Source organism: Dipodomys merriami, unplaced genomic scaffold (assembly GCF_024711535.1).
Source record: "Dipodomys merriami isolate MVZ:Mamm:240054 unplaced genomic scaffold, mDipMer1.0.p SCAF_365, whole genome shotgun sequence".
NCBI lineage: Eukaryota > Metazoa > Chordata > Mammalia > Rodentia > Heteromyidae > Dipodomys > Dipodomys merriami.
This window is the reverse complement of record NW_027205215.1, coordinates 734,212-853,457: the sequence shown is the minus strand read 5'-3', so window position 1 is coordinate 853,457 and position 119,246 is coordinate 734,212. Positions and strand designations below refer to the sequence as shown.

At 40.7% G+C, this 119,246-nt stretch overlaps 1 protein-coding gene across 4 annotated transcripts; it reads left to right on the top strand.

Annotated features, from left to right (window-relative positions):
• Positions 1-36,504: 36,504 nt before the first annotated feature.
• On the top strand, positions 36,505-107,752 carry LOC138804455 (glycogen debranching enzyme). Of its 4 annotated transcripts, none has more exons than XM_069988720.1 (34): positions 36,505-36,673; positions 37,270-37,419; positions 55,588-55,798; positions 57,207-57,373; positions 58,506-58,709; positions 61,523-61,704; positions 61,827-61,938; positions 62,206-62,329; positions 63,169-63,271; positions 63,389-63,486; positions 64,632-64,771; positions 66,790-66,977; positions 69,219-69,342; positions 70,464-70,627; positions 71,158-71,259; positions 71,374-71,529; positions 71,619-71,769; positions 73,555-73,679; positions 73,769-73,881; positions 74,000-74,134; positions 74,469-74,599; positions 80,303-80,439; positions 80,651-80,784; positions 82,471-82,646; positions 86,888-86,990; positions 87,698-87,923; positions 90,716-90,827; positions 93,082-93,217; positions 95,038-95,150; positions 96,715-96,926; positions 98,199-98,296; positions 103,228-103,315; positions 103,425-103,558; positions 104,365-107,752. In XM_069988720.1, exons 2-34 carry the CDS (start codon positions 37,338-37,340, stop codon positions 104,480-104,482), a joined length of 4,599 nt encoding a protein of 1,532 aa, XP_069844821.1. In that variant the 5' UTR covers positions 36,505-36,673; positions 37,270-37,337; the 3' UTR covers positions 104,483-107,752. The 4 variants fall into 4 exon arrangements, with proteins under 4 accessions (XP_069844821.1, XP_069844824.1, XP_069844822.1 ...); XM_069988721.1 differs by lacking the exon at positions 36,505-36,673 and adding an exon at positions 36,811-36,828; XM_069988722.1 differs by lacking the exon at positions 36,505-36,673 and adding an exon at positions 37,156-37,169.
• The last annotated feature ends 11,494 nt before the right edge of the window (positions 107,753-119,246 follow it).

The following is a 119,246-nucleotide window of genomic DNA, read 5'->3' as shown; positions in this document are numbered from 1 at the left end:
AGCTATGCAACTCTAGTCTCCAACTAACCAGCAAAGAATCAGAAGTGGAGCTCTGGCTTGAGTGACAGAGCATCAGCCTTGAACTGTGAAGCTTAGAGACAGTGTCTAGGCCCTGAGTTCAAGCCACAATATCTACACACACACATACATACAAGTGTGTGTGTGAGCGTGCGCGCGCTCTCACACACACACACACAGAGTATTGTCAAAGGACAAAATTAGAGCAACCTCATTTAGAGATCTTGACTGGACTTATCCTCAACTCTAGAATCAGGCAAACTTCATTCCATAAAATAGAGTATTACAATGGGCCCAATGTGAAATGATGACTGTGAGAACCGATAAGGGCGTGCAAAAAGCAGAAGGTAAAACAGAAAGCAGATTGGTCATTTCCAAGTCATTTTCCTTCTAGGTGTGGAAAGGAAAAGAGATTAACAGAAACAAATTGATTGGTTAACTTCTAATTACCTCCAGATTACTTTTTTATAAAGTGAAAGATTACCTTTTTATAAAGTGCCAGGGTTAAAGCAGAGAGAGTTTCAATACTATACTGACTGACACTGGCTTGTTGAAGACAAGTTGGCTGCTACATAGGACATCAGCAAACCCCTCCCCTGCCAGTGGCCACCACCCTGGGGGAGGGTTTTGGGTCCTGCTGTCTCAGGCCACTCCTACCTTTCTCTAACCAGAACCCAGAAGTCTGGCTTGTTTCAAACAAACCAATCATAAGCCTAGGCTAGGCTACCATCCTGTGGCTACTACCCTAGAGAAGATCCAGCCTGCTTCAACCATATGATATTGATCTGAGAGAGAAAGGGAGGAGGATAGGGGCTTCTACCTTATCTTCCTCTTTATTCAATACACTCTTTAAAACTGTGCTTGCTTTTCCTCACACTTATTTCTATATTGTTGGAGAACAAGAATCCATCGCTCCTGTCTCTCCTATATCTTTAATCCTGATTGTTCTCAAGATCAGACAAAAAGGCTTAGTTCAGCTGTGATGCAGCACTTTAGTACTTTTGACTCCATCTTGGTTTTTAGCTTGGCCTGTGCTGAAGCTTAGTCAACGGTCTGTTGTAGTTTCATTGTTGTTGTTTTGGCATTAGCAGGGGTTGTAAAGTCTCATGATTTTTATTTAATGGTACCACTGTTCAACATTTTGCATTGTTTTTTTTTTTTTTTTTTGTCGGTCGTGGGGCTTGAACTCTGGGCCTGGGCGCTGTCCCTCAGCTCTTCAGCTCAAGGCGAGCGCTCTACCACTTGAGCTACAGCGCCACTTCCGGTTTTCTGGTGGTTTATTGGAGATAGGAGTCTCACGGTCTCTCCTGCCCGGGCTGGCTTTGAACCGTGATCCTCAGATCTCAGCCTCCTGAGTAGCTAGGATTACAGGCGTGAGCCACCAGCGCCCGGCCAACATTTTGCATTGTTAACGGAAGATGCTCAGGGCTGCGTCCACATTCAGTCTGTGGCAATCTCAAATAACAGCAGGCAGCCACTGGAAATTTTGTACAGTGTAATCATGGGAAAATGAGAATGAACAAGGCAAAGAGAACATAACAAGAAGAGTAATTACCATCTATTAAGCTTGCAATTTGACCAAGGCACATACATTATCTAAGTTGACCTCTGACTCCAGGTGAAAGGTATAATTTTGGACATTCTACAGAATACTAAGGGTCTGGAAGTCTAGGCAGATTGGCCAAGTTCAGGCAGAGAGAGCAAAGGCAGACAGGATTCTAAGCCAGGACCCCACTAAAATTCGCTGCCAAATCAGAAGGAAGTCATATGATCACATGAGGCATTCATAAATTAGACAGTATTTCATAGAAGATTGAATTCAAGTAAAATATTTCCAAATGATTATAAGACAGGATAGATACATGGGGCGACAGGAAATTACATTCTTTTCCACAAATATCAAAAGGGCCAGAAGACCCTTAAAGACCATCTTTTTTTTCTTCTTCTTCTTCTTTTCTTTTTTTTATTTTGTCAGTCATGGGTCTTGAGCTCTGGGTTTGGGCACTGTCCCTGAACTCTTCAGCTCAAGGCGAGAGCTCTACCACTTGAGCCACAGTGCCACATCTGGTTTTCTGGTGATTGATTGGAGATAAGAGTCTCACAGACTTTCCTGTCTTGGCTGGCTTTGAACCACAATCCTCAGATCTCAGCCTCTTGAGTAGCTAGTATTATAGGCATGAGCCACCAGCGTCAGGTCCCTTAAGACAATCTTGAGGTCACTGAACCCCTTTGTTTTCCGGACTCTTCTGCTTTGAATTAAGTCTTTCTTAGCCCTTCCACTTATATATTGAGATAGGTGAATGAGTCTGATCTTTTGGAACTCTCAAAGCAGGTGCCTTTTGCCTTAAAATCTCTGGTTATATTCTCAACTTTTTTTGGGGGGGAGGGAGGGGTCCAGTCATGGGCCTGAACTCTGGGCCTGGGTGCTGTTCCTCAGCTCTTCAGCTCAAGGCTAGCGCTCTACCACTTGAGCCACAGCACCACTTCCGGCTTTTTTTCTTTTTGCTTATGTGGTGCTGAGGAATCGAACCCAGGGCCTCAGGCATGCAAGGCAAGCGCTCTACCACTGAGCCACCTTCCCAGCCCCTATATTCTCAACTTTTAATTACATTCATTTTACCCCAAGAGCCAAGTTTGTTCTCCCTCTCCATTCACATCACTCTGGTTTATATCCCCGCTATGTCTCAAATAGACTATAGCAGTTATCCACTAAATCCTGCCAGTTTCCCACCAGCATACCTATCCAACACACTATCATGTTAACCTCAAAAAACAAATCCTTACTTTCCTTCTATACATAACTGAATGGAATGAATGCTCAGTTCTCATATAGTCAAATGAAGTAATTTCTACAAGTACTTAATAAATGCTAGATTCAAAGAAATTTGTTTAAATTTTTGAGTGGATTTGTAAATGAAATGTCTCTTCTTCCTCAGGCTACAAGGACCCTGTTAGGTTCACTGAACCTAACTAATCTCATTTATTCCCTCTCTGGCCTGGTTTTTTGCCTCTTTAAAGCACGCTCTCTCTCTCTCTCTCTTCTCTCTCTCTCTCTCTCTCTCTCTCTCTCTCTCTCTCTCTCTCTCTCTCTCTCTCTCTCTCTCTCTCTCTCTCTCTCTCTCTCTCTCTCTCTCTCTCTCTCTCTCTCTCTTTCTCATGCTGTCATTGTAGTAGATTCCTGAAAGGGAAGGATATTAAGGACTGATAATCATCTTGAGACTGAGATAAAAAGTCTATTTGGAGCCCAGTGCTATCGGTGGCTCACACCTGTAATCCTAGCTACTCGAGAGGCTGAGATCTGAGGATCCTGGGTAGAAGCCAGCCCAGGCAAGGAAATCAGTGAGACCTCCCTATCTCCAATTAACCACTAGAAAACTGGAAGTGATGTTGTGGCTCAAAGTGGTAGAGCACTAGCCTTGACCTCAAAAGTTCAGAAACAGCACACAGGCCCTGAGTTCAAGCTCCACAACTCACACACACACACACACACACACACACACACACACACACACACACACACACACACACACACACACACACACACACATATAACCTGGACCCAGTCAGCAAAGACTTCTTATCACAGGCCCTGCCCAACCAATCCTGAGATAATGATCAACCAGGGCATAGTCTGACCAGGACTGATTATTTATGCTTGCTACCTCCCTATAGAGTCTAGAATCTCCTCTCAGTATCCCAATAGACTTAGGGTCACTGAACCCCTTTATTGATTCTTCCTGGAAAGCCAAAATCAATGAAATCTCTAATGGGCATTTAGAGAGGCTAGCTAGACTCTGAGAACAACAACTTTTGTCTTATAACTCCGTTCACAAGTTCACTAAATCTGAGTCTGACCAGTGTTCTGGCAACATGAAGCCATTCACCACAGCAGATTACACAGGTAATCTATGTCTGTCTGTCTGTCTGTCTGTCTTTCTGTCTGTCTGTGTGACTCGTGTGTGTGTGTGTGTGTGTGTGTGTGTGTGTGTGTGTGTGTGTGTGTGTGTGTGTGTGTGTGTGTATGTGCTGATACAGAGGCTTAAACTGAGGGCCTCTCATTCACACTTGACTTGTTCCCTTCTGATTAATTGGAGATGAGCGTTTCAGGGACTTTCCTGCCCAGGCTGGCTTCAATCCACTGTCCTTAGATCCCAACCTCCTGAGTAACTAGGATTACAGGCATAAAACACCAGTACCAGGCATTGAGAGAGAGAGAGAGAGAGAGAGAGAGAGAGAGGATGCAGGGAGGGAGAGAGTTTTTTCCTTTGAACCCCTGATTTATGGGCATCTCATATTTTCCTTTGAACCTAACCTAATCCTTAAATCACTCAATATCATATGACTTCCCTATGATAATAAATCCAGAATATCACATGTCATTTTACCCTAGGCCTAGAAGCCTGTTCTTTCAAATATGTAATTAAAGTTACATCTAATATTTAGTTTAGAATTATTTAGTATTTATTGAGAATGAACCTTTTCAAAATATGTTTTCTACTATAATGGGATTTTTTAAATTATGAAACCACTTGGGGATGATGTAAAGTTATAAAACTACACTCTAATATAAATACATAATAGATCACCCTATAGTGCTAGAAGAAATTACCTTCTATTAATTCTGTTTAAAAGTTTTTAATAGAATAAATTGTATGGGGCTGGGAAGGTGGCTCAGTGGTAGAGCGCTGGCCTTGCATGCCTGAGGCCCTGGGTTCGATTCCTCAGCAACACATAAGCAAAAAGAAAAAAGCCAGAAGTGGTGCTGTGGCTCAAGTGGTAGAGCGCTAGCCTTGAGCTGAAGAGCTGAGGGACAGTGTCCAGGCCCAGAGTTCAGGCCCCACGACCAAACCAAAAAAAAAGAAAAAAGAAAAGAATAAATCGTATGAAGGGGAAAAGGGGTCTTAGTATGATATATACACATATATATGGTGTACTTTCATCAAATTCATGCTTTGCTCTATTACTCTTTCTTCTCCCTCTTCCCTTCACTCCTCCTTCTATTAATCCTTTTCAAGTGGGATATTTCTTAGATGGGATGGACTGGTGTATGGCTTGCAAAATATATAAACATTAAGGGAGTGGGTATCTTCAGGAGATAGGAAAGTCTAAGTGAGAGGATAAAGGCCTGAGCACTGTCCCTGAGCCTTTTTGCTCAAGGCTACTGATCTACCACTTTGAACCACAACTCCAGTTTGGAGATGGCTAATGGAGATAAGTCTCACAGATTTTCCTGCCTACTTTGAACAGCAATTCTCAGATATTAGCCTCCTGAGTAACTATGATGACAGGTGTGAGCCAACAGTGCCGGGTTGAAATGTTTTTATATTAGCCATCATGCTTGTAGTCATTTATTAGGCATTTCCCCTTCTAACTTCTTCTGGTCTATCAAATAGTGGTATCCATTCTCTTCAGCACTCAAGCTCAAAACTAGAGACACATTGGTGCCCTGCATCTTGTATATACATTTTTCTAATTTGGGGAGGGGAAGGGAAATAACAAAATGCTGAAATAAGGATACAGGTTGACCCATTATAACAATGAAATGTACAAGATACTATGTTGAAAATGAACTTTACAACTTGGGGAGGGGGAGAGAAGAGGTGGGGAGGTGGGGAGGGAAGGGATGATAGGGGAAAAACAAAGGAGGAGGTAACAATGCTCCATAGGAAATGTACTCGTTACCTTACTCATGTAACTGTAACCCCTCTGTACAGTATTTCTACAATAAAAAAAATATTTAAAAAAACTAGAGACATGTGTACTCTGTGTGTGTGTGTGTGTGTACATGCGTGCACGCATGTGTGTGCTTGGCTTGAACTCAGGGCTTTTTGCTCTCACTCAGCTTTCTTGCTCACTGCTGGAACTCTAGCGCCTGAGCCACTTCTTCAATCTGGATTTTGCTGAATAATTGAAAATGGTGTCTTGCAGACTTTTCTGCCTGGGCTGGCTTTAAACCTTGATTCTCAGATCTCAGCCTCCTGAGTATCTAGGATTACAGTTATGAGCCACTGGTGCCTAGCTGACAATGTTACACTTTCTCTCTTTCACATCTTATAGCTCAGAGTTTTCAACTTAGAGTCGCAATCCATTTATTAATAGGTTATTAAATTCTAGTGGGTATCCTCAAAACAACGGAAAGAAGTATCTCAAAGAAATAGTCATCTGTGCATATTCATAACAACATTATCTACAATAGCTAAGTGAGGAGACAATCCAAATGCCCATCAATAGACAAATGGATAAGCAATACAATAGCTAAGTGAGCAGACAATCCAAATGCCCATCAATAGACAAATGGATAAGCAAAATGTGAAATACACTCTACAGAGTAGACTACTATTTTGTCTTTAAAAGGAAGGAAATAATGGCCTACACCCCAACATTCAGAATATTCTAAGTGAAACAAGCCAGTCTTCAAGGTTATACTCCCGGTTGACCATTGAAATTCTTATAGCCTTTGAAATTCATGTATTACTTCCTTCCCTTAAAAGAATGATTTCATGAGGCTGGATATAGTAGCACAAGACTATATACTCAGGCACTCAGGAAGCTGAGGAGGGAGGATGGTAAACCAGAGGCCAGCCTAGGCCACATGTGAGGGAGTCAGCCTTAACTCCTCACATCAAAAATAAAAAATAAATAAATAACAAATAAAAATGGTTTCAAGGCCAAAGAAAAGAATAATATATCCTGTAAAAGAATCATCAGTTCCTCCAGTTGGAACCCCAGCTCTACTCATTCATATCTGACCAGCTTCAGGCCAGTTACTCAACGCCCTGCTCTTATTTTTTCTTTCCATTTGTAGAGGAACAATGATGATACATATGATTTCATGCAATCGTATTTGATCACCTGCACACCAGAGCAAGCCAGAAAAGTTGTTTATGACACTATCTTCAGTGTCTCACAGTAGATGAGAAAATACATGGTGCACAAGCTGCCATTCTCGCATCAAGTGATCATCACTAAACACTTCACTTCTCTATTCTTAAACTCACAATTAGGGGCAGGGAAGGTGGCTCAGTGGTAGAGTGCTTGCCTTGCATGCATGAGGCCCTGGGTTCAATTCCTCAGCACCACATATATAAAAAAAAAGCCGGAAGTGGTACTGTGGCTCAAGTGGTAGAGCGCTAGCCTTGAGCTGAAGAGCTGAGGGACAGCGCCCAGGCCCAGAGTTCAGGCTCCAGGACCAACAAGAAAAAAAAAAAAAAAAAGAAAAAACACTTAGAAGACTTTTCAGTACGATTCCATATCACTAAATGAAATGTTACACAATACTCACTACACTCGGTCATCCCTAGAGAAGAGACCATGTCATTAATTTTAATTTGCCTTTCTAGGAATGTTAAATATAAGGTCTTATCTTAATTAAGCTATAGAAAGATAGAAAACCTCTTGTTTGGTTTTTTAACCTCTTCAAGTTCATTTTGAGTTTCAATTCATTTGATGGTGCCAATCAGTATTGAAATTTGAGCTTAGAGCCTCAAGAGCTCTCACTTTGCTTTTTCAATCCAAGCTATCACTCTACTGCATGACCCACACCTCCACTTCTGGCTTTTTGCTGGTTAATGAAAGATAAGAGTCTTACAGATTTTCTTGCCTAGGCTGGATTAGAATCTCCACCAACAAATCTCAGCCTCCTAAACAGCTAGGATTTTAGAGGCATGAGCCACCTGTGCCCAAGTAGGCCAGACTTACTGACATAATGAAATAATGGTAGACCTTCTTATTTTAATCCTCTTTAATGATGTAATTTTCTTTTGTGGCATTTCAACTTAGTGCAAGACAGTACTAAAGCTTTGTAGTTACATACCAGAGAGATGTGTGGCTGATCAAAGGAGAATTTCAAAAGTTTTACTCACCTTAGCCAAACATAATAAAATCCTTGCTGGCTACCTGTAGATGAGACATAAAGTCAAAAATCTTGGTGATTACAATCAGTGGTTTCTACTATTTTCTATCAACTAGGATTATCTTACATCAAAATTTCCAACATACTTATATTGGTAAATTTTTTTTAAGTCAACAAAAAGAAGAAACTTAACAATGAAAAGGCTAAAATGGAATAAGGTCCATTTGCCAATAACCTAAGTTTTTTATTTGCTAAATGATAGCAGTGAAAGGATAGTATAATTTACTGCAGAACATTGCTTTAATCATTCTTGAATGCAGAGACTTTAACAATGTCATTTAGCCAGGTATAATGGTTCAGGCCTGTTGTCTCAGCTCTAGGAAGGCAGAAAATGGGGATAATAGTGGGAGACCAATCTGAGCAAAATGGTAGCAAAAGCCTATCTTAACAACAACAAAAAATTGGATGTGATGGGGTCACACCTGTGCTCTCAGCCTAGTTAAATGCCAGAGGGTGGTGCTCCTGACCCTACATAGAAGACAGAAGTCACAGGATCACAGTCAGGCCTACCTAGCAAAGAATATAGTCCATCCCTGAAAAGCAGCTACAGCAAGAAGGACTGGAAGTTCAATGTCAGTAGCTCACACCTGTAATCTTCTGTACTCAGGAAGCTGAAGTCTGAGAATCCTGGTTTGAAGCCAGCCAAGGAAGACAAATCCTAAAGACTTGCCTGTTCCAACTAGCAGATTCTGGGGCAATAGATGAAGAAATACCCAATGCCAGATTTCAGAATATTGTTCATTAAATAATTAATAGTCCAACTAACACCATGGGGCTGGGAATAATTTAACCATCAGATATGGTTAAGCTCCAGATAATTCCCTCAACTTCTGCTTTACATAGTCAAATTAGCCCCGGGCAAATTTAGGGGGTTTACAGGAAAATAGATGAAGGGCACATTCCCAGGTAGAAGACAAAAATCAGGAAGTGCTGAAGCAGTTGCCAAAAGGGATCCAGGAATTTCCTCACCAACATAAGTACATGCAAGGACTTCTCCTGTCTTTTGGCAGGAATGAATGCAAAAGGTCAAGCACTCATAATCCTGTATCTTTAGACACAGGATAAACACATACACACACACACAACAAGGGTCTTCCACTCCAATCTTCTGCAGCCTCTCAGAGTCCCCAGAGGACCCTACTGGTACCATAAAGACTCTTCTGTCCAATTAACCAGAAAAAAACAAACAAACAAACCTGAAAGTAGAACTGTGATTCAAGGGGTAGAACACCGTCCTTGAGCAAAAAAAGCTAAGCACTGGGCCCTGAGATCAAGCTCCAGTACAATCACAAAAAAAAAAGTAGGGCTGGGAAGGTGGCTTAGTCATAGAACGCTTGCCTTGCATGCCTGAGGCCCTGGGTTCGATTCCTCGGCACTACATAAGCAGGAAAAAAAAGCTGGAAGTGGCACTGTGGCTCAAGTGGTAGAGCACTAGCCTTCAGCTGAAGAGCTGAGGGACAGCGCCCAGGCCCAAAGTTCAGGCCCCATGACTGGACCCCCCCCCCCAAAAAAAGTAAAGAGCTGAGGCATGCTCATATGGTCAAGTGTTGCTGTTTACACAGCAAGACCCGGGAACTCAGTGTCTGGTAGGCAGAAAAGGACCATATCATGCGGGTATAGACAAAGTTTATTAAAACATCATGCACTTGTATAGGACATAGGGGCATAGAAGTTAAGGCTGTAGTCAGAGGCCAACCCCAGGACAGGAAGATGACCTTAAAGGTAACTCTTGGGGAATGTGGATGATTAGCAACCTTTAATCGGTGATTGAAAGAGTCATCCAAGGTAACAAAAGAGGAAGCAAGGCACAGGTGGGGGTTCATTTAAAAAACACAAAATGGAATCTTATTTATTTTTTGGGGTCCGGTCATAGGGCCTGAACTCTGGGCCTGGGAGCTGTCCCTCAGCTCTTCAGCTCAAGGCTAGGGCTCTAGCACTTGAGCCACAGCCCCACTTCTGGCTTTTTTCTTTTTACTTATGTGGTGCTGAGGAACCCAGAGCCTCAGGCATGCAAGGCAAGCGCTCTACCACTGAGCCAACTTCCCAGCTCCACAAAATGGAATCTTGAGGCATAGCTCTACACAATTAACTAGGAGGAGCACGAATGGCATTTCCCGAAAACCATCACCTGAGCCTAGTACCAGGCACAGGACCTTTGCCCCTCATGGAGGAAGGAGCATTGCCCTTCACCCCCCAGAGGATTGCATGCCAGAACACACCCTCAAGGCCTCCAACAGTAAAGCACCTGGCTAGAAAGCATGAGGCTTTCTCACTACTCTCCCAGTTTAGTGGGATGAATGTACTGTTTAAATGATGTGCTTGTTGCCATGAGAGATTAATTAAAGATACAGAAGCCAAGAAATCAGCTCCTAGATGTTCCCATGAGTCTCACGGCAAAAGAAATGCAAACTGGGAGTTGCCCACAGCTAGCAAGGTGAATGGCATCCCAGACAAAAGGAATACAACAGAAAACACCATCAGAGATGTGATCCCAGAACCTGAGTAGACTGTGGAAACTAGGATACCAACTCCTCAACCCCATCAGAGGGAAGAATTTTTCTGTCCTTCCAATCACCCAATGTTGTATCCAAAAGCAAAAAGCCTTTGCCCAAAAGCAACGAGTTATAGGAAACCCATATTGCAGACACTAAAGGTGATAGCTTGATAAGGTGACAATACTAAAACTTTGTTTGCCATCCTTGAGAGCAAATCCATACCTCGTCATTAATCAGTGCCAGCACATATTTGTCCAACAAAAGAAGGTCTGAGAAACTGGGCACCGGTGGCTTATGCCTGTAATCCTAGCTACTCAGGAGGCTGAGATCTGAGGATCATGGATCAAAGCCAGCCCAGGCAGGAAAGTCCTTGAGACTCTTATCTCAAAAAACCACTAGAAAACTGGAAGTGGTGCTGTGGCTCCAGCGGTAGAGTGCTCGCCTTGAGCTGAAGAGCTGAGGGACAGCACCCAAGCCCAGAGTTCAAGTCTCATGACTAACAACAACAACAAAAAAAGAAGGTCTGAGTACCGAAAATGATCAGGAGTGACTGTTAGTGTGGAGGGTTAGAAGTGGTGGTCAGAGGGCTGGGATGTAGCTCAGAGGCAAAGCGCTGGCCTAGCAAGAAAAGACAAAAAAAAATACAGTTAAAAAAAAGAAGTGGTGGTCAGAGTAAACTCTGCAATGCAGTGCAGAAGTCCCTGTGACTTTTCATGTAATAATGGGCTGGTGTCTGCAAATTATGAAGTTCTCCAGGTGTAGTTACCAGCCCAAATTGGTCAGTATGTTCTTGTCTGGTTTTTGAATTATTTTTTATTGCACAGATACTCTATCCACAGATGTTACTAAAACCAGAGACAAAGTTAAATTTCAAATTGTTCTCACCAGAGGCTACCTTATTTTTGGAAGGAGGAGGAGGAGGAGGAGGAGGAGGAGGAGGAGGAGGAGGAGGAAAGGAATCAATTGTCACTTCAGGAAGTTTCCTTCTAAGACGTCTGTCAGTTTCATGTGCTTGTAAATGTAGATGATTCTTGTTTTGCAACATAAATGGTCTCATTCTCTGCCCATTGTGTTGAATTTCTTTCCTGAAGTGAGAGTATTGTGAAAAGTGTGAAAGCCGGAAAAGCCTAGCTGTGAGATTCTAAAAGGAATGGAGTATGGAAGGCCATTCTCCCAACAAAAACTCTCAGAATGCTGAGGGCTCCCTGGAGAGGTCCATCAGTTCTGGATTAACAGGAATTCAGATTTCTATCCTGGGTGTGGGCTAATTTGACTCTAAACTGCTAAGTGACTTTGCTCTGGTCCTTTTCATATAAAAGAGATTAGTCAGTTTGCTATACTTTCTTTTTCTCTTTATTGTTTGCTCATTTTTTCCACCTTCCTTTCCACTTTTGGTATCATAGCTAAATTCTTTTTTTTTCTTTTTCCCCCCCTTTCTTGATCAAATCCTATAGCCTTCTCCAAGAAGCCAAAAACAAAATGGTTCTGAAGATAGATCTAATAAAACTTACTGAAAAAAAAAAAGTAAGGAAAACATGGCCTAGTAGAGGAAAATATAGAGAATATTTTATAAATGGGTAGATCTCTTATACTGTCTACCCTAACCACTCCTATTCCATACACACATTCACAGACTCACACCAGGAAAAAAAAAAAAAAAAAAAAAAAATATATATATATATATATATATATATATATATATATATGCTAAGAGGTCCTTCAATGACTTACCTCCACCCCTGCACAAAGGAAAGAGTCTGAGGCCAACTTTTGCAACAGTCTTCTTGCCGTAGTCCCTTAGCCATTCCCTTTAGCTCTTCTTTCCATCCTTGGACAACTTAAGCATCCATCAAACTTGATTGCAAGAAAATCCTCAAATACCCAGGGTCTGCCAAGCCATGAGCACCTTTGTTTACTGCAATGCCTTCTTCTTCTCAACCCCCCCCCCCACAAGAAATGCTGCTGTATACTACTCAAAAAAGTCAGTTCCTTAAGAAATGTCCCAAGATACTCACTGGACACTATATTGAAAATGTGCTCTACGACTTGTGGGTGGGGACAGGAGGGGAAAACTGAAGGAAAATGAGGGAAGAGGTAACATTGTCCAAAAAGAAATGTACTCTTTACCTGACTTATATTACTCCTCTGTATATCACTTTTTTTTTTTTTTTTCTGGCCTGGGGCTTGAACTCTAGGCCTGGGCGCTGTCCCTCAGCTCTTCAGCTCAAGGCAAACACTCTACCACTTGAACCACAGCACCACTTCGGTTTTCTGGTGGTTAATTGGAGATAAGAGTTTCATAGACTTTCCTGCCCAGGCTGGCTTTGAACCACAATCCTCAGATCTCAGCCTCCTGAATAGCTAGGATTACAGGTGTGAGCCACTGGCACCTGGCTGTACATCACTTTTATAATAACAATTTTTTAATAAGAACTAATGTCCCAAGAAACAGTAGAATCTACCCTTCTTTCCTTTGTTTCCCCCCATATCCTCTCAGCATCCATGATGCTTTCCCACACTGCTGTTTTGTATATCTACATCGTCCCTCTAAAATGTGAAGGTTGTTATATTGCCTTCATTTATATAGACAGCAGTGTCAAGGAAGGAACTAGCCATTTCCTACATGAATGAATGAATGATAAGGCAAAATTTTTTTTCATTTAAAGAATTTATTTTTAATAAGTTTTTTTGTGAAAATACTGTACAGAGAGGTTACAGTTACATGAGCAAGGTAATAAGTACATTTCTTATCAAGCATTGTTGCCTCCTCCTTTGTTTTTCCCCTACCATCTCATGGACATCTGGGCCCAGGCTGGCTTTGAACCTTGATCCTCAGATCTCAGGCTCCTGAGTAGCTAGAATTACAGGCATGAGCCACTAGCACTTGGCAGTAGGTTTTTTTTGTTGTTGTTTGTGTTTTGTTTTGTTTTGATTTTGTAGTCCTCAACCATCCAAATATCCACAGCAAAGTAGCAACAGAAGTAAGTGATATTGTAGAAAAATCGTCAGCCAGAGGCCATGGATGACACAAATTACCCTCGGCTATGACCTGGCGTCTGGTCACGTGAGCACATGTAGAATGTTAAACCTTAGGAGCTCAATCATTTAGCCTTGCTATTTCACTTTGGAGTACTCATGATTTGATTTTCCTATTTCTTGGCAAAGATCAGAATCATTGGGGGGTGTTTTCCTGTTCAGATCTTTGGTCAATCTTGTCTCTCCTTTCTTTCCTCACTTATCAGACACCCTTGCTCCAGTCTCTTACCTCACAGGGGCCAGAAGCTGTCCTGAGGACTAAGCCTGCCAGTTATCCTGGTCCTTAGCAAAGCTGTTCAGTAGCCAGTCCCACTGGGCAGCATCCCTGCTGCCCCCAGGGGACCAAGAGCCCTCCCCTCTCTACCTTAAATGTTTCTTTAAGATGGGCACAACAAGAATTCCTTCCTTCCTTCCTTCCTTCCTTCCTTCCTTCCTTCCTTCCTTCCTTCTTCCTTCCTTCTTCCTTTTTGTTGTTGTTTTAAGTCAGTTCTCACTACATAACCCAGGTTGGCCTCAAATTCTTGAGGCCAAGAACTTCAGCCCTCACCCTCTCCAACCTCACCTCCCTATCCCTGCCCCAAGTCCTGAGATTACAGGCATTTTCAGGGAGTTTAGAAATACAGATTTTTCAGGCTCATTCTAGTCCTTCTGACTCAGAAAGTCCGGGGTGGTACCTCAGACTCCGCCTGCTAAGGAGCCCACCACGTGGTTCTGACTCACGTTATACAGCGAGGCACTGGCCTAGAGGAAAGGTGGACGAAGCGCTCAGGGTCATACGCATGGCCTGTGCTTATTTAGCTGCAGCCTCCTGGAGATGCCCCGAGGAATTGGATCTGACAGGCCTAAGGCACATCCAAAGGCCTCACTGTGAGAAAGAAGCTAGCTGGGTGATTCTGGAGCAAGGGTTGGGCCACTCACAGCTATGGAAAAACATGCTCATGGGTCAGTGCTTAGCTCCAGGGAGGTTCTCAGTAGCACTCGAAACAATAGACCATACATATCTCTGGCAATTATTTTCCACTTGCCACTCTTTCTTTTCTTCCCGCCTTACTGATCTCTCTATCTCCATTGTCCTTTATTGATGCTGTTACCTGTTTTCGCTCCAAAATTGAGTCTCAGAACTGTAGAACCAATAACAAGGCTGAGTAAAGCAGATTTCCATTTTGGGCCCCCCCAAAAAAAAAATTTAGGAAAAGTGAGAAACACATTTGTAAAGTCAGCCAGGTGCTGGTGGCTCATGCCTGTCAACCTAGCTACTCAGGAGGCTGATGATCTAAGGATTCTGGTTCAAAGCCCGCCTGTGCAAGAAAGTCCATGAGACTCTTATCTCTAATTAACTACTAGAAAATCAGAAGTGGCGCTGTGACTCAAAGTGGTAGAGCGCTAGCCTTGAGCAAACGAATTTAGGGACAGGGCCCAGGCCCAGAGTTTAAGCCAAAATAAAATTAAAAATAAAAAAAACACGTTGAAAATCAACTTAGCTCTTAGAAGTGAGGAAGTGAGAGGTACAGAATAGAAAAAATGAGGGGTGGATAGGACAGAGGGGAGATAATAAAGGGAAGAATAATTATGTCTTTTCTAGGAATTTTCCAGCAAAGGAAACAGCACCTCTTCTTGTTCCTCTTAGGGTTCTTACCAACTGTTTCCATGGCTCCTGACAGGGTACCTGGGAGTGTGTTATTTACAAGCAGAATGGATGACAATGAAGCTAAAGGCATCTTAGATTAATCTGGTTCAGCTAGCCTCTCAGAGGAGAAACATCTGCCCTCTAGGCATCCTGTCCTCAAAGACAAACAAGTTAGGTGGGATGCAGAAACTCAGCTAGGTCGTCTAGGCCGTACGTAAGGAAAACAAATCTACCTCCCCCCCCCCCCCATCGGTAATCATCACGTCTTAAGGAATCACACTCTTCAGTCCTCTAACCTCACTGGGCTCACTCTCTAAGTGTCATTGATTCTAATTTAATTCCCCCAGAAACATTAATCAAGCAAATACCCTATGAGGCAAAAACTATAGGGAAAAAGGTCATCACCCAAAACTCTCCCTCCTTCTTGTGGTGAATTTAGGTCACTAATTTCCTTTAGGACAAAGAGGCAACAATTAAAGAGCTGTCCTCCAAATGCTCGTACTTAAGACTTCATTTACAGAAGTCTGCGAACAGAAAGAACTTAGAGATACTTAGAGGATTATCCCCAAGGGCAGATAAACAAACTTTCAATTCTTAGTATCTGGTCTCTTCCTAGCCTAGGGCCTAGGACCAGCCCTATCAGGGAAACTTGTATAATTAAATTCAATAAATGCCAATGTCCACTAGGTGGCAGGAGATGCCAGTAAATTCTAAAAGTTTTGCACAGCTCAGAGTATGCAGAAAGTTATTTCCCACCTACCTAGATTTTCCCTTGATCCTTAGAAAAGAGAAGCAGTAAGTGTTATCTTCCTACCTACCCACCTGAAAAGTACTGCCTCTAAAACATTATCTCTGAGACTACAGGCCTAAGTGAGCACCACATACCTCCTACCACTACTAGAATAACATTTTATTGGAGTACATTTATTTAGTGGGTACTTATTTATTGTAAGTAACATGAAAACGTTTGTCAAGTACTAATAGCCAAAGGCTTCAGGGCCACATTAATTAAAATAATGTCGTACTTAGTGTACACTACTATAGTTCTGTTGTTCCTCTGGAGAAATCCCTGGGGGGCGGGGAGGGAAACACCAGCTAAATCACCTCCCAGACACAGTACCCTTATAAAAGCCCAGAGAGGGGCTGAGAAGGTGGCTCAGTGGTAGAGCACTTGCCTTGCATGCATGAGGCCCTGGGTTCAATTCCTCAGCACCGCATAAGCAAAAAGAAAAAAGCCGGAAGTGGTGCTGTGGCTCAAGTGGTAGACAGCTAACCTTGAGCTGAAGAACTGAGGGACAGCGCCCAGGCCCAGAGTTCAGAACTCACGACCGGACCCAAAAAAAGAAAGAAAGAAAGAAAAAGCCCAGAGAATTACTACCTAACTCCTTTCATCAGGTCAGGACTCAGAGAAAATGAGCCATCTGTGAAGCCTGAACTGAGGCTTGGCTCTCACCAGACATGACTAGAGTCTCTATCTTGGGTTGAGCAACCTTCAGAACAGTAAGAAGGAATTGGCTATGGTTTGTGGGCCAGCTGCTTTATGATCCTTTGTTGGCATGAACAGACAAGCGAGACAGTAGTGAGCATGTCAGAGAGCAGGGCAAAGTTTAATCTGGACTAATGGAATTCACGATTCGCCATCTGTGGAGTCATTTTAGATGTTCAACCAGCAGTACTTGATGATCAGTTGGACTGGAGTTACCAAAGAGAAGTATAAAGATCTTTAGCCAAATGTTTCTTGAGCTTGCTATCACTCCTTGATGCCTAATGGCTATAGCATTCATCCACTTGAATGTCTGGTTTATAGGATATAACAGCCTCTGAGTATTTTTCTGTAACAATTAAACTATATTGAATAAAGGCATCTGGTTCACAGGCATTATCACATCTTACTTAACTAAATAAAAAATAGCCACTGGAGCCGGGCACTGGTGGCTCACGCCTGTCATCCTAGCTACTCAGGAGGCTGAGATCTGAGGATCGCGGTTCAAAGCCAGCCCGGGCAGGAGAGACCGTGAGACTCCTATCTCCAATAAACCACCAGAAAACCGGAAGTGGCGCTGTAGCTCAAGTGGTAGAGCGCTCGCCTTGAGCTGAAGAGCTGAGGGACAGCACCCAGGCCCAGAGTTCAAGCACCACGATCGACAAAAAAAAAAAAAAAAAAAAAAAAAAAAATAGCCACTGGGGACAGGCATGGTAGTTCACACCTGTAACCCCAGCTATTCAGGAGGAAGAGATCAGGATGATGAAAGTTTGAAGGCACTGACAAAAGAAAGGAAAGAAATAGTTCTTGCCATAGATCAAGTTCAGAGATCAAGAATAACAGGAAACAATTAGAAAACAACACTGCAAGTAATCACAAGTTAAAGCAGAGTGCATTGGAGGGAAAGGATGATGTGGGATATAGTTCTTTCTTGAGAAAAGCGTACCTTGAAGTTGAAGTTGGAGATGGATACATTGGCCCGGGGCTCCTCAAGTCACACAAGCCTAACCCAGAGGAAGTGTCTACATGTCCCTCTCTTCCTTCCATGCTTAGCAGTCTCCTCTATAGCTCCCTTAGAGCATGCGCACACAGACACATGCTCACAGTTTTGGTTGATGTCGCTGTTCCATTACTGAGGCTTGAATTCAGAGCCTCATGCTTCCCCTCAGCTTTTTTTCTCCAGGCTGACACTCTACCACTTGAGCCACAATTCCACTTCTGAATTTTATTTTGCTGATTCATTAGAGATAACAGTCCACAGATTTGTCTACCTAGGCTGGGTTTGAATCTTTTTTTTGGGGGGGGGGTCTGGTCGTGGGGCCTGAACTCTGGGTCTGGGCGCTGTCCCTCAGTTCTTCAGCTCAGGGCTTAGCGCTCTACCACTTGAGTCACAGAGCCACTTCTGGTTTTTTTTCTTTTCTGCTTATGTGGTGCTGAGGAATTGAACCCAGGGCCTCAGGCATGCAAGGCAAGCGCTCTACCACTGAGCCATCTTCCCAGCTCCCTGGGTTTGAATCTTGATTCTCAAATTCCAGCCTCCTGCCTTGCCAACACACACACACACACACACACACACACACACACACACACACACACATACACACACACACACACACACACACACACACACACAGCAACTCTGCACTCCTCCCAAGGCTAATTTTGTCTCTGACAAAACTTCTACTCTCTAGATTTCCTCCAGCCCTGGCAGGCAAATATAAGCTCTTGTAGAATGTGGAGAATGTGTACTTTATCTGTAACTCTGAGACAAGAGGAACAGTCTCACTTCACATCCTAATATGCCAGAGACCAGAGATGCTTATTACTGAATTTAAATAGGGGACCTGTGGCTTATGCCCATAATCCTAGCTACTCAGGAGGCTGAGATATGAGGATCTCACTTTGAAGCCAGCCTGGTCAGGAAAGTCTGTGAGACTCTTACCTCCAATTAATCACAGAAAAAGCCAGAAGTGGCATTGTGACTCAAGTGGTAGAGCACTATCCTTGAGCAAAAAAGAGCTAAGGGACAGTGCCCAGGGCCTGAACTCAAGCCCCAAGACCAGAAAAAAAAAATCACATAAATAAGGGACCAACCAGATGAAGTCTCCTCTCACCTCTATGGAAAAGCCTCGAAAGTCACCAGTGTTCACCAGTAGCAGATCAAGGGTTGTTGTAAAGTCCTTGGGCACAAAGCAATTACAAAGAAGGTGCTGGAATTATGTAAATGGTGCATTTTCTGAGTATAACACAGTGTATTTGAGAGGAAGAGGGTGTCGGAAGACATCTGTATTAAACTGACAGCCCAGACTTTTCCAGAAGAACCTTGCCAACAGCTGGACATGCTTCCGGAGGGAGGGCTTGGAAGCTGAGAAGAGCAACTACACAGGTGGAATTGGGTGCTGTCAGCCCTCTTCAGAGTGGTTCCAGTTTGACCCGGACAAAGAAGAGCCTTGTCAGCCAGGCGCTGGTGGCTCACACCTGTAATCCTAGCTCTTCAGGAGGCTGAGATCTGAGGATCACAATTCCAAGCCAGCTTGGGATGGAAAGTCTTGAGATTCTTATCCCCAACGAACCACCAAAAAGTCATACATGGAGCTGTGGCTCAAGTGGTAGAGCAACTAGCCTTGAGCAACAACAACAACAATAAAGCTAAGAGAAAGCACTCAGAGCCTGAGTTCAAGAGCCTGTGCCAGCCCAAAACTAAATAAACAAACAAACAAGTGGTGTGCCCTGCCACTTAGTTTTAATTTTTATTTGGTTTACAATGATTATTTTATTATTATTTTTTGACAGTTGTGGGGCTTGAACCCTGGGCTTGGGTGCTGTCCCTGAGCCTTTTTACCTCTTTATGCTCAAAGGCTAGTGCTCTACCACTTGAGCCACAGCACCACCTCCCACTGCTTCATTTTGTTATGCTAAGGTCACAGGACCCCCCTGCAAGAAGACCACCGAGAGTCAGACTCTACAGCTGTTTTATTTAAAGGGGCTGCAGCTCCGGCCTCGTCCTACACTCCCACACAGCAGAGCCTTAGGAGGAGAGCCCCGAGCTAAGGATTTGCAGGTCTTATATAGGCACACAATCAACCAGGTGTTTTGATTACCACCGTGTGTTGCTTTGCTAGACAGAAACAAGCAACAAGTGGTCACTGCCTCAAACTTTAACCTTTCAATTTTAGTGTGTTAGCATTATTTTGATAACTCTGTGTTCCCAGAAATGAAAGATAGCCTTAGTATTTGTTTTTTCTCTGCAAAGACCATTTTGAACAGCCCCCGCCCCACCTCTTACTTATGCAGTAAGGGCAACACATCCCAGACTCAGATCCACTATTACTGATGTATGGCTTGGTCCTGAAACTGGGGGGGCCAATCACCCCGATGCAGGAAAAACACCCCAAACTTGAGGACAGGGCTCTTCCAATGGAGACTTGTGACCTTGTGAACAAGACAGCGGCAGACATCCTGGAACAACCACCCTGCTTGCACTCGCCCTTATGTACTGACAAAAACTAACTACACAAGTCTACCTTTGTAGGGCTTTGAGGAAATGGATCCAATCGGACTCCGAGATGTCAGCGCTCTGTGTAATGCACCCCAACAGGTGCAAATTCCACCACACGCTAACTCAAGCATGGAGTTCAAGTTTTGATTGAGTTTTATTTTTGGTGCTCAAGATTGAATACAGTGCCCAATACATAGTATCTCATAGTATCTCTCTCCCCCCCTTCTGCCTTTCTTTCTTTAACTCTCCTTCCTTCCTTCCTTCTTTCCTTCCTTCCTTCCTTCTTTCCTTCCTTCCTTCTCTCTCTCTCTCTCTCTCTCTCTCTCTCTCTCTCTCTCTCTCTCTCTCTCTCTCTCTCTCTCTCTTTCTCTCTCTCCCCCTCTGGCAGCTCTCGCACTTGATCTAGAACTTTATCACTTGAGCCACAGCTCCACTTCCAGCTTTTTGATGGCTATTTGGAGATAAGAATCTCATGCAATTTCCTGTCCAGACTGGCTTCAAACCATATCTTCCTATGTCAGCCTCTGGAATCTCTAGGATTACAGGTGTGAGCCGCTTTTTTTATATTAGACTTTGAAGAGAAGATGTCATGACTACAAATAACCTACACAGCATTCTTTCAAACTCCAGGCAGCTCCATCGGGGCGATTCAGCTGTCCAAAGAAATCAGCCAACGGGACAGTTTAAAATAGCCGCCAGCCTCTAGTAAGGGTATTGCATGATTAATTTCTGTGACCTTTATTTGTCAAGAAGACTTGTCTCCAAATATTTTTGTATATGTTCACTTAAGTTCAAAAGCCTTCACATATATATTTTTTTTTCTGTCGGTCATGGGGCCTGAACTCTGGGCCTGGGCGCTGTCCCTCAGCTCTTCAGCTCAAGGCTAACACTCTACCACTTGAGCTACAGCACCACTTCCAGCTTTTTCTGCTTATGTGGTGCTGAGGAACTGAACCCAGGGCCTCATGCATGTGAAGCAAGCACTCTACCACTGAGCCACCTTCCCAGTCCCCCTTCACATTTTTTTTGAAGTTGGGCACTTAATAGTTTTAAATGCGAAGATGGTTGAAGTTTTATCCATAGGTTAATAATTTCATAGCAATAATGAATGTGGATGTAGCTATTCCTCTTTCCACTAGAAAACCTTGCTCATATGTGTGTATACATGTTGATGACAAAAGTTTTCTTTCTCTCTGTCTGTACTAAGTCTGGAACTCAGGGTTTTTCACCCTCCCTTAGCCTTTTCAGTCAAGGCATTCTATCACTTGAGCCATGCTTTCAGCCTGGCATTTTGTAGGTTATTTGGAGATGGACTCTCTCAGACTTTTCAGTCTTGACTGGCTAGGAACTATGATCTTCAGATGCCAGCCTTCTGCATGGACAGTATTATAGGCATGATCACCATACCGAGTCCATTGCCCCTTTCCCACTGCCACCTTTAAGTTAAATGACAAAGATCACACTTGTCTTAAGTCAAGTTCTGGTTGTTCACTAGCTAGCCCTCACTGCTCTCCTGCCATCTAAAGGCTCAGCCACAAATAACAATAATCTGTCAGTCTAGACTGATAAATAGTCCAGTTTGAGTAGCACTAAGGGTCTTCCTGCTTCACTCTCAGGCCTTCCTAAACCTCCATTTTAAGGGACCCTCTTATTCCTATTTTTCTAGGTTCTATAGACCATCAGATAGCCCATTCAGTTGGATGATTTTTAAAAATCTTGATCCTTGTGTTATATACACAATGGTATTTTTCCTCATCTGTTAGAAAGAATGATATTGTACCATTTGTAAAGAAATGGGAAGACCTAGAAAAAAATATGTTAAGTGAAGTAAGTCAGGCCCGGAGAGACAGATTGCATTCAAGAAGTCTTGGCCCCAAACTCCTAGTATGTAATTGCTTAACTATACATCATCAACCACACAAGCAAAACCACAACCATGCCATGTAGTGTGGAGGAGAGGCACAGGTAAGTCACCTTTCAGAGTTGTCATCTGAAAAATGAGTTAGGCATGCAGGAGGGGTGTGAAAGGAATTCTAGCAAGGCACCAAAGGGTAAAAAAAGCCCTGTGATAGCGGGGCACTGGTGGCTCTCACCTGTAATCCTAGCTATTCAAGAGGCTGAGATCTGAGGATCAGGGTTCAAAACCAGCCCAGGCAAGAAAGTCCATGAGACTCTTATCTCCAATTAACCACCAGAGAATCGGAAGTGGCACTGTAGCTCAAGTGGTAGAGCACTAGCCTTGAGTTGAAGAGCTGAGAGACAGCACTCGGGCCCAGAGTTCAAGCCCCACAACTGACCAAAAAAAAAAAAAAAAAAAAAAAAAAAAGCCCTGAAGTAGAGCCTGAGTTCAAAGGACTGAACCAAGCCTTGATGGAAGCTGGGCAGGGAGTGAGGAAACCTGAAGGCTGAGAAGCAGGGCTCAGATGTTGAGAAGGACTCACAGCCTAGATGAATGGTTTCTACAGAATGATTTGCTGATCTGCAACCCATAGACAACAACAACCCAAGTCAGACCAAGGTCAAGGTTACCTCCACTGTCCAACCTGGAAGTACTGGATAACACACAGGCCTGGCTGGTCCTGAGAGTTAATGACACATAACCCCATTTTCCAGGTGTGACTTGATGCCACATAGAACATGCTTCTAACCATTATAGCACTGCTTAGGGGAATAAGGGAGACAGAAAAATGGGAGGTGAATAATTCCAAAGCACATTGTAACCATGTATGATGAAGACAGCCTAAGGAACCCTATTGATGAACAAACAGCGCGTTGTGGGGGATGGGGAAGGGCAGGAGAAAACAGTAGGAGAGAGTAACTGAGCAAAATGTACATACACCCATATATCATGGTGAAACCTTTTGGTACAATTAATACAACCAAACAAAAAACAAAAAGACTGAAATGTAAGTCAAACAGGCTGTATTTAGGGGAGGGGGGACAGAGGGAGTGGGATGGCTGAGGAAGGTGGAAGAAGATGAATACAAAAAGCATTCATTTGTATGTAGGAAAATAGAGCGATTACACCTATTGAAATTGCCCTTGCAGCGCCCCCTTGTGGGTTCTGACCACCCTCCCTCCAGAGGATGCACTTCTGCTTTGCTTTTGCCTTGCCCCCAGTGGTGAGAAAGACCACCCCAAAGCCCTTTTAAGGTCCATGAAATTATCGGGACTGGCTCTGCCAAGGCAACTGCAGGTGGAACTTGAAATTCAATAAATCCAGGAGCTTTTTTTTGCAAAGGGAAATCCAATACGTCTAGGCCATGGGATGATGTTATAAATATCCAAAGGGCCCTTGGCAGGGGTAAAGGTCTCCTGTTCCTGCAACTACATAAATAAACCTGCCCAACCCTCACACAGCAAGCACAGCTCAGCACTGCCTGTGCTCAGCTGTCCGCCATGTCTCTCTGTCCTAATAAGTTTTTCACAGTATGGGAAATCTTTGACAGAGGGGTGGTGAGCAAGACTGGGGAGGGTGGAGAGGGACATGGTCCTTCCCGGCTAGTTTAAGAAATAATAAATCTAGCTAGGCACAGGTGTCTCATGCCTATAATTCTTCCTACTTAGGTGATTGAAAGCTGGGGATCACAGTTCAAAGCCAGCCTGGGCAAGAAAGATGATGAGGCTCTTATCTTCAATTAATCACCAACAAAGCTAGAAGTGGTGCTGTGGGTAAAGTAGTAGATCATTAGTCTTGAGCACAAAAATTCCAGGACAGCCTCCAAGCCCTGAGTTCAAACCTCGGATCTAGCACACAAAAATATTAAATCTATATTTTTTCTGATCAAGAGCTAATGTTCTACTTCATAACACAGAGATACATGGGGGGGGGAAGGATTTTTTTCTTTCCTACTGAAAGAAAAGGGTCAGTGTTTATAGTACTTGCCTAATATGCTCAAGACCCTGGGCACCACAACTAAATGAACAAACTAATTAATATGAGAAAGTGTGAGAGACTGGCTATCCAATGGGAAAACAGATATATAGAGACAGGCTCACAAGATATGAATGAACTACTACCCCTAAAGTTCTGTTGCTCTGGATAGGAGGAGCTGGTCTGTTGCCATACTGGTCAGGCCAACATGCTTGGAAGCAGATAGGTTTGTTTGGTTGGTTGTTTGGTTGGTTTTGTTTGTTTGTTTGCTTTTGTTTTAGTCATTTCTGGGGCTTGAACTCAGGGCCTGGGCACCGTCCCTGAGATTCTTTGCTCAAGGCTAGCACTGTACCACTTGAGCCACACTGCCACTTCCAGCTTTTTTGTGTGTATATAATACTGAGGAACCGAACCCAGGGCTTCATGCTGCTAGGCAAGCACTCTACCACTGAGCCACATTCCCAGCCTTGGGAGCAGATATGTTAAGATGAAACCGAAGCCTTCAATGTGGATGAGATTCCCCCAGGAAAACAGAACAAGAAGAAAATCCCATTATGTCAAAGTCAATTGGCAGAGGCCAAAACTGCAAAAGAGATTTTTGGGAGACAGAGAGGGTTGGGGGGGGGGGGAAGGAGTGGTAACATCTTCTCCAAATCAACAGAACGGTAAGTTATTGAAGGCGAAAGCAAAGTGCTGCCCAAAGGGAGAGGTTAACGATGTCACTGACGTCCGATGTCACTGAGCTGTCAAGTGACACAAGAAAGGAAATGTAGCATCATCAAGGTCCCTGGGGGCTGTGTCGATAGTGGAATCAGTAAGTGTATTATGCAAAACGGTTATCTTTGTGGTAGCCCCCTGAAGCTAACCAGAGCTTAGGGTGGATTTTCTAGTATCACATTTAGGGATCAAGAAATAGGTCTCAGAGACAGGGAAATCACAGATTCTCTGATTGCTCCCATGAAGGATATGCATGGGACCACTGTGTTCTAGAAAAGACACATCACCCACCATTGCTTTCTTACAGGCAAGCATGACAACAACCTCATCAGACCTCAGTACCACATACGCAGAAAAGGCCGGAAAGTAGCACTGTGGCTCAAGTGGTAGAGTGCTAGCCTTGAGCAAAAGAAGCTCAGGGACAGTGCCCAGGCCCTGAGTTCAAGCTCCACAACTGGCAAATAAATACATAAAAAATTTTAAATGCTATATAGTATTAAGGCCAGGAGATAGCTCAGTGGTAGAGAGCTCATACATGAGGTCCTGGGCTTGAGTCCAGGAACCAAAACAGAAAAGACTAAAATTTACAAGTCTCTATAGCATCCAACAAACAACACTAAGACTAGCTTGCTGTAAGTATGTTTCTGTAGACTCTTGTCACCTTATTTCTTCATCATCCTGTATGGTTTTTTCAGAGAAAACGGAGAAACAGGATATGGTCTCAAAGTGAAGACTCTTATGAAATAAGCCTTGTTGTTCCAACTTACCAGCAAAACCACTTAAGCTGCAATCACAGAGAGGGTGTTTAAATGAGACTCCTCATACATATACCAAATAGTACATGCCAAGTAGAACATCAATACCAAATTTCAAAATGGCAGCAGGCTTCCTGAGGGTGTTTTCCTTTCATGACAAAGATGAGAGATAGAGACAGAAAGTAAAGGATGAAGGCAATCCAGCAAGAATAGAGAAAGGGTTTTTCCTTACTTAACTTAGATTTGTAGAATAAAATAACAAAAGATTGATGGCTAAGACACACAAATTATAGGAGCTGCTGAGAGAGAGGTAAAAGCCAAACAAAATGTTGTTTTTGTTTTTTTTTTTGTCTGGTCATGGGGCCTGAACTCTGGGCCTAGACGCTGTCCCTCAGCTCTTCAGCTCAAGGCTAGAGCTCTACCACTTGAGCCACAGCGCCACTTCTGGCTTTTTTCTTTTTGCTTATGTGGTTCTGAGGAATCAAACCCAGGGCCTCATACATGCAAAGCAAGTGCTCTACCACTGAGCCACCTTCCCAGCCCGACAAAATGAAAAGCTGCACTTCACAGAGGAACCTACAACCCAGTCCCTGTGTATGGTGTTTCTCACTTAAAAGAAACTTGAGCTTTTCAGAAGGCCTGACTTTGTCTGTAGGTACCGCACCATGATGGAGAGCTATTTCCTCCCTTCATTTATTATTGCAACCAATGTTTATACCAAGGTAAAAAAAAAAAAAAAAAGGAGGCAGGGACTCTAAAGCTACATAAAAGGTACAATATAGAAATTAATAGTATCTTACTTTTCTAGCTAGGACTCAACAGCAACAGTAAGCACAACTCAGGACTTCAATATTGTTGAAGGACAGGCCATCGGAGCAGCAAGGTTTCAGTTTGATCAGGGAACAAATCTGTTCCCTGAAAGCTAGAGATAATGTTTTGCCTCCAAAACCAAAAATCCATCAAGGAGAGAAAGGGAAATATGAGAAACTTAAATGAAAAAAAGAAAAGAAAAGAAAAGAAAGTAAAATTTCCCAAGCCTGACAAAATACATAAGGGACAATTTAGGGCACACAGTGCTTGCTTTGCATGCATGAGGCCCTGGGTTCGATTCCTCAGAACCACATAAGCAGAAAAAGCCAGAAGTGGCACTGTAGCTCAAGTGGTAGAGCGCTAGCCTTGAGGTGAAGAGCTGAGGGACAGCACCCAGGCCCAGAGCTCAGGTCCCATGACTGGCAAAAAAAATAATAAATAAATAAAAATAAATAAATAAATTAACTTTAAGTAGTTATACAAGGTATACAAGAAGTTTATGAGTATAATGTATCACAATGTCACCCAACTCAATATTCTCACCCATCCTTCACTCTTAATTCTGTAGGATATACATTGGATTCTTGACTGCATTATCGCCCCTTCTCTTCATTTGTCTACCCCTTTCTCCTTGTTTTATTTTGCTAAATGTTCTCTTTGCTGGGGGTCTGTGGCTTACACCTGTAATCCTAGCTACTCAGGAGGCTGAGATCTGAAGATCGAAGTTCAAAGCCAGCCCAGGCAGGAAACTCCATAAGACTCTTATCTCCAATAAGCTACTCAGAAAACCAGAAGTGGCACTGTGGTTCAAGTGGTAGAGCGCTAGCCTTGAGTTGAAGAACTGAGGGACAGCGGCCAGGCCCAGAGTTCAAGCCCCATGAACGAAAAAAAAAAATGTTGTCTTGGGCTGGGAAGGTGGCTCAGTGGTAGAGTGCTTGCCTTGCATGCATGAGGCCCTGGGTTCGATTCCTCAGCACCACATAAGCAGAAAAAAAGCCTGAAGTGGTGCTATGGCTCAAGTGGTAGGGTAGTAGCCTTGAGGTGAAGAGCTGAGGGACAGCACCCAGGCCCAGAGTTCAGACTCCACGACCGACAAAAAAATAAAAAAATAAAATAAAATACAAAATAAAATAAAATTTTAAAAAATGTTGTATTTGTCTTTCTAGGGAATTACACAATTTGAGTTCTCCCTTGAATCTACTGCATTTCAGTTAATATATTTCCATGTCACCCAATGTCTTTATTCATGAGTTTATAAGCTAAATCTAGATTTCACATACAAGGGAAAACATGCAATCTGTCTCTCCGGGCCTGACTTACTTCACTTAATATATTTTTTTCTAGGTCTTCCCATTTCTTTACAAATGGTACAATATCATTCTTTCTAACAGATGAGGAAAAATACCATTGTGTATATAACACAAGGATCAAGGTTTTTAAAAATCATCCAACTGAATGGGCTATCTGATGGTCTATAGAACCTAGAAAAATAGGAATAAGAGGGTCCCTTAAAATGGAGGTTTAGGCCGGGTGCTGGTGGCTCACGCCTGTAATCCTAGCTACTGAGGAGGCTGAGATATGAGGATCGCGGTTCAAAGCCAGCCCGGGCAGGAGAGACCGTGAGCCTCCTACCTCCAATAAACCACCAGAAAACCGGAAGTGGCGCTGTAGCTCAAGTGGTAGAGTGCTCGCTTTGAGCTGAAGGACAGCGCCCAGGCCCAGAGTTCAAGCCCCATGGCCGACAAAAAAAAAAAAAGGAGGTTTAGGAAGGCCTGAGAGTGAAGCAGGAAGACCCTTAGTGCTACTCAAACTGGACTATTTATCAGTCTAGACTGACAGGTTACTGTTATTTGTGGCTGAGCCTTTACATGACAGGACAGCAGTGAGGGCTAGCTCTTCACAAGAGTATTGACCGTAGAAGACACAACATCATCAGTAAAGTTAAGATCAGAACTTCCATGCTGGTCCCCTGGGATTTCTGTGAGTTCCCTGGGGGAGGTGAGGAGGGGAGGGAAAGGAGGAATCCTGGTACAAATCTCAGCATCCTTGAAGCTTTCCTCATCCTGTGTCTATTTCTTGCCTTCCTGCCCAGGAAACAGGTCTCTCATGAACTAGCTTGTCCCTCCAAGTCTGCCTAAAACATAATATCATCATACTGTGTCTAGCTCAAGTTTCTCAGATCTTCTGAAACACTGGTAGTATTCCACTGTGCATTCTACTCCTGAGGAAGAGTTTCTGGTTTTGTGCACACACACATACCAGTACTGAGACTTAAACTCAAAGCCTGGGCTCTGCCTTTCAGTATTTTTGTGTTTAAGGCTGGGGCTCTACCACTTTTTGAACCAGGATCCCACTGAAACTTTATTGGTATTTTCCGTGTAATCAAGGAACAATCATTTGCCTTGACAAGGCATATAACCTATGTTCATGAAATAAACTTTCCAAAGTACTGATTAGCTTAGTGTTTTGCTGATTTTCCACTATGTTACATTCAAGATATATAACCACTTTACCACTGTGTAAGCAGGAAAATGACTCCTTCCATCACAGTAAACTGAGAAGAGGGCTTTTTTTAAATGTTAGGTAATGAAAATAGATTGGCCTTTGTAGTTATACCATTGACCTTTCCTCCCAGTTTACTTGACTGGCAGTAACATACTTTTGGCAAGTTCTGTCTTCAGTTAGGTTGTGCTAGTCATCAAACTGAGAATCTAGATACAGTTACACTCATACATTATTCTTCATCTCTTTTCAAAGTGTACTATGGTGATGAGCTGCAAAAAAAAAAAAAACATACTTTGAACAATTAAAATGCCTTTATTTTCCAATTGCAGCTTCACATTACTGTATAAATGACATCACTATATTACTTTGTGTGTGTGTGTGCTCATTGTGGGGCTTGAACTCAGGGCCTTGGGCACTTTCCTGGGCTTTTTTGCTCAAGGCTAGTGTTCTACCACTTGAGCCACAACTTCACTTCTGACTTCTTGGTTAATAGGAGATAACACTCTCATGGACTTTCCTGCCTGGGATGGCTTTGAATCACCATCCTCAAATCTCAGCCTCCTGAGTATAGCTAGGATTACAGGAGTGAGCCACTAGCATCCAGCTTATATTGCTTTATATGACTATAGAGAAGCATCTTCTCTAGGCCTGTCAACTTAACTGTTGAGAAATAAATAATGAGTCTATGTTGCTTTGAAAAGAAGACAAGAATGACATGGTGAAAGAAGGAAGGAAGGAAAGAAGGAAGGAAGAAAGGAAAGAAAGAGGTAGGAAAGGAGGGAGAGCAGAATTCTTTCTTTTTATTCTGTCCTTTCTTAATACCAAATTCTAAATCTTTCAGTTTAAAATCAAATACTATAAATGCCTGTTTTTGTACTATTTGTAAAACTCAAATGCTTTCATATTTATACATTATACTTAATTTTTGGGGGGGTTCTGGTCTTGGGGCCTGAACTCTGGGCCTGGGCGCTGTCCCTCAGCTCTTCAGCCCAAGGCTAGCGCTCTACCACTTGAGCCACAAGCACCACTTCCGGCTTTTTTTCTTTTTGCTAATGTGGTGCTGAGGAATCGAACCCAGGGCCTCAGGCATGCAAGGCAAGCGCTCTACCACTGAACCACCTTCCCAGCCCCATGCTTAATTGTTATACAGTAAATGAGTCTGCAGAAGTTACTGAGTTTGGTGCATTCTGTCCTGGACAAGGGCAGGGGAAAAAGGGCAAGGCAAATGCTGCTGTTCTCTGATTCGCTCCCAGCAGGCAAAGTACTTGCTCTGCACTAGGCCATGCTGTAGGTGCGGGAGGTTCAGGAGACACGGCCCTTTGGTCATTCCATTAGGAGAGGCAGACACACACTGATGCTTACCACCACCCTTACTTTGCTTTGCGAGATCTGCTTGTTTCCACCCTTCCAAAATGGACAAGGGCCCACGGCACCAGCTATCAAGTCCATTCCCAGCCATGGCTGAGAATGATACTGAAAAACTAATCAAAGTTAATGAGATAGGTGCTATTCTAAACAAAGATGACAGACAGTACATGCATGCAATGTAATCAATGAATGGCACACTGGCCATAAGCTTACCATGAGGTGGAGAAGGGAAGAGCAGAATTAATACTTAATCAGTACACAGTGTCAACTTTGTTGTTGTTGTTGTTTGGTCAGTCATGAGGCTTGAACTCTGGGCCTGGGCGCTATCCCTCAGCTCTTCAGCTCAAGGCTAGCGCCCTACCACTTGAGCTACAGTGCCACTTCCAGTTTTCTGGTGGTTCATTGGAGATAAGAGTCTCACAGGCTTTCCTGCCTGGGCTGGCTTTGAACCAAGATCCTCAGACCTCCAGAGTAGCTAGGATTACAGGCATGAGCCAAGGACTTCCAACTCTAGAGTGTCAATTTTGTAGTTCTGGGACTGGGGATGGAACTGAGTAGTACAATTGTCCTAACATGTAATGAGGCCTTGGATTTGATCCTCAGCAACACACACACACACACACACACACACACACACACACACACACACACACTCACAAAAAACATCTGGAGATTGTGTAAAAAACAAGAGATTAAAAATACACAACAAAACAGGTAAACTTGATGTTATAGATACCTGCCATTTAAAAAATTATGTTAAAGTACTTGTATAGAAGGGTTTCGGGGCTGGGAAGGTGGCTCAGTGGTAGAGCAAAACAAAAACAAAAACAACAACAACAACAAAAAAAGTGTATTGTTGTATGAAGTAGAAGGGTTTCAATTCAAAATGCCAGTTTAAGATTTTTTTTTAATTTGGGAAAAAATAAAGAAATATGTATGTCTGTTCTGGTAGCCTTGCTTCAAGATACATTCAAAAAATACACAAGAGTGAGGAAAGAAACATGGAGGGAAATAAGTAAATAAAAAAGCCTATCCTAACTAAATTACTCATTAAACCAGAAACAAAAGTACAAATATTATATTGCAATGCATTCTCTCTCTCTCTCTCTCTCTCTCTCTTTTTTTGTCACTTGAGCCACAGTGCCACTTTTCGTTTTCTGGTGGTTAATTGGAGATAAGAGCCACCCAGACTTTTCTGCCCAGGCTGGCTTTGAACCATGATCCTCAGATCTCAGCTTCCTGAGTAGCTAGGATTACAGGTGTGAGCCTCCAGTGCCTGGCTTGCAATGCATTCTTTTTTTTTTTTTTTTTTTTTTTGGGTCCGGTCGTGGGGCCTGAACTCTGGGCCTGGGCGCTGTCCCTCAGCTCTTCAGCTCAAGGCTAGTGCTCTACCACTTGAGCCACAGCGCCACTTCCGGCTTTCTTTCTTTTTGCTTATGTGGTGCTGAGGAATCGAACCCAGGGCCTCGAGCATGCAAAGCAAGCACTCTACCACTGAGCCACCTTCCCAGCCCTGCAATGCATTCTTACAATAAAACTCATTAAGGAATGTCTGTAATTGACTGGTACTAAACCAGGCAGTAGAAAGCCCCAACTTGCTGGGTGCTGTTGGCTCATGCCTGCAATCCTAACTACTCAGGAGGCTGAGATCTGAAGATTGAGGTTCAAAGCCAGCCAGGGCAGGAAAGTCAATGAGACTGTTATTTCCAATTAACCACCAGAAAACCAGAAGTGGCACTGTGGCTCAAGTGGTAGAGCACTAGCCTTGAGCTGAAGAGCTCAGAACAGCCCGTAGGCCTGGAGTTCAAACCCTGTGACTAACCAAGAAAAAGAAAGAAAGAAAGAAAGCTCCCACCCTGGTATAATGAAGTTAGTAGTTTTAACAAAATTAATGTACCTTGTCATTTGCCTTTGGAATGTAGAATACTTTTCTCCATTCAGACATTCATTTCTCCCCTCAGACACTCAGACTTACTTCAGTAAGAAACTTAGATTGTTACAGGGTAAGTACAAGGGCTTGAGGCATTGTGAAGATGAGAAAAGCTAGAGAAAGATAGGCAAAAGGAATAAGCTGGTGTGCTCTGATAGAAGCAAGTGTGACTGGTTGGGGGGAAATATTAGACTATAAAGCCCATGTGAGCAAGGGAATTTTCTATGCCCAGGGCACAAAACAGTAACCAGCACATCATAGGGACAGCATTTGTTGAACGTACAGAGGTGTTTTTGTTCTGAACTCTTGGGTCTAGAGCGCTATGTGAGGCAAAAGAAGAGTGTGGAGCTCTAAAAAGAGGGATCCCAAGGTGGTGGGGGGGGTAAATTAAGGAGATCAGTTACAGACAGAACCAGTAAACTTTTCATGGACCCACTGTGGCAAATGTGAGCAGACTCTGACTCAGGAGGTGGATGGAGAACATTTCTCATACTCAGAGGTTTCTGAGTAAATGTAGAAATTCAAGAGAGGCTGAAGCCGGGTTCTGGTGGTTCACACCTGTAATCCTAACTACTCAGGAGGCTGAGATCTGAGGATCAAAGTTCAGAGCCAGTTCAGGGAGATAAATCTGAGAGGTCCTCATCTCCAATTAGTCAGAAAAAAGCCCAAGTGGAGGCGTGGCTCAAGTTATACATGTAAGGTCCACTCCTGGATGGCCAGCAGACTCCACCCTCCTCGCAGCAAAGTCTCCACCCAGTACCTGCGTTACCTAGGCAACTGGGACACCTGGAAGAGGTCACATCTGCATCCACTGAGGTCACATCTGAATTTGATGTGGCCACACCTTTTTCCGCCCATACCCTAGATAAGGCCTAGCCCAGGCCCAGACTCTCTCTCGCTGCTCTTTTCTAGCTCTCTGCTTTCTCTCTGCTCTAGCTCTTTTCTTCTCTCTCTTTCCTCTCTTTCCCAGCTCTCTCTCATTCCCAGGCCTTTCCCAGCCACGTGGAGTGCCAGCCTTGCCTGGTACCAGCAGGTCTACTGAATAAACCTACCCGTTACCTGAATACCACGTGAGTGCTGCTGTTCTTACTCGGCTACCTCTCTTGCTCTTTTCTAGCTTTCTGCTCTCTCTCCTCTCTCTCTGCTCTTTTCTAGCTCTTTCCTCTCTCTTTCCCAGCTCTTTCTCTTTCCTAGGCCTTTCCCAGCCACGTGGAATGCCAACCTTGCCTGGTCCCAGCAGGTCTACTGAATAAACCTACCCCTTACCTGAATACCACGTGAGTGCTGGTGCTGTTCTTAATCGGCTACCGCTTGTTAAAAACCTAACAATACAGTGCCAGCTTTTTCACTTAAGAGACCCGAATTCACGTCCTAATACCAACACAACAACAATAAAAGAGGCTGAGACAGGAATGGGGAGGAGGGGGAATGGATTTGGACTCTAATGAAGCCAAGAAAGAATGATCAGGAAGTTATCAGCTACACACAGTAGTCATCCGTGCCAAGAGAATAACAACAGAACTAGATAGTTGTATATCTGGTGATATTGGCCATCCACTATGTCCAGTTCATGCATCTTCATGTGAGAATCTGCTCTGCCGAGCACCATCTTAAGTGCAGTTGGGAAAGAAAGACACCATAATAATAATTTTTCTAAAGAGATGAAGTTAAAGAGATTATTTAATACTGTGAGAATTCATTTTAAAACCTATTTGGCTAAAGTTACTTTTGTTTACCAGTACCTGCCTGGCAGGTGGCTAATGGTAAAGGGATGGAATCTTTTTTTGTTGCAGTGCTGGGGATTGAACCCAGGGCTTCATACATATTAAGCAAATGTAGTATGCTAAGCTACTTACTCAGCCTTATAGATGTTTCTAAGAATAAGACATTTCTGTTAGTGTATCTAAGTGGAGTAAACAATTTTGTAACTACCATGCAGAGACAGAAAACTCCCTGTCCCAAAGACTCTAGAGGGCAAAGGAGAAAATGAAATAGGCACTTCTCACACATCCTGATACAACAAGCCACCCAGGGAAGAACACAGAGCCCAGGCCCCAGAGGAGGGAGGACAAGGCAGGCAAAGGCTTCCTGAAGGCCAAGTCCTGAGGAAACTGGGCCACAAGAGAGCCAGAATCTCCCTTCAAACTCACTGTAAAGTCAGCAGCACTAAGTTGATGTATAAAGTCTTTACTGTTAGCCAGCATGGAAGTTGACATCAGTGAGCTCAGCTATAGAGCTTACTGAACAAAGGCACATCTTTCCACTTGCTATGTAACCTTAAACAAGTTAGCTTTGGGGATTTAGCTTTCTTCTCTTCCTTCTTTCAATAAGTGGTGGTTTGACTCTAGACCTCGAGTTCAATCCCAGGTAAGAAACAAAAAGTGAGGTGGGGGTAGGGGGAGAAAGAATAGTACTTGCTTGGGGAACTGAGTTAGATCATATACCTGCCAGGGCTGGCTTCGAACCTCAATCCTCAAATCTCAGCCTCCTGAGTAGTTAGGATTACAGGAGTGAGCCACTAGCTCAACTCTCCCCCTTCCCCCCAGAATGCTTCCCTGAACAGTGCCCTCCCCTAACTTCTCTTTGCTCTGAAACTCCTGATTGGTAAATGTGGGAAGAGTATCTGTGAGCTTGTATCCCATCTGTCCATCCATCCTGTAAGGAGGGAACACCCAGCAAGCATGATCTCCCCATCCTCTAGGCCTGAGAGGGAAAGTTGGCACATTTCTACACTAGTCTGGCAACAAGTTTCATTCCTCAACAGGACTTGTGTGCAGACATGTTGGCTTAGATTCCCGTACGCCACTGATTCACAGCCAAGCATTCTGAGGGGCTTTGAATAGACATACAGCCATCTTTATCTGTATATCTCAGTGCATTTTCTAATAAATATTCATTATATGCTGACTGATTCTTTCAGTCTTATTTTTTCTGCCTAGAGCATGGTCGTTTTCTGTGATATGAGACAACAGCTCTCAATTCACCCTTTCATCTCTTCTTCACAGAACAAACCTTTGCACTTCTTTTTCCATCCACTCTATGGACTATCTGAGGTACTTTAACTAGCCTAAAAAAAAAAAATGGGGAGGATCCTTTTCCCTCAGGCATGAAACTTTCTTAGGTTTCTACACTGTCGTAAATATCTGGCCTCGAATGCACCCTACCTTAGTCTTAGACAATCTTCAGGTCTGGCCAGGCACAAATGGACATTGTGTTAGGAAAATGGAGGAGAAAGGAAGGAAACAGGTCAGACACGATCTTCCACAGGAGAGGACTTTTTATTGAAGAACAGTGAGGGGAGGAAGAAAACCTTTCCCATGGGAATGGAGGTTGTGCAGGGAGTTCAAGCCCTAGCTAGTACCAGCACACCACAAAACAATAACAAATAAAAAAGCGGGGGGGGGGGGGGGGAAGGATGGGAAGGGATGGGGAAACAAAGGAGGCTACAATGCTTGATAAGAGATGTACTCATTATCTTGCCCATGTAATTGTAACCCCTCTGTACAGTATTTTCACAATAAAAAAAAAAAGCATATTGGCATGAAGTAAGGTGGCTGAGCCTAAATAATTTCTTGCAGCCATCCTGGTGCCTAGGCAGGAGATGGGAAGCTGTCCCACCACCTAGCCCCAATCCCTACAAGTGAGACAAGTCATCCTTTGAAATGCAAATATCTAGCTCCAGGTTTGCTAGGAGGATTCTGCTTCCGAGAAATACAGATGTCAGCCAGTCTTTGGGGGAAGGTGACGCCCTCCTCCCCCTCAGGTGATGGGAACACCTGGATCCCTGGAGGCAGGGGCGGGCCCTTGGCTGATAGGTTGCTGACCCTGCCACCTGCCCGGGCTCTGTGTAGGCCCGGACCAGCATCGCCATGCCACCCGAGTCCCCGTGTTGCTGTCCTGTCTCCTGGCTGGTCTGCAGTCATCACGGCATCCCGATTCAGCCCTCCACCGGGGCCGAACGGGCGTGTCGGTATGGCGTTTGTTCTGTCTTCCTTCCCGGGCCTGTCTCCCAGCCGTGTTGAGTGGGTTGCGGGCTGCAGGCCCTGGCCACGCCCGGCTGGCTGGCTGCGGCCCGCAACGGTGCAAAAAAGACCCCACGATTCCATCTTCCCTGATCTGACCTCACAGCGGCCACAGAAGAGGCCCTGCAGCCAGGCTGCGAGCCTCCCGCCATTCAGTCTACCCACAAAGCAATCCTAACAAGCAGCTCCACGCCCCCAGGATCACTAACACTGCCTCGGGAGCACCCGGGATGCCCGGATGCTCCGGGCGACGAGGAGCGGCCGTGACTTCCCAGGCTGGCACCCACGGCACGACCACCGCACTCTCGCGAGACTTAGAGGTGTCTACGAGCCCGAGCCGAGAAGCTCCCGGAAGTGGGCCTGAGGACCAGTTCATGTCCTTTAAAGGGGGGGGACCTACTTCCGGCGCCCGCGCTGGGCGGGGTCTCGAGGATGTGTCCTGCCTGTCACTCACCCGCCGCCGGGGAGGGTCCGGGGCCGCCGCCCCGCCTTTTGCCCTTCACGGCGGCGTCCAGCCCTCCCCGGGGCCGCGGCTGCGTCGGCGGCCTACCCCGGTTCGCCACCGCGGACCCCTCGGAGCTGCGGGGTCCAGTCTCCGGCGCCGGCGCTCCGCCCGCCCGTCGTAAGTGCAGGGAAGGCCCGCCGGCGGTGCCCAGCTCGCCCTGGGCCCCCCACGTCCGTTCCCGGGGCAACAGCTGCTTCCCCGCGCCCGCGGCTGCCCGCGGGCGGCGCACGCCCGAATTAGGGAACGGGGCGATCTCCCACCTGTTACCTTCTGTAAGCAGAAACGCCACTTGCAGACGGCCGGGCCATTTGGCTTGAGACTGGGGCATTTTCCCATCCCCAGCTCCAGGCTTTCCCACATGCCTGGCTTGTCTCTGGGAATGGCTTAGCTTCTTTAGTTGTATTCTGCCATAAGTGTTAAAATCGACAATTCTATATACATACATATATATATACATATACATACGTATATGTATATATGTATATATTTGCTTCATCCTTCTTTGCTGGGTTCCAAGTGGAGGGAGACAAAACTATTCATTTCCCTTCTCGCCTCTTATTTTTAAACCATTCTTTGTTAGTGCTCTGCTAGGGTTCAGACCTATCTGGAACATGTAAGTGTCTCTCTCTTTCAGCCCTGGAGAGTTTGTGCGTAACTGTAATTATTGTGTGTGTGTGTGTTTTTTTCCTTTGTAATTCCTTTTTGTTCCATAGGAGCAACTCATTCGACGTTGGTGTTCTGCTAATTCTCCCCAAAGAGTTCAAGCCCTCCAGAAGCCAAAATGGGACACAGTAAACAGATTCGAATCTTAGTACTGAACGAAATGGAAAAGCTGGAGAAGACCCTCTTCAGGCTTGAACAAGGTCAGTCGTAAATTCTTAGCTCATTTGTGTCTTAAAATTTATTTTAATCCTTCGATGGACAATTACATTTTTTTTTACTTAGGCATGGGGTGATAAGAATATTTGCTTAACATGTGTGAGGACCTGAATTAAATCCCCAAACCATTACCAAAAACAAACAACAGCGCTTTTGTAAAAAGTTACATAAAAGTTCCTAGGCTCTTTCTAAAACTTGTGCCAAGACAGTGCTGTGTTCTACAAGTATTACTAATAAAGATTGATTTTAGTTAAACATTCTTTCTGTCGTGTTAGAACAAGGATAAAATATAATTCACTTTTCTTTGAGTGCTAACTACCTCTGAAGACGGAACCTGCCCTGGGTGCTGGTGGCTCACTCCTGTAATCCTAGCTACTTAGGATGAGAGGTGTAACTATAGTTCAAAGCCAGCCAAAGCAGGAACATCCATGAGACTCTTACCTCCAGTTAACCACCAAAAAAGCCAAAAGTGGAGCTGTCACTCAAGTGATACAGTTCTAACTTTTGAGTGAAAAAGCCAAGAGACAGTGTACAGGCCCTGAGTTCAAGACCAGTGCCAACACACACATACATGCAAAATCACACACAAAAAGACAAAAGCTGCAGGCCAGGGGATATAGCTCAGTTGTAGAACATCTGCACAGTCAAAGCTTGAATTTCACCCCCACTGGGGAAAAAGAAAACAAAAGCTAGGAATCACATATGTAGTCAGGAGGCTGGCCATTTTATGTAAAGCTAAATGTAGCTAAATACTTAGTAACATACCTCATATGTAATTTTGTTTTAAATATATGTGTACTGATTTTTATAGCACGTTTTTCTTATCGAACCCATGAATTCATAAAAAAAGAGATTACAGCAACCAATATAGCAAGCTATTGTTTATTTTACTAAAAGCCTCTCCAGGAGAAGGTTCAAGCTGTAAACATTTTCTTGCCAAATAAGAGATACAAAAAGCTGATCAAGTTATGTTGAAATATATTTGAGCTGTGAAATGTCACATGGGACTGAGGGATGTAGTTCAGTAGTAAAGGATAAAGCCCTAGGCTCAGTCCCTAGCACCACAAATGAAATAAAATACAATAAAATAAAATAAACTGTATTCTTTTTTTTTTTTCCCGTTTGTGGGGCTTGAACTCTGGGTTTGGGCACTGTCCTGAACTCAGCTCAAGGCAAGCACTCTACCACTTGAGCCACAGTGCCACTTCCAGTTTTCTAGTGGTTTATTGGAGATAAGAGTCTCATGGACTTTCCTGCCCGGGCTGGCTTTGAACCGTGATCCTCAGATCTGAGCCTTCTTAGTAGCTCGGATTACAGGCGTGAGCCACCAGCGCCCGGCCCCAACTGTATTCTTATAAGAAAAATTAGTAGATGCTTTATATTCTTAGACTTTGTCATTTTCAGTGCTATAAAATATTTCACACTTATTTTATGTGAATGTAACTTGTGAAATAAAAGTTTAATATTTGAAAAGTAAAATGCAGTTTCCTTAAGGGGTGTACCAAATGAATATTGCTAAACATTTTGAAGGAAAGTTTTTTTTTATTTCTTTAATGTTTTAAAAGTTAATTTTTTGGGGGGAGTACCATTCCTGGGGCTTGACCTCAGGGCTTGGACACTATCTCTAACTTTTTTAGGGAGCTGAAGGCCAGAGTGGCTTTTTGCTGGTTAATTTGGAGATAAAAGTTTCATGGACTTTACTGCCTGGGCTGGCTTTGAACCACAATACTCAGGTCTCAGCCTCCTGAGTAGCCAGTAGGATTATAGGTGTGAGCCACAGGTCCCTAGCTAAAGTTAAATTTTAAAAGAAATTTCAGCCATCTAATCTAATGTGTTATCACTAATTCATCTCTTCCTCTTCTACCTTGGGCATATAAGATCACTCAGTACTTGTTCCATTTTTGGCTTTCCTGACTTTGCACTTTCCTGGTTCTGATTTTTTTCCCACCTATCTTCTTGAGTATTCCAGTCAGCTTACTGTTTCTCACTGGGCTCTCTTGCCACTTTAATTCATTGTGAGTATCTGCTAGGAATTCTTTTTCCTACTCTTAGAGAATCATGCCTTCTCCTGGCTTCAGTTGTCGCCTCTATGCCAAGGACTAAAAAACAGAACAACAAACCAAAAAACCCCAAGGGCTCTGAACTTCACCTTCTTTTTGAAGCTTTTGAGCAGTTTAATGACATGAGTGAGGAACCAGCATTTTCCTGACTCTACTGTTAACAGATTGGGGTATATAGCATTAATTCTGAAGATTAACTTTTTTTTTTTAACTTGAAAGTATTCTGCTCTTCCATAACTTTAATTTTGAGGCTCCAATGAACAATACATGGCTTTCTAGTGATAAAACCTTCATTATAAGGCATTGATTCACAGATCATTCTGACTTCTTGTCCCACCCTGCATCTTTGCTTCCATTTGACACTGTACCATAGAATGGCCTTGGCTTAGCTCTATTTGATTATGCTTGAATCCACCAAGTTCAAACCATACTAGCTGGGTGTTTGTGGCTCATGCCTATAATCCTAGCTACTCAGGAGGCTGAGATCGGAGGATCTCAGTTCAAAGCCAGCCTTGGCAGGAACATCCCCATAAGATTCTTATTCTGGGGCTGGGAAAGTGCTCAGTGGTAGAGTGCTTGCCTTGCATACATGAGACCCTGGGTTCAATTCCTCAGCACCATATAAGCAGAAAAAGCCGGAAGTGGTGCTGTGGCTCAAGAGTACTAGTCTTGAGCTAAAGAGCTGAAGAACAGTGCCCAGGCCCAGAGTTCAGGCCCCATGACTGACCCAAAAAAAAAAAAAAAGACTCTTCAAGTAACCACCAGAAAACCAGAAGGAATACTGTGGGTCAAGTGGTAAAGTGCTAGCTTTGAGCTGGAAAGCTTAGGGACAGCACCAGGCACAGAGTTCAAGCTCCACGACTTACAAAACGAATGAACAAATAAAACCATTCTAAGTCTTCTTGCTTTCTAAGCTTCCTGTTTATTTTAGTGATGACTCTATTTTCATTGTTTCCTAATCTAGAGATTTACTTTCTTTTTTTTTTTTTTTTTTTTTGTCAGTGGTAGAGTTTGAACTCTGGGCCTGAACACAGTTCCTGAGCTCTTTAGCTCAAGGCTAGTACTTTACCACTTTGCTCCACATCCAGTTTTCTGGAGGTTAATTGGAGATAAGAGTCTCACAGATTTAACTGCTCCAGACTGCAACTTAACTGCGTGGACTGGCTTTGAGCTGTGATCCTCAGAGCTTTGAGCTGTGATCCTCAGATCTTAGCCTCCTGAGTAACTAGGATTACAGGCCTGAGCCAACCAGCGCCCAGCTTAGAGCTGTACTTCTTTTGTGCTTTCTTCTCTCTCTCTCTCTCTTTTTTTTTTTTTTTTTCTTTTGGGTCCGGTCGTGGGCCTGAACTCTGGGCTTGGGCGCTGTCCCTCAGCTCTTCAGTTCAAGGCTAGCGCTCTACCACTTGAGCCACAGCGCCATTCCGGCTTTTTTTCTGCTTATGTGGTGCTGAGGAATCGAACCCAGGGCCTCATGTGCTTTCTTCTCTTTGTCATCTATTGCTAAACTCTATAATTTTCTCCTGTGTATCTCCTGTCTCTTCTGTATGATTAAACATAGGCGCCCAAATAATTTTTTATACAATTTCTTTCCCTTTTATTGTTTGGTATCTATAAAAATGTATTTCACATGTCTGCTTGGCTTTCAAGACATTCTGTAATAGGTCTCCAACATCCCTAGCCAAGATTAAATCTCATTGCTCTTTAGTGTGTTAACATCTTTATACTTTAGTTCCCTTATTCATTCCTGCTAATTCCTTCCATGCTAGGCTTTCTCATACCCATCCTCACTCATACCCACCCAACTCTGTGAGATTCTTCAGTATTTGTTAAATCCCTTTATTGTCATTCTGTGTGTGTTCAACTTCCAGCTGAAATTCCTTGGTGAAGTCTCTCCTTCCTTTTCATTATCCCCTTTCTTTGATTTCCATTGAGCACTGAACAAAAACGGTGAAGTACTGAACAATGAAGCAGAGTCTAAAGCTTGTTAGTCCTACTGTGTCCAACTATAGTTTAAGATCTCTGAATACAAGGACAGTCCTTTCTTACACACCTAGTGCCATATGCACGTTAGTCTATCTTTGTTGATGGGCTTCTAAAACTCTAAAACTAGTTAAAAGCTAGTTAAATACTCCTAAAACTAGTTAGACTAGCCAAAATTGTAAATTCATCTAAGCTGTTTGAAACTGAAAGGTTTATGAAGATTTCATATGCTTGAATCTAACACTGGCTAAAGCAGTAAATCCATCCAAGTGCTATAAAGAGGGCAGTGTCACTTTTTTATAGTATTGAAGTGATCATATTATTTTAGAAGGTAATTTGTAATTATTTAAAATAGGTACATATATAAATTATATATTATTTTGGAATAAGTTATAATGAATTGAAAAGCGAAGGCATTGAGACAGTAAATTATTGAATCTGCTCATTTAAAATGAGCCAAGTACTATTAGCTCACGCCTGTAATCCTAGCCACTCAGGAGCCTGTAATTTGAGGATTGCAGTTCAAAGCCAGCCCAGTCAGACAAATCAATGAGACTCTAGAATCTCTAATGAACCAGCAAAAAGCAGGAAAGGGAGATGTGGCTCAAGTGATAAAGTGCCAGCTTTCAGTGAAAAAGCCAAGCAAGAGGTCGAGTCCCTGAGTTCAAGCCCCAGTAGTGGCACACACGTGCATGCACACATCAGATTAATGATAAGTAATGATATCAGAGTTGAAAAATGGGACATAATTCATAGGAATTAGTGATCAGTTAAATGTGAAGAAATATAGTAATTTTTGGTTCTTCATATTTAATTGGCCACTAACTCTTCCTTTTACTTTTTTTCCTAAGAAAGAATTCTTCATCATTTTCAAGACTATTATCTCTAAAATTTTCTAATTCAATAAGTAGAAGACTGGATTTTTTTTTCTAGTAAAGTCAGTGTCTTTTTTTCCTGTCTTCTGTATCTCATTAAGTACCAGAATAATGGACAGAATCTGTATTCATAAAGTTGAGAATTCTTCAGTCTTTTACAGGTGAGTCAGACTTGCAGGTTTTAAATAAAGTATTTTCCTTGACTAAGAGTCTGAGTTTCTATAAATTGAGTAGTGAGAAGAATTTTAGTTTACAGTAATAATCACTCATCTGACCAGTTGTCTACAAGAAGTTCTGCTAATCCACGTACAGTACTCCTAGTGTTAGCTTGAGGAATGAGATAGCCACACTATGTACTGCTATGACCTAAGCTAATTTTAGCAGACTAACTGGCTAATTGTAGAATCTTACATACTCTAGATGTTCTGACATTTTATTCACTGTATGTAAAATTAAAATTTAAAATTTAAATTAAAATTCCTGTGAACTAAATTAGAGATCTAAAGTGATCTTGTATATACTGGAAATGAAGATAGGAAATATAGAGTGTTTTTATATTGTTTTCAATTTTAAATAATTCAGTTTGGCCACTGTATCAATTGATATTGATGCTTATGGCAGATATATTAAAAAAACAAGAGCGAACTTTGTGAGTGGTAGGGTGGAGGTGTAGATGCGGAATCTGACCCATGCTTGGATGTCATGCTTGCACCTTTACCTAAGCCAAGTTAAGTAGGGGCACAAGTTACATTAAATAGGAGACTGGGGGCATAGATCAACGAGAGCATACTTGTTTAGCATGCACAAGGCCCTGTGTTGGAACCCCAGTCCCACAAAAATATAAACATTAAAAAAATCTAAAACCTTGTAACCAGAGAAAGAGTAACCACACACATCTCTTTTACTTCTTTGAAACTGCCACCCTTAAAAGTTGAGTGGGAAAAGTGCTCTTGGAGATTTGCCCTTCAAGATTTGTCCTTTCTCAGGAGTAACAATGAGCCTTCCATATTATGATACTCAAAAAATGCTGTCACAAAAATAAAACACACTTCATTTTACTCTTTGAAGTAAAGGGGAAATGACAGCATGACTTGCTTCTTTAAAGGAAACTGGTGCTGCCAGAACAGAGTTTGGCATAGTTTTTGTTTGTTTATAAGATTTCACATGGAAGATTTTTGGAGATCTGTAGGCCATCCACTATTGCTGCTAATTGCCATTGTCACAGCATGAATTCAGGAGTGTTCCAACAAAAGCTTGTTTGCAGCATCCGCTTTCATCTGGATATAGTTTCCTTTGCAAAACATTTTGAATGTATATTTTTATTATTATATGAATTCATATCCAAATAAATCAAATCACCTTAGAAAGATAGAAATAATTGGTATGTATGTATACATATAAAACATCTTTGTAGCTTGTTTAAAAAACAACTACTTCATGTCAAGAAAAGTAGAAATTTTTTTTTTTTTTTTTGGTCGGCCATGGGGCTTGAACTCTGGGCCTGGGCGCTGTCCCTCAGCTCTTCAGTTCAAGGTGAGCGCTCTACCACTTGAGCTACAGCGCCACTTCTGGTTTTCTGGTGGTTTATAGGAGATGGGGGTCTCACGGTCTCTTCTGCCCGGGCTGGCTTTGAACCGGGATCCTCAGATCTCAGCCTCCTGAGTAGCGAGGATTACAGGCGAGAGCCACCAGCGCCCGGCGAAAAGTAGAAATTTACTAGTTACACTTCAGCCAAAAACTTGAATGGGATTGAAAAATTCATATTATAATTTAGTAAACATACTTACCAAAAGCTACTTTAATTTGGACTTGGTTATCCTTATGTGGTATTTTTGTATCTTTGAGACTTTTAAAATCAATTATCAGAAAAAACAGAACTTGGAATCTTTGCATCACTTTGTCGAAAAATATTAAATCAAAACAACTTAAAAAAATAATGGAATTAGGGTTTGGAGGCATGGTTGAGTTGGGAGACTGCTAGTTAATGAGCAAAAGTGTCAGGTACTGAGTTGAAGTCCTAGTCACAGAACAAAAGAAAAATTTAATTGCATTGTTTTCACTGACAGTATTAGGATTAACTTTTAATGAGAGCTAAAAGACTTTTTCTAGTTATTAATAAACACAAATAGTTATTAAAATATAGTCTATTTCATTTAAACCTTATCACTTTAGTTTATTTTGGTGTCTCATGGTTCACATAATCTATTATAGATATATATTCAATTTTGGGATTGTCATTTCTTTCTAAAGCAAAGGCCAGTTGACCCAAATACTGTTTTAGAGATTTTATGTGTTTAACCTTTGTACAAGTTCTTTGAGTTCTTGTGCAATTAAAAAAGCAACATTTGTGTAAACTGAACAGACACAGGTTGTTTAAATATCAATCAGATCGTCTCTGATATTTGTACATGTTCAAAATATTACCATTATTCCTAGTAATAAATTTAACTGTTTGTAAAGATGTAGGTATTTATGATTTGGTTAGTCACTATTTATCTCATTTTTAATTATGCAGTTATTTTTCAATCTATCTCAACATAATATAGCTCAAATATAACAGTTTGTTTTCCCAATGGTACCCAAAAAGCAAGTAAAAGTTAGTGTGCTTAATTTAAGAGATCAAGTAACATTTTTAGATTTGTAGAAAGGTGGTAATATCAGAAAAATGAATAATCATCTACAGTACAGTATTGGTCTCTGTGCATGTTGTGCAAAAGCAATTTGTCCTCAGCATGGGTCTCCTTGAAACTGTATACCCATGGATACCAAGGATCTACTGTATTCCAGCTTGTAGCTATACTGTATTTGTCCTTATTCTCAATTATGAGAGATCAGGTGTCATCATTTTATTTAGTTGTCATAAGTGTGATGGTAAAATCCATCTATTCTTTATATCTATATTTAAGTGACTGGTTTTATTTCCATAATAAATATTCATATATAAACTAGGTTAAAAATATATGCACACACACAAACACCATTTTTCCTTTTTTTTTTTTTTTGTTGTCAGTCATGGGGTTTGGACTCTGGGCCTGGGAGCTGTCCTTCAGCTCTTCAGCTGAAGGCAAGCACTCTATCACTAGAGCCACAGCGCCACTTCTGCTTTTCTGAGTGGTTTATTGGAGATAAGAGTCTCACAGACTTTCCTGCCTTGGCTGGCTTTCAACCATGATCCTCAGATCTCAGCCTCCTGAGTAGCTAGGATTACAGGCATGGCCACCAGTGCCCGGCCATTTTTCCTTTTTTTTTTTTGTCCAGGACTGAGGTTGAATTCAAGGTCTTAAGCTTCTAGGCAGGTGCTCTATCACTACTACCACACCTGTAGCTCTTTTCTGCCTTAGTTATACTTCAGACATGGTCCTGTTTCTGCTCAGACCTCAGCCATGATCCTTCTATCTACATTCTTCCATATAGCCAGGATGACAGACCCATACCACAGCGTTAGCTTATTGATTGAGATCAGGGTCTTGATAACTTTTCCCTTGGGCTGGCTTTCAACTGTGACCCTCCTGGTTGCTGCTTCCTGAGTGGCTGAAAAACATTAACAATATATTCATGTTAAATTGATTTATAGAAGATAATGTGCATGTAGTTGCATGGAAAAGAAATTCTTTTGTAGTAGTATGAAATGTGAGCCCCTCTGGTAGTATGAAATGTGAGCCTCTGGATTTTTGCAAAGCTATTTAGTAACTTCATTTGATGTTTTGTTTCTTGTTAAACCTATTTATTATGAAGAAATTTACATCCACATTTTGGTCCAATTCAGAAATGTAGCTAACAGTACTTATCACTGCATAATAGCTTTCCCCAGGAATGTTAGAACTTCTGTGAGAATTATTCATATTGCAGTATGAAAACAAACCATTTATATTTACCTTGGTGATTACTGAAGAATCCAGTGGTCTTCTAATGCCTTTTGTTCACAGAGCATCTTATCTGCTTAATAATTAATACTGTGATGTGGAAGAATTTGCTACCTGTCAAATATCCTTTTGAGGATTTAATTATAAAATAACAATTTTAAAGTGGAACATATCTAAATGCCCCCAATTGCAGAATTTGCCTTAAGTCAAACTGATTGTGTGTGTGTGTGTGTGTGTGTGTGTGTGTCTGTCTGTCTGTCTGTCTGTCCTGGGGTTTGAACTCAGGTCCTGGGCACTGGCCCTGTGCTTTTTGTGCTCAAGGGTAGCACTCTACCACTTGAGCCACAGCTCCACTTCTGGTCATTTTTTCCTTTTTTTTTTTTTGGTAGTTAATTGTAGATAAGAGTCTCATGGGCTTTTCTGCCCCGACTGGCTTTGAACCACAAATCCTGAGTAGCTAGGATTACAGGCATGAGCCCTTGGCACCCAGCCAAACAGACTTTTAAAATGTATTAACAGGGCTGGGAATGTGACTTAGTGGTAGAGTGCTTACCTAGCATGCATGAAGCCCTGGTTTCCATTCCTAAGTGCCACATAAACAGGAAAGCTGAAAGTGGCACCTGTGGCTCAAGTGGTAGAGTGCTAGTCTTGAGCAAAAGAAGCTCAGGGACAGTATGCAGGCCCTGAGTTCAGGCCTCAGGACTGGCAAAACAAACAAACAAACAAATAGTAAAATGTATAAATAAACATCCATTTTCCTGGAATTCCTCTAAGTCATATCCAGCACCACGTAAATCATTATAGCTTTCCCCCTTGCTTATTTATAACATCCTCTTCCAACAGTGAAAAATCTGGCTCTCCTAACCTTTGATTTGGAAGTTATTTTCACCAGATATAAAATGCGAAGATGACAGTTTTAATCTTCTTTTTTTTTTTTTTTTTTTGGGTCTGGTCGTGGGGCCTGAACTCTGGGCCTGGGCCCTGTCCCTCAGCTCTTCAGCTCAAGGCTAGCACTCTACCACTAGAGCCACAGCGCCACTTCCACCTTTTTTCTTTTTGCTTATGTGGTGCTGAGGAATTGAACCCAGGGCCTCAGGCATGCAAGGCAAGCACTCTACCACTGAGCCACCTTCCCAGCCCCAGTTTTAATCTTTTGACTGAGGCAAACCTTGTAGCTATTGCAGAGCCGGGGTCCCAGACTATTCCAGTAAAGCAAGTCACACAAAGTTTTGAATTTCTCAATGCATGTAGCAGGTTTATATCCTATTCTAGTTTGGGCAGTAGAATTATGCCTTTCAAAAATGTATGTGTCTTAATAACGAGTCTATAGCTAAAAATGTTCGTGGTCAGCTGAGACTTGAGTGAATCATAACTTTCTGTCAGTGGAGGGATGGTCTTGCTTTGATGTTGATGGCTGTTGATGGATCAGGGTTGAGGTTGCTGAAGATTGGGATGACTGGCAATTTCTTGAAATAAGACATTAATGAAGTTTTCTGTACAAATGTACTTCCTTTCACAAAAGATTCCTCTGTAGTCTGTGATGCTATTTGACAGCATTTAACCCATTGTAGAACTTCTTTCCAACTAAGAGTCAATCCTTTCAAACCCTGGTGCTGCTTTGTCAACAAATTTGTGTATGTGTGTTTGTACACTAATACTGGCGCTTGAACTCAGGGCCAGAGTGCTTTTAGCTTTTTGCTTAAGGCTAGAAGTCTCTCATTTGAGCCACAGGCCCCACTGCTGGATTTGGGGCGGTTAATTGGAGATAAGAGTCTCATGGACTTTTCTGTCTGGGCTTTTTTTGTTGGTTTTGTTTTTTTGGGGGGTCCGGTCGTGGGGCCTGAACTCTGGGCCTGGGCGCTGTCCCTCAGCTCTTCAGCTCAAGTCTAGCGCTGTACCACTTGAGCCACAGCACCACTTCCGGCTTTTTTCTTTTTGCTTATGTGGTGTTGAGGAATCGAACCCAGAGCCTTGAGCATGCAAGACAAGCGCTCTACCACTAGCCACCTTTCCAGCCCCTAGGCTTTTTTTGAATCACAACCCTTAGACACAAGCCTCCTGAGTAGCTAGGAATACAGGCCTGAACAACTGGCACCCAGCTTTCAATAAAGTTTATGTCGTATTTTAAATCCTTTGTTTCAACAATGTCACAGCATCTTCAAGATTGGAATAGTTTCCATCTCAGGAAACAATTCTTCAGCCACAATTCAGTTACATCTTTTTCAGCTTCTATTTCTTTTTTTTTTTTTTTTTTTTTTGTCGGTCGTGGGGCTTGAACTCTGGGCCTGGGCGCTGTCCCTCAGCTCTTCAGCTCAAGGCGAGCGCTTTACCACTTGAGCTACAGCGCCACTTCCGGTTTTCTGGTGGTTTATTGGAGATAGGAGTCTCGCCGTCTTTCCTGCCCGGGCTGGCTTTGAACTGCGATCCTCAGATCTCAGCCTCCTGAGTAGCTAGGATTACAGGCGTGAGCCACCAGCGCCCGGCTTCAGCTTCTATTTCTAATCCTAGTTCTCTTACTGTTTTTGTCACATCTGCAGTGACCTCTCCCAACAAAGTCTTTAACCTCCCAGATTCATACCTGAGGATTGAAATTAACTTCTTCTAACTCCTATTCCTGTGGACATTTTGACTTCCTCCCATGAATAATGACTGTTCAAAAATGGTGGATCCCTTCCAGATTTTCCATTTGCTGTGCCTAGAGCTATTAGAGGAGTCACTATTAGTAGCTGCTGTAGCGTTAGAGAACATATTTCTTTTTTTTTTTTTTTGGTCAGTCATGGGGCTTGAACTCTGGGCCTGGGCGCTGTCCCTCAGCTCTTCAGCTCAAGGCGAGCGCTCTACCACTTGAGCTACAGCGCCACTTCCGGTTTTCTGGTGGTTTATTGGAGATAGGAGTCTCACGGTCTCTCCTGCCCGGGCTGGCTTTGAACAGCGATCCTCAGATCTCAGCCTCCTGAGTAGCTAGGATTACAGGCGTGAGCCACCAGCGCCCGGCTAGAGAACATATTTCTAAAATAATAAAGAACTTGCAGAATGGACTGCAGAATGGAGGTTGTGTTGTCTTTTCAGACTAGGAAATATTATTCTCATTAGGAAATCTCCCCTAGCATTCTTGGATGACCAGGTACATTGTCCATTAGCAATACTTTAAAAGGAGTCTTTTTTTCCCCCCCTGAACAATAGGTCTCAACTGCAGGCTTAAAATATTCAGTAAACTATATTGTAAGCAGTCATACAGGCTTTGTTCTATTTATAGAGCATAGTCAGAGTTGATTTTCCTTAACTCTTAAGGAGTTCTCAAAATGGTATTGAGCATTGGCTTCAATTTAAAATCACCATCTGCATTATCCCCTAATAAGAGAGGCACCCTGTCCTTTGAAGCCAGACATTGACTTCTCTAGCTATCAAAGTTCTAAATAGCAGGTCATTCCAATATTGCGCTGCTATTTCATCTGTGTTGAAGGTAAGGTGTGTAGTGTACCCACTTTTATCAGTTTAGATCTGGATAGCTTACTGTAGCTTCAACCTTGGCACCTTCTGTTCAATGGAGAATTTTATGTTAGGGAGATGACTTCGTGAAGCAAGCTCTGCTAGCTTTCTCATGTCAGACTTAATGGAATTGAACAGATTTAGGCTTTGCTCTAGAGAATGCTTTCGTTCAAGGGAATATCATGGCTGATTTAATCTTCTGTCCAGATTACTAAAGCTTTCTTCATGTCAGCAATAAATGTGTTTTGCTTTCTTCTGCATGTGTTCAGAGTAGGAGCACTTCCAATTCCTTTTAAGAACTTTTTCTTTACATTCACAGCTTGACCAGGTATTTGGTGAAAGAGTCCTAGCTTTTAACTCAGTATGTTTGTTTTGATTATTTACTTTCTGATCTCAGTCTTTAACATGCCTTCCTCACTCAGCTTAATTTCTAGCTTTTGATTTAAAGTAAGACACATGCAACTCTTCCTTGTATATGAAATGTTAGTGAAGAGTCATTAATTGGCTTATCTGTATTTTCTCTCAAGAACCAGGGAGGTCAAGAAGAGAAAGAAATATGGGAAGGTTAGCTATTGCTAGAGCAGTCAAAGCACATACATTTATCGGTTAAGTTCTCTGTCTTATACGGGTATGCTTCATTGTGTCCCTCAAACAATTACAACAGAGGTCACTGATCACAGATGACTAGAAAAAAATATAATGAAAAAGCTTGAACTAAGTACTAAATATGATACATGTGCTGTTAGAAAAAATGGCATCACTAGCTCCTCCAACTGTCCCTATTCTAAAACTGAGCCAAAATAAATATTTCCTCCCTTCAAAAAAGGCATTGCCTGGGTGGTTTTCTCTGTGACTTTATATGGAAGCTCAGCTCTTGGGACACCTACATTGTGATCCTAGTTCAGGATCTTGACTGCAAGAAGCTAGGACCATGAGAAGTAGAATGATAGTTACTCAAGTCACACTGCTACAAATTATGTTAGCAGAGCTGGGATTAGAATTTAGATTTCTGCCTCCTAAGTTTCTTGAAATGAGTCTGTGAAGTAACCCCCTACTTTTCAGGTCCTTTCTATCCTGTTTCCTCTTTTCTAAGTGTCTGTGTGTTAACTGCCTCTTTACTGTGTGGTAAACTTCCTCTTTCTGTTTATGTTTCATTGGATGTTGGACATTGTGAATATTCTTTGATATTTCTGGGTTTAGTTTTCTTGCTTTAAAAGACTGGTGAGTTTTATTTTAGTAGCCATTTAGGTTACCTGTGTGGGTCATCTTAATCTTGTTGAGGCTCATGTATAAGCTTGGATAGAAAAGATTTCTTGGCTTACCCTGGCTGCCCTTTTACTAAAGGCATGACTCTTCTAGATCTCTAATGAATACTCTAGGGATGCAACAAGATCTTGTTTCCCTGGAGGTCAGAAATTGAATGGCTTCCAGGCCTAGGTGAATTCTGTGAATTCAGCTTATACCTCTCAGTAGTCAACTTTTGTTCACGTATAGCTTAGTATTAGATGGATTCAGGGTCTCCCTAGGTAAATTTCTAGAGCACTTTTACATATGTCTCTGTTGCTTTACTCTGCCCCCTACTCCAATTCAGTCTCTTTAAGCTCTTCAAATCTGTCCTTTAACCCCAGTGTATCCATCACTTCTACTCGGTGTAGAAAGTTCTCTCACTGTGACCGCTGGAAAGTCTTGGGTATCTCTGCCTAGAATCAGTTTCCAGGGAATGGACATTAAGAAACTGACAGTTTAATGACCTGGGAGTGAGAAAATCCACAGAGGCATGGTGAAAGGTTACAAAGGAGTTTTATTAGTCTGTCTGCAACTGCCTTGTCCTGGGCTACCTCAGAACCAGGAGCAGCTGCAGCTTCCAAGGGGGCGAGGTTGTTTTTTTTTTCTTTTCTCTGTTTTCCTCCTTCCTGCAGGCTTCTCTGCTCTGCACAGGCCTGTCATCTCTGCCAGGCTGCCTGGCTCTCCGCTCTCCATAGGCCGCCCAGTTCTCCTCCGGCCTCTACGCCAACCTGGCTCTCCTCAGGCCTGACCAAACACCTCTCTGCTCCTCCGGGAGGCAGGTCTCTTGGGAGGCAGGTCTCTTACAGCGTGTCTCTCTTTCTCTATCTCCCCGTTCCCCGAAACATGCAGCCTATATGTATCAGGTGCCCTGCCCCCAAGCCACACAGCCCCCAGTGGCCCAGCATGCGTGGCAGGGATGACAGGATGGCACAGGGCAGGACCTCCTGCCCCTCTGATTCTCACATTCCCCACTGGTTTTTATGTCCAATCAAATCATTGATTTTTTTTTTTTTTTTTTACATCCTTCTTTTGGGCCAAATCCTAAACTCCCCCAGGGAGAAGAGGCAGGTCCAGCAGATAATAACAGGCCATTCTTTAACTTTTTTCCAAGCGGAATCTTCAGGTTGGAAGAGATGGGCTGGATCTGGGCTGGGCTGTGGTGGTTCTCCCAGCAGCTTTGATGGATTATCACACCTCCTGCTGTGCTTCCTGCAAATTTCTACATAGACTGGGTTATATTACACAGGCTTGGAAGGCTGAGGCCCCACTGGTTTTCAAGACAGTTTTAGGCAGAGGCCTGAGGCAATTTACCAAGGTGACAAATAACCAGATACAGACAGATGCAGAAGGCTTGAGCCTTCACAATTGCATTTTCCATACTTGTTACACTTTTTACCACTGTTTTTCATGCCTCTTCCTTTAATCTTATCCTGCCTCATTTCCCAAAAAAATGACTGGTTCCTTGATCTTAAAGGAGGTTGATGGGCAAAGATCATCCATCCTCTGTAACACTTCTTCAAGCTGACTCAGGAGCGCTGACCCTACTTAGCCAGGAACCCATAACCTTAGCCTATTTTACCAAGGGGTTGGTCAAGATTGGATGTCATTAAGAATTCGTTACTCCAAACTGGAAATTATATAGAACATTTAAAAATCGCACAGACCTTTTGAATACCTTCACTTGGAGGAAGGCTGGATGGGGGTCACCCTGTCTTTTATCCAAGTTAGACAAGAGCACTTTACAACTGTTTACACTGCCAGGACCAGCCAAATGTCTGAAGTAGGCCCACAGCAGTCTCTTTAGCCAGACTGCTAGAGGACCAAACCAGGCCTGCAACTGCCCATGTGCCCTGCCTCTTGACTGCCACCACACAGGGAGGGGGACATAGTAGGCCTGTAATCAGGCCCAGCCGGAGGCTGGAACTTTTATTCCCCCAGAGATGTCCAAATGAGCAACAAAAACACAGATCCACATTTAAAACTGGTACCAGTTCCAAAAACTAAACAAGACAAAAACCAAAGGCTGAGTTGGAGCCTAGTGGCCTCAAGCTCATCCCTACCAGGACTCTGAGTCTGCCAAGTGGTCCTGATACTCCCACTCAGCAAGTTGAACCCAAAGTCTGCTGAGTGAGCTTGCCACGCCCACTCAACAAGCCAAACTCCCCATTTTATAGGAAGAGAGCACTACCAGATAACGGGTGGGCTGTTCAGAACCTCCCCCGCCCCCAACCACAGCAGAACCAGGTACAAGGTAGAATCCAACTAAGGCCAGACTGCCTTGGTGAGTGGTCTCCCTCAACCATGGCCTTATAGAACAGAACCTCACAGTGCCATCGCACTCTTGGAGGTAGTGGATGGGTTTCCTAGACTGTCCACTCCTCATTGTCTCCACTGTTCCAGACAGATCGATCCCCAGAATAAAATAGAGAAAACATGCAAACAGAAAGCAAGACAATCTGTCTTGACTTACTAATGGAAGATTTCTGAGTGACTATAAAAAGAATTTTTATGGCATGTCTATCATCCAGGAGTGGATTGTGATGGAAAGATCATAGTCCCTGAAACATCTCAAGGGGCTCCTCCCCTGAGGGAATTTCTGTCCCTTGGTAGCCGGCCAGCCAAAGCCATCCATCAGTGGCTCCAAGGAATCCCAGTGTCAACACTGAAAGACTAAAACAAGTGGCCACAGACACACACATGTGCCACATGACCACTCAAGGAAGCCCCAGATGGCTTCTTTTTAAAAAAAATTTTTTAAATTGTTATTATAAAGGCGATGTACACAGGGGTTATACACTTACATAAGTCAGGTGAAAAGTACGTTTTTTTGTTTTTGTTTTTGTTTTTGGGTCTGGTTGTGGGGCCAGAACTCTGGGCCTGGGTGCTGTCCCTCAGCTCTTCAGATCAAGGCTAGCACTCTACCACTTGAGCCACAGCGCCACTTCCAGCTTTTTTCTTTTTGCTTATGTGGTGCTGAGGAATAATCGAACCCAGGGCCTCATGCATGCAAGGCAAGCGCTCTACCACTGAGCCACCTTCCCAGCCCCCAGATGGCTTCTGAAAGCAGTCTCAGATGACATTTTGAGGAGGTCCCAGATGGCTTCTCAAGAAAGCTTCAGGAGGTGCAGGTGACATCTTATCCCAGCCTCAGACTTGGGAAGTAACACTGGGTCTAGCCTTCCACTGAGTCTCCGAAGATGCAGGCCTGCCCAGCCCAGATGGCTTTTCAAGGAAACCCCAGATAACTTCTGGAAGTCCCAGATGACCTCCCAAGGAAGTCTCAGATGGCTTCTCAAGGAAGACCCAGGAGGCATGGGAGATGCCTTATCCTAGCCTCAGACTCAGGAAGTAGTGCTACATCCAGCCTTCCACTAAGTCTCCCCAGATGCAGTCCTGCCCAGACTCACCACTGGAGGGTTTCTGAATGACTCCTGTCCACATTGTTTCTCTGGAAACAGATGCTAAAGGGAGGCTCTCCCAAGGGCTGAGGCAGTCATGCACAGGCACAAGGGGTTTTCCTGAGGGGCCATGGCCCGATGCCATCCAGGTGAATTATCTCACAGGGGCCTCCAAATGTAATGACCTGGGAGCGAGACAATCTACAGAGGCACATTTAAAGGTTACAAAGGTGTTTTATTAGTTATTCTACAGCTGCTTTGTCCTGAGCTACCTTAGAATGAGGAGCAGCTGCAACCTCCAAGGAGGCTTTTTCCCCCCCTTTTTCCTCCTTCCCACAGGCCTCTCTGCTCCTCACAGGCCTCTGCAGTCCTCTCACCTCTGTGTAGTCCTCTCTGTTCTCCCCAGGCCTCTGCCCAGGCCTCTCTGCTCTCTCAGACCTCCGCCCAGCCTCTCTGCTCTCTGCAGGCCGCTGTGCAGGCCTCTTTGCTCCTCACAGACCTCTTTGCTCTCCTCAGGCCTCTGCACAGGCCTCTGGCCTCTGTGTGGGCCTCTCTACTCTCCACAGGCAGCCTGACTCCTCAGGCCTGAGGAGAGTCTAGGTACAGCTCCACTTTGGGAGGCGTGTCTCTTGAGGCATGTCTCTCTTCTCTGTCTCCCCCTTCCCTGGAACACACAGCCTATATATATTGGGTACCCCACCCCCAAACCTTGCCCCCCCACCAGCGGCCCAGTGTGTGTGGCAGTGACATCAGCACGAGGCAGGACTTCCCTCCTCTCTGGTTCTCAAAACAGTTGCTGGGCGCTTGTGGCTCACACCTGTAATCCTACTCCTAAATCTCAGGATTGAGGTTTGAAGCAAGCCTGAGCAAATAAACACGAGAGACTCGTATCCAGTTAACTTCCAGCAAAAAACCTGAAGCAGAGGTGTAGCTCAAGTGGTAGAGCTCCAGCTTAGAGCAAAAAGCTAAGAGAGAATTCTAGCTCTGACTTCATTCCTCAGTACCAGTGTGTGTGCACAAAGCAAACAGTTGTATGATGTTTGCTAAAATATAATTAGCAACATCAAAATCCACAGTACTAAAACAACATTCAATGCTTTATTTTAAACATAATTGAAAAAAATAATAGTTTTGTAATACTAATTAACGATTTTTAACTGAAGTCCTATAATGGGTTTATTAAAATACGCTTTTTTACAGGGTTTGAACTACAGTTCCGATTGGGCCCAACTTTGCAGGGGAAAGCAGTAACTGTGTATACAAATTACCCATTTCCTGGAGAAGCATTTAATCGAGAAAAGTTCTATTCCTTGGATTGGGAAAATCCAACAGAAAGAGAAGATGATTCTGACAAATACTGTAAACTTAACCTGCAACAGTCAGGGTCATTTCAGTATCATTTCCTCCAAGGGTAAGTCAGCTCTTTTTTTTAAATATTAGATAACCTTAAGCTATATAATTTTCAAAAGTTACTACATTTCAGTGCAATTTTTACAGGGCTTAGAATATAGTTCTTCTAAATTATTATGGGCTGGGAATGTGGCTTAGTGCTTGCCTCGCATGCATGAACCTGTGGGTTTGATTACTCGGGACCACATAAACAGAAAAGGGCAGAAGTGGATCTGTGGCTCATGTAGTGGAATGCTAGCCTTGAGCAAAAGAAACTCACGGACAGTGGCCAGGCCCTGAGTTCAAGCCCCAGGACTGGCAAAAAAAAAAAAAAAATTATTATGTGGCATTGCAGATTCAAAGATGATGTAATTTTAAGAAAATATTCTTTTCCTATAATCTGATGATAGGAACCTATTAACTTGAGTGCCTTTGTAGTTATTGATAGACTTTAGTGTATTTATTTTTCATTAAAACAACAGTATTGAAAATCATGTATATTCTGTTATATAATAATTATTAGGAAAAGGTTGAAAGTTTTTCCATTGTTTTGTTGCAACCTTGAAAAATGGTTTTATGTGCTTAGAAATAAACATTTTAAGCCAGTTGTTGGTGAGTCACTCTTGTAACCTTAGCTACTCAGGTGGCTGAGATCTGAGGATAGAGGCTCAAACCCAGCAGGCCGGAAACTTCGTGACATTTCTATCTCATTAAGCACCAAAAAAAGACAGAAGTGGAGCTGTGGCTGCATAGATGCTAGCCTTGAGAAAACGTTCAAGGAGGGGCTGGGAGGGTGGCTCAGTGGTAGAGCACTTGCCTTGCATACCTGAGGCCCTGGGTTCAATTCCTCAGCACCATATAAGCAAAAAGAATAAAAGCTGGAAGTGGCGTTGTGGCTCAAGTGGTAGAGCACTAGCCTTGAGCTGAAGAGCTGAGGGACAGTGCCGAGGCCCAGAGTTCAGGCCCCACGACCGGACCCCCCCCCAAAAAAAGAAAACGTCCAAGGACAGCACCCAAGCCCTGACTTAAAAGACTTAGAATCAGCACAAAAAGAAGGAATGAACAAATGAATGAAATGAAAAGGAAGATTTATTTTTGTTTTTATTTTTTATGTTGGTTGTGGGGCTTGAACTCAGGGACTGGGAGTTGTCCCTGGGCCATTTGTGCCACTTGAGCCACAGCACCACTTCCTGTTTTTGAGTGGTTAATTGGAGATAAGAATCTCTTGGGGACTTTTCTTCCCTGATCTGGCTTGGAACCAAGATCCTCAGATCTCAGCCTCCTGAGTAGCTAGGATTATAAGCGTGAGCCACCTGCACCCCAGCTGAAGGAAGCTTTTCATATTGGGACAATTAACTTCCGGTCCGACTTTAGATGAAGAACTTCTTTTCTTATCATTAATTAAAAGGTTTTTGTTTTTATCTTCTCAGAAACGAGAGAAGCGGTGGAGGTTACATAGTGGTGGACCCTGTTTTACGTGTTGGGGCTGACAATCACATATTGCCCCTGGACTGTGTCACTCTCCAGACCTTTTTAGCTAAGTGTTTGGGACCCTTTGATGAATGGGAAAGCAGACTTAGGGTTGCAAAAGAATCAGGTAATGTCAACTTGCTTTCTTCTTTTTACAAATCATGTAATTTTCATCTGACAGATTAATGTTATTAAAATATTTAGTAATATTAAGTAGGTAACAGCATGTGATTTTGTGTGTGTGTGTGAGAGAGAGAGAGAGAGAATGAGAGAGAATGAGAGAGAGAATGAGAGAGAGATTGATTTCTGAGGCTTGAATTCAGGGCTTAGTAGCTGTCCCTGAGGAGTTCTTTGTTTTTGTTTTTGTTTGCTCAAGGCTGGTGCTCTTATCTGTTGAGCCACAGCCACAGTTTTTGTAGTCCCAGATTTTCCTTCCCAGGCTGGCTTCAAACTGCAATCCTCAGATCTCAGCCTCCTGAGTAGCTACTGGTGCCCGGCTTGTACTTGACTATTTTTAACCTATGAAAATGACAAATTATATAGTTCAACATAGTAAGTGGAGGAACTATAATTAAATGACTTAGTTATTATTGCTAGAATTTTACTTGACATGAAAATTAGTAGTAAAATAAAGTATGAAGTTAAATGCATAATCATGTATAATTTCAATTAACAAACATTGATTAGCCATTTTCCATGTGGAAGGCATGTATTATTGAACTTTAGGAGCAGAAAATTAATGTCACTCATTTTACTTAAGTATTTTACTTTAAGTGACATTAATTTTCCATTCCTGAGTTAAATATTGTATGAAAGAATGAAAAGTTGAGTGACATAAGTATTGTGAATAAATAGGCATACCATGGAATATTAAAAGTAGGAAAGACATATTAATATGCTTGTTAGACAGGCACTCTACCACTTAAACCATTCCCCTAACCCTCTAGATGTACTTGAATGGGCTGTATTTTCTACATACAAAGTTACCATTCAGCAATTATAAATTGAACAATGTTTGTGATTGCTTCCAAGAACTTCTCATCATCCTTGTCTTGTAGCTGAGGACTCTAATAGATAGAATTCAGTAGATGTGCTTCAAGCCTTGTGGGGCAGCTGGGATTTGAACCCAAGTCTTTGGTTCCTTTTCCACTAGCATGTTTACTTCCTACTTATACTTAATTAATGTTTGTGCTTTGTTTAATTGTTGGTTGTTCTTGTTTGTTTTCTCTTACAGTGACCTTTGTTTTCTCTCTTTGTAGGTTATAACATGATACATTTCACCCCGTTACAGACTCTTGGACTATCTAGGTCATGTTACTCCCTGGCTAATCAGTTAGAATTAAATCCTGACTTTTCAAGACCTAATAAACAGTATACCTGGGATGATGTGGGACAGCTGGTACAAAAACTGAAAAGAGAGTGGAATATTCTTTGTATTACAGATGTTGTTTACAATCATACTGGTATGAGCTTCACTAATTTTTAATATTAAATTCTGTTTCTTTCTTTGATGTTTTTATTTCATTTTGCTTTATTAATTTTTTTCTTCTGTTACAAGATCAGACTCAGGGCCTAATAAATGCAAGGTAAGTGCTGTACCACTAAGACATATCCCCAGCTTTTGTATAACATATATTTAAAGACACAAGCTGGGTACTGGTGGCTCATGCCTGTAATTCTAGTAAACTCAGGAAGCTGAGGATCAAGGCTCAAATCTGGCCTGAGCAGGAAACCCATGATACTCTTATCTTCATTAATTGGTAACAGCTTAATTCACCAAAATAGCCAGAAGTGAAGCTGTGTCTCAAGTGGTAGAGTGCTAGCCTTGAGCAAAAAAGACGAAAATGATATGCCCTTCAGTTTTAAAAATCATTTTATTGTATAGTATAAAGAAAATGGTGGCCGGGCGCTGGTGGCTCACACCTTTAATCTTAGCTACTCAGGAGGCTGAGATCTGAGGATCACGGTTCAAAGCCAGCCGGGGCAGGAAAGGCCGTGAAACTCTTATGTCCAATAAACCACCAGAAAACCGGAAGTGGCACTGTAGCTCAAGTGGTAGAGCGCTAGCCTTGAGCTGAAGAGCTGAGGGACAGTGTTCAGGCCCAGAGTTCAAGGCCTATGACCGACCAAAAAAAAAAAAAAAGAAAATGGTGTTAGTTGAGCATATGGACAGCATAGAAGTACTTTGTATGTGATATTAAAAAAAAAAAAAGAGAGTGATCATAAAGACATAATCATATATTTCAGTTTGAGTATTAATACTTTCCAACTAACATACTATAGCATATATATAAAAAAATTGAAGGACTTGTCTTATTAGAGAGAAAATTATTGGTAAACTCTCAGATGTGCATTTTTAGCTCAGTATCCCTAGCACCAAACATGAACAAAGTTAGACTATCATAGTTCCCAAAGTACATTAGCTGTATATAATTCAATAAAACATATCAGATGTTCCCAAATGGTGATCATCAAGAAGATGATTGTTGACCAGTTAGAGCAGCTGGGCCTAGCCTGGTAATCTGTATTCTTGAGCTGTCAGTGCAACCTAGTTCTACCTTACTCATATCCCGTTTACGTCACAGTGCAGAAAGTCTGGAAACACCAATATGTGTGTAAAGAACAGGAATTCTAGGTAGCCCAGAATTTTAAAAGCAATATCTGCTTTTTCACAAAATATTTTCAATTTTCATAGAAAATATAAAGCTTTTAAAGAGGGAGACTAATGTATTGTACTCGTAAACTGACATGCTGAATAGAGCCTACTACTTAAATAAAAAATTTCAATAAAAGAAATGTAGAGCTGCCTTAAGATAGACAATAATCTCTGATTATAGTAGCAGAAAAAGGTAGGTTAAAAAATAAAACTAAGCCAGGTACTGGTGGCCTATAGCCCTAGCTACTTGGGAAGCTGAGATCTGAAGATTGTGGTTCAAAGCCAACCCAGGCAGAAAAGATCATGAGACTTTTATCTCCAGTTAATCAAAAAAGCCAGAAATGGAGCTGTGGTTCAAGTGGTAGAACACTGTCCTTAAGCACAAAAGCTCAAGAACAGTACCTATGCCCAAGCCCCAGGACCTGCAAAATAAACAAATAAATTTAGATACACTCTAAAATGTGGTGTTTCTATATGAATCTGGAAATCAAACTTCAAAGTCTACACTGAAAACTAATGCAACAACTCATTGTCATTTGAAAAAATATATTGATCATTTCTTAGACTTCTATAATATTTACATCAAATTTATTAAACAATATAGTGATGCTAGGTTACAAACATAATGAAACTTCTTCATACTCCTCAGCATGAATTGATGGACCATCAGAACTTTGTAAAAAATCAAACAAATTATGGCTGGGTCTTCGTGGTGTACCCCTATAATCCTAGCTGCTAAGGAGACTCAGATCTGCAGATATATCAATTCAGAGACAGCCTAAAGACAGAAGAATATACAAGACTCTTTTTTTTTTTATCCCCACCCTTCTGATATACAAGACTCTTATTTCCAGTTAACCACAAAAAGCCACAAGTTGAGCTGTGGCTCAAGTGGTAGAGTGCTACCTTGAGCAAAAAACTAAGCAAGAGCATAAGGCCCTGAGTTCATCTTCAGTATGAGCACTTTCACACAGAGATTATATGTGTTAATATTGTAAATACTTTAATACCATGCTGAACTCCTGATTCTGATATAAACTTACTGACACAAATGAGTAATGAGATACAAACCACACCCTTAGTTCTTGAGTATTTCTTTTAGCAATTTCTCAGCCTTTGTTTTTTCAATCTTTTCAAAGCACCATTCGTTATTAACTTTAGGATTGGCTATGCAAAGGAATTTTCTATGAGAAACTGATTTTTCTTTCATCTAGATTTTCCAAGAAATATTAAAAGTTTAAAAAGTAGATGAAAAACAAGAGTAGATGAACTTGAGGTATGACTTCATAGTAAAATGCCTGCCTAGCAAGCAAAATGCCCTAAATTCAAACTGCAGTACTACCAAAGAAATGAAGGAGAAATGGATTATTAATTATGGAAGGGGTGACATTGATCAAGATGCACTGTGCACATAAATTGGCACACTGAATTGGAAACCATTTGTACAATGATAACCTAAGAATTTTTATATGACACATAAAAATATCAGTATCTAATATGAAGTGATATTGATATTTTATTTCTCCTTTAACTACTCTCTTCAATGGATAGATACTATCTTCAATTTAATTATAGGATTTTTAATTTAATTATGATACACATGATCCCTTTTTCTTCAAGCTACTAATAGTAAGTGGATCCAGGAACATCCAGAATCTGCATATAATCTTGTGAACTCGCCACACTTAAAACCTGCCTGGGTTTTAGATAGAGCCCTTTGGCATTTCTCCTGTGATGTTGCAGAAGGAAAATACAGAGAAAAAGGAGTCCCTGCTTTGATTGAAAATGACCAACACATGAATGTAAGTATGTCTAGAGTGCACCAATTCAGAAAAACATTTCTAAAGTATACGCTAAATATATGGTTGCAGTAGTATTCAATGAAAACATTTTACATATATATTTTAATATTGACATCTTTCAGTGCATTCGGCAAATAATGTGGGAGGACATTTTTCCAAAGATTCAACTCTGGGAATTTTTCCAAGTAGATGTGTGCAAATTAGTGGAGCAATTTAGAAGACTTCTCACACAAGGTAAAGGATATATATACACCCAGTCATCCCTATTCATCCATTCAAAATAAAAGATACATTGGAGTTTCCCTGTTGATCTTAACATGGGGAGGGGAGATACAAAAGATGCCTCTGGAGTAGTTTATTTTGTTTCCTAAGAACTAAATTGTATGCTAAAGTTTTAGATTAGAGTCTCCCTGTGAATATTTGCATTTAAGATATCATCTCTTCTAGCTGGGCATGATGGCATGTATATTTCCTGTCTCTTTCTTGCTTTCTCTCTCCCAGAAAATAGGAGAGTAACCAAGTCTGATCCAGGACAACATCTTAAGATTATTCAGGATCCTGAATACAGACGGTTTGGCTGCACAGTAGATATGAACATTGCACTGACAACTTTCATACCACATGGGTATGTTATAATCTTATCCTGTGAAATAAAGAATAATCTTAGGCAGGTACCTCATGCCTGTAATCCTAGCTACTCAAGAGGCTAAGATCTGAGGATCATGGTTCAAAGCCAGTGTGGCCAGGAACATCTGTGAGATTCTTTTTTTTTTTTTTTTGTCGGTTGTGGGGCTTGAACTCTGGGCCTGGGCGCTGTCCCTCAGCTCTTCAGCTCAAGGTGAGCGCTCTACCACTTGAGCTACAGTGCCACTTCCGGTTTTCTGGTGGTTTATTGGAGATAGGAGTCTCACGGTCTCTCCTGCCTAGGCTGGCTTTGAACCTTGATCCTCAGATCCCAGCCTCCTGAGTAGCTAGGATTACAGGCGTGAGCCACCAGCGCCCAGCACATCTGTGAGATTCTTATATCCAGTTAACCACCAGAAAATCACAAGTGGTGCTGTGGCTCACGTGGTAGAGCACTAGCCTCCAGCTGAAGTGCTCAGGAACACTGCCCAGGACCAGAGTTCAAGCCCCACAACCAACCATAAAAAATAATAATCTTATTATAAACCTTTATGACTAGTAGGATTTTTATACTATTCATTAAAGCCCTCCATCTAAAGTAGAATAAAGTAATGCACTGTATTTCTACTATTTGACCACCCGATGTTTTCCTGGTTTTTCTGTGCACCAGTCCACCTTCCTATGTAGATATATAAACATTTTTACAATTCAAAAAGTTATTCAGTCATAATTAAGATCAATATAATTATATTTAGGGCTTCTATGACTCTCACTAGAAAACTTTAGAATGAAGGTTGTTTGAAACCACTCATTGAGCTTGTATTATGCTGTCTGCACTAGCAATGGGCCAGCTGCAATTGAAGAGTGCTGTAACTGGTTCCGAAAGAGAATTGAGGACTTGAATTCAGAGAAGCGTCACCTCATCAACTCTCACCAGGAACAGGTTTTACCTATTTTTAAATTTTTCTTATTTTTGAATTCTGATTTGCCTTTTGTTTAAGTCTGTGTGCTGTTGTTGATGATGACTATGTAACACAATTTAACGTGTGTTTTTTTTCAGGCAGTCAATTGCCTTCTGGGAAATGTATATTATGAACGATTAGCTGGCCATGGTCCTAAACTAGGACCAGTCACTAGAAAGTACCCTTTAGTTACCAGGTATTCCATATTTAATTTTCCAAATTAACCATAACATCTTCCTTAGTGCTGTGATTTAAAGACATTTCTGAAATTAAAATAGAAGTTTTGTGTCAGAAGTAGAGTTACTATTAATTTTGTTAGGAAAATGTTTAGTTAGAAAAACTAATATCAGCATAGACAAGTTATACTTTTATTATTTCTGTTAATGTTTATAGAGACTAAATATTTAGTATCTTGGTCTGTTTTCTGTTATTAAAATAGAATCCTGGGTAATTTTTAAAGAAATAAAGTTTAATTTGATTTAGGGTTTTAGAGACTGAGAATACTTAAGATCATAATACCAGAATCTGCTCAGCTTCTAGACAGAGCCTCATGTTTCCAAAGTACATGGCTGAAAGTAGAAGGGCATGTGGAAGAGAGAAATCACCAGGGCAGCCTTACTTCCTAAAGACTCACTGTTATGATAACTAATTCAGCCCTTTGAGAGCAAGAACTCATTCACAGAACCGAGATGTTACTTCCTTTGTGAGAGCTCTGTCCCCAGAACCCAAGTAACTCCTCTGATGCCCCCCATGTTTAGGACTTAAAGTTCCAAGCTAGGCATGATTGTACACACTTGTAATCCCAGCACTCAGGAGGCTTAAGCAAGAAAATCAAGAGTTTGAAACAGCCTCTATAGTGAAACCTTGCCTTACAAAAAAAAAAAATCCAAAAACTACACACACACACACACACACACAGAGGAATTATGGTTCCAACACATGAGCTTTTGGAGGACATATTCAAACTATACCACTGGTAAATTCCCTGTTAATGGAATTGAACAAGTATACAGGTCTTTACATTAATGTAAACATGTAGCATAGGGTGGGTATTAGAGGGTAAACAGGCTTTCACAAAGTAATACCCGTTCTTTCTTATCATTTCTTGAGGTTTCAAAAATTATTTACAGTGTTAGTCTTGCATGCTACAATATTCTCCATTCTTCAAATCCTACTAGATTTACTGAAAAAGTCTATTGATGATCTTGCACATATGTTATAAATACTAGCAAACTACTTGATTGTACGCATTGGGGAAGAAGTGTAATTTTTTTTAATAGTGCTAATTAAAATTCTCTCCAAGGACTCTGTGTGGATTTAAATTTAATTCTTTCTCTCTAGGTACTTTACTTTCCCATTTGGAGAAATGGCCTTATCAGCAGAAGAATCTATGATCCACCTCCCAAACCAAGCTTGTTTCCTGATGGCACACAATGGATGGGTAATGGGAGATGATCCTCTTCGAAACTTTGCTGAACCAGGTGCATCATTTTGACTTCTCTGTGGACAGGGAAAGAAGACATCATGGAAAGCTCACAATATAATCAGCTCCCTTGGTTTATTATCCCCTCACTAGACTCATGATTTTTAAGCTCTTTCACCAGAGATATCAGAGATGCATCAGTTTGAGAGAAAAGAGAAGGTATTGACAAAAAGGATAGGATTTATCTCCTTTCTTCTTTGTCTTCCTACCTCTCATTTTCTCAAACTGAATGGGTGTGTGTGTGTGTGTGTGTGTGTGTGTGTGTGTGTGTGTGTGTGTGTGTGTGTGTGTGTGTGTGTGTGTGTGTGTGTGTGTGTGTGTGTGTTTGCCTTTGGGCTAGGATCAGAGCCTCAGTATTGTTTCCCTGCGCTTTTTTTTTTGGGGGGGGGGTCAGGTCATGGGGCCTGAACTCTGGGCCTGGGCGCTGTCCCTCAGCTCTTCAGCTCAAGGCTAGCGCTCTACCACTTGAGCCACAGCGCCACTTCCGACTCTTTTCTTTTTGCTTATGTGGTGCTGAGGAATCGAACTCAGGGCCTCATGCTTGCAAGGCAAGTGCTCTACCACTGAGCCACCTTCCCAGCCTTCCCTGTGCTTTTTTGCACAAATGTAGCACAGCAGTCTACCACTTGAACTACAGCTTTACTTCTGGTTTTGTTTTGTTTTTTGCTAGTTAATTGGAGATAAGAGTCTCCTGAACTTTCCTGCCTAGGCTGACTTCAGACTGTGGTCCTCAGATCTTAGCCTTTTTTTTTTTTTTTTTTTTGCCAGTCCTGAGGCTTGAACTCAGGACCTGGGCACTGTCCCTCAGTTGCTTTTTGCTCAAGGCTGGAGCTTGATCACTTGAGCCACAGCTCCACTTCTGGCTTTTTCTGTTTATGTGGTACTAAGGAATCAAACCCAGGGCTTCATGCATGCTAGGCAAGCACTCTACCACTAAGCCACAGTCCCAGCCCAGATGTTAACCTCTTTAGTAGCTTGGATTACAGGCATGAGCCACTGGTGCCCAGCTACTAAATAGGTTTTTTGTTGTTTTTTGTTTTTGATTTTGTCGGTTGTGGTGCTTGAACTCTGGGCCTGGGCACTATCCCTCAGCTCCTCAGCTCAAGGCTAGCACTCTACCACTTGAGCCACAGCACCACTTCCGGTTTTTCTGGTGGTTTATTGGAGATAAGAGTTTCATGGCTTTTCTTGCCTGGGCTGGCTGTTAACCTTGATCCGCAGATCTCAACCTTCTGAGTAGCTAGAATTACAGGCATGAGCCACCTGTGCCCAGCTGAATAGCTTTTATATATCTATTTATATGTCTATCTTATGTGTCATAGGAGTGAGATTTCAAGGACAGCCTGGGTTAGACTCAGGGTTAGACCCAGGGCAAAACTGTTTCAAAAAACAAAGTGTGTGTGTGTTTATATTCTTTAAAGTTTTTATATATACTGTTATTTCTATATTTCTATTACCATTTTTCCTTAAGAAACAACTTGAATTTTTGAAACTAAACCCATGTTTCTAAAAGAGACTATACTAGAATTTTTGCAGAATACACATGAGATTTAAGTTAATATTAATTTTTTGAAACTTTATCTTAGCATTTTTTTATTTTGTTCTTCAGGATTGAACCAGGTCTTCACAGGTACATGACAAATACTCTGCCCCTGAGCTATATCCTCATCCCCATTTTAGATAAAATTATAACCAATATGTCATTGTGGTTTAAAAAAATGCAATTTAAAAATTGTTTCCTGGGCTGGGAAGGTGGCTCAGTGGTAGAGCGCTTGCCTTGCATGCATGAGGCCCTGGGTTCAATTCCTCAGCACCACAGAAAAAATAAAAAAGCTGGAAGTGGCGCTGTGGCTCAAGTGGTAGAGCGCTAGCCTTGAGCTGAAGAGCTGAGGGACAGTGCCCAGGCCCAGAATTCAGGCCCCACGACCGGACCCAAAAAAAACAAAAATTGTTTCCTTAGTGTAATTATTTTCGTTTTTTGTTCTTGAACCATTGAAAGCAAGATTCTTTTAACAGGTTCAAACGTATATTTAAGGAGAGAGCTTATTTGCTGGGGAGACAGTGTTAAATTACGCTATGGGAATAAACCAGAAGACTGCCCCTACCTCTGGGCACACATGAGAAAATACACGGAAATAACTGCGACTTATTTCCAGGGAGTACGTCTGGACAACTGCCACTCAACACCTCTCCACGTGGCTGAGGTACAGAAGCACAATTCACAGTTCATCTCCATTCAGAATGGACACTCAGTATCCTATCCTTAAATAGAATTTGTAGCTGGGCACTGGTGGCTCACGCCTGTAACATTAGCTACTCATTAGGCTGAGATCTGAGGATCACGGTTCATAGCCAGCTCAGGCAGAAAAGTCATTGAGACTCTTATCTCCAATTAACCACTAGAAAAATCAGAGGTGGCTCTGTGGCTCAAGAGGTAGAATGGTAGCCTTGAGCTGAAGAGCTGAAGGTCAGCCTCCAGGCAGAGTTCAAGACCCACAACCGACGACAACAACAACAACAAAAATAGACTTTGTAGATACCTGTTTCACTGTGTTAGCTACATTGATTTGGTGGTAATATTTAACACATTGCATAATTTACCTAACTCTAGCGATCTTTTGATGAAGTTTTTTTTGTTTGTTTGATGAAGTTTTTTGTTAGTGTTGTTGCTTTAATTTTTTGTGTGTGTGGTACTAGAGATCAAACCCAGAGCCTTTCATATGGTTTTTTGTGTTTTTTGTTTTGTTTTGTTTTGTTTTGTCGTTCGTGGGGGTTGAACTCTGAGCCTGAGCACTGTCCCTTCACTCTTCAGCTCAAGGCAAGTACTCTACCACTTGAGCCACAGCGCCACTTCCGGTTTTCGAGTGGTTTATTGGAGATAAGAGTCTCACGAACTTTCCTACCCGGACTGGCTTTGAACCGTGATCCTCAGATCTCAGCCTCCTGAGTAGCTAGGATTACAGGTGTGAGCCACCAGCGCCCGGCAAGCCTTTCATATGTTAGGCAAATGCTCTACTATTGAACTGTACCCTTATCCCTCAGTGATTATTTAAAATTGACATTGTGGCATTTGAAGTTAATTTTAGCTGCATTGATTCAATTTCTTTTCAATTATTCATAAAAACAAAAGCATAAACATAATTGTTGTCTATTCATTTGGAGGATTTTTAAGCAACCTTTTAACAATGCCAGTATTTACTATATTCTACCTAAAACATTTTTGCAAATGAACACACTTTTCAACCTCCTTATAAGATCTATAGTAGCTTCCTACTCATAGATGATCTTTGAAAATATGTGCTTGTCTGAAAATATCTACGCTTATACTTTGAGGACAGTATTACATTTATTTCTAGCTTGGTGATAAAAAAAAATCTAGTATTTTAATTTGGAATGATTTAGTAATAAATGTTAGTTAAGCTGCTTTAGCTGTAAAAAATGTTGGAGGGTCTTTGTTATTGTTGTTGTTTTTGGTGTGTCAGTCCTGGGGCTTGAACTTAGGGCCTAGGTGTTATTCCTGAACTTTGTGCTTAAGGCTAATGCAAACACTTAAACCACAGCTCCATTTCCAGCTTTTTGGTATTACTTGGAGATAAGAGTCTCTTGGGCTTTCCTGCCCAGGCTGGCTTTGAACCTCCATCCTCAGAACTCAGCCACTGAGTACCTAGTATTACAGGCATGAGCCACTGGCACCTGCCTGAAGTGTGTTTTTTAAATGTTTCCTTTCACAACAGAAAAAAAAAAACCTAAAAATATACTTGTAACATTGTTATAATATTATGAGAAAAAAAATGGAGGTTAAAATTAATGCCCCTCATTTGGTATTACAAAACCCTGTAGGATTGTATTTTTTTACCTGATAGAATCTCAAATATTTTTTATTTACCTTTGTGCAGATGTTACACCAAAAAGAAAAAAAAATCAGAACCAATCTGATTTCCTATTATAAGCCAGCATATTGTGATTCTCAGCTTGAAAGTTAGCACCAATGTGAAAACTGTGAAGTGTTAAGAGTTTAGTACTGGTTTTAGTTTGGCCATTCAGAGCATAGCTTTATAGTACCTACCTGTTAAACTTAGTCAACCACCGGGAAATTGACAGTCTTAAGAAAGGCATTAAAAAAATACACACAGTTTACATTTTTTATCGACACTAACATTTTTTTCTTCTTCCCTTTTCCCCCTTGTGTCCCTATCTATGTCTTTACAAAATCTAACCTTTCCTTTTTTTTTTTTACTGTACTGTAAACATTTTCATATTACCTATGCATTCTGGTCTGTTGGTGTTTTCTTACATGTGTACAAAATCTATTTGAAAATTATTTCTGAATTTCTGTTTTGTCTTACCACATAATCTGTGTCAAATCCACACCTAGCCATCCCTCCTTCCTCTCTGTCCACCTTGTCCTCCTTTTTCTTTTACATATGCAACTGTACTTTTTGCAGTACATGTTGGATGCCGCTAGGAAACTGCAACCTAATTTATATGTTGTGGCTGAACTGTTCACGGGAAGTGAAGAGCTGGACAATATCTTTGTGACTAGACTTGGCATTAGCTCCTTGATAAGAGGTAAGGTTGGTGAAGTCCATTTCCTGTCTAAAACTTCAGCTTTTCTTTAAGTAGATGAAAAGTTATATGATACCTTTAAAATTTTTAACACAGCTAAAAGTCTATTAAATTGTTTATATGTTTTCTTATATAACTCAATATATTTCTTTAACTTTAATCATTTTTAAAATTTTCTTTTAAATAGTTGTACAAAGGAGTTTCAGTTCAACATGTCAATTTATGCGGACCATGCATCTTGATCAGTGTGTCTATTATTCTCCTTCCCCAAGCTCAGCCAATTTTTGTCAGTAAAATTCTGCATTTTGTTGATACTAATTTCAAATAGAAAGATAAGTAGAACCGTGGCTTAAATGTTAGAGTGCAAGTGTTGAGTGAAAAAGCTAAGAAACAGTGTCCAGGCCCCAAGTTCAAGCCCTATTACCAAGAAAGAAAGAAGGAAGTGAAAGAAGGAGAATCAAGAAAAGAAAGGAAAGGAATAGAAAGGAAAGGAAGGGAAGGAAGGAAGGAAGGAAGGAAGGAAGGAAGGAAGGAAGGAAGGAAGGAGGAAGGAAGGAAAAAAAAAGAAAAGAATTTACTCAGATTGGAAGACCAGAGGGACAGGAGCCAGCATTACAAGTTCAAGGCCAGCACCAGCTACAGAAGATCCTTTCTCAAAAAATAAAAATCCAGTGGAGTAAATTGATAGTTCACAAACAGAACCGTATTTTTATAGAAAATATACAAATCTGTTTTTCATCTCCTAACTAGATTTTATGTTTTTCTCTCATTGATTTGGTACAAATCATGTAAAAGTGCGTAAGTGAAACTACTGTTACCATTTTTTCTTTTTCTCCCTCTCTTTTCTCTTGGTAGTACTGAGGTTTGAACTCAGGGCCTGTCACTTGATAGGCTGGCAAAATACCACTGAGCCATGCCTCCCTCCATCCCCTATTCTTTTTTCTACGAGAGCTATTTTTCCAGTTAGTTATTAGAAGACTTCTTAGGATTTGTAAATGTTTAGTTGCCTATTTGTGATAATGTTGATGAGGTTTGTATTTTAAAAATCAGTCGTGATAAGAAATGCAACCTCTCCTTGGACACAAGTAATACCGATTGTTAAAATTTTCTGTATTGCTTGACAGAGGCAATGAGCGCATACAACAGTCATGAAGAAGGCAGGCTGGTTTACCGATATGGAGGAGAGCCTGTAGGATCCTTTGTTCAGCCCTGTCTGAGGCCTTTGATGCCAGCTATCGCCCATGCCTTGTTTATGGATATTACCCATGATAACGAATGTCCTATTGTGGTAAGCACCAGTCCTTTTCACGGATTCATGACATTTAGTTATACTTAGTATCTATAATACCCACATACTCCAAAAAGTAGTAGCTTAGGCTTAAAAGTGATTGTACTATATGGTTTTTAGGATGTCTTGTGGTATGTTTTAAATAAATGTTTGTAATAGAGTATGTTTAAGCTGGGCATCAGTGGTTCACACTTGTGGTTCACACCTGTAATTCTGGATACTCAGGAGGCTTAGCTCTCTGAGGGTCACTGTCCAAAGCCACCCAGAGCAAGAAAGTACATGAGACCCATCCTTAATTAACCAACAAAAGAGCCACAAGTGGTGATGTCCCTCAAGTGGTAGAGTGCTAGCCCTGAGGAAAAATACTAAGACTTTGCCTTGGCCTTGAATTCAAACCCCACGCGTGCGTGCGCGCGCACACACACACACACACACAAAATGTATTTATGCAATTATCCTTTTCATTATGCTATATACTAGCACTTTGCATATGAAAGAAAGTAAAGTTTCACTTTCTTCTCGTTTTCTAGCATAGATCTGCCTATGATGCTCTCCCGAGTACCACTATTGTTTCTATGGCATGCTGTGCTAGTGGAAGCACTCGAGGCTATGATGAGCTAGTGCCTCACCAGGTTGGTTCACCGGCTGTTCCTTACCAGCCACATGACTACCAACTTTGATCACTCTCATCCAAAGCTCTCATTGTAACTGTAATGTATACATGGTCAAGTTGTACCTTTCTCTAGATTTCAGTGGTTTCTGAAGAAAGATTTTATACTTCTTGGAATCCTGGAGCCTCGCCATCCAATACAAGTGATGTCAATTTCCAGAGTGGAATTATTGCAGCCAGGTGTGCTGTCAATAAACTTCATCAAGAGCTTGGGGCCAAAGGTTTCATTCAGGCAAGAAACTTAAGTTTTCTGCATTTCTTTCTGAAGGACCACCAGCTTCCAGGTGGAGTGTTAACCTTCTTGCTCTTTCCATTTCTCAGGTGTATGTCGATCAGGTTGATGAAGACATAGTGGCAGTCACGAGACACTCGCCCAGTACCCACCAGTCAGTTGTGGCTGTATCCAGAACTGCGTTCAGGAATCCCAAAACTTCCTTTTATAGCAAGGAAGTGCCTCAAATGTGTATCCCTGGTAATGTAACCTGAGAACTGTTACCATTACATTCAACTGTATTCAAAGGTTTCATGCCATTGTCTTTATATGCCGTGTGTAGTGCAAGACAAAGATAAATGCTATTGAGAAAAGGAATTAGAATCTTGGCTTGTATTTTCCCTGTGTGTGCCAGTCCTGGGGCTTGAACTCAGGGCCTCACACTCTCACTTGGCTTTTTGACTCAGGGTTGCTGCTCTACCACTTGACTCACAGATCCACCTCCATATTTGTGGTAGTTAATTGGGGATAAGCTGGCATTGAACCATGATTCTCAGATCACAGCATCCTTAGTACCTAGGGTTACAGGTGGAGCCACAAGTGCCACACTTATGTAACATGTTTTTCTGTGTGAATCAAACTCTGGACAGAAATATCCTCAAATGTTAATTAAGCTTTTGAGTTGTGAAATATTCTTGTTTATATCTTACATATTCTGTTTTTTTCCTAATACATATAAAATGGACATTTGTCTCACATCCTGGACAATCTATTTGTATATTGTGTGTGTATATATGATGATGATGTGTATATGTTTACATATGTTTGTATATTTATACACATTACACATGTATGTATTCATATATATATAATTATATATTGTGAAAGCAAAATTTAAGTATATGTACACATATAAAATGGAAACTATCTTAATTTTTAAGCCTCTTCATAAAAATTCATCTTCACCTACCATTCTAGCCCCATATCATACCACTATTTTAGCCACATAAATATTTTTACTGGTCTTTAAATAGTCTTACTCTACCAGTACATGAATTGTTTATATTCTTTTTTTTTTTTTTTTTTTGGTTCAGGTGTGAGACTTGAACTCAGGACCTGGGTGCCGTTCTTTATCCTGTTTGTGCTCAAGGCTAGCACTCTACCACTTGAGCCACAGCACCACTTCACTTCTGGTTTTTGAGTGGTTCTTTGGAGATAAGAGTCTCACAGAGACTTTCCTGCCTGGCTTCAAACCATGATCCTCAGATCTCAGCCTCTTTAGTAGCTAGGATTACAGACATGGGTCACCAAGGCCCAGCTGTTTATATTCTTTAAGAACTGAAGTTCTGCCTCTTTTGAACAATCACTGTCTCCCCTAAACATATAACAGTTATAAAACAAGTCGCCAAGACTCTCTTTTTTATTGAGTGGCTTAGTTCTAGATATATTCTGTTTGGTGTTATAGATGGTGTTTTATAGCATAGCATGGTTCTGTGCAAGCATCAACCACTAGCCAGTTCATTGAGAGAATGAAGAGTCCCGTAAAAACAATCACATTCTGTTATGTATTGCTAGTTTCTAAATATGCATATAACTCCAATTTGGAAAAATGGTCAACCTGAAATGTTTTGGGTTTAAATAATCATCATTTTCCTTGATTATACCTAAATTTCTATTCAGTAATGTGTCTGGTTCATAGTTAGTGTTCATGTTAGTTTTCTGTAGTTGTTTGTATTTTTCGTGTTGGGGATTGAACCTAGGACCTCATGTGCTTGGCACACAGTCTGCCACTGACCTGTACTCCCAGCCCCCCACTTAGTTTCTTTATCTAGAACTCAGTCCCTGTACAATGTTAGTTCAACCTTTCTTTGGGTCATTGATTGTTCTCAAAACATTTCCCTTTGTCAGCTACAAAACTGATTTTTCACTGTCTCATGTGCTGTTACACTACTATTTAATTTTTAGTATTATGCTTAATACTGTTTCTATTTAATTTTTAGTGTATCTTAAGAATGATTTTTCACTAAGAATTTTATGCATTCCTAGGCAAAATTGAAGAGGTAGTTCTTGAAGCTAGAACTATTGAGAGAACCACAAATCCTTATAGGAAGGATGAGAAGTCAATCAATGGATTGCCAAATATCACAGTAGAAATTAAAGAACATATTCAGGTATTGGGATGCACTTATTTCTATTGTTTAACATTTTAAGGACATTAAAATTATTTGTTGAATGAGTTGTTTTATATAATTTTTCCAAGCTGAATGAAAGTAAAATTGTTAAACAAGCTGGAGTTGCTACAAAAGGACCCAATGAATATATTCAAGAAATAGAATTTGAAAATTTATCTCCAGGAAGTGTTATTATATTCAGGTATGTTCATTAGAGTACACACTATTGACCTTACTTATATTTAAAATAGTTTTTATAGCCTTTTCATTTTGAGTACGTTGCTCCTAAAAATTAACTTTTTTTTATTCACATTATTCAGAGTTAGCCTTGATCCACATGCCCAAGTTGCGGTTGGAATTCTTCGAAATCATCTGACACAGTTCAGTCCTCACTTTAAATCTGGGAGCCTGGCTGTTGACAACTCAGATCCTATACTAAAAATCCCTTTTGCTTCGTAAGTGTACCTTATTCTGTAGAGATTTATTGTGTTAGTGGCTGGCCTGACTTAACTGATTTTAAATAGCTTCCATAGCCTTGCTGCTTACTCAGTGGATGGTCCAAGGATCAGCAGTGTCAGCACCCGCTGCTGGGGACATTTGTTTACTATTGCTTTCTCATTTGTGCCCATGTGTGCTTTGTCATGTTATATTCATGTAGATACACACACACAAACACACACACACGTATGCACTTCATTTTTCTGAACTAGGTTTTCTCCTTTTGTTTTTGTGTATAAAACAGGTAAAACTTCAGTATTTACTCAGTTGTCTTTATGTTCTAATTCTTAGTATTGCCTCTAAATTAACCTTGGCTGAGCTAAACCAGATACTTTATCGATGTGAGTCAGAAGAACAAGAAGATGGTGGAGGCTGTTACGATATACCAAACTGGTCACCGCTTAAGTATGCAGGCCTCCAAGGTAAGCCGTTATAAAGTGGTTAAACAAGTTGTGTCTTTTTTATAGAAGTAAGAGTATGAGCTTAGAGCATAACACCTGGGTTTACACTATGACTTTGCCCCTTATTCATTGTCTTTTGGAACATAACACCTCTAAAGCCCAATTTCTGCTTCAACAAAATGTGCCTAATAGCTGGGTGAGTTGGTACACATCTCTGATCTCAGCACACAGGAGGCTAAGGTAGGAAGAGGCCACACTGATCTACATAGCAAGACGCTGTCTCAAAAAACAGTAATAATAAAATTGAATAATATTATATAACTAGAAGACTATATGAGGATTAAATGAGATCATTCACATAAAACACTAAAAACAGGATGTGGCACAAAGTACTCAGTAATAAGTATTAACCTAGAATTGTGGTTTCTATGTCTTTCCTTCAGGTCATTTATGCTTCTTAAATATATATTAATCTTGATTAATATTTCTTGACTCGGTTTATCCTGTAATCAAATACAGAACTTGCCCAGAAGAGCTCCAAATGGGAATGGGTTGTAAATATAACACATTTTTCTTTTTTATCTGATTGGAATTTTTTATTACATGTTTGATTCATACTCTAAAGAGAATGGATAGCAAGATATTATGTATTTAGTAAGATGGGCTAATTAACTAAGTATTTGCTATCAGTTTAATCCAGCTGGTTGTTACGATTTTCTTATTTTCCATAGAACCTGTATTCTTGGTTCTGTGTTTTCCCAGTGCCTCCTTTTCATAATAATTTCCTTATTCTCCCACTGGTACCTAGTTCACTTCTGTGCCACTATAACCTTATTTGCCCTGAGAATATGGTCCCTTATTTGAGGAATTAGTGTGTGTGTGTGTGTGTGTGTGTGTGTGTGTGTGTGTGTGTGTGTGTGTGTGTGTGTGTGTGTGTGTGTGTGTGTGTGTGTGTGTGTGTGTGTGTGTGTGTGTGTGAGAGAGAGAGAGAGAGAGAGTATGGGGGTGGTGCATGTGTTAAGAAATAGGTGTTGAGTAGGAGAGACACTTGAACTAATAGGCACAGGAAGGAACTTCCTGAACAGAGTCCCAGGGTCACAACAAATTGGAGAGAGACTCGACAAATGGGACTACCTTAAAATAAAAAGCTTCTGCACAGATAAAGCTATCGCAACCAAGCTAGAAAGACAACCAACTAATTGGGAAAAAATATTTACCAGCAATATATCAGACAAGGGGTTAACATCCTGTATATACAGGGAACTCAAGAAACTAATCCCTCCCAAACCTAACAAACCAATTACTAAATGGGCAAGGGAACTAAAGAGGGACTTCTCAAATGAAGAAATAAAAATGGCAAAGAAACACATGAGGAAATGTTCATCATCCCTGGTGGTGAAGGAAATGCAAATAAAGACAACCCTGAGATACCACCTTACCCCAGTCAGAATGTCCCACATCCACAAATCAGCCAACGACAAATGCTGGAGGGGATGTGGAGAACGAGGAACGCTATTACACTGCTGGTGGGAATGTACACTCATACAACCACTTTGGAAAGCAGTCTGGAGGGTCCTTAGAAAGCTAAAGATTGACCTCCCTTACGACCCAGTCATACCACTTCTAGGCATCTACCCTGAACAACAGGAACCAATATACAAGGACACGTGCACCTCCATGTTTATTGCAGCACTGTTCACAATAGCTAGGATATGGAAACAACCTAGATGCCCCACCACAGATGAATGGATCCAAAAATTGTGGTATCTATACACAATGGAATATTATGCAGCCATTAGAAATGACAAAATAATGGCATTTGCAGGGAAATGGATGGAGCTAGAAGGAATCATGTTGAGCGAGGTAAGCCAAGAACGAAGAGACAAACAGTACATGGTCTCCCTGATAAGCGGATGATAAATCCAAAATGTTAGGTGATATGACAAAACTAACAGGACTTAAGAAACAAAGAACTCCCACTCATCTGGTTGAACCACTACTAAATATCCCCATGCTGCTGATCACGTGTATGGTATATAACATATGAACACCGTTATATATTACAGACTGTGATAGACAATTTGCTCCAGGAAAGTTAGAATGAACGTGTGACTTTAAATGAGCATCATTATTCCACAATACTGTGAATTTCCGGAAATTAAGTAATCACTTAATCACAATCAAAAAAAAAAAAAAAAGAACCTTGGGGAAGGGAGGGAGGGAGGGGATGGTAGGGAGAAAACAATGGAGGGGGTAACAATGTTCAAGAGGAAGTGTACTCATTACCCCACTCATGTAACTGTAACCCTCTGTATAGAATCTTTACAATAAAAAAATTAAAAAAAAAAAAAAAAAAAAAAAAAAGAAATAGGTGTTACCACCAGACTCGTTGTGTTACACTGACTAGCTGAAGAACTGTGGAGTAGAGAGTTAGATTCTGCATGTCAGTGTTTCTTCTGGAAAGTGGAGATCGTGTAAATGCCTGCAGTGGGGTCTATGCATAGGTTTAGAGTTAATTCTTATAAGTTAGACTTAGTTCAAGGTAAGGACTTGGAAAGCCTTCGATATAAAATTCCACTGCACAGATTGTTCCTTGAGAAAGTAGAGTGTATGTTTGTTTCTTTCCGTACTTATGTTTTTAAGATACCAGAGTTTGCTAGGTGGGTCTTCTACTCCTTCAGTGACATGTCTCCTCCTCGCCCCAGTCCTTCTTACTTTACTTAATTTTCTGATAGTATCTCACACATTTTTTTGCTCTGGTCAGCCTGGGCTGTGATCCTCCTACATAGCTAAGATGACAGGCGAGAACCATCACACCCAGCTTTTTATTGAGATGAATTTTCATGGACTTATTATCCAGGCTGGATTTGAACCAAAGTCTTCCAAGTCTCTGCCTCCTGGGTAACTGGAATTGCACATGACTTTCCATACCCAGCAGATTTATCTTTTTCATTATTGTTGTTGCTATTTTCTGTAGCTTTTATCCCTCTTAGAAAACCAAGCACATACAAAACAGGAGTGAACTTTTCTGAGACTTTTTATACTTAGAAAATTTTGGATTTTATTCCTAAAAATATTTTTGTTGTATAGGCCGGGCGCTGGTGGCTCACGCCTGTAATCCTAGCTACTCAGGAGGCTGAGATCTGAGGATCGCGGTTCAAAGCCAGCCCGGGCAGGAGAGACCGTGAGACTCCTATCTCCAATAAACCACCAGAAAACCGGAAGTGGCGCTGTAGCTCAAGTGGTAGAGCGCTTGCCTTGAGCTGAAGAGCTGAAGGACAGAGCCCAGGCCCAGAGTTCAAGCCCCACGACCGACAAAAAAAATATATATATATTTTTGTTGTAATGCAAAATACTTTGTGCATGAGTTATAAAGAAGCATCTATGTTACAAGTTTTAATCAAATATTTTACTATGCTTTTGCTCTAAACTATTGAACTCCTACTACTTGATTTACTATATCACACTTTTGTAATACCTTTTTTAAATTGATTTTTGTCTTATAAAGTGACCATGCTTACCTTTTCTAAATACAATTACTCTCATCTTATTTGCTTCTTACTTTACAAGCAATCCCTCTTCCATCTAATAGTTGTTTTGTTATCGTTGTTGATTTTGTACTGGTACTGGGGCTTGAACTCGGGGCTTAGCACTTTCTCAGCTTTTTTTTTTTTTTGGTCAGTCATTGGGCTTGAACTTTGGTCTTGGGCGCTGTCCCTGCACTCTTCAGCTTAAGGTGAGCACTCTGCTGTTTGAGCCACGTGCCACTTCCGGTTTTCTAATGCTTTTATTGGAGATAAGAGTCTCACAGACTTTCCTGCCTGGGCTGGCTTTGAACCGCAGTCCTCAGATCTCAGCCTCCTGAGTAGCTAGGATGATAGGCATGAGCCACCAGCACCAGGCTTTCTTAGCTTTTTTGCTTAGGGCTGATATTATACTACTTGAGCAACTTCAGCTTTTTATTCCATAATTGAAGATGAGTCTGTGGATTTGTCTACCTCAATCCTCTGATCTCAGCCTCAATAGCTAGGATTATAGATGTGAGCCACCTATAAAGCATCCGGCTACCTTTAACAGCTTAACAGTTTCAGCAACACATTGGATATTTCTAACACAATTAATAGCATCCTAAAACAAAATCAAACCTGATCTCTCTCCTAAGCAACATTCCATTTCCTCCTTCCCCGCTTCTTGTAATACTCCATATTCTGTTAGATTTCCTCAGTAATCAGAAGTTATGCTGTGTAGACACTTTCTCAAATTCTCTTTTGCAGACCATCTCTTCTTTCTATAGTTACCATCCTATCCAGCTAACTAGCTTTCCAATCTCTTCTTACCCCCACACAAATCATTGCCCTTGGTCTCTGTCAGATGTTTCTGAAACACTGCCTCCGTCATGCTATTCCTTAGTCAGTGTGCTGCCAGCATTTCCTGAGCAATGTTCATCTTCCTTGAAAGTGCTAGGACATGCGTAGAACAGTGTTTTATACTATCTTGTTGCCTAGTCTGTTTATAAAGTTTATTTCCAAGGGAAGATGAAAAGGGGAAAAAGCTATATCTTAAATGTATTCATTTTTAACTTCTGAAAACTTGACAGTAAAATCCATCAAATTCTAACCAAATGAATTTAGTGCAAAGGACACAGTAAAGGCAGAATAATTTTTTGTGCCACTATCAGGGGATTAACTCAAGGCTTTGTCCTCTTGTTTGGCTGTTTTTTCCCTCAAGGATGGCGCTCTAACACTCGAGCTATACCTCCCTTTTAGCTTTTTGCTGGTTATTTGGAAATAAAGAGTCTCACAGATTTTCGGTCTGGGCTGGTTTTGAACTTTAGATTTCAGTCTCCAAAGGAGCTATGATTATAGGCATGAGCCACCAGTGCCTGGCTCAAATTTTATTTTTTGTCAGTCGTGGGGCTTGAACTCTGGGCCTGAGCGCTGTCCCTCAGCTCTTCAGCTCAAGGCGAGAGCTCTACCACTTGAGCCACAGCGCCACTTCCGGCTTTCTGGTAGTTAATTGGAGATAAGAGTTTCATGGTCTTTTCTGCCCGAGCTGGCTTTGAACCACGATCCTCAGATCTTAGTCTCCTGAGTAGCTAGGATTACAGGTGTGAGCCACCGGTGCCCGGCTTCAAAATATTTTTAAAGTTAGAAATCATTGTATTGTTGAGTGAAATAAGTACAGTTCTTATATCATTTAAATGACAGAATCCACTGTGTAGTCATAGGAATTCTAATACTTCTGATTAAGAACTTAGCCTAATCATTAGATGCCTAATACTGCGCTTTGATACTTTGATTAAATCCAAGTGTTTCCTGTTATGTTTCAAACATAACAGCTTCTTCTTTCCAAAGCTGGCTTTGTTCTTATATCACATTGGATTTCCAGTTCTATGATTTTCTTAAATCTGCCTGAATAGTACTGAGTCTACCATGTCTTAACATCAATACATACAGGCATCTCTGTTTTTCTTCTTGAAGTCAGGACAGGTGTATTTGAATAAGCGTACCAGAAGTTCTGACTCTGGGAAAGCTCTGGCTCCTGTGGCAGTAGTCACCATCCGTTGTCTTGGTATCCTGTTCTATTCTGTACCACCTTTACCTGCCACCACCCTAAGCACCATTGTGGGCTTCCTTTATGTCTTCCCCTCTGTGTACCTCAAATCATTCAAGTCTAGGGAGCATTTCAGCTCTGCTAGTAATGTAGAAATGTCTGAATTTTCAGGATTAATGTCCGTATTGGCAGAAATAAGACCAAAGAATGACTTGGGGCATCCTTTCTGTGATAATTTGCGATCTGGAGATTGGATGATTGACTATGTCAGTGGCCGGCTTGTTTCTCGATCAGGAAATATTGCTGAGGTAAAGTAAAGCTCTATTATATCACTATTATATATAATATTTACATGTGTTCTTGAGCTGTTTTCTTCCCTTCATTATCTTTAAATTCTAATAAATGGAAATCTTGTTAATTGATATCTGGATAGCAAAGTTACATGTTTAGATTTACCTCTTCACATATACTTAGTTTATAAACACAGCAAATTAACCTTTTAAATTGTTTTTATAACAGGTTGGTAAATGGTTACAGGCTATGTTCTTCTACCTGAAGCAGATCCCACGATACCTCATCCCATGTTACTTTGATGCTATTTTAATTGGTGCATATACCACTCTTCTAGATACAGCATGGAAGCAGATGTCAAGGTATAGACAACAGAGCTCTGGTAATAGAAATGTTTGTTTTTTTTTTTTTTGTCAGTCATGGGGCTTGAACTCTGAGCCTGGGCGCTGTCCCTCAGCTCTTCAGCTCAAGGCGAGCGCTCTACCACTTGAGCTACAGTGCCACTTCCGGTTTTCTGGTGGTTTATTGGAGATAGGAGTCTCACGGTCTCTCCTGCCTGGGCTGGCTTTGAACCGAGATCCTCAGATCTCAGTCTCCTGAGTAGCTAGGATTACAGGCGTGAGCCACCAGCGCCCGGCTGGTAATAGAAATGTTTGTGTAGTAGCTATCTGCAGAGTCACTTGATACATGGGTGTAAAAAACTAAAACATAGCTAGGTGCCAGTGGCTTTAATGCTTCCTACAAAAGAGGCTGAAATCTGAGAACTGAGGTTCAAAGCCAGTTTAGCTGACAAATTTATGATATTTATTTATTTATTTATTTATTTAGGTTGGTCATGGGGCTTGAACTCTGGGCCTGGGCACAGTCCGTCAGCTCTTCAGCTCAAGGCTAGTGCTCTACCACTTTGAGCCACAGCACCACTTCCAGTTTGGCTAATTTGAGATAAGAGTCTCATGGACTTTCCTGCCCAGGCTGGCTTTGAACCATGATTCTCAGATCTTGGCCTTCTGAGTAGCTAGGAGTAGCTGGTGGTGTGAGCCACCAGTTCCCAGCAAATTTATGAGATTTTTATTTCCAATTAACAAGCAAAAAGTTGGAAGTAGAGATAAGGCTCAAGTGGTAGAGTACCAGCCATGAACAAATAAGCCTAAGGAGAGTAAAAAGTCTAGAGTACAACAATACCAGCACAAATTTAAAAAAAAAAAAAAGGAAGAAAAGATCAAAACTAAAGGAATTGTCATAGACTCAGAGCTGAAGAAGTTTTTAAATAGTAAGTTTATTAGTACCTTTTAGTCTGTAGTCTATAGTATATCAAAGCAAATTCAGATACTAAAAATCTTTTCTATAAACCCACTAAAATGGTATTTTATATTATTTGGTTTTATCTATTCAGTATAGTTGAATGTTGATATTTTTAGAATATATAGTTTTTCATCACCTAAAAGAAAAAATACTCTGCTATTATTATAAATTAAATTTGCTTTTAGTGGTAAGATTCTGTAAAATAATATGACAAACTGAAGTGTACCCACGGGAGCTACCAAATTAACTTGGACATCATTTCAGGGGGAAAAAAGACCTACCATTTGTTTCACAGTAGACCATGAACTTCAATAGCTAACTAAAATAAAGGGTGGCCAGGTGCCAGTGGCTCACACCTATAATCCTAGCTAGTCATGTGGCTGAAATCTGAAAATCACAGTTTGACGCCAGCCTGAGCATATGAGACTGTTATCTCCAATTAACCAGCAAAAAAAAAGAAAAAACAGAAGTAGAGCTGTGACTCAAGTAGTATAGTATCAGTCTTGAGCAAAAAAAGCTGAGACAGTTTCCCAAGTTCAAGCCCCAATACTGACAATAAATAAATAAATAAAAAGTGATATGAAAGCAGGTTTGAAATCTAACTAAATTCAACATTTTAAATCATAGTATCAGTTACCCACATTTGTATAGGAAAATCACATGATGGGAAGAAAACCCAGTGAAATAAGACTGCTAAAATATTTGGTATTTCTGCATCTGTTTAAACTGTTCACTATTTGTTGCAGCTTTGTTCAGAACGGCTCAACCTTTGTGAAGCACCTTTCCCTGGGGTCTGTGCAAATGTGTGGAGTGGGGAGATTCCCCTCCCTGCCCCTCCTCTCACCCTCCCTTGTGGATGTGCCATACAGGCTGAACCAGATCACCAGAGAGAAGGAGCAGTGCTGTGCTTCCTTGGCCGCAGGTAAGGCGTCTTAGAGAGGGCAAAACATGCAAGTCCATAGTGTTCAAGAAGGAAAACCCATGAGAAATGATTGGGTCTTTTAAATTCATCATCTTATCGGCGATTTTTGTTTTATTTCTTAGTAAGGTTTCATAGGAGCTCACGTGTAAAAATATTAACCATACTTACTATTTATTTATAACTATACACCAAGCATTTATGTGTTGTTGGATTGTGGCTGGGTAAACCTTTCTTCTACAAGTGTCTGTTTTCCAATTGTATTTATTCTTCAGTGTTTAAAAAGAAACCCAACTTTGCAATTACCAAGAGTCACAAATTCAAATAAGCAAAGTCCACTGAAGGACAGGCTTTTCTTTTTAATAATTTCCATCAAACTTCTAGAAAGTACTTAGTATTTCAGGCCATTGAACTTTAGAACTCTCCAAACTAAACTGAAATACATAAAACCATAGGAGAGAAGTAATTCTACCATCTGTGTGTCTATTGCATTACATATTGGCTCTGTTAGTGAAATTTCTTTAACTGTACATCTGCTCAGATCAGATGAAATGCTTATGATACCCAACAACTGAAATAGAAATTGCCATTTTATTTAGGACAATTGTAAAAAATTATTAAATATGTCAGGCAAGAAACATATCAGTAAGTACAAGTAGAATCAGTAAGTAGAAACAAATTCTAATACTTGCTTCCAGCAACCTGATGGGGTCTTTTGCCTGATCCATACTGGCAAAAAATAGAGCTATACTCAAACTCACAAATAGGTTCTTGAGGGAGCTTATCTTAAGACACTGAAAATGGCTTTCTGTGGTAATATTACTACAAAACAATTTTAATTGTAAACTTTTACAATAATTGACAACTTCAACTATGTGTGACTGATAAGTTTTAAACTCTTAAAGGTCAAAAAGGTTGGGCTGGGAAGGTGGCTCAGTGGTAGAGCGCTTGCTTTGCATGCATGAGGCCCTGGGTTCGATTCCTCAGCACCACATAAGCAAAAAGAAAAAAGCCGGAAGTGGCGCTGTGGCTCAAGTGGTAGAGTGCTAGCCTTGACCAGAAGAGCTGAGGGACAGCATCCAGGTCCAGAGTTCAGACCCCACGACCGGACCCAAAAATAAAAGGTGATATAAACATTTTCTTGTAGCTGGGCACTGGTGGCTCATACCTGTAATCCTAGCTACTCAGGAGCTGAGATCTGAGGATTGCGGTTCAGAGGGCAGGAAAGTCCATGAAACTCTTATCTCCAATAAACCACCAGAAAACCGGAAGTGGCACTGTAGCCCAAGTGGTAGAGCACTAGCCTTGAGCTAAAGAGCTGAGGGACAGCGCTCAGGCCCAGAGACTGGACCCCCAAAAAAACCAAACAAACAAAAAAAAAAACACGAACAAACAAAAAACATTTTCTTGTATCAGTGCCAGAGATTTTTATAGCTTTTTTTCTTTGTAAGAGGTTGGGGACATGATCTTTCTAGGTTACCCAGAATGGCCTCAAGCTTATGATCCTTTTGCCTTTGCCTCTTGAGTGCTGATATTATAGACATGCACCACCATGTTCACTTACCTTTTTACCTTTCTTGTTCGTGTATGACCATCCTGGAGTTTGAACTCAGGGCTTAGGCTCTGTCCCTGAGTTTTTTTTGTTCAAGGCTAGTGTTCTTCCACTTAAATCACAGCTCGTTTTTGTGTAACTAATTTGTCAATAAGACTTCCCTGCTGGGGTAGCTTGGAACCACCGTCTTCAGATCTCAGCCTCCTGAGTAATTAGTATTACAGACGTGAGTGGACAGAAGCTTTTCCTTTTTTTCGTTTTTTGTTCCAGTCTTGGGGCTTGAACTCAGGGCCTGGGCACTGTCCCTGAGCCTCTTTTGCTCAAGGCTAGCACGCTACCTCTTCAGCCACAGCACCACTTCCATCTTTCTCTGAGTAGTTTCTTGGAGATAATAATCTCATGGACTTTTCTGCCTAGGCTGGCTTTGAACTATGATCCTCAGATCTCAGCCTCCTGAGTAGCTAGGATTGCAGGTATGAGCCACCAGTACCCAGGTAGTTTTTACTTCTTAACAAAAAAACTGTGGATATTTCAGACATGCCAGTTCAGACTCATTCTTGAGTCTGTATACATGTCACATACAAGATGTTAAAGCACTGGAAAATCTCTATGACACAAGTGCTGTGGGTAACCATTGTCACTGTCATAATCATCTTCAGCCATCTATATAATATGTCACCCATATATAAATAATACCCAGCATGTTTGAGGAAATTGTGTACCAATCATTTTGAGTACATTGTAGAAAAAATGTCTAATGCTGCCTCTAATTCTTTTCCTTCATTCTTTATTTTTTCTTTTGTTCTTTTTTCTTCAGTACTGGAGTTTGAACTTGGCCTCATGCTTGCTAGGCCGGCACTCTACTACTTTAGCAATGCTTCCAGTACTATGTTTTTCTGGTTACCTTGCAAATGAAAATCTAACAAACTTTTCTACCTGGGCTGGTTTCAAACCACAATACATCAAATCTCAGCCACCTGTTCAGCTAGGATTACAGTCACCAGTACCTGGCTAATTCTGATCTTTCTAAATAGAAGAAATGAATGTCTAATCCCCAAGAAAGTAAAAATCAAAAACAAAAAAAAAACAAAAACAAAACAACCAGAAACTTCATTGTGAAGTACTTGTAAGAATTGCCAGATTTTTCTTCTTAGTCAGGTTCTTTCATGTTTCAATTTATCCCCTAGCCTTTAGTCTTTTATTTCATTTACTCAACAAATATTTATAGGAATATATGCCACCTATAATTTTCAGTAATAATTTCAGTTCTAATTTTCAGTGTGGTGAAAAAGCAAATAAGTTTTCTGCCATCCTAGGACTAACTTTCTACTGGGGAGATAGGAGATATGGTCCTTGAATAAATAAGAAACAAAGAAATTTCAGATATAATTTTGACATACACTGCAATCATCAATGAAAACAGGATGAAGAATCTCACTGATGCTGCATATAGGCACAGAGGTAGACATGTCATAATGAGATTTCCCCCCTCCCATATAACTAGTGTATGCTAAAACTTTCCATGAAGCCAGGTACCAGTGGCTCATGCCTGTATCCCTAGCTACTCAGGAGACTGAGCTAAGAGGATCATGGTTCAAAGCTAGTCTGGGCAGGAAAGTCCGTGAGACTCTTACCTCCAATTAAGCACTAAAAAATCCAGAAGTGGAAGTATTGTTCAAGTGGTAAAGCACTAAATCTTGGGGAGAGGGGGGAAGTGCAAGGAAAGCACCCAAGCCCTGAATTAAAGCCCCAGGACCCGCACACACACAAAAAAGCTTTTCCATGAAACTATAATACTTTAAACAATCATTCACAAGATCTGCATATATCTATATCTATTTACATAGATATAGATATAGATATTTTGTATGAAGTATATAGCACTATAAGTTTTGTAGTAAATTTTGGATGAAGAATAATGGATCTGTAAACACATTTTGCTAAGTGTGTCCTCCAGGTAATGGTTCCATCTAATGTGTATCATTTCCTTAACATCAAGGGAGAATCTTGTAGAGTATATAATTTATAGTACAGTGTTAGATTATATGTTAATATTTATTTATTTATTTATTTATTTATTTATTTATTTTGTCAGGCCCAGTAACTCTGGGTCTGGGTGCTGCCCCTCAGCTCTTCAGCTCAAGGCTAGCACTCTACCACTTGAACCACAGCACCACTTCTAGTTTTTTGGTAGTTTATTGGTAGTTTATTGGAGATAAGAGTCTCATGAACATTCCTGCCCTGGTTGGCTTTGAACCGTGATTCTCAGATCTCAGCCTCCAGAGTAGCTAGGATTACATGTGTAAGCCACCAGCGCCTGGCATATGTTAAAATTTGAGCTCTGATTTTTTTTAAGCTTTTAATTTATTAAAAGAAAATTGTTCCCTATTTGAGAACACATTCAAATGGATTCAGTTGGGAATCCCTGTGTTTGTGGTTCCTGGGGCTGGAGGTTTAGTCCAGTGCTAATGCTTGTTTTGCTTTGGTTCTTAACCTTCAAGAATCTCACGAGACTGCACAACCTCACTCCACAAAAGTTGACATAAATGTAGAAATATACTCCATAGGTAATTTTAGAGCATTGGCAGACCTCTTGTCACTTACCCAGGTTAGTGTTGTGAGGTACTGTAGTTCATAGTTTGGCTGTATTATTATGATTGATATATTATTGCTTTGTCATCTTTTCTGTTAGGCTTACCTCATTTTTCTTCTGGTCTTTTCCGCTGCTGGGGCAGGGATACATTCATTGCACTTAGAGGTCTACTGCTTGTTACTGGACGCCATTTAGAGGCCAGGTAAGACTTTCTGTAAAGGTTGCAATGCAGATTTATAAATCAGGGCTTTCTGCATGTTTGTCCAATGTCCCTTTTTATCCATTTGTTCCCAGCATTTCAGTGGTATGTTCTGCATACATTTAAATTTTTTCCTCTCTCATCTGTTTATTGAATAGGATTGACTCTTCCATTGAGTCTCTTTACTCAATGGAAGAAAAAGTTACTAAGTTCTAATCTTCCATATTGCAGATCAAGTTATCTTTATCATTTGTTAATTTGTTCCAATAAATTAAATTTTGTAAACCATTTTATGCTCTTAGAATGAAAAGTCAATGATACCTTCATCTCAAAAAACAAACTATATGTGGTGGTCCATTCTTATATTTTTACCTACACAGGAGATGTAGATAGACTCACTATGGTCCTAGGCCTGCCCTGAGTAGTAGTACAAGACCCTATCTGAAAAATAAAAAGCAAAATTAGGAATGTGGTTCAACTGTGAGAACACACACTCAGCAAGCCCAAGGCTCTGAATTCAAACCCTAGTACAGAAAAAAAATAATAAATTAAGTGCTTGTTCTGTAATATGACTTTACAAAACAGATAAAGAAGTGAGGGCAAATGAGAAAATGCACTTAAAACATAGTCACCAAAAGTGATCATTTTTGCCTTTTTTATTTTTAGTATTTGTTTTCATTTCAAATGACCTACTTACCTGGCTGTTTTAGGAACATCATTTTAGCATTTGCTGGTACCTTGCGGCACGGTCTCATACCCAATCTCCTCGGTGAAGGAACTTACGCCAGGTACAATTGCCGGGACGCTGTGTGGTGGTGGCTACAGTGCATCCAGGACTACTGCAAAATGGTTCCCAATGGAGTCAACATCCTCAAGTGCCCTGTGTCCAGAATGTATCCCAGTGACGACTCTGCTCCTCTGCCTGCTGGCGCATTTGTAAGTAATGTGTGTGTGTGTGTGTGTGTGTGTGTGTGCACCAGTACTGGGGCCTGGACACTGTTACTTAGCTTTTTTTGCTCAAGGCTGGCGCTCTACCACTTGATCCACACCTCAACTTCTGGCTTTTTGGTGATTCTTGGAGATGAGACTCTCAGGGACTTTCCTGCCTGGGTTGGCTCTGAACCATAGTCCTCAGCTATAGCTAGGATTACAAGTGTGAGTCACTAGCACCCATCTCAAATATAACTTTTGTTGTTGTTGTTGAACCTAAAATATAAGTTAGAATCCAAATCTTAGGAAATATTCCAATTACCGCTATTTATTTAGAATCTACTAGTATTAGGAGAGGTTGAGTGGAAGTGGGGATATGTACAGAAATGTCATTGCAGAAAGACATAGAAGTATTACGTGGTCTTATTAAAGGGAAGTAGAGAGCTAGAAGTGGGTCTCAGGGAGCACTTCCGAAAGTAGCCAAATTATTCCTTCTCTGAACTTAAAAGGTGAGTAGGATTTCAAGAGAGATGGGGAATTGTGGGTGCTCATTACAAAGTCTAAGAATGGTAAGCGCCTGTCTGGTGTGTATGAGACCTTGGGCTCCATCCCCAGCTTGACACACACAGGATGACAGAAATAGTAAATCTCATTCATTGAGGCAATTGAGGCTCAGTCTAGTGTGAGCAGTGGTAAGAAACTATGGAATGGGGTAGAGAGACAGTTGTGAGGGCCTCGGCCCCCAGTACAGGGCATTCTGAACATTTCATAGATGTGGGAGCAATTCTTTGTCCACTCAGAGATAACATGGGGGCTACTTCTGATCTGCTCTCATCATTTGTTGCACATGTGCCATAGTATGGGTCAAAGCTACTTCCAGCCTAGAATAGGTTGTTTTTCCCGTGATGAAGTACTCAGACACTTGTTCAAAACTATTTCTGTTAATACTCTGTTGTCAACTGACCTTTTTTAGTTTGGTGACTGTAGGCTTACTTTATACAGCACACTGGTATTTAGATAGTTACATTGTTTTCCTGAAGTTTGTTAGTAATAATATTCTTTAGCTTTTGGGGGGGGGTCCAGTCGTGGGGCCTGAACTCTGGGTCTGGGCCCTGTCCCTCAGCTCTTCAGCTCAAGGCTAGCGCTCTACCACTTGAGCTACAGTGCCACTTCCGGCTTTTTTCTTATGTGGTGCTGAGGAATCGAACCCAGGGCCTCAGGTATGCAAGGCAAGCGCTCTACCACTGAGCCACCTTCCCAGCCCCTATTCTTTAGCATTTTAAAGGTGCTTCATAGTTGTTGTTTTTATTATTTCTAAAAGAATTTTTACATGATAGTCTTGTTGAGAGGTTTCCAAATGGAATATAATGAATAGCTCTAAACATTTTACTTCTAATGTGCTTTGTCTTATTTTTAAAATATAGTTATATATGTCCTGAATATTACATTCATTATTTATATGGGTAAAAAAGTTATTTATGTACTCCTTACATTCACTATAGAATATTTTCCTTATTTATGATGTGCTGGTACTAGGGCTTGAACTCAGAGCCTCATATTCTCTTTTGCTTTTTTTTAACTGAAGGCTAGCACTCTACTATTTGAGCCATAGCTTCATTTCTGGCATTTTGCTGGCTAGAGATAATGGTTTCACCAACCTTACTGAATGGGCTGGCTTTGAACTGCAATCCTCAGATCTCAGGCCCCTGAGTAGTTAAGATTACAGCCCATGAACTACCAGCACTTGGCTCTTTTTTATTATTATTATTATTTTGGCTAGTTCTAAGGTTTAAACTTAGCACCTCTTGCTCTTACTCAGCTTTTTTGCTCACCTCTGACAAACTGCCAGAGCCACACCTCCAGCCTGGCTTTTATGGCTAATTGGACATTTAACCTCACAGACTTTTCAGCCTTGGTTGGCCCTGAAATATAATCCTCCAGATCTCAGCCTCCTGAGCAGCTGTGATTACAGGCCTGAGCCACTAGCTCCTGGCTAGTGGTAGGATATTTTCTAGATTTGTGGTAGAGCCCCATTTTGAGGATGCAACTTTTACACCAATTTATTGCTACTACCTAACATAGATTAGGTAAATAAATTATAAATATTAGGCAAATAATAAATGTGATTTTATATATATATATAACCTATATTACTTACTTTTTTTTTTTTTGTCGGTCTTGGTACTTGAACGCTGGGCCTGGGTGCTATATCTCATCTCTTCAGCTCAAGGCTAGTGCTCTACCACTTGAGCCACAGCACCACTTCCAGTTTTCTGGTGGTTTATTGGAGATAAATCTCACAGACTTTCTTGCCTGGCTGGCTTTGAACCTTGATCCTCAAATCTCAGCCTCCTGAGTAGCTAGGATTACAGGCATGAGCCACGGGCACCCAGCTATATTACTTATACATTTATATATATATATATGTATATATATATACATATATATAACATATATTATTATGTAAGTAAGAACAGCTATGTCAATTTAAAATGGAGGTTCTGGATGATGTATTAGATATATTACTATGTATTATGCTAATAGAAACTATATGTGCTTACTAGATTCCTTTACATATATCTACAGAATTACAAATGATTTAGTAATCACTGACCTGAATAAACTAGGAATGTCAAATACTCACATGTCAACTGTAACCTTTGAGGTATAGGAAATGCTTTTTTCTTTTTTTTTCTCCCATCCCCATCAGTCCCTAATCTCTCTTCCCATTGCTTAGTTGAGGCTCTTGGGGAGGACATGTCCTTTGTAATGGAGGTAACACCCTCTGTCTGCAACAGGACCAACCGCTGTGTGAAGTCATACAGGAAGCCATGCAGAGGCACATGCAGGGCATTCAGTTCCGGGAGAGGAATGCTGGGCCGCAGATAGATCGAAACATGAAGGACGAAGGTAATCACTCACTAACATCTAGATTCACTTGTGTGATAAAAGTAAACCTTGCAATTGGTCGTTAACTTTGCAAATATTTGCAGGCAAACCTCCAGATCTAATGATGAGAAATATTACTTCTTGAGCTCACCATGGTTTTTAGTTTCCAGAGGAAAGATAAAATTTGATTTCTGTGTGTAGTGTAGAGTGTGTGGGGGGGGGGGGGGGAGAGGGGGGGGGAATACTGAGCTTGAACCAGGGTCTTGTGTTTAATAGGTAGGCCATCTATCCATGAGCTACACCTGCCGTCCTTTTGTGTACTTGTTTTTTGTTTTTTTGCATTTTTTTGGTGCCAATGCTAGAGCTTGAACTTAGGTCTTAGGTGCTATCCCTGAGTTTTTTCATTCTACCACTTGAGCCATACCTCTTTTTTTGGCTTTTTGGTAGTTTTTGGACATAAGAGTCTCACAAATTTTTCTGTCCAGGCTGACTTTGAATGTTGATCTTCAGATCTCAGCCTCCTGAGTAGCTAGGATTACAGGCATGAGCCACTGGCACCCATCTGATTCATTTCTTTTTGAAAGCAGTTTAGGAATATATTTTATTAGAAAGATTTATGAATATATAAATAGGAAAGCAGGCACATGCTACCATGTCTAGCTTCTGGTTGAGAAGGGTACTTGCAAACTTCTGTCCATGCTGGCTTCAAACCATAATCCTCCTTAAGTCATGATCATGATGCTTTGAAAAAATGCTTCTGAAAATATTATTATGTGAAAAGACTAGAGGGAAATACATGAGTATTGTTTTTGTAATAGGATTATAAGCTTTTATCATCTCTATATTGATATAAGAAGGTGTTTTTTAGCATATAGTAACAAGCTTTTGAATAATTTATTGTGGCTGCTCCAAACTCACTAACTCATTAGCTAATATTGATATATACTTAGCTTAATTCTTTCTTAATTCTGTGTTCTGCTGAATTATGTTGTATACAATTAAATTAAAAATTGTTCATTTAAGCCAGGCGCCGGTGGCTCACACCTGTAATCCTAGCTACTCAGGAGGCTGAGATCTGAGGATCTCGGTTCAAAGCCAGCCCGGGCAGAAAACTCCGTGAAACTCTTATCTCCAATAAACCACCAGAAAACCGGAAGTGATGATGTAGCTCAAGTGGTAGAGCACTAGCCTTGAGCTGAAGAGCTGAGGGACAGCGCCCAGGCCCAGAGTACAAGCTACATGACCAACCAAAAAAAAAAAAAATGGTTCATTTATTTTGTGTAGTGGTAACACAATTATTAGCCCAAATCACCTGATAACAATCACATACTATTCTCCCCTTCACTAAGAGAAATCAACAGATTTTATATTTAAAGAACATTTCTTGTGATTTCTCTGAATTATTTTAGTTTAATTAACTTTTTAACATTTTAACTTCACAGAAAGTAAGATTTCTTTTAACTTTGAACCTAGCACTGAGTTTAAACAGGTATTAATATTTTCTTCAGATCTTCCTGTTTTACCTTGAAAAGAAAGAAACCATATCAGATATATTCAAAGTTTCATTTATTTTCTCTCTTTCCTCTCTAGAATTAATGATTATCCCATATTAGGGTGTGCTATTTCCTTGTATGCTTGCATATGTTAAGGAGTTGTGAATGTGTATATATATGTATATATATATATATAAATCATATGTGATATTCTTTATGTAGTATACATTCAGTGCTGTAATACATACTTTAAGTTTTAAATGAAACTTGTTAAAATTTTACATGAAACTTGCACTAGACATACAAAAATATATATGTTAGTATCATCTATATTATATACTTTTACAGAAAATCTCCTTACTAGTGTAACTTTTTGTACCCTGTTTATTCAATTACTTTATCTTGGGAACTTATCCATTTTGATAGGTGTAAATTCAGTCATTGATTTTAAATGATACAGTTTCCCATTGTATAAACAAAATCTAGCCACTCCTCTGCTGAGTGATGGTTTATGTATTTGCTAATATAATCACTGTTATAATCAAAGTCCTGATAAACATTTCCATGTGCACCTGGTTAAGGAGAGAGAAATGAAATTTCTATGAGGTTGGATATGCATATCTTAAACTTTTGAAGTAATATGAAATTTATCTTCAGAGTAATTGTCCTAGTTTATTCCTTTAAATTTTTAGATGTTTTAAATACTTATGTCCACATGCTATTTATACTGTATAATTGTTCTCAATATCTTATTTTATAAATGTTCTATTTTGCTCTTTGAGGCTTTAATATAACTGCTGGGATTGACGAAGAAACGGGGTTTGTTTATGGAGGAAATCGCTTGAATTGTGGCACATGGATGGATAAAATGGGAGAAAGTGACAGAGCTAGAAACAGAGGAATCCCGGCCACACCAAGGTAGTGTTGTTTACACTGCTATGTGATTGTGCTTTTTTGAGCTCAGGGCCTTAGTTTTTTTCCCTAAAGGCTGGCACTCTCCCACTTGAGTCATAGCTCTCTACTCCTAGCCTTTGTAAGGTTAATTAAAAATAAGAGTCTTACAAACTTTTCTGCCCTGGCTGGCTTCAAACCACAATCTCAGATCTCAGCCTCCTGGCTTGTTTATGCCCTTTTAATCTACCATTTCCTTTTTTAAAGACATGCCTGTTAAATCTTTTGCTTTTCTAACCAAATAAAGGAAATTCAGAATTCCATCAAATTCAGTCCTCCCATTTTATCAATCGGAATCTCTCTCCTCCTTCTGCCCTTCCTCTTCTACTCACCCCTTCCTCTTCCTTTGTGGAAGCACACAATCTCCTTAGAGTAAGTCAGTCATGTCAAAGAGCTATCTCCTCTCCTTTGGAAACTTTCATGGTGTTTTGATGTGCATCCCTGCAAACCTCACTAAGGAAAACTTTCATGTTTGATTCGCACGTGGTTAAGACATTTTCTGAATCTAGACTGCTTTCAGTGTAACTATTTCATTATGCCATCTATTGCAAACATAGAAGTAACCAGTTGTCCATCTTTCAGGAAACTTTTTCACTTCCTGAACTTTGCTTTTTTTCTCTCTAATTTTTTTTCCTTTATCCTATAATTTTCCACTTAATCAGTTTTCTTTCTTTTGATTTATACAGACTTATATAGATTATTTCCTAAATATTGCTCCTGATACTATATAAAATTGAGAATCTGTTTTCTAATCCAAGATTTTATCTTCCATCAGAACTGTACCAAAACTAATCAAATAGCTCATCTTGAACTGGATACTCAGAGAGTGCACTTGCTTAGCCTGTGGCCTTGGGTTTAATTGCTAGCGCAAGAAAAAAAGAGATAAAAGAAAGTTTCTGTCTTTACTTGCTTACAAATTCTTTAAAAATCCTATTTGTTTGTATTGTCTTGTATTGTCTTTCAGTAGTTGTACAAAAGGATTTCAATCCAACAGGTCAATTTATGAATGCAATGCATCTTGATTAATGTCACCCCTTCCATCATTCTCCACTCCATGTCTTCCAACTCAGGCCAACATTATTAGATCTTATATTTTCTTTTTACTTTCCTTGGAAATGATTATTTATAAATATGTTACAAGGGGCTAGAAATGTGGCTCAGGGGTACAGCACTTGCCTTGCATGCATGAGGTCCTGGGTTCGATTCCTCAGCACCACATAAGCAAAAAGGAAAAAAAGCTGGAAGTGGTGCTGTGGCTCAAGTGGTAGAGCACTATCCTTGAGCTGAAGAACTGAGAAACAGCACCCAGGCCCAGAGTTCAGGCCCCATGACTGGACCCCCCCCCCAAAAAAAAAAGTTACAAAAATAATGGCAAAATAGTAAAAGGACGTTTCTCATGATATAATACAAATTCCTAATAAAATGAGAACTTTTTTTGTACATAGTTGTACATTAGTCATAATATTAAATATAACATTACTCATAGCATTAGTTGATTAATATAATTAATTTTGTTAATGTTATAATTTTTATTTTAAAAATTAATGTTATTAGTCATGATTAGTCATATTAGTTAAAATTTTTCTTGTTTGGGGATCTTTACTTGGAGTGGTGATTGGTTGATTGAGTGTTTTTAGTGTTAGAGCCCAAACCCAGGGCCTTTTACATGTTAGGTTAGTCCTGTACCAGTGAGCCACCCATACATTGCTAGGCTATTTCTCAAATGCTCTTTTAAATAGTGTTTAAATGAATCCAACTTAGAAAAATGAAGTTTATTTTTAATTTAGAGATGGGTCTGCTGTGGAAATCGTCGGCCTGTGTAAATCTACCGTCCGTTGGTTGCTGGAATTATCCAGAAAGAATATTTTCCCTTATCATGAAGTCAGAATAAAAAGACATGGTAAGCTGTTCATTTTGTTTACCAAGAAATTTCTAATGTACTGTGCTTATTTTCACCAGTATAATTACCATTTGACTCAGTTAACTATTTACTCAAGAGGAAATAAAAATCATCAGTTTCCTAGTGTGGAAATTTTAACAAACCTGGTTACAAACCATACTCTGTGTGTGCATGTGTGCACACACACACCAATGCCAGTACTAGACCTTAAACTTAGTGCCTGGGTACTGTTCTCTGAGCTCTACCACTTGAGCCACAACTCTACTTTCAGATATGAGTCTCACAGACTTTGCTGCCAAGGCTGGTTTCAAAACATGATCATCAGAGCTCAGCCTCCTTGAGTAGCTAGGATTACAGATATGATATGAACCACCAGCACTTGACAACCACACTTTTTTTTTTTTTCCTGGTTGTGCAGCCTGATCTCTGGGCCTGGGCACTGTCCCTCAACTCTTCATCTCAAAGCTAGCACTCTACCACTTGAGCCACAGCACCACTTCCGGCTTTTTCTGACTATATGGTGCTAAGGAATCGAACCTAGGGCCTCATGCATGCAAGGCAAGCGCTCTACCACTGAGCCACCTTCCCTGCCCCCACACACTTTTTTTTTTTTTTTTTGTAGGTCATGGGGCTTGAACTCTGGGCCTGAGCGCTGTCTCTGAGCTCTTCAGCTCAAGGTGAGTGCTCTACTACTTAAGCCACAGCGCCACTTCCAGTTTTCTGGGTTCTGGTGATTAATTGGAGATAAGAGTCTCACGGACTTTCCTGCCCAGGCTGGCTTAGAACCATAATCCTTAGATCTCAACCTCCTGAGTAGCTAGGATTATAGGCATGAGCCACTGGTACCTAGCAACCACACACTTTTTATAGTACCTTTGAACTCAGATAAGAAAATCTACCTAGTTATTATTTCCATGTTGTGCTATTTTTTTTTCAGTTACAGAGCAGAGTATATGCACACTTTTGAAGTCTTCACATGTTTTTCTAGAATACTGCTGTCCAGTATAGCTACATACATAGTATGAAATTTTCTAGTATTCACATTTGGAAAAAGTAAAAAGAAACAGATGGAATTAATTATAAGATCTTTAACTTAATGTAGGTAAAATACTGTTCGATGTCTAATCAATGCAAAATTATTGCATGAAAATTATTTTCATTCTTTTTTGGGATGTATAAATCTTTGAAATCCTATGAATATGTTTCATGCATAGCACATCTCAATTTAGACCAGTCAGAAAGATCTTTAAAAAACAGTCAGATGAATGTGGCTTAGTGGTAGAGTGCTTACCTAGCATGCATGAAGCCCTGGGTTTGATTCCTCAGTACCACATACACAGAAAAAGCCAGAAGTGGCACTGTCTCTCAAGTGGTGGAGTGCTAGCCTTGGTCAAAAGAAGCTCAAGGACAGTGCGCAGGCCCTAAGTTTAAGTCCCAGGCCTGGCAAAAAAAAAAAGTAGACATCTATCTTTTCCTCCTAGAAGATAAAAATAAGTAAACTAAATATGACTAGATGCTTGAAATGCTTTAAATATCTAAAACTATGTCATTCATCCTTTTCCAGGGAAATTTACAGCAGTCTCCTATGATGAATGGAACAGAAAAATACAAAACAACTTTGAAAAGCTGTTTCATGTTTCAGAAGACCCATCAGACCCTAATGAGAAGCACCCGAACCTAGTTCACAAGCGTGGCATATACAAAGACAGCTACGGTGCATCAAGCCCCTGGTGTGACTACCAGCTCAGGCCAAATTTCACCATAGCCATGGTCGTGGTCAGTGATTTCCCCATTATTTTCAAACCTCAAGCATGGTGGTGATCACATTTTCCCTATTTGTTTTCAAGTTCATTTAGCTGAAAAAGCATATTCCTTACTAGTTTTATATAGTCTTCTGACCACTATTTGGAAAGCTCTTAACTAGTGAACCAGCCATGTGTAGTTTAAACTCACATTCTTTGTTGTATTGTTCTACTTAGTTTTATCTACTGAAAAATTCACAATTCTATTTTTTAAATAGCATTAAGATCAACTATAAGCTATAAGGGTACTAAAATCATGGTTTATATTTGTCTAAGCCTGCTTAGGTATTTCTGCTTTGGCAAAAGGTGACTTGGCCTGGTGTAGTAGTACTTGCCTGCAATCCCAGCTACTCAGGCCAGGTATTCATGTGTCTTGGACAAGAGGATTATGATCTGAAGCCTGGGCAAAGACCCAATCTGAAAAACAAACCTAAAACAAAGGGTTTAGGGTGTAGTTCAAGTGGTAGAATGTTTCCTTAGCAAACTCAAGGCCCTCAGTTCAGACTTCAGTACTGCTTAGCACTGATGGCTCACACCTATAATCCTAGCTACTTAGGAAGCTGAAATCTGGATCATGGTTTGAAGCTAATAAACTACTCAGAAAAGGCCAGAAGTGGCACTATGGCTCAAGTGGTAGAATGCTATTTGCTCTTTGCTTGAGCAAAGAGAAGCTCAGAGACAGTGCCTAGGCCCAGACTTCAAGCCTCAAAGGAAAAAAAAAATCTTCAGTATTGCAAAAAGAAAAAAAAAATTACTAAATGTAATACAGAATGGAATACTTAAAGATACACAAAGCAGCTTTGTGCAGTTGCATTTGACTTCAGTTAGTCATTGAAATTGACATAGACTTCTCTCTCTTCCTTGTGCAAAAAAATCACAAGTAATGTTACTCATGCTATTAGAGGACAAGTTTTTCTGTATTTTCATATGACCCTAGAACTAAAAGAAATGGATTCAGATATACTTATGGAAACTCTGATAAATCTTGTAAAAGAATCAATTAGATAGGAGTGAGTTTTGCCTTCCTTGTAGCTTCCTTTGGGATCTAGTGTTCAATCTGGAAGTTTGGAGGGGTCATGGTCACCTCCATATGCTTTCACCTCCCTGTCAGACCCCAGGGATTGAACCTGAGTGTCTGTGCAAATTATGACCCACACTGCATTGTCAAATAAGTTGTATTATATAAGTGAGAGCTAATTCTTCTGTGATATTAAAATGTTTGCGTATTTAATTTGACCTCCTTTAGGCCCCTGAACTCTTCACTACAGAAAAAGCATGGAAAGCTTTGGAGATTGCAGAAAAAAAATTGCTTGGTCCCCTTGGCATGAAAACTTTAGATCCAGAGTAAGTTGGAACAGTAGTATTAAGAATGTTGTTGGTATTGTATCTAAACACAGACTGTTGTATCTGAAAACACAAACTTCAGCCATTTACCTTTTCTTACCAAGAACATCTCTGAAATTACATTCAAACTGAGTTTGTGAAAATGTGTTTGGTGTCTTCGTTGAGCATCAGGGCTAAAATGCTTATCCTATATTCACTCATCAATTAAAGAGTTTTCAGTTTATAAAACTAATATGCCAGGCTAGGAAGGTGGCTCATTGGTAGAGTGCTTGCCTTGTATCCATGAGGCCCTGAGTTCAATTCCTCAGCACCACAAAAGCAGAAAAAGCTGGAAGTGGTGCTGTGGCTCAAGTGGTAGAGAGCTAGCCTTAGCTAAAGAGCTGAGGGACAGCGCCCAGGCCCAGAGTTCAGGCTCCATGACCCACATCAAAAAAAAAAAAAAAAGCTTAATATGCAATGAATATTTCTTTTTTTTTTTGTTTTTTAGTCCGGTCATGGGGCCTGAACTCTGGGCCTGGGAGCTGTCCCTCAGCTCTTCAACTCAAGGCTAGCGCTCTACCATTTGAGCCACAGCGCCACTTCTGGCTTTTTTCTTATGTGGTGCTGAGGAATCGAACCCAGGGCCTCAGGCATGCAAGGCAAGCGCTCTACCACTGAGCCACCTTCCCAGCCCTGCCATGAATATTTCTTAATGCTTTTTTTTCTGTGTGTGCCAGTACTATGAACTGAGGTCATAGGTGTTATCCCTTAGCTTTTTCACGCCCGTGGCTCATGCCTAACTAGTCAACAGGCTGAGATATGAGGATTACAGTTTGAAGCCAGTCTGGGCAGGTAAAGTCAGTGAGATTCTTTATCTCCAGTTAGTCAACAAAAAAAGCTGGAAGTAGAGGTGTGGCTCAGCTGCCTTGAATGAAGAAGCTAAGGGACAGTGCCCAGCCCTAGCATTCAAGTCTCAGTAGCAGCGTACACACGCACACACACACATATACACACACAGAGAGTAATATGTGGTTATTGTGGATATTTGAAAGTATCAATATACATAACAAAAAAGTAAAGTTGCTTTAAATCTCTTTACCAGAAATAAACATTACTACAGCCTTGTGTCTTTCCAGTCTTATCTATGGTTTTTTTGTTTTTTTTCTTTTTCCCTTCTTTTCCTTTTTCTTCTTGGTTGAACCCAGGACCTTGATCATGCTGGGCAAATACTCTGCCATTTGAGCCATATGCTTTTTTTTTCTTTCTATTTTGTATTTATTATATGATATTGCTATTTTTTGCCTAGACTAGTCTTGAATTCCTGATCCTCTTGCCTTCTCTGACTGGAATTACAAACTGTGCTACCGTTCATGGCTTCTATGCATTTTTAGACCATACATGCATATACCTAGGAGAATCTGTATAAAAATTTCCTGAGTTAAATCTCAGCTGTGTACACAAAGAGATAAACTAACAACAGCTATTGGGCTGGGGCTGTAGCTGTATGCAGAGCACATGCCTAGCATGCGCAAATCCTCTACCCTTGCTACATTTCCCTAGTCTTAATTCTTCCCAGAGACAGTCTTCATATTTAAAGTTGTGTCTCCTAATAGTTCCTTCCAAGCTTCTAAATAACATGCATCTGCAACTATTTTATATTTTAAGTACTGTCAATAATGACCACATTCAGTTCTGTTCTTACCTCCCTACCAGCCCTTTCCATCCTTCCCATGTAGTCACCTTACTTTTTTTTTGAGTGAACAGTTTTGTTTTTATTTTAGTACACACTATTCATGGCATGTTTCTAATAGCCTTTCTGTTTTTCTTTGACTGCTACCTGTCATTCCCATGTTTTATGTATCAGTAGATGACAAAGCCTCAACTTGTCATTTCCCTACTTTGTGTGACCTCATTTCAGTCATGAGATGCAAACTTTTGTATGTGTGTGTATTTACCACACTGTGTGTTTATTCACAGTATAAAACTAAAACTCACAGTTGAAGCTTCTTCATGTGGCCATGTCTGTATCACTAAAAAGAAAAATATCAAATCGAATGCAGCTCTTACATTATTTGTTGTAATATGCTTATTGTATTGTTTAGAAATGTAAGTTATATGGATTATAACAATATGCATATTCAGTTGCTATTTGTTATCTGACACTATATTTATTTAAAATGGCTCCATAAAAAAGTTTAAAAAAACAACTTTCTTCCAGGTTCTGGTGGCTCACACCTATAATCCTAGCTACTCAGGAGTCTGAGGTCTGAGGATCAGGGTTCTAAGCAGCCCAGACAGAAAAGTCTCCATGAGGGCTGGGAAGGTGGCTCAGTGGTAGAGCGCTCGCCTTGCATGCATGAGGCCCTGGGTTCGATTCCTCAGCACCACATAAGAAAAAAGAAAAAGAAAAGTCTCCATGAGACCATTATTTTCCTTTTTTTTTTTTTTTTGAGACCATTATTTTCAATTAACCACTCAAAAAACAAAAGTGGAGCTGTGACTCAAAGTGGTAGAGCACTAGCCTTGAGCAAAAGAGCTTAGGGACAGCTCCCAGGCCCTGAATTCAAGCCCCACATCCCCCGCCCCCCCAAAAAAAATTCTGAGAAAGGCATGGTGGTACACTCCTATAATCCCAGTACTTGAGTGGCTGAAACAGAAAGATAAAAGAGTTGTAGGCTAACCTGGGCTACCTAGAAAGACCCTATGTCAAAAACCAACCAAACAACCAACCAAACAAACAAACTGGCTCCAGTGGCTTATGCCTGTAATGCTAACTACTCAAGAGGTTAAGACCTGGGCTGGGAAGGTGGCTCAGTGGTAGAGCGCTCGCCTTGCATGCTTGAGGCCCTGGGTTCGATTCCTCAGCACCACATAAGCAGAAAAAAATAAGCCAGAAGTGGCGCTGTGGCTCAAGTGGTAGAGTGCTAGCCTTGAGCTGAAGAGCTGAGGGACAGCGCCCAGGCACAGAGTTCAGGCCCCACAACCGCCCCCCCCCCCAAAAAAAAGAGGTTAAGACCTAAGGATCCAAGTTCAAAGCCAGCCTAGGGAAGACTCAACTACAATATGTCAGCAAAAAGCTGAAAGTGGAGACTCAAGTGCTATAGCACTCACATGAGCAAAAAAAAGCCATTGGAGGGCTGGGAAGGTGGCTCAGTGGTAGAGTGCTTGCCTTGCATGCATGAGGCCCTGCGTTCAATTCTTCAGCACCACATAAGCAGAAAAAGCTGGAAGTGGTGCTGTGGCTCAAGTGGTAGAAGGCAAACCTTGAGCTGAAGAGCTAAGGGACAGTGCCCAGGCCCAGAGTTCAGGCCTACATCCGAACCCTGAGTCCTACCCAGTACCAGCACACAAAAGATAACAAAAATAATTTTTTATTATTCTCTATAATCAACAAAACTCTACTACTGAGCCTTCCCAGCCCTAATCTTACTTTTTAACTTTACTTTAATTTTTTTTTTTTTTTTTTTTTTTGTCGGTCGTGGGGCTTGAACTCTGGACCTAGGTGCTGTCCCTCAGCTCTTCAGCTCAAGGCGAGCGCTCTACCACTTGAGCTACAGCGCCACTTCCGGTTTTCTGGTGGTTTATTGGAGATAGGAGTCTCATGGTCTCTCCTGCCCGGGCTGGCTTTGAACCGCGATCCTCAGATCTCAGCCTCCTGAGTAGCTAGGATTACAGGCGTGAGCCACCAGCGCCCGGCTTTTACTTTAAATTTTTTTGTGTGTGTGCTGTTCCTGGGACTTGAACTCAAGTTCTGGACTCTGTCCCATACCTTTTCCCCCCAAGCTAGTTGTTCTACCACTTGAGCCACAGCTCTACTTCTGGATTTTTGGTAGTTTAGTGGAGATAAGAGTCTCACAGACTTTCCTGCTTGAGCTTTGAACTGTGATCCTTAGGTCCTAACCCCCTAAGAAGTTAGGATTACAGATGTGAGCCACTAGTTCCCTGCACTTTAATTTTTACTAGCTCAAATTCCCATCTGAGTTTTTTTTTTTTTAAAAGATGATGAGCAGGAGGGGGTTACAGTTACATAAATAAAGTAATGAGTACATTTGTTTTAAATACTGTTACCCCATCTCTCATTTTCTCCCGCTTACCCCTCCGTAGACCCCTTTCCCCCACCTTTGTAAAGTTCATATCCAGTATAGTGACAAGTGAGTATCAATGTTGTATTAGTTCATCCTTTGCCCTTTGTCCTGTGATTTCTTTTCCCTTCCACAGATTGAATAAACTTAGATACAAAACATAAGACACAGAAAACAAAGAGAAACAGAAAAACGAAAAACTTTATATAGGACATAATAAGAACCTCTTGTTCCCATACCTTGGAGTTCATATCGACATGCTTCATTGTTTATGGTCCTATGCACAAAGTAATTGGGTTATTGAGACCTCCTGTTAAAAATATCATAGACAGTCGGGTGCCAGTGGCTCATGCCTGTAATCCTAGCTATTCAGGAGGCTGAGACCTGAGGATCATGGTACAAAGCCAGCCTAGGCAGGGAAGTCCAGGGACGCTTATCTCCAATTAACCACCAGAAAACCAGAAGTGGCGCTGTGGCTCAAGTGGTAGGGTGCTAGCCTTGAGCTGAAGAGCACAGGGACAGCATCCAGGCCCCACAACCAAAAAGAAAAAAATCATAGACATATCCTAGTTCTTAATGATTACACAGATATTAGAAACCTAGTAAATAGTTGACTTGAAACTCAATAGTATTCAGTCCTTGAAAGCAAGGGCTTTCATTATGACTATTTGTTTATCTTTCCTGAGCACATTATTATCAGTATAGACTATTTGTGGTTAGATGATATAATAAGGCTAATGTATTATGCCATAGATTAACAGATAAAATGATTTGACTATTTCTCATTTGACTATTTTTCCAGTTCTCTTGGTGTTGCAATTTCTCTATGCTTACTCCATAATACTTAACTAAATGTCCATTGTTTTGCAGTGATATGGTTTACTGTGGAACTTATGACAATGCCTTAGACAACGACAACTACAATCTTGCTCGAGGTTTCAATTATCACCAAGGACCTGTAAGAATTTTGTTTCACTCCTTTGAATTCTCAGTTTGAGTTATTTTTTGAGTAATGTTAAGTATTCACAGTTATTTAAATCATATGTTCACTTCATACTTTTTTTTAGGAGTGGCTTTGGCCTATTGGGTACTTTCTTCGTGCAAAGTTATATTTTTCCAAGTTGTTGGGTCCAGAGACTACCGCAAAGACTATATATTTGGTTAAAAATGTTCTTTCTCGACATTATGTTCACCTGGAAAGGTAAGTTATCACAGGCATATAATTTCCACAACTAATGTCTTCTCAGTTTATTAAATATTAGATGAATAATACTTATCTTTTGTGTGCTTGAGTTATTACAATAGAATTGAAACTTTTATTCTTTTTTTTCTTTGTATTGAACTCAGGGCCTTAACTCTGTCCCAGAGCTTTTTGTGTTCAAGGTTAGTACTCTACCACTTGAGCCACAGCCCTACATCTGGCTTTCATTTGGGGATTCTTAAATGGAAATAAGAGTCAAAAGTCAAGCCACGTGCCAATGGTTCCCGCCTATAATCTTAGCTACTCAAGAGGCTGAGATCTGAGGACCAGGGTTCAAAGCCAGCCTAGGCAGGCAAGTCCATGAGACTCTTACCTTCATTTAACCTCCAGTAAACCAGAAGTGGCACTGTGGTTCAAGTGGTAGAGCACTCACCTTGAGCTGAAGAGTTCAGGAACAGTGCCGAGGCCCAGAGTTCAAGCCCCATGACCAGGGGGGGAAAGTATTTCTTACCTCTTTTGTCTTACTAGCAGCTAATAGTGATGGACTATGTGTTCTTCTTTTTTTTTTTTTTTTTTTTTGTATTATTATTGTTATCTTTAAGTAGTTGTAAAAAGAGTTTTCAATTCAACATGTCATTTTATAAATACAATATCTTTTGATCGATGCAGGACATGGTTTCATTCTGTATCAAGTGACTAAAATGATTGTTGATTGGTTCCTATAATAGAAGACACACATAACTGTCTTGTCTGCTTAAATGTATGTGAGATTATGTCTCTTAAAATGTTCTTTTTTTTTTTTTTAGATCCCCTTGGAAAGGACTTCCGGAACTAACCAATGAGAATGGCCAGTACTGTCCCTTTAGTTGTGAGACACAAGCCTGGTCAATTGCTACTGTTCTTGAAACACTTTATGATTTATAGTTAATACAGGGAGATTTAATAAATATGTAACCACCTGTGGAATAATAGGGTCAAAATACAATGTAAATGCCTTACATGCACAAGCTCAAGTCATATGTTTTTAAATCTCATGTCATGTTGATGCCCTGTTAGATAAATTAGAAAGCATTGCTTTGTCTTTTTTTTTTTTTTTTTTTTTTGACACAGCCTCGCTATGTAGTCCAGTCTAACCTTGAGGTCATGATCCTCCTGCCTTAGCATCTGAGTGCTAGGATTATAGACATATACCACCAAGCCCAGCTCTTCTTTTTCTTTTTCTTTCTTTTCTTAACTTTTTTTTTTGGTCGGTCGTAGGGCTTGAATTGTGGGCCTGGGCGCTGTCCCTGCGCTCTTCAGCCCAAGGCGAGCACTCTACCGCTTGAGCCACAGCACCACTTCCAGTTTTCTAGTGGTTTTTATTGGAGATAAGAGTCTCATGGACTTTCTGGCCCGGGCTGGCTTTGAACCTCGATCCTCAGATCTCAGCTTCCTGAGTAGCTAGGATTATAGGCGTGAGCCACCAGCGCCAGACTTCTTAACTTTTTAATATACAAAAGTACCTTTCAGATTGAATCAGAAAGAAAAATTATCATTACCAATAGAATGTTTTTCTTTAGAGTTCAATAAATGTTCTTTAAATGCATAGAAATCTAGAATTAGTTGAAAGAAAATTAAGTTATCTTCAAGTTATATGTATGTGAAAATGGGAAGAAATAGGAAGGTACCTTTAAATTGTGGTGTGTATTCTGTTCAACAATATTTAAATGAAGTAGGCTGTGGTTTGTGAAGGTCCTAACCTTTTACTATAGTGTTCTTAATACTGGGCAGTGCATTTATTGCACATTTTAATAGTATTTCATAAATGAAGATGATAGAAGTTTCCATCTATAGAATATTAAATAGAACACAGATATTCAAAATGTACTCTTCAGTAATATAGTGTTATTTTTAGTATAATGGTTGTCAATATAATTTACAAAGATGTATCTGGATATATATTTCTAAGAAACAAAACATTGGTTTCTAAAAAACATTCTCACAAAATTAGTCTTGAGTCTTAGTTTTCTATTATGAAATAGTTTACATTTTCAAAATAGAAATTGTTGGGTTTACATATGAAAATGTTTGTGATTTTTTTTTTTTTTGGTACTGTGGTTTGAATTTAGACCCTTGTGGGTCACTAGACAGGCACAATACCACTTGAGCCCTGCCACCTCCTACATGAAAACGTTCAATTGAAATTAATAAATAAATAAACCTGGCAGAAAAAAAAGAAAGAGAAAAAAGGAAAGCTTTCATTATAAATCACTTGCCTAATATATACTAGGTGCAAGGCCAAACACACACACACACACACACACACACACACACACACACACACACACACACACACACACACACACACACACACACACACACACACACACACACACACACACACACACACACACACACACACACACACACACACACACACACACACACACACACACACACACACACGTTTCTAAAACCTAACATCTTTCTTTAGTTACTGCAGAAAGCTTTTAATAGATCATAGTAGATACTGGTTTCCTGTTTTGTTAAAAAAAAAAAAAAACCACATTAGTGCAATATTGAGAACAATCTTAACATAAAATTTTAGATATGAATTATCTTGAATTCAATAAAATAATTGGAAAAGTTTTTGATGTTAGGATTTTCTAAATTTCCTTTGATAATCAGGAAGTGCTAGACATATAACTGGATATGTTAAATTGTAACCCCCTTGCACAATCATTTAATTTTTTTAGTTAAAAAATTTTAAAGATACCTTAAAGTTATTAAAGGAAGAATTATTAAGTTATCTGACTTGACAGTTTTAATAGTACTTATTTCCCACATGGGATTTTTTAGAGCTATTTTATTGTTTCTGTTTCAAGAGAGGTAAATAGGTATTTTTCAATTTAGAAAGAAGTAATTACAAAATTTATTTCCATTTAATTTTCAGATATATATAATTAATGAAATAATAGTGACAAGAGCACCTTCCTACTGTTCTTTAAAAACTGACTCCATTTTAAATAAAAATCATTTTGACTAGATTCATTTTCTAGATTCCTCATCCAGAGCAGATTATGTAATAGAGATTCAAGAACAGTACGAAAATAATTGACCAAGATTTTTAAACACAGATTTCCAGAGTTTTCTCCCTTCTTTAGCTCCTTCTTTGAATAGTAAATGCCTTCCTCTAAACTGCAGATAGAAGGAATGACCTTCCTTAAGGGTACTATTAGTTGATCAAAAGTTTGTAAAGTTTTGTTACTCTTCCTTAACTTCAGTATGACAAGAGGAAAGAAAGGTCACAGAAAACCAGTGTATTTAAACAAAGCTGAAGGTTAAAAGTGACCAAGTAGATAAATCATAATTTTATAAATAATTTATAATCAAGTTTTTAAAAGCAATAGCCATCTTAGATTGTCTACCATTTGGCAAATACCAATATCAGACTAGGTGTCAGTAGCTGTAATCCTAGCTACTCAGGAGGATGAGATCTGAGGATCACAGTTTGATGCCAGCCTAGACAAGAAAGTTCTTGAGACTTTTCTCTAAGCATCACAAAAGCTGGAAGTGGAGCTGTGCTCGAGTAGAGCACCATCTTTGAGGAAAAAAAAAATGCTCAAAGATAGTACCCAGGCCCTGAATGAACTCAAGTCCCAGGACCAGTGCACGTGCGTGTGCACATGCGGGCACACACACACACACACACATACACACAACCTGTCAGTATATCTTGAGGAAATCAGGTTCCTACTGAGGAACATAATGAAAGGGGACTGCTGATTTCTGCATGGTCTGTTATAAAGTGTAAGAGGCATGTCATGCATTTTCCTATCCGTGGTCATTAAAGCAATAGTTTGTGAAGGGTGGAGGCCATTAGACTAAGGAATGTGTAGGTAGAATGCATCCTTTCTGAGTGGTACCAGTAGTATTCATTGTATAACATTTCAGCAGTGGTCTGTGCCTGGTTATTTCACTATCCAACTTAATCTTCCTCTTCAAAACAAGAGAAGCACTTGCCAGTTTAACCAGTATGCTGTGATACTTTAGTAATTTTCAAAAATAATTGAGGAAAACTGAGACCTCTCATAAATATGGTATGATAACATGTTCATTGGAATCCACTTCTCATCTGTCCTAAACTGCTCTTTGGTGAGCAAATGTCCTTTATATATCTGTGCGTGAAAATCAATAAAAAAAATCTTTTCTAAAGGATGATAGTTTGCTTTCATTTATTACGTACTGTTCATTTTATTAGTGAAATTAATTTACCAGCACCTGTTTACCAATTTGTTTACCATTTACTAAGTTCTTTTTGCAGGATGTATGGGGGCAGAGAGAGGAAGAAGGCTATATGTTATTTAATTAGACATATTAAAATTAGAGCAAAATAAGCTTTTGATCTATTAATAGGTCTGTTAGCAACTATATGAAGTATTTCTTGCATAGCATTTTTTTTCTAATTTTCTTTTCATGAACCTAACAAGGCAAATACTATAGGCCAGGTTAGATTAAATGTGTTCACACACCTCCAGATATCACATACACATATAGAATAATCGCTAAGTACCAAAATTGATCCATTTAGATTTTGCCTTAATGATTGTTGCTCTATTACGCAGTTCAGTATATTTATCTTCAGCACACCCGGGGACAGGACTTCCATAGTGTATCTGCTGCTGTTTGAATACCTCAACTATGTTTCCACCCTTTTTATACCTCACAGTGGGGATTCAATTTATTTCATTGTTCACAGAACCACAAGGAGAACCTTTCTAGAATACTGACTATATATGTCACTGCTCAGAGGACTTTGAAGGGTGTACTCTGATTTGCCAAGATCTCTTTCCAGTCTGATGGTTACAGTGGTTCTTTTCCTCCACCAATGCTGATTACCTGCAGTTCTGAACCTTTATTTTTACATCTATAGGAACAAGGATAATAGTGATATCATACATGCATACATATGTATCATACATGCATACATATATGAAAGAACAATTTCTTTGTGGATTTTTTTTTTCTGGGCTTTCTAGAAGATCCATTTTAGGGGCAAAGTTTCATGTAGAATTTGAGGTTGGAAAAGCAAGTGTCAAAAGGTGTCTGACAGTTTAAATGCTTGAGACTAAAGGGCCCTGGGTTCCCAGAAAACTACATTTGGGTACCTATTTAATCAGGTGCCAATTTAAAAAACGTAAAGGTTTAATTAGGTAGTCACACAACTGTAAAGAGCCTCGGTTCTTTCAGAAGTGAGAAGGCTTTGTCCTCTTAAATAGCCAAGGACATGAGAAAGTCAACAGAAAACACGGAAACTATTCAAAGACAGAAAACCTTTGTTCTGTAGACAGAGTCCTTACAAGGAAGAAAGATCTCTTGTAAACTCTTACAAAAACAATACAAGATTTTTTTTTTTTTTTGATCAGTTGTGGAGCCTGAACTCTGGGCCTGGGCGCTGTCCCTCAGCTCCTCAGCTCAAGGCGAGCACTCTACCACTTGAGCCACAGCGCCACTTCTGGCCTTTTCTGCTTATGTGGTGCTAAGGAATCAAACCCATGGCCTCATGCATGCAAGGCAAACACTACCACTGAGCCACCTTCCCAACCCTGATTTTGTGATTTTTTTTTTAAATTGTCTTGGCAGTATTGGGGCTTGGATTCAGGGTCTCCTGTTGTCAAGGTAGGGCTTTCCCATTTGAGACATACATCCAGCCTAGATTTCATCATCTTAATAAGGTCAAAACAATTCTAGTTTTCTAGCAGTATAATACTGAATGTTAAAGCTATTTGCTTTTACTTTACTTTTGGCCATTGGGAAGTAATCTCAGGACCTCTGACTAGACAAGCAGTCTACCACCCAAACCAAATCCCCAGTCCATTTGTTTTTACTTTGTCTATCAGTTAGTGTCCACCTAACTTTTCCCAGGCTGTTATTGAATTTAGATCCTCCTATCTCCACCTCCCAAGTAGCTGGGATCACAGGCATGTGATACCATACCTGGCTTGCTGAGAGAGTTAACTTTGTACCTGGGCTGGACTTTAAGCATCGATCCTCCTGAATAGCTGGGATTACAGCTGTGTATCACCACATCTGGCCTTTAAAATGCTTTCTGATGACAATAATAATAATAATACAACTATCAAGTTTGAGCCAGTTCTAACCTATCACAAAATTTTTTTTATGAATCTTCTACAACTTTCTGTATCCACCCAGATTACCCCTACAATTTCTTCCCCATTGTGAAGCAAATACTCTTCTTGTTTTAACACAGAGACCCTTTTTTCTTTCTTTTTTTTTTTTGGGGGGGGGTCTGGTCGTGGGGCCTGAACTCTGGGCCTGGGCGCTGTCCCTCAGCTCTTCAGCTCAAGGCTAGCACTCTACCACTTGAGCCACAGCACCACTTCCAGCTTTTTTCTTTTTGCTTATGTGGTGCTGAGGAATTGAATCAGGGCCTTGAGCATGCAAGGCATGCGCTTTACCACTGAGCCACCTTCTCAGCCCCAGAGACCCTTTTTTCTTTAACAAAACTCCATCTTGCATACCTTGCTTACCAAAAACCTTCTTCTCTACCACTGTGGCTATTAGTAGAGGCTCATTCACACATACACATTGTAACATGTAACCACAACGATTTCTGCCTACAGTGACAACTAGTCTTTCCATAATTGCAACTGTTTGTAATATGCCAGGATTTTGAGCAAACAAGCAGCACTATGACTGATTTTTGTTGTGATCCACAGCCCAAAGTCATAATGTTGGAAACACAAGACCCTCTGGTGTCAAAATGAAAAGATACAGGAGCTTTCATCAAGACATTTGACTTCTGCACAGGAGGCTGCTCTGCCATTCTCTCCAGAGCTGGGCAGGCATACTGGGCAAAGGTAGTCTGCTTGGTTTTTTTTTCTTTTTTTTTTTTTTTTGGTCTGATCGTAGGGCCTGAACTCTGGGCCTGGGCGCTGTCCCTCAGCTCTTCAGCTCAAGGCTAGCGCTCTACCACTTGAGCCACAGCACCACTTCCAGCTTTTTTTTTTCTTTTTGCTTATGTGGTGCTGGGGAATCGAACCCAGGGCCTCATGCATGCAAGGCAAGCGCTCTATCACTGAGCTACCTTCCCAGCCCAAGATTGCCTGTTATTATGAAGGACTACACAGCACTCCCAAACAGTGAAATAAATCTGTATCTCCCACATAATCTTCTAAAGTATCATATTTCTTACAAATTGTTATGCTTTCCTAAGTTGCCCATACTCCTCCATCCTTTCCCCTATGTAGATGATATAACAACCTCCTTACCACACATTTTGGTTTTCACTTCTACTTTTCCCTATGATGTTCTCATGGATGTTAACAAGTTTGTCTACGTTGTCTTCTGTTACTCTGCCTGCTTGGTTATTTTGTAGACCTAGCAGGTAAATAAACCTAAGGGAGTGAAGGGAAAGGAAGAACAACCCAGAGAGGAGGATGGTTCTCATTATGTAACTCAGGTTGACCTCTAACTCATGATTTTCCTACCTAAGCTCCCAAATGCTGGGGATTACAGGCATATGCTACCCTATATTACCAATGCCTAGGTCCAGTCTCTCTATTCTTCAGATCTTCTCAAATTTCTTGTTGTTTTTTTTTGGGGGGGGGGGAGGTCTGGTCGTGGGGCCTGAACTCTGGGCCTGGGTGCTGTCCCTCAGCTCTTCAGCTCAAGGTTAGTGCTCTACCACTTGAGCCACAGCACCACTTCCGGCTTTTTTCTTTTTGCTTATGTGGTGCTGAGGAATCGAACCCAGGGCCTCAGGCATGCAAGGCAAGCACTCTACCACTGAGCCACCATCCCAGCCCTCCAACTTCTTATTAGAGAGAAGGGAAGAAATTTTTCTCTCAGCTGTACTTTTTGCAATGTTCCAGAGTTTGAGCTACCTTGAGCATAGACCAGGAAATAATAGAGAGCAAAGATTAAAATGAAACTTGCTGCTCTGCTGGCCTTTCTGTAGGCTCGGTTTTCCTCTCCTATTTGTTTGACAGTGTATGCTGTTTCATAGTCCTGGGTTATTTGCTTTATGTATTCCACTCAGAGGTTTTAGTTGTAGCCACTAAAAGGCTCTTTTAGCCAGAGGTAGAGACTGTGCTTTGGTTTTGATTTGTTTTGTGATTTGAGCTAGGGGAGTTCTCATTATATTCCCCAGGCTCCTCTCAAAAGCTCAGGCTACAGTTATTCCTCCCTGCTTGGCCTGTGGAATAAACAGCTAGGCCCACAGGTATATGCCACCACACCCTCAAATAAATAAACCTTACCAATGGGTGTGACCTACTGAGCTGTAATACAGGTTTTATGTTCTGTAGACTCCAGTGCTTTATCTGAGTCAGAACGTACTTAGCTCAAGAAGGAAATAGCCTGTGCTAATAGGCACTTCCTTGATTCCAAGGCTTTTAAAAAACAACTTAGAGCCTCCACAAATGATGGCAATGCTTACCGTCAAAGGAATAGTTATTCCCCTCTCTGCTTTCTACTGTAGAATTGAACTTGAGGTACCAAGCAGCAGAGAGAAAAAACTGTTCTGTTCTTCAGTTCAAAATGGCTGACCTTAACCTTAAGAGTAGAAAGCATTGTTTCACTATGTAAATATATTTAACTGTATTGCCTGACAAGGATTGATGGGTAGAGGAGTGATGTTTTAAGTTTCTGAGAAGAGCAGAGCACTCACTGAGCATTGTAATACATCACTACTTTAATCTGGGTGCTGATATATATTTATTTTTATCATCCTTTTCTTTTTGGAGTATTAGGGATCAAACCCAGGACCTTGATCATGTTAAGGACTCTACCATTGAGCTCCCAATCTTGCCACATATGTATACACACACACGCACACACACGCACACACACACACGGGTGTGTGTGTGTGCGTGTGTGTGTCTGGTGCCAGGTCTAGGTCTTGAACTCAGGGCCTGGGTGCTGTCTCTGAGCTTTTTTTTTGCACAAGGCTAACTCTCTATCACTTGAGCCACAACTCCACTTCCAGTTTTTAGGTAGCTGATTGGAGATAAGGGTCTCACAGACTTACCTGTGTAGGCTGGCTTTGAACCATGATCCGCCAATCTCAGCCTTCTGAGTAGCTAGGACTTACAGGTATGAGCCACCCATGCCTGGCTTTTTGTTTGTTTTATTTTTCTTTTTGAGATAGTCTTGCTATTTTACTCAGACTGGCCTTAAACTCCTGGGCTCCCGCAATCCTCCTGCCTCAGCCTCCCAAGTAGTTGGGACACAGGCACAGGCCACCACACTGAGCTCAAATGGATCTTTTTTTTATCACCATTCTGTGAGTTTGTAATTGAGAGTTCTGTAGGACACTGCTATGCTGGAGACATGGCTCATGTGTGGTAGAATATCTAGCACGAAGCCCTGAGTTCACAGTCCAACACTTCCTCCCCCATTAAAACCTTCTAGTTGATTAAAACAAATCTGCTACAAAATAGAACTCTGGTCTCACTTGAAATTTAACAAGCTTTATATAAAACCAACTTGTACTGACTTTACTTCTCCCTACTTGCTAACATTAACAGAGAGAAGAAAGAAAGAAAATTTAAGACCTTAACTATAATTCTGTCTTTATTTGATTGAAATACTGAACAAGTATTTGGGTACTTTCATACTAGCTTTCAAGCCAGTCTAGCTAATTGATTAATAGATAAGTTTTGGATTCTAAGCACTAAAGATGACCAACTACTTGACATTAAAGAGTTTACTAATCCTCTGCCTCAGTGGAATGATGCCACAAAAATTAGCCTACTTTAAAAAGCAAAGGGTAATCATGACTCTAGACTTGGCCATGAGGATTTCCTAGATTATCTAGAATATATAAAGAATGTGTACAAATCAACAACAAAAGGTCAATCCACTTCAAGGATGAGCAAAGGTATTTGCAATAACTAGTATATGTCTGAGTCAAGCAGAAAAAGTCAGCTAAGTTGATGTTAGGGAAATGAACCCTAAGATATGAATTCAAATGTTTTTTTTCTTTCAGGTGATTGTTTCTAACACATTTATAAGATTATTTCTTTGTTGCTTTGTATGGCCCTCCCCCACGGTATAACCCCTGCTTTCACTGTATTTGATGTTGGTATAATTTGTGGAGGGGAAGGGAAAAACAAATTGTTTAAATAGGGATACAGGTGGATCCATTGCAACAATGAGATGTACAAGTCGTTATGTGGAAAAACGAACTTTACAACTTTGGTGGGGGGGAGGAGGATTGGGTGGGGGGGCAAGGGGGGAGGATGGGAAGGGATGGGAAGGGGAAACCAAGGAGGAGGCTACAATGCTTGATAAGAAATGTACTCATTATCTTGCCTATGTAATTGTAACCCCACTGTACAGTATTTTCACAATAAAAATATTAAAAAAAGAATGAGCAAAGGCTTTGAATAAATCTTCCAGAGATGATGGAGAGATAATCAATAAGCACATGAAAAAGTATTCAATTTTACTAGTCTTTAGAGAAATGTAAATGAAGACCATCCCAAAGGGTTGAAGTGTGGGTCAATGACTGAGCACATGGTTAGCTGTCTCGATTCCCTTCCTTGCTCCCAGACTAAACCACACCATGAGTTACCACTGCATACTTACTGGATGGTTATGACAACAACAACAAATACTAGCAAGCAAGCAGTGTTCACTGTACACATCTATGGACACATTGAATTAAAGCCTTGTTGTACTATGTAAAGATAATTAAAAATAGATATTTAAAGATAAGTTCAAGATAATTTTTTAAAAACTGGGCACTGGTGGTTCGTGCCTATGATCTTAGCTACTCAGGAGGCTGAGATCTGAGGATTATACTTCAAAGTCAGACTGGGCAGAAAAGCCTGTGAGTTAGAAGCCAGAAATGGAAATGTGGCTTAAGTGGTAGCTAAGTGAGAGTGTGAGATCTGAGTTCAAGCCCCATTATTGGTATAAAATCATAAGATAAAAATAAAAGGTAAAGTAAATTGAGGGTGCAGAGAAATTGGAACTTTTGTCCACTGTTGATGGTGTTAGATGTGCCTTTGGATGTGGGTGTCATGTAGGAATAAGGACATCAACTCGAAAGGACCTTGGCAAAGTTTACTTCTGCGGAAGAGTGTACGCCACCAGCTAACATCCAGCACGCAGGCACACAGAGCAGACAGGCTGCTCCTTGTTTATACTTAACTCAGAAGGTCCTGCCCCTTTGCTCAGATCGGATAAGCTCAGATCCATAATCTGCAAGATATTATGGCTTAATTAATAGGCTGTAACTACAATTCAATGAACTTGTAACAGATGTCTTAAAGTGTAGTGGGAAAAGGATGTAACTATGATGTAGGGCCAAGCCACTTGGCCAAAGCAGAAACTTTTCAGAGAAACAATTCTCACAAGATTGACAAGAAAGGAAGTAACACTTGGATAGAAAAGAAGCTTTTCTCACAATGGAAATGTAAAATAGTGTCTCCATTTTGGAAAATAGGAAGGTCTTAGAAAATTAGAGTATTACCATATGGCCCAGCAATTCTACTCCTAGGCATATATCCAGAAAAAAATTATGAAGACTCCAACAATACTTGCCCATAAATTTGGCAGCAGCATTATTCCAAATGGTCAAAAGTTGGAAATGAATCAACTGTCTATTACCAGGATGGATGGATAAATGAAATGTGGTACATCCATAATACACAATATTGGTCTGTCATACAATGGATTATAAGGGAGCCCGGCGCTGGTGGCTCATGCCTGTGATCCTAGCTATCCAGCATGCTGAGATCAGCAGATCCTGGTCCAAAGCCAGTCTGGGATGGAAGGTGTGTGAGATTTATCTCCAATTAGCCACCAGAAACCAGAAGTAGAGCTGTTACTCAAAGTGGTAGGGTACTGGCCCTGAGTTCAAGCCCCTTGACCACCCCCCAAAAAAGATTATAAGGACAAGTGTGTCACTGAAAATAATGGAGGGAAGCAAATGAACAGAATAGATATTGGTCAATGGCAAGATATTGCAAGGTCCCATTATCCTGGGTGTAGTAAATATTCCTTGAATGGGGTGCCAGGCCTGCCATCTTGGAGGCACTGACCAAGTTATTGCAGTCAAATGCACTTTAGGTCTAATGAGTAACAGGCTGGATTTGCTAACCCTGAAGCACATCCATCCCTTCCCAGGTTCAGGAGGCCTCTGATCAGCTTTAATAGTACAAGGGCATAGTGTGTGCTTTTCTCCCAATGTTCACACCATAGTACTTAGCCCTAGAGGAACTAGGGGGAGGGACCTGTGTACACGGAGGATAAAATGCCTTATGACCACTGGACACTTGATCTTGCATGATCACCAATCCTCTTTCATTTTTTCTGCACTTCTAACTCACACATCCACCTTCTTGCAACTTGGACCAGGCAGTGTGCTTCTCAAATGGCCGAAGGAGGAAATGAAAGGCAAACCCACTTCAAATTCTACAGAACCTCTCAAAAAGTTTAAGGATCATATGACTGATGGTTAAGGCCTGATACAGAAGGTACTTGATGCAAATCTCTGTAGAGGCAAATGATGTTTAGATAGATAATTTGGGACCATATTTTTATTATTTATTTACAAATTGCTGTTTTTCTCCTCCAAAAAACAAAACAAAACAAAACAAAACAAAAAACAAAAATAACCAGAACAAGCCAGATTCAATAACTTGGCACCTTGGAGCATGAAACTAGTTTTTCCTGCTCCTGAACTATAATTTCAATTCAATAGTTTTGAGAACTATAGTAGAATAGGAACAAAATATGTGGTAAATCGATGCTCAAACACCTGAGGACTAATCCCCTATGCTTGTTTGCCCCCCCCCAGCCCCTTTTCTACCTTTCTGTCTGTCTGTCTCTGTCTCTTGTTCATTCAGATGCTATTTGAAGGTTCACTTAGCTTCCCAGTTTCCACAAAACAAATAAACCACATCTACTTTAGTTTCATACGTGCAAATAATTTCAAGAGGTCTCACAAGGAGAGTACCACAAGGTGGAAGTTTTAGCAAGGATTTGTTTTAATAGGAAAAAAGTAGAAGCAAAGAGAAACATTTCTCTTCCCCGAGAAGAAAAGGTGACTAAAGGCTCCAAATGCTGGCTCTTATGTGTGGTCTTTATGCTTTCTGAGCTGGGGAAATACACATGATCACTGCATGTGGCATCCTTAATCATTAAACAGAACTGGGTAGCTATGAGGAGTGTTACTCATTATTCTGAAACATGGAGTTGTTTTAGATGGAGGCAGTCTAGAAAGCATAAACACACCATGACAAGGGCTGCAACAGGATGCCTCTTTAGCTTGCACTCTGCAGATCATACAAGGGAATCTCCTCTTTTTTTTCTTTTTCTCCCTACTTTATGGTGTTTTCCTTTTTCTTTTTAATATTAGCTTCATTAGTTCTAGAGAGAAAGATTTTTTAAGGGATTACAATATGTTCCAATCAATCTTACGCCTTCTGTCACTCTACATTCTTCCCTCCCCAAAACAATTTCAACAAGTTTCTTTGTTCACTTTTTATAGTTACAAATGACCTTTCTTTTTCTTTCTTTCTTTCTTTCTTTCTTTCTTTCTTTCTTTCTTTCTTTCTTTCTTTCTTTCTTTCTTTCTTTCTTTTTCTTTTCCTTCCTTCCTTCCTTCCTTCCTTCGTACTCTCTCTCTCTCTCTCTCTCTCTCCTTTTTGTGTGTGTGTGTGTGTGTGTGTGTGTGTGTGTGTGTGTGTGTGTGTGTGTGTGTGTGTGTGTGTTTGAACTCAGGGCCTGGGCACTGTCCCTGAGCTTCTTTTTGCTCAAGACTAGTACTCTACCACTCAAGCCACAGCTCCATTTCCAGCTTTCTGGTAGTTTATTGGAGCTAAGAGTCTTATGGACTTCCTTGCCTGGGCTGGCTGCAAACTGTGAATCTCAGCCTCCTGACTAGTTTAGAAGTACAGGCGTGAGTCACTAGTGTCAGTTTACAAATGATCTATTTTAATTAAATTTATCCTCTTTCAAAATGTATTTCAAAAATCACTCTATTTCTTTTTCTTTTCCCCCTTCCCTATCTCTTCCTACGAAGTTCCTTAGTTTGATTCATGTCTGTGTTTATCTATATATAGTTATGGAAATGAATATATATATAAATACGTACATACCATAAATATGCATGTCGTTTAGGTCTATGTGAAAGTTAGACATAATATTTTATTTATTTTAAGCTTGGTTCATCTTGATGACTATGATGTCCTTCAATTGCATCCATTTTTCTTCTATATCATTGCATTCTATTTTTGTGCCAGTACCCAGCAGTTGATTTATAATTCTTTTTTGTTGCATCTCTGTTTTGAGAATGACTATAATTCTTACTTCATAGAAAGAGATTGGTTTCAATCTTTCTGCTTTTATTTCATGAAAGATTTTTTTTTCTTTATGTTGGTCATGGGGCTTGAACTCAGGGCCTGGCCGCTGTCCCTGAGCTTTTTCACTCAAGGCTCTAACACTTTAAGCCATGGTGCCACTTCTGATTTTCTGGTGTTTAGTTGGAGATAAGAGTCTCACAGACTTTCCTGCCCGGGCTGGCTTTGAACTGCGACCTTCAGATCTCAGCTTCTTGAGTAGCTAGGATTACAGGCGTGAGCCACCAGCGCCCCGGTTTGTCCAGAAATTCTTATTCTGTGATTGGTAAGTGAAGAGTCCCTACTTTAAGGAAAACTTAGCAAATCTTCACCTGCATCTGGTGACAAAGTCAACTATAAAAAGATAGAGAATGTAGAAAAGTATTCTGCATTTGGTGAACATCATATGAGAGAATTTAGAATAGGTGTTGTGAATGGGGAATCCAAGGGAACAATAGTTCTGTATTATTGGAAGATAAATTATAAATCTAGGGAAGGCTAACTGAAATATTGCTTTCTTTTGGGAAGAAAAAATGTCCCATTAAATTGTCCAGGCTGGAGTTACACTCCTAGGTTCAAGTGATCCTCCCAACTTAGCTTCTTGATTATCTGGGACTTCAGGTGTTGCTACCACTTCAGGTGTTCTTGTTTGTATAAGTTTTTGGGTCATTTTTAGTTTCATGTTTATCAATGGTGACTCCATACATAATCAGAAATGCTTCTATATCTATTGTTACGATTTTAAAGCTTTCTGAACAAATTGAAAGGTCTTTCTTTTCTCTAAAGAATGTATTTATTCTATAAGGTGTATTTTTCTTACTGATGTATTTAAAAATATTTTAACTCTTTCTTTGCCCTCACACCTACACAGTAACTGAACATAGTGTTTTCTGAATACTTATATATGTGTTTATATGTGTGTGTGTGTGTGTGTGTGTGCATATACACAGATCTTAGAATAGTGACTAGCTATTATTATAACTTACCAGGTACATTTTAGTAGCAGAAAAATTGGACCAGGGCTAGAGAGATGGCTCAGTGGTAGAATGTAAAAAGTAGGACACTGGGTTTAATTCTCTAGCATGGTGGAGGGAGGGCAACAAAACATTCCAAGTCCTGTGAAAGTCACTTTTCATTGTTGTGACAAAATACCCAAATAAATAACTTAATGGAGGAGGGATTTATTTTGGCTCAGGCTTTCAGAGATTTCTGTCCATGTTCATGGTCACTTGGCTCCATTGCTTCTAACACCTTCTGTGGTGAAGCAGGACACCATGGTAGGGAGGCTGTTGGGAACCAGAGTTTCTCACTTCAAGATGGACAGGCAGCCAATA

Excerpts from the sequence above, each read along its gene's own strand:
- LOC138804455 (XM_069988720.1), top strand. The coding sequence starts at position 37,338 with ATGGGACACAGTAAACAGATTCGAATCTTAGTACTGAACGAAATGGAA. Across the intron at positions 58,710-61,522 it reads TGTTGTTTACAATCATACTG|CTACTAATAGTAAGTGGATC; the intron begins GTATGAGCTTCA and ends TTTTTCTTCAAG. Across the intron at positions 82,647-86,887 it reads CTGTGCTTCCTTGGCCGCAG|GCTTACCTCATTTTTCTTCT; the intron begins GTAAGGCGTCTT and ends CTTTTCTGTTAG.